The sequence below is a fragment of the Thalia democratica genome, chromosome 4, assembly GCF_965202585.1.
Source record: "Thalia democratica chromosome 4, ktThaDemo2.hap1.1, whole genome shotgun sequence".
NCBI lineage: Eukaryota > Metazoa > Chordata > Thaliacea > Salpida > Salpidae > Thalia > Thalia democratica.
The window spans coordinates 77,578,873-77,723,051 of record NC_139168.1 but is presented as its reverse complement, the minus strand read 5'-3'; the positions used below and the strand labels follow the sequence as shown (position 1 = coordinate 77,723,051).

At 24.6% G+C, this 144,179-nt stretch overlaps 1 protein-coding gene across 1 annotated transcript; it reads right to left on the bottom strand.

Annotated features, from left to right (window-relative positions):
• Positions 1–56,545: 56,545 nt before the first annotated feature.
• Positions 56,546–117,066, bottom strand: LOC145833644 (kelch-like protein 41a). Its single transcript, XM_082940789.1, has 5 exons — positions 116,892–117,066; positions 116,649–116,801; positions 93,048–93,314; positions 80,804–81,080; positions 56,546–56,627 (listed from the first exon to the last, which is right to left on the bottom strand). Exons 1-5 carry the CDS (start codon positions 117,064–117,066, stop codon positions 56,546–56,548), a joined length of 954 nt encoding a protein of 317 aa, XP_082796915.1.
• Positions 117,067–144,179: the final 27,113 nt, after the last annotated feature.

Sequence of the window (144,179 nt, the reverse complement as noted above, 5' to 3'; positions counted from 1 at the left end):
AGTACAATGGTTTATTATACAAGGAGCAAACCAAAACAGCAAAAAATACAATTTTACTGAAAACCTATATTCTCCATCATTTTTAAAACAATTTTTAATTAAACTTTTTCATCCTAATTTTTTTAAAACTTTATAATTTTGTTGAAGAGAAGTTTTCAATTTTTAAGTATCAATATATATTTTTATATATACAAAAAAAAACTTTTGTTATAATTTTTTTTATCTTGGTGTTTTAAATATATAATTTAGCAATTTATTTTTTGTTTTATAAAAGAAACATCTAAAAATTTTGAGGCCAACTTATAAAAAAAAATATGATTTTAGTGATTTGATTTATTTGTTGTTTGAGTTTATATTATAAAAATAAGGATTCCTTTGTATCTCTGACTGTGAATTACCGTATCTCAAAAATTTTAAGAATTTTTTATATCGATAAAAGATGACTTGTAGTTAAATTAAAACTGTATAAAGTAATTTCAGTAAAATAATTCTAAAGTAGATGTTAAGGGCATAAAGGGGGTGGGTAAAACATTTTTTTAAACACTGTTTAGTTTGTGCCTCCCATTATGAACCTTTTGTTGCCTTTGACTTTGACCGGCTATATCTTAAAACATATACTGAATTTTTAAAATCTGTAAAAAGCATCTTGTAGCTTAGTAAAAACTACATAAAATAAGATCAAATTGTTTCATCCCCCCTATGCCCTTAAAAGCAAAACTTATCTTCAGGTGTAGCAAAAGTTCAGTTGTTTTCAAACTTGACAGTAAAAACATATTTTTATTAAAATAATTGATATTTTTTTAAAATCTGCACCACCTAAATAAAAATACCACGCGACGCCACTGATTGCTATTGATAACATAGGTATAACATGAACTAAGACTTATAATACTGATTTCGATATATCCTCCAATTAAATACAATTTACTCATGAATGAACTAACACAATGACAAGAATTTCTATTCATTTGAAGATAATGATGAGTCCATGATTTAGTTTTATCTAAATAAACTTCAAAAAATAGTAATGAATCATCTTGACTTTTACCGATTGCCAGAATATCAGATTTGATGGTGGCTGAAGGGAAACAGTAATGTGGTTTTACCATAGAAGGGTATTTTTAAAGTTTAAAATTATGAATTTTCAATTCTATAACTTCGTTTGTCTTATTTTTGTCTTTTCCTCCACAAATCAAGATACTGAAGCCTTCTTGGTTACAATATCTGTTTTCATACACAACTTTTGGTACTCGAAAAGGAATTGAGTTGTTTTCTTTATGCATCATAGACATTTTGCAAGTAATAAAACTTTAGTCTAAAAACAGAAACTAAAATAAAATTTACACATTGTAAACATAACTACATAATGTATTAGTAAAAAGAGCGATAATTTAGAATATGCAATTTGAAATTAACAGTTAGTCAATAATAATCAATATTTCTGATATGTGTTTTATAATTTTGAACTTGGAAAGCAGTCGTTTTGTTTATCTCTTAAAGTACAAATATTTTTCTGTCTATATTATTTTAAATTTATACAGAAAATACATAAACTTAAAAAAACAGTTCTGTTTATCTTTAATAACAATAAAATGAAAAAATACTAAACAAATTTAAGACATAATGTAATCTTATCATTTAATTAAATAGCAACTAATAACAATTATAAATTATATGTAATTTTTTAGCTCTACAAGTTTAAAAAAATAAACTTATTCTAACATAAAATACAACATAAAAACATTTAGAAGGTATAAATAATTTTAGTAAGTAAAATAAAACTTTCTAGAACATAAAAAGTAATAAGCTAATAATGTTGGAAAACAATGTATTTTTTGTGTAAAAATGCAGTAAATTTGTTATTTTGAGTTTTAGGATAAAAGATAATATTCTAAAATTTTATATTAGTTATAGCTACTAATACAATATTTCAAAAGTATACTATTATGTTACAGCTGTTTTTATAATTTCTTTGAACTTACTGTTTTTGGTGGATATTTTCTTTACTGAACACGTTAGATTGATAAACAAATGACAAACGGATGCTAGTCTATATATTTTTATCAATTAATCAGTTATTACAACTATAGTTATATCGTTAAAACGCTTTTAGTTATAGCATTATTGTTACTACAACAATAAATTTAAAGCTAAACTATTAAGTTAAGTAAATTGTTAAAAACCCGCATCATATGTAATAAAGCAATTCTAGAAACACAAAATTTCCGTTTTCACTAATATTAAATTAGTTTTGCAATTATTCAAGTAAACAACTACTTTAACTAACAAAAAAAGATATAGTAGTTTGAGTTAACTTTAAATATATGACTATATAATTAAAGTTCTCATTAAGTTAACCATAACTTTAAGATTATACTTACAAGAAAAATACTTTACTTAAGTCTAGTCAATTTACAACTTACAATTTTAAATTCTATCGTCTAGTTTAAGGGTGGGCAACGTACGGCCCGCGGGCCGGATGCGGCCCGTAGAGTGAAAATGACCGGCCCCCGACCGTTTTTTAAACATTAATTTGATCCGGCCCGCAAATTAAAATGAATGGCCCGCTAGCAAATTTACAGGCCCGCAAAGGGTAAATTTTACAAGAATTGTATAAAACTTTGTATCATATTTTTACAAAACAAAACTGTAAGAATTTGACTTCAAAAAAATGCTAAAAAATTACTTTTTAAATTAATGTGTACTATTACTATTACATATTACAAATACACTACTTTGTCCTAATATTTTGGTTGTTAGAACTTTGTTGGCATATCTATTGTAAAATTACACCAAGCAAAGTGTTTTATTATTATACATACGTATCTTTGTCAATTACAATGTCAATTATATTTATAGAAATTATTACAACATCTGACATGTCTCAATCTACATCTTAATTTGTCAGACTTTAGAAAGTTTTTTGAATTTGAAGGATTTAAAAAAGTGATCAACTGTACCCTTAAAGTTAGATTCCGGCCAGTTCCGAAACTTTTATTTACATTAGAATCCGACCGGATCCGTATCTCGACTTAAAATTAGTTTTTAGTCGGGTTCGTATCTAAAAATTCATTATTCGGCTGGATCGAGATACTTGATCCGGTAAATCACTAATTCGAAATGCTCCGGCCCTCAAAAGACTAAATTTTTCCGGATCTGGCCCGTTGATTGAAAAACGTTGCCCACCCCTAATCTAGTTTATAGCTAACCTATTTCATTTTTAAAACTTTTCGAGAACTTAATTTTATACTTGCTTTTTGTACTTGATAATTATCAAGATGTTTTCAAATATTTTATTTTTTTGCACAAGTTTTGGATGTTTTCTTTAAATATTGAAATAAAACTAACGAGCAATTTTTAATGTTATTTTGCAGCTCTTATGCAGCATGTTTTCGTTGCAGCTTGTTAAAAAAGTCGAAAAAGTTACATTGTGTATTTGTCTAAATCGAAAAATCTATAGATACATTCTAAAACTGTTTGGATACCATTATAATTTTGCATATAAACTATTAAAAAATGTTTTTTGTTGCGATAATTCATACTTTAAAAACGTCGACCTCATTGTATAAAACTTTTAAAAAACAATTAATAAAATACATCTCTAATAAAAAATAGAATAACTGTAAACAAAACTTTTGTCACAGACCATGGTATATTTTATAGTCCTAGTTCTTCAACGGAGAGGTTTCATAAAATGTCTGCAAAAAAAAATCATAATGATTTTATTATTAAAATCTCACTTTGCTTATTTAGATTACAAATTTTGTTTAACATATGTTTTGGTGTTGTTATACATATGTTTTGTTTTATATTTAAATCAATGCACTTTTTGTAAATTAAATTTTTTGACTATATAAACAAAAAAAATATTAAGATATACTTATCATTTAAAAATTTATCCTTATACATATTGTATATTTTTAGATGTGTAGCTGGTGCGTGTTTAAAAAGTAGTAAAAATATTTAAAAATTACTTTGCATTTTGTTATAGAATTAATTTTTTTTAGCGATAAAATACATTTATGACATCCAAATTTAACTTAATTTAAACAATATTTTATCCAGTACTTAATTTTTTTTTAATTTATTTTTTAGTATGATAGTTTACTTGTTAACATTTAATTAATTAACATGAAGTCTTGTTACACTTTTAACGAAAACGATTTAAAACGATTGATATTATTTTATTTTCTTTAATGAAGCATTTACTGTATTTATGTGAAGTAGTAATTTTCATATATTAAATAATAAAACAATATTTTACTATATAATATTATGAAGCGGCAAATTTGTGCTATAATCAACTAACGTGAATATTTTGAAACTGTAAGTTTAATACAATCTATATTTATATAAAATATTTTTAACCTAAAAGTAGAGGTGACGTCAATGTGCTAAGAAAACTGTTAAAGTTTTAAAAATATTGATATTTTTTTTATTTTTAAAACCTTAGATGTAACTTATATCAAAAAAATTTCTGTTTTTATATTTTAGCTTATGAGAAAAGTGTTGGAAAAGATATTATTTTAAAGTTGTTAATTCTTATTGAACATACTCTTTATTCTACAATTGATATAGTTTTGAATTTCAATTAACATCTTTTATGTAACATATTATTTTAACTAATTTGTTTTTCCATAATTATTGAGTAAAAGCACGTATAATAAAAGTTATTTTGTTTTATATATGAGCTAAACTTAACTAAATGTTTGATCACACCAATTCGATCATCATACCAAAAGCCTTTAATAGACTGAGACGCTTGTAGGACTCATCAGTCAGTCACAATCGAAAAACTCGTAGTTGTCATCAACAAAATGTTGTTTTACAATCAAGTTGCGGTTTGTTTATATGAACAGTGACGTCAGCAGTGAATAGTTGCCGTGTAATATTTATTATCACATTAACTTAACAGCTAGTATGATAAAGAAAACATTATTGCAAATTAATCAGGACTCAGCCTGGACGCACGTGTGCTGTTAGACAAGTTAAAGTTAACTTAATGTTTGACCATTTCGGTTATCGGACCACAAGCCTTCGGTAGATTGATACCCAGGATTTTTAAATGAAAACTAGTCAGTCGTTGGCAACCGAAAAGTTTGCAGTCTAACGAAGGCTTGTTGTCTGATTATAAAAATATTATGATTAAACCCATATGTTAGCTTGAACTTACGGCCTTATAAAGTCCAGGCTTAGGCCTGATAGATAGACGCCGTTGATTTCTTTGATTTTTTGAGTAATAATTTTACATCTACTAAGTCTAAAATATAAACGTTTTAACTTAAAAAATAATTCTAGTAACACTAAATATTTATATATGTTTTTTTTAATTTTGTGTTTGACCATTTTTTATTTATTTTGAAGCTACGTTAAACAAGCATAAAAATAAACATATTTATCCAAAAGTCAAATATGTATAGTCAAATAAACAAAAAACCTTTCTAAATTATTGTCATAACGAATCTAAGTTACTCAAAATCACTGGTTTACAAAGTGCCATAACTGCTAAATTGTTTGGTTTAATACAAATTATTATAACAAAAACTGAAACTTAAATTAAAAAAAAGACTTTGTTAACATACGAAAAGAAAGTATTCTAAAACAAAACTTTGAAACCTGTCATGTAATTAAATTGCACTTTAAAAAGATAAATCAAAAATAAAGAAATGAGCTTTACTAATTTTTAATGTTATTGTATTACTTTTTCCCTGTTTACTAAACATTAGGTGTAGTACTTCACATAATTTGGTACAATCATGTTTTTATTAAAACCACACTGATTCTTTACCCGTTTTTCTTTATCAACATCATACAAGTAAACAATTGTTTCAGTAAGAGCTTCTTGAGTATCCAGAAATACCACAATATTATTGCCAATGCTGAATGCATCAAAGTACCATCTTTCTAAACCAGATACTTTAATTTCTGAATTTATTTTAATGAACTTTCTCGAACAACAGTCAAATACTTCACAATTTATATTTTCCTCTCCACCAATAACAAACATTTTATTACCCATACTAGCTGCAACATGAGAACGTCTTTTTTCAATCATATCAGGTAAATAAGTCCATTTGTTTTCATGATAATCATATGCTTCTGCTGATTTCAACGAAGACAAATCATTTTTACCTCCAGTAACAACAAGTTTACCTTCAAAAACTGTACAAGCAGCACAAACTCTTGCCATATTTAAATCTGCTATTTCATTCCATATATTACTATTGATGTCGTAAGTGTAACACGAACTGACATTTTTATAACTATTTTTATCCCACCCTCCAATTATATACAATTTATTTATGAATGAACTAACACAAAAACAGGTCGGTTCTTTCATTTTCAAATTTTTATGACTCCAAGCTTTATTTTTTTTAGAGTAAATTTCAACAGGTACAGTTGACAAATCAAAGTTTTTATTTTGATCTTCACAATAGCAAATAGCAAGTATATCAGATTTTATACTAACTAAATCTAAGTAGCAATGAGGTTCTACCATTGAAAAAAATTTATTCACTTTAAAACTAGGTATTTCCAATTCTAAAACTTCGTTGGTAACTTTTCCATTTTTGTCTTCACCTCCACAAATCAAAACACTGAAGCCTTCTTGGTTACAATATCTGTTTTCATACAAAACCTTTGGCACTTGGAAAGGAATTGACTTGTTTTTTTCATGCATTATAGTTTTTTGTTTGATATAGGGTAAAGCTAAATATTATAAATTAAAAATAAACAAAACAAATAATGAAGAAAATTATAAGATGTATTAGTTATAACAAAATAAGTTCTTAAAAAAAATCATTGTAAAAATATGCCTATTTCAAAAATTTTAATACTGTAGTTAAAACTATATATATCGATTCTAAATAACAAGTGCTTCATATATTTTAATTAAATTTAGTAAAAATTTGTATCCAAACCTTAAAAGCTTTAATTTTATCTCATCATGTTTATTTTAAGCTCCATTAAAATTAAATACTATATAAAAATTCTGTTTATTTTACAAAACAATAAAAGGAAATGTATTAATAGCAAAGTACCAATTGAAAATATTAAGTCATAAATTAGTTTAACTAAAGTACAAATTTGAGTTACTCATAGTTTGTAAGCACTAAAATTTAGATAAACAGACTTTCACAGATACTAGACATCAAAAAAATATTCAAAAAGCGTGTAAGTATTGAGGTAAAAACGTTAAACAAACTATGATTCATTAGATGATGTTATTAAGAACAAATCATTTACTTTTGATAACTTGATATATTAAAAAAAATTCTGTTGATTAGTTTAAAACTTTGTAGTAAGTTCAAAATAGATTTTCTCTCTAAGTCTTAAAAAGTAAACATTGTTTTGATCAATAAGCTCATCATTTTAAAACAAGCTAAAGATGATAGTTGTTACTTTATAATTATTTACAGATATATTAAAGTCATATTTCAGTACTCTATTGAGTTTCTATTAATTTTAAATAAAGTACGTCACATTTTATAACTAAATCTTTTAAACGCACTAAGTTATGATGTTTTTAAATACAAGTAATAAGTTAAAATTTAAATTAAACATTATTTTAGAAAAATACAGCAATGATTTACATGCTCGAAACTTATTTATGAGTGTTTAAAAAATTCAAACTATAACTACATACAATTGTAAGCTAAAGTACTTTCTTTACTAATGATAAAACATACTTTAAATATATATTTCTTTAAATACCAAATACTTAGTTAAAAAGTTGTTTTTACCAGTCAAAGTAGTAATGATTTTTTTAGATTAAGTAACACTAATCTAAAAGTATGTTTAACTAAAAGTAGATAATACAATTTCGTACAATTTTAATCTTTATTAATTATTTGAAGATCAAACTTTATTTCACCAACGATTCTATTTGTTTTGTTAATTAAATAAAACATTTTCATACTACACTAGAACTAATTAGATATTCAAGTTATAATCTTATAAAAACTTTTTAAGTGATATATATATTTTTTAAATTAAATTAGTGTTAAAATTAGTTTTGTAAAAGCTTATAAATGTTAATAAACTTGTTAGACGTAAATATAGCTTTATTAGAATCTACTTCATCAAATATATACTTTGCATTTTTCTTTTGTTGCACATATCTAATGATTATGGACCTGAATGACTGGAAAATTTAATAATTTGTATCATAAAACTAATTTATTCATTTAAAACTATGCGAAAAGATATTATATCCTCGCTTACCTAAGTATTTTCTATAAGACCGTTAGCTATAGAAAAACATTTAAAATTTTACCTTGAAAATGCTGGTTAACTGTTTATTGAAAAACTCTTAAGTTTGGTCTAAGGACGTGGTGTACAACAGAACTTTCGGTTATCGAGTCATACACAACTGAGTTTCAAAAATTATGCCTTTCCCTGTTTCACAAACATTCTCACAAAGATTCTGCTTCCCTTGTAAACTGCAGTTAAGCTTTGATAGTAAGAACAACGTTAACTATTAAGTCATCTGTAATTTTTATTAATTAAAACTGTACAACTCAGATGTACTATTGTTTATTTTTAAGCGCCGAGTATTTATATTTCTGTATTATATTAAAACAATTATACTATGAGTATCAAGTAAGTCTTAAACATTTTAAGTTTCAAGATTAAGTGTTTTTAGTGAATAAGTTTTAAAATATCAAAGTTAAAAAATAGTGAATACAGTTCTAAACTTAAACATAACATTAACTAGCAGTGAGAACTTTATAAACAGAACTTATGTTTTTTAGTATAATAATAGTAATTTGGTATTGATAAAAAGTAATTATTTTTCATGCGCTTCTAAGTATTTTTACTTCAAATAGTCTAGTACCAAAGCATTGGCTAGTTCTTATAATATTTCAAATAATAAGTAAAGTAAAAAAAAAATTAAATAGAACTTCAAACCGTATTAATCTACTAACAGCTTTTAAATTAATCATGACGTTGCCAACAACAGTACTTTGTTTAGTTTGTTTAATTTTTAGCTTACTTTAAAATAAATTAGTTGATTGGCTTTCAAGTATTTGTGTGCCAAAATGAGCCTTTATAAATATTAACTTCTCGAAGTTTAGAAAGTTTAAAAGATATCTGTTTGTGATATTATTTTCTTGTAGTATGCATTGCATATTGGTTTTTATTTTAACATTTTTTACTTCTTCGGTTAAAAAATATACAAAAAAAAGGTCAAGTAAGTATTAAATGTAAGAAGGTAACTAAACTAAAACTTATGATGTTAAGTTAATTATTAAAGTTTTGTTATTAAATTAACTTAAGCTAACTAAACAAAATTATAAGGTATAACTTTAAAGGTATAATTTTACGAAAAACAACTAAGGTTTGATAAAGATTGAAATTTATTTGGTGATCGAAAGTTGTTTTTGTCAGATTCATGGTTTGCGGTTCTTAATGATCCTTATCTATTATATCTATTGATGTTTTAGTCTGTAAAAACATTAAAACTAAATATTAAAATAATAATTACATAAACATTAAGAAAAAACAACGTACAGCAAAATATAAATTTTCAAGTCCAAAGATTAAAACAATATAAACTATTTAGAAAGTCATGCAAAATTCAGATAAACGAAAAATAATATAAATGCAGTTGACTTTTACAAACACCATGATTGTAGTATAAATGTTAACAGCTTATAAAAAAATCTAAATGATAAATGAACATAAATAAAATTTCAAAAACTTAAACTTTCTTTTTTAATAAAGAAAGTTTAATAAAAGCTAGATTAAATATTCATCAACCTTTTTTTATATAAGTAAACAATAATACTTACAAATTAATTTTTAAACCTTCAAGAAAACTGAAGATAAATATAAAAACTCTGTAGGCTGACTATAATTATCATTAATTAAATATTTACGTTTAAGTACTCAAAATTTAATTTATACTTTCAACAAAAATGATTGTATTTTAAGTAAAAGTATTTGATTTTGGGGATTTCGTTTTAATAGTTATTTTTTATTTTTTGTACCTATTAAATTATTTGCATTAGGCTTAATGTAGGTAAACAAAGACAAAAATAAATTTCCGAGGTACGTCTTGCCAGTTTGTTACGCACTTTTGCACAGTGTTCGAAATGTGTACCTACATAGCTGGTTACTGTAAGTTAAGTGTCTGTTAAACTTATTATAAATACATTTTTGTCCTGTAAATCATTGCTGTATTGTTAAATAAAGTTTTTAAGGCAAATTTTAACTTGTTACATGTAAGTAATAAAATATAAGTCATAATTTGATGGGTTAAAATAATTTAGGTATTTAATGACAGAACGTGAGATTTTTAGTTAATTTTAAACGAAATTTAATACAATTTTTAGAGACTTTTACAACATGGTAGTAAACTACTTATATTATAATAATACAAACCGCTACAAAATGTAGTTTTTAACCTACTGTAAACTTACTAGACTAGAACATTTTAAACTTCTTGACAATTTTGTTTACGTTTCTACTTAGTGAAATTTTTTCACACTTTTTTAATAATTAGTATCTAATATTGCTGATAGACTATATATTTGTATTCTTAAAGCTTACAAATTATGAGTGATTTATAACTAATATTTATTCAAATATATTATTGAATATAAATCTTTAATCAGTAATAGTTTTTAATATACTTAATTTTTTTTTGATAAACAGTACTGTTTTTATTTGTTTACTTGTTTAAAATGTGTTTGGTTTATCGTTTTTTAACCGTTAGTTTTTTTTAGAACAACTTTATCACAGCAAAATATCTATTATGCGTAAAGAAAGCAAGTCAACTCCTTTTCAATTAACAAAAGTTTTGAATGAAAACAGATATTGTAACCAACAAGGCTTCAGTATATTGGTTTGTGGAGGTAAAGATAGAAACGGAATTTACACAAACAAAGTTCTAGAATTGGAAATACCTAGTTTAAAAGTCAATAAATTTTCATCATTGGCAGAACCGCATAAGTTCTTAGATTTAGTTAATATCAAATCTGATATATTTGCTGTTAGTAATACTGCAGATTCAAAAAAAAAATCAGATAAGTCAGATGTATCTGTTGAAATTTATTCCCAAATAACCAAAAATTGGACTCATCAGTATGTGAAAATAAATGAAAGAGAATCTTATTGTATTACTTCATTCATGAGTAAACTGTATTTAATTGGAGGATTCAATCAAAATAAAGATAAATATGTTACTTCGTGTGACACCTATGATATCAATAGTAATATATGGAATAAAATAGCGAATTTAAATGTAGCAAGAGGTTTTACTGCTTGTACAGTATTTGAAGGTAAAATTGTTGTTACTGGAGGCTACAACTTTTCTCTAGGAAAATTGAAATCAGTAGAAGCATACAATTATTATGAAGACAAATGGTCTTATTTACCAGATATGATTGATGAAAGAGATAGTCATGCTATAGTTAGTATGGGTAATAAAATATTTGTTATTGGTGGATACAAAAGTACAAGTTGTGAAGTATTTGAAAGTTGTTCAAGAGAGTTTACAAAAATTAATTCAGAAATAAAAGCTTTTGGTTTAGATATATGGTGCTTTTTTGCATTCAGCATTGGCAATGATATTGTAGTAATTCAACATTTTATAAAATCTTTCACAGAAACAGTTGTTTACATATACAATGTTGATAAAGAAAATTGGTCAAACGTACATTGTGATTTTACTAAAATCATGTTTGAATCAAATTATGTGAAGTACTACACCTAGTTTTTAGAAACTATAAGAACGCATGTATAACAGAAACAAAGAGAGTTAATGATTTTTGAAATTTTTTTTGAGTTATCTTTTGAAACTGTAATTTTTTTAAATTTTTATTTTCAATTTAATTATTTGGTTGCTTTCCTTCGCCTATGTTCAATATAAAAAAAATCGTTGATAAGTAAGTTTTGTTTTGTTAAGAAAACCATAAAACATCACAGCTAACTAATCTTTTTTAATATAAGTAAACAATTTTTGACTGAACATAAAGTATATTATGTAAAACCTAAAAAAGTTTGTTGAAAAGAAAGATATGTTTATACAGCAAGATTAAAATTGAAAGTTTTATTTTTAAGTAATAATTCAATTAGACGCATCCCACAAAAAAACATAAGAGCTAATAAAGCTAAATATTTTAATATTTCTACCGCTAACCATAGCAGAGCAGTACAAATGTATATCATAGTTATTAACATTATTGAAATTTTTAATTTAAGCAAGTAAATTGCAATTATTTTTAATAACTATGTTATACAATTGTACCGCTCTGCTACGGTTAGCGTTAGAAATTAGTTTTCTCTCATTATCTTTTCTCAAATAATTTCTTATAAGCAATCAACTCAAATTTGACTTTTGGTTTTGCTTAGTTTGTTTTTACTTTAAAAATAAAAGAAAACAAAAACAATAAAAAAACAAAACAAAAGATAATTAAAAAAAAAAATTAATTGACCGATAGTAAGGGTGAGGGGTAAAAGTAATAGTTAATAAAAACTAACCAAAAATAAACTTTGATACAAAAAAAATATTAAAAAAAGCTACCGACAGAGGGTAAAGGTAAGTGGTAACAGTAATAATAATTTTTTTTTTAATTTAAATTTAAGAATAAGAAAAAAACTAAAATTAAAAAAAAAAACAGAACTAAAAAATAAGTAAAATACCGATCGAGGGTAAAGGTTAGTTGCAACAGTGAAAGTAAAAAAATAATTAAGTAACTAGTTGATAAAAAAAAATAACAATAAAATAAAAAGTTTAAAAATAAGTGAACTGAAATTCAAACGGCGCAAAAATTTCTCCGTGCAAAATTTTCTGCTCGTGCGAAAGTATCTTCGTGCAACTTTATCCCCTCGTGTGAAAGTATCTTCGTGCAACTTTATCCCCTCGTGTGAAAGTATCTTCGTGCGATTTTGTACACTCGTGTAATCTTGTACGCTCGCGCAAATTTTACAGCTACCAATGAAATATGTAATAAGCATAATTTCAATTTGTTTGTGAATAACGCTTGTGTAATATAACTCATAGCCTCAAAATATATCAGTTTAAAGTTCATTTCTGCGCGAAAGTAAAAAAAAACACAAACAAAATCTTAAAAATAAACTAATTAAAAAGTCAAAAAACATTTTTTTTTACCGGGGATATGGCTTAAAAGTAACAGTGGTAGTAATAATTAAAAAGTGACAATAACTAACAAAATTTACTATAAAATAGAAATTAACATAATTTATAAATTAATTAAAAAGAGAAAAAAAGCTACCGCGAAGGTAAAGGTTAGGGGTAACAGTTATAAAAAATATTAATTGAAAAAAATAATTAAATTAAAATATTAAGACTATAATTTAAGCGTTATCTTGAGGCATCTACTATACAATTAAAACGCACGTTGCGTTATAAACAGGCCAATATTAGTGTATAAGTAGAAACCCTTGGGGTTAGCGACAGCTTGTCTAGAACACACCCTTTAAAGATAAGTATTTTAATATTAGTAAGCCGATAAGCTTGATTTAAAGAAATGTTTTAGTTAGGTATTTACTTTATAGTAACACTTTTTAATGTTCACTTAAGTACTTGAAAATAAGTTGTAAGGCAACAAATCATTGTTGTAATTTTTTAAACAATAACAAATTTAATATTTTTTCTATGACATTTAATTGAAAAAAATTTAATCTATTTGATTTAAATGATTTAGACATTAAATATTAAAAATTTATATTTTTTATTTAGAATTAGCTAAAATATAATAACCTTTATAATTATTATATAGAAGCAACTATTATTTATAGATTTTTTAACTAATGCTAACTTAAGTAAATAATTTGGTTTATTCAAAAGAAAATGTTTCAAATACACTAAACTAAAAATATAAATTATTATTGATTTTTAACGAATTTAACAAAACATCTTTTTGTATTAATAAATTTTACCTTTATAAATACTTAATCTCTCATACTTATAAATGTATTTTTTTTAAATATCTTAAACTGGTTAAAGTCTTTATAATTAAAAGTTAAGGTTTTAAGTGAAGATTAATCTTTACTTATTATTTACTCAACGAAGCAATTTAACTTGTATTTACAGTGAATGTTATGTGTTTAAAACCTACTATTTTGTTTTCTTCAAGATAAACAGCACTTTTTTCAAAGTCCTCATGTTTTTTATTGAATATTAAAGATAATTAAACTTGTTTATACAAGTTTAAACATACGTAAAAATGTTTACTATAAAATTAAATATTTAATTTTCCCTTACTACATTTTTTTTTGAAAACTTGCGAATTACTATAAGAAATGCTTGTTTTAAAAATTAACTAAACATATTTTTTACTGTCATGTCTAATGCTTTATATAAAAATTAAACGATTTTTGTTTTAGTCTATGTTTTTAGACTCACTTCTTCTATTGCAAAATGTCTATGATGTGTAAAATTAATAAGTCAATTTCTTTTCATGTACCAGCAGTTTTATATGAAAACAGATATCGTAACCAAGAAAGCTTCAGTATTTTGATTTGTGGCGGAAAAGACAAAAATGGAAAAACTACAAACGATATTTTAGAATTGACAATTCCTAGCTTTAAAGTGAAGATATTTCCTTCAGTGGTAAAACCGCATCGCTACTTAGGTTTAGTTATTATTAAATCTGATATATTTGCTTTTGGTGAGAGAGAGGAACTAAATAAAAACTTAGATGATGAGTCAGTTGTATCTGTCGAAACTTATTCTAAGAAAAATAAAACTTGGACTCATCAATATATAAAATTTAAAAATGGTCTTGTTATTGTGTTAGTTCTTTCACGAGTAAACTATATCTAATTTGGGGATTGATTGTAAAGAATAGTAAAAGATTTAGTTCGTGTTATACTTACGACATCAATATTAAAATACTGAACAAAATAGCAGATTTAAATTAGCAAGAGATTGTGCAGCTTGTACAATTTTTGAAGGTAGAATTGTTGTTACTGGAGGTGATAATAATTATTTTCCATTGAAATCAGTTGAATCATATGATTATCATGAAAACAGATGGACTTATTTACCTGAAATGATTGAAGAAAGACATTTTCATGCTGCAGTTAGTATGGGTAATAAAATGTTTGTTATCGGTGGAGAGAAAACAACAAATTCTGAATATATTCTGAAAAATATAATATAAAATTATATATTTCCTACAAGTAAACAAGGTTTTACGAACTTTTGTTGTCAAGTTTTAGTACTTAAAAATAGAGTCGTTATTCATGCGTCTTCAAATTAAAATTAATTTTGGAATAGAGAAATACGTAAATATTTGTTCGAAAGGTTTTTGTAGCTTATTTAATGAGTACTTAATGTTAACTTTACAATGTGAGTTTGAATATATTCTTTTCAACCAACACGTAAGAATTTTAAGGATTTTTTTACTTTTCTTTTAAGTTAACTTTTAAGGTGACAGTTAAGTAGTTAAATAACTAAGCATAAAAATATTAGTGTTTTAGACAGATAGTGAATACATTAAGACAAAAGAACAATATTGCCTTTTAATAAGAAGCTCTATATGTACATTTAAATATCAGAATGACTCAAGTATCAGGCTGAATAAAACTAAAAGTAAATAGTTAAAAAATTTATTAGATATAGAACTGCGGCTTGCAAAGATTTTCACTCGAATTTTGGCCTGCGAGTACCTCCAGCCTACCAAGCCCTGATCTAAAGGATTGTAATATAAAAAATATTAAAATGTTTTGTGTTTGTATTATATTGACGTCAGCTCTAATGGTAAATTACAATCTAATATACAATTTAAAAATGTTCAATTAAGTTATTCAAAGGACAAAGTTGCCATTGTAAAATATTATATAGTAAAATAGTAAAGCAAGATTAAGCCTTTATAGAAAAGTTTTGTGAAATTATAGAGTTGTACTGTATCATTTTAACATTTCAACTATGGTTTCAAAAATCTATAAACGCCCTTTCGGCATAAATTTAGCAAATAATCGCTCCTTGCCTAGCCAATTACCCATTTAGTTGTTCTACGTCCTACTAATCAGACTCCCTAATTGCCAAAATTGCCGCTGAAGTAGCAGTAATGTCCACTTTAGAAGTACTGTATTAATGAGCAGTGGTAAGACAAGACTGATATTAATTTTCAAAACTACACTTCACGATTAAAATGGTTAAATATAAAAATATTATGCTTACAGTTATTATCATTAATTATAAATATATAGAATAACTATTAAACTTTAATTAATTCTGTATAACCAAGTTGACAACGTTTCAGTAATTCAACAAGTAAAAAGCTTAAATAGCATAAAAATAATCGTACATAATCAAAAACAAAAAACACTTAAGATGTGTTAAATTCATGCACCTAATTTACGTTTTTGTAAAAGTACAAGTGTAAATATTCAGTTTGTATTTTTAAACAAAGTACCTACCAAGCTTGGTAAGACCTGATGTGGTTAGAATTAAAGAATCTAAGATATGGTAAACTTCGGACCAAGAGCTAATCGGGCCCCAAAATCATCAACTCACGAGGTAGTATTTAGTTAGATATTTTTTTAAACAGCGAATTTAAATTTTACGATAAATGCTAGTTCTATAAATATAGAAGATCTAGTATAGAGTTCTATAAATAGTAATTAAGATTGCTTTTTTGCTTCTTTTGTCAAATATTTCTTAAAACTAGTATGAACACTTGGTCATAATTACTATTTTGTATCCTTTTCCGTAGAAAAAAAAAACTTTTTTAGCATGAGGCGGCCATCGAACTTTTCTCTAAATGCTGATAACACCTGGTTTAATATAATCGCCTATAGGTTATACGTTTTACATATATAAGAAAAGTAAATAATAGTTAAGTCTGACTTTCGAACAATAGAAATTAAAAAATACTTATTAAAATTGATTATGTCAAAAAATCATTTTAAAACAAATTTTAGTTTTATAACTTATAAATATACATCTACATTAAAAATGGTAGAACTAAAAAAGAAACTTAACAATTTCTTTATGAGTTGATCAATTAAAAATACTTATACTCTCCCTTTATAGGTTTTGAAACATTTTAGAGTAATCAGCTAGTAAGAGATTTCTTGCACCTAAATTAAGCTATTCAATTACTTGAAAAAAAATTGTTAACACACGAATAATAGTTTATTTACTTCTAAGTAATACATAAGTCTAAAATCAATCTTACTAATATGAATTCTAAAAAAAAAACAGTATATATCGTCAAAATTTTATTATAATTTAGAAGTTTACTTATTAAAAAGTATATAATTATTTATTAGTTAGAGGAGCAGGTAACAAACAAGTTTCAATTTTTTCATCACTTTTTCAAATAGCCATTTTTATGTATAATTTACTTTTATTTCAAGATAAATAAGAATGTTTCATTATCTATAATATCTAATCTCTTAAAAATTTATATTTATCATTTAATTAAAGTAAAATAATAAAACAGCCTGAACCTATTAAAAACTTCATACTGTTGTGTTATACAATAACATCCTTTAAATACTAAATAAACAAGTTAAAACTTACTAACAGTTTATTTTCAATATATGATTTCTTTTAAGAAAGACTATAAATTAATTGTTAACAAAGTTGTTTTTTAATGAAATAAGAGAAACAGAATAATCTGAAACGTAAATTTCAAAATTGTCATTAAAATAGGTTAAGGTATAAGTCTAACAAAACTAATTAGTTTTCAAACATATTTTTTGTTATTGTTTAACACGTTTTTCTATAATTTCCTTAAATTAGGTATAGTACTTAACAAATTTTGAACCAAACAAACTTTTCGTAAAATCGCACTGAATATTTAACCATTTTTCTTTTTCGACATCATATAGGTAAATAAATGTTTTTCAAAATTCTGAAATACCACAATATTATTTCTAATGATAAATGCATAAAAGTAACATATATCTAAACAGAAAAATTTAATTTTTTAATTAATTTTATTAAACATTCTTAAAAAATTATCAAAAACTTCACAACTTGTAACTTGGTATCCACCAATAACAAACATTTTATTACCCATAATAACTGCAGCATGACAAGTTCTTTTTTCAATCATATCAGGTAGATAAGTCCATTTGTTTTCATAATAATCATATGCTTCTACTGAATTAAAATCTTTCTGGTCATAACTATAACCCAAAGTAAAAATAATTTTACCTTTAATAACTGTACAAGCCGTACATACTCTTACTTCTTTTAAGTTTGGTATTTTATTTCAGATATTACTATAGAAAACGTAAGTATAACACGAACTAAGACATTTATCTTTGTTTTAATTATATCATCCAATTAAATACAGTTTACTCATTAATGACGTAATACAATTACAAATCCTTTCTTCTTTTTTTTTTACATATTGACGAGCCCAAGTTTGTTTTTTTCAGAATAAATTTCAGCAGATACAACCGACTCATTGAAAATTTTGTTTGATTCATTCTATAACTAACAGCAAGTATATCAGATTTGATACTGACTAACAGTAAATAATAATGTAATTCAGCCGTTGAAGGAATTTTATTTTTTTAAACTAGGTTTTTACAATTCTAAAACTTCGTTTGTAACTTACCCATGTTTGTATTTTCCTCTACAAATCAAAACACTGAAGCCATCTTGGTTAAAATACCTGTTTTCATACAAGACTTTTGATAATCGAAAAGGAACTGACTTGCTTTGTTTATTCATGAAAGATATTATGAAGAAATAAAGCTAGTCTAAAATGAACCTGTAATAAACCAAACCATAAATTATTAAATATATTATATAATAAAATATTAAAGGTTTTATACAAAGTTCTGATCGATAGTGCTCGACATAGTAAAGAACCTTGCCCTTTAAATAACGAATACCTAGTGTCAAATATAATTTATAAGGCAACAGTAACATCAAATAAAACAATAAAGCAGTAATAGGATCGACAGAAAATACCTTTAAACAAAGATACAGAAACCACAAATCATCATTCAACAATATTAAAAAAATACACACAACAGAACTAGCGAATTACATATGGAACTTAAAAGATAACAATACAGACAACAAAATTAAATAGGAAATATTAAACAGGACAAAATTAAAATTCAATACTAAATTCGGCTGCAAACTTTGTAACTTAGAAAAAATAGAAATCGAAAAATCAGATAAGAACGTAACCTAAACAAGAAAAGCGAAAGACAAAACATACGCACCCATTATCAAAAATACTTTTTTAACAAAATTAAAACCAATTAAATATTAAAACAAAACAAAATCGAAGCGGCAAACACGAGTATTTTATAACATTTTTCCCAACAGACTAAAAATTTTTTTTCTAATAGCCTAAAACCTTTTTCCAAAATAACCTTTTTAAACTTTCCTAAAAAGCATAAAATAACATTCACAGCGTATTTCAAATCCAGCTAATCGTACAATAAACTGTGCCATTACTACGTCATAATTATAATAAAAATTTTAAAATCGAAATTTATGTTCACTATTATAATAAACTGTAACTTACTGACGATCACATGAAATTTTATATTTCAATGTGTGAAAAAGCTGTTTAAATTATAGTTTTTATCTAATTAGGTAAAAAAGTATAATAAAATATATATTAAACCAAACACATTTAAAACGAAAATATTAAGCAGATGAGTATGTTTATAATGTTGTCGGAATGCTTAAACTACTTTTGTAATTGAAATCAAGTCTATATGTTTAGAGTATACGTACAATGCATAAGTGTGCGAAAAAATACAAACTGTATAGTAAAATAATATAAAACAAAATACTTCAGCTTTACAGCCTAAGTTCTGTACAATCGAAACATCGTTACTAGCGGGAATATAAACGTAAAAACTCTGGAAAAAAAATAAAACAGGTTAAGCAAAGGCAAAGTAACAAAAAATTAAGCAAAAACCATAAGTCAACCTTAAAGAGTTCATTACCTATAAGATATAAATTGAGAGAAGATAATGAAAGAAGATGAAATTATACTGCTAACCATAGCAGAGCTGTACAACTGTATATCATAGTTAGTACAAATGAATGCAATTTTGTTATACAATTATTTAGATGAAAATTTTCAATAATTATACAAACTTTGTATAATATATTAAACGATACATATTTTATTTTTAATATTATTAATTAGCTCATATACTTTTTGTGGGATGCGTCTAATTGAAATATTTTTCAAAAACTTTTAATTAAAGATTAAATTTTAAACTTAAACTTTTGCCGTATAAAAAGTTTTCTTTTCGACAAACAAAGTTATTTAGTTATATAAAATATATTGAAATTTAAATTAAAAAATGTTTAATTAAGAATCAGAGAATTTTTTTATTGAACATAAGCGAAGCAAAGCAAACAAACCTGGCGGTTAACTGACATAACACACTAATATAACGTAATTCAAACATAATTCTAACGCTAGCGTTGTACTGATCTTGTTAGTTAATAAATCAGGTTTGTAAAGTTTATAAAACTTATACTATTATTCTAATAGGTTGTCAGTGGTTGTTAAACTCTCACTACTGTTTATGCTAATAGGATTATAAAGGTGTTAGATAATTTAAGCTATTGTTTATTGAAGTAGGTATATAATGTTGTCAGAATGCTTAAACTACTGGTATAACTAAATAAAACTAAAATATCTATAAGTTTAAAGTATTTTTAAAATGAACAAATGTGCGAAAATACAAACTGTACCAGCATAATAACACACAACAGTATACTTCAGCTTAACAGTCTAAGTTCTGTACAATCAAGACACTGTTACTAGCGGGGGTATAAACTTGAAAAAATTAAGGAGAAAATAAAACAGCCAAAGCAAAGGTAAAGTAACGGCAGGCTAAGCGAAAACCGTAAGTCAAACTTGAGTTCATTGCTTATAAGAAATGACTTGAGAGAAGATAATGAAAGAAGATGAATTTCATCCACTAACCGTAGCAGAGCGGTACATATGTATACTATAGTTAGTACAAATGATTGCAATTTACTTGCTTAAATAAAAAATTTCAATTATGTTAATGACTATGATATACATTTGTACTGCTCTGCTACAGTTAGCGGTAGAAATATTGAAACATTTTTCATCTTTACATATTCTTAATTAGCTTATATGTTTTTTGACGGATGCGACTAATTGAAATATTTCTTCAAAAGTTTTTAGTTAAAATTAAAATAATAATTCTAATGTTCGCTGTATAAAATGTTCATTCTATTTAACAAAATTTGTTTATTATATGATAAATATCAGCTTAACATCTTACGTTCCGTACAATCGAAATATACTTACTAGCGGGAATATAAACGTAAAAGCTCAGAGCAAAGGTGAAGTATAAACAAACTAAGCGAAAACCAAAAGTCAAACCTTAGCGAGTTCATTGCTTATTGAAAATTATTTGAAAGAAGATAATGGAATATGAATTTCTAACGCTAACCGTAGTAGAGCTCTACAACTGTATAACATAGTAACATAATTAAAATTTACTTGTTAATATTAAAAATTTTAATAATGTTACTATTTTTGTATATTTATATTACGATGCATAATTCGTATTTACATTTTCTTTATTAGCTTGTATATTAATTGACTTGTATGTTTTTTTTGTGGGATGCATATAATTTAGAAGTTTCTAGTTAAAAACCAAATTTTTAATTCTAATTTATTCCGTATAAAAAGATTATTTATTTTTAAGTTTTTAAGTTTAGTTAAAAATATTTACTTATTTTAAAAAAGATTAAATAGCTGTGGTGTTTTATGTTTTTCTTTACAAAACTAAATAAAACTTACTTATCAACGCAAATTTTTTTATTGAACGTAAGCGAAGGAATACAAACAAAACTTAAAAGTAATTTACAATTTCTTAAGTTAACTGAAACAAAATTTCAAAAATCATTAACTCTCTTTGTTATTGGTATGCATGCGTTCCAATAGTTTCTAACAGTTAGGTGTAGTACTTTACATAATTTGATTCAAACATTATTTTAGTAAAATCACACTGAAAGTTTGACCATTTTTCTTTTTCAATATTATATAAGTAAACAACTGTTTCTGTGAGAGGTTTTTCGAAATCTTGAAATACCACTATATCATTGCCAATGCTGAATGCATTAAAGTACCATATATCTAAACCAAAAATTTTAAATTTTGAAGTAAATTTTGTAAACTCTCTTGAAAAACTCTCAAATACTTCACAACTTGTACTTTTTTATCCACCAATAACAAACAGTTTATTACCCATACTAACTGCAGCATGATTATATCTTTCATCAATCATATTTGGTAAATAATTCCATTTGTTTTTGTAATAATCATATGCCTCTAATGATTTCAATTTTCTTTGAAGATATTTATAACCTCCAGTAACAACAATTTTACCTTCAAAAACTGCACAAGCCGTAAAACCTCTCCCTACATTTAAATTTGCTAATTTATTCCATGTTTTACTATTGATATCATAAATGTTTAACGAACTAAGATATTCATCCTTGTATTGATTAAATCCTCCAATTAAATACAGTTTACTCTTGAATGAAGTAATACAATAACAAATCCTTTCTTTTATTTTCACATACTGATGAGTCCAATGTTTGGTTATTTTAGAATTAATTTCAACAGATACAACTGACTCATCAGAAATTTTATTTGAATCTGCACTATCACCAATAGCAAGTATATCAGATTTGATATTAACTAAATCTAAGTAGCTATGCGGTACTGCCAATGATGAAAATTTATTTACTTTTAAACTAGGTATTTCCAATTCTAGAACTTTGTTTGTGTAATTTCCAATTTTATCTCTACCTCCACAAACCAATATACTGAAGCCTTGTTGGTTACAATATCTGTTTTCATACAAAACTTTTCTGAATTGAAAAGGAATTGACTTGCTTTTTTATGCATAATAGATATTTTGCAGCGATAAAGTTGTTCTAAAAAAAAAACTAACGCTTACAAAACTATAAACCAAACACATTTTAAACAAGTTTATATGATAGATAAGTAAAAATTATAAATTTTCCATACATATTTATTATAGAAATTCGCAAAGTTTAAAGTAACAACTTAGTAAGTAATAGTTATGGATAGACTTAAAATATTAACTGTTTTTGATATTTGACTTAATTTTGGTAAACAGGCATTTTGTTAATCATTAAAAAATTTAAACTTTTTTATGAATATTGTTAAAATCTAAAACAGTACTGTTTATCAAAAAAATAAATTATGTATATCAAAAACTATTACTGATTGAAAATTTATATTCAATAATATGTTTGATTTAATATTAGTTATAAATCACTCATAATTTGTAATCTTTAAGAATACAAATATATAGTCTATCACCAATATTAGATTCTAGATATTAAAAAAGTGTGAAAAAATTTTACTAAGTAGAAGCGTAAACAAAGTTTTTAAGAAGTTTAAAATGTTCTAGTAAGTTTACAGTAGATTAAAAACTACAGCTTGTAGTGGCTTCTATTGTTATAATATAAGTAGTTTACTACCATGTTGTAAAAGTCTCTAAAAATCGTATTTATTTTCGATTAAACTTTACTAAAAAGTCTTACATTTTGTCATTTAATATCTAAATTATTTAAACCCATCAAAATATGACTTATATTTTATTACTTACAAGTAACAAGTTAAAAATTGCTTCTAACACTTTATTTAACAACACGGCAATTATTTATAATATTACAATTTATTTATAAGTAGTTTAACAGACAGTTAAGATGCAGTAACCTTCTTAATAAGTACACATTTTCAACACTGTGCAAAAGTGCGTACCCAACTGGCAAAACGTACCTCGGAAATTTTTGTCTTTGTTTACCTACATTAAGCCTAATGCAAAGAATTTAAAAGCTACTAAAATCTCCCAATCTAACTAATCTGTTTAATCTAACTATTTTATCGAATACTTTCACTTAAAAAAAACATATTTGTTGAAAAATTATATAAGAATTTTTGAGTATTTAAACGGAAATATGTAGTTATTGATATTTATAGTCAATCCACACAGATATTATATCTATCAGTTTCGTTGCAGGTTTGAATTACTTAGTACATATAACTGTTTACTTAATAAAAAAAGGTTGATGAACATTTAATCAAGCTTTTATCACATCTTGTTTATTGGAGATAAAAGTTTAATTTTATGAAAATATATTTTTGTTCATTTATCAATTTATCTAAAAATCTACACATTTATGTTAATTTTAAACAAAATTTAAATAATGAAGTTGACTTTTCCTCTTTTAATAGACAACTTGTCTTAATGTGAAACTAAAGCTACTTGGGATTCTAACTGTTTTTTGAAAACTTGAAAAAAACTCGAAATTTCGGATTATTAACAACCGGTTACTATGGAGCTGACTAAAACAATTTTCGATCACTTATTAAATTTCAAACTTTTTCAAACCTTAGTTGATTTTCAAAATTTTACTTTTAAAGTTGTAACTTATAATTTGGGTTTTAGTGAATTTAATTTAGTTTAGTAACAAAACTTTTATTAACTAAATTAAAATCAAAAGTTTTAGCTTAATTACTTCTTAGATTTATTACTTAATTATCATTTTTTATAATATATTTCTAAACATAAGAGTTAGTGAAAAGTATTTTAGTAAAAAAACGAAATGTTTATTTTTACCTCAGGTTAACGAATATGCAATGGATACTCGATGAAACTAATATCACAAACAAATAATTTTAAAATATTCTAAAATTGGTAAAACTTAAACTTCTAGAAGTTAATATTTATAAAGGCTCGTTTAGTCACACAAATACTTGAAAACACAATTCATCAGTTATTTTAATAAACTTATAAAAAAACTAAACAAAGTAACGTGTGTTGATACGTCTTAATTTAATTATATTTATATTACTTAATTTTTTTCATGAAAATTGGAATTTTGTTAGTAGATTAATAACAGTTTTAAGTTCTATACAAAGGTTGTTTCTTTACTTTACTAGGTTTTTACAATACTTAAAAGACTAGCCAATGCTTTGGTACTATACTATTTGAAGTAAAAATACTTAAGAAGCGCATGAAAAATAATTACTTTTTATCAAAACCAAATTAAAATTATAAGAAAATTACTTAATAGTTAATGTTGCTCTTACTATCAAAGCTTAGCTGCAGTTTACAAGGGAAAAGAAGCTTTGTGAGGAAGTTTGTGAAACAGGGAAAGAGATTTTTGAAAACTCAGTTGTGTAAGACTTGATAACCGAAAGTTCTATTGTACACCACGTCCTTAGACCAAAACTTTTGAGTTTTTTAATTAACAGTTAACCAGCATCTTCAAGGTAAAGAAATAAAACTTAAAAAAAATTGCTTCTATAACTAATAGTCTTATAGAAAATACTTAGGTAAGCAAGAATACTATATATTTTCGCATAGTTTTAAAAGAATAAGTTACTTTTATGATAAAAATTATTAAACTTTACAGTCATTTAGGTCCATAATTATCAGATATGTGCAACAAAAAAAAAATCCAAAGTAATATCTTTGATTAAGTACACTCTAATAAAGCTATTTGTATGTATAACAAATTTACTAACATTTATAAGCTGTTACAAAACTAATTTAAACACTAATTTCATAAAAAAAAATAATTACCACTCAAAAAGTTTCTACGAACCTAAAACATCAAAAGTCTGATCACTTTTAATCTGATTATGAAAATGTTTTATTTAAATAACAAAACAAATAGAATCGTTGATGAAAAAAAGTTTATCTTGAAATGATTAATAAATATTGAAGTTGTACGAAATTGCATTACCTACTTTTACTCAAACGTAATTTTGGTTAGTTGTAACTTATACACTTCATCTAAAAAAAAACATTATTCTTTTGTCTTGTAAAAACAACTTTTAAGCATAAGTATTTGGTATTAAAAAAAGTCATTAGAGGTATGCTTTATTATTAGTAAACAAAGTAGCTTAGTTTTTAGTTGTCTGTAAATACAAATTAAAAGTCTATTAACTATTCATAAATAAGTTTCGAGCATCTAAATCATTGCTGAGTTTTTTAAAATAATGTTTAACTTAATCTGAAACTTATTACTTGTATTAAAAAACATCATAACTTGTTGCGTTTAAGAGATTTATTTATAAAAATGACTTACTTTATTCAAAATCAAAAGAAACTCAATAGAGTACTAAAATATGACAATAATCTATCTGTAAATAAATTTAAAGTAACAACTATCATCTATAGCTTTTTGAAAACTGATGAGCTGATTGACCAAAACACTGTTTACATTATAAGACTTAAAGAGAAAATCTAGTTTGAACTTACTACAAAGTTTCAAACTAATCAACTAAAATTTATTTAATATATCAAGTTATCAAAACTAAATGATTTGTACTTAATAACATCAACTAATACATCATCCTTTGTTTGACGTTTTTACCTCAATACTTACACGATTTTTGAATATGTTTTTTGATATCTAATATCTGTTAAAGTCTATTTATTTAATTTTACTGCTTATAAACTATGTGTAACTAAATTTAATAGTTTACTTATACTAATTTATGACTTAATATTTTCAATTGGTATTTTTCTGTTTATACATTTCCTTTGTCTTGTATATATTGTCTTGTAACATAAACAGTATTTTTTTTGAGAATTTCAAATTTTAATGTAATTTAAAATACATATGATGAGACAAAATTTAAGTTTTTTTGGTTAAGATACAACATTTTTAATTAATTTAAGTAAAATATAGGAAGCACTTCTTATTTAGAATCGATAAATATAACTTTAAATTACAATATTTAAATTTTAAAATAGGCATTTTTTATTAATGAATCCTTTTTAAAAAAATATATAGTTTTAGCTAATATATCTTATAATTTTCTCCATAATTTGTTCTATACAATTCTAATTTATAATATTTAGCTTTACCCCATCTCACACGAAAAAACTATGATGCATGAAAAAAACAAGTCAATTTCTTTCCGAGTACCAAAAGTTTTGTATGAAAACAGATATTGTAACCAAGAAGGCTTCAGTGTTTTGATTTGTGGAGGAACAGAAAAAAATGGAAAGTTTTCAAACGAAGTTTTAGAATTGGAAATACCTAGTTTTAAAGTGATAAAACTTCCTCCATTAGTAGAACCGCATTATCACTTGGATTTAGTTAATATAAAATCTGATATACTTGCTATTTGTTACAGTCAAGATCAAATTTACAACTTTGATTTGTCAGCTGTTTTTGTTGAAATTTATTCTGAAAAAAGTAAAACTTGGACTCATAAACATATTGAAATGTACGAACGGTTTAATTATTGTGTTAGTTCATTCATGAATAAATTATACACAGTTGAAGGGTGGGTTGAAAATAGTTACAAAAATGTTAGTTCGTTTAACACTTACAACATCAATATTGATACATGGAATAAAATAGCAAATTTAAATATGGCAAGAGATAGTGCTGCTTGTACAGTTTTTGAAGGCAAAGTTGTTAATACTGGAGGTAAAAAAAGTTGGTCTTTATTGAAATCATTAGAAAGATATGATTATCATGAAAACAAATGGAAGTATTTACCTGAAATGATTGAAAAAAGATGTATTCACGCTGCAGTTAGTATGGGTAATAAAAAGTTTATTATTGGTGGAGATTTTACTACAAATTGTGAAGTATTCGATAGTTGTTCTAGAAAATTTACAAAAATTACTTCAGAAATTCAAGTATCTGCTATAAAAGACTGGCGTTTTTATGCATATAGCTTCTGCAATATTATTGTAGTGTTCCAAAATTTTAATGAAACTGTTACAGAAACAGGTGTCTATTTATATGATGTTAATACAAAAAAATGGTTAAATGTTCTGTGTGATCATACTAAAAACAAATTTGATTCAAGATTTGTTAAGTACTACACATAGTTTTTAAAAAACGCGTGTATAATAATAACTAAATAAGTTTATTATATCTTTCTATCTCCGACTAATTTAATTTTTGAAAATAGCCTATTTTCAACTTTCGTTTTAAAATTTTTGTTGTTGCTGTGATTCGCTTAAGTTCAATAAAAAAAATTTTTTTAATAAGCTGTGCTAGGTTTTGTAAAGAATAGTATACAACAAAAAAGCTTAATTAATTAGTTTAATAATTATTGAACATTATAGGATAACTTCATTTTTCGACTAAAGCTAGAATATTTTCAATATAACTAAATGAAGTTTGGTGCAAAGAATAAAAGTTTTATAAGGCAAAAAATTAAGTTGGAAAACTGCCTTGGAACTTAAAACTTCTCAACAATTAATTAAAATTATCACATCTTATACAACAACATATTTAAAAATATTAGTATAAGTTAAGTATCATATTTTTAATTTTTTAATTAGAGAAATTATTAGTTTAAATTTCTATTATTTTTTTCTTTTTATGTTGGAGTGTTTTGTACAGATATAAATTAGAAATGATTCAAACATTCTTATTTGATAGTTTATACTTAAAGTTATGTACATAAATAAAATCGTAAGATAAAAAAGAAAAATTAAATTTTCAGACTTTGTTGATTATTTGTTTCTGTAGATAATATAAAAGTTTGTGTTCAAATTTTAGTAAAGTTCAAAAAAGTTTTTAATAAACGACAGTTAAAACTTTTATACATTTTAGAACCTATAGAGCTAAAGTATACATTGAGTTATATACTTACTGTAAGTAAACCAAGATTCCGAACTTTTGTTCTTAAATTTTAGTGTTTTTACAACTGAATGTTACAGGATGTATCTTCTGTGTTTTCATTTTTAAAATATTTACAAAAATAAAAAAGGAAGGATCGGTTTGAAAGACTGTTATAGCAAATTAACTGATTTCTTCTTAACGTTTTAAAAATTGTAATTTTTGAGTTTTAAATGTTACTATTGAGCTAAGTCTTACAAGTATTTTAACAGTGAGATTTTGATCACTTTTCTTAAAATTTCTTAGTTTGTTTTGTTTACATTATAAATATTAAACCATTAGTTCTATAAAATAGAATTAGTCTTAATGCTTTTAGTTTGACATAATCAAATTTAATAAGTGAATTTAAATGTTAAGTTAGCCAAACATTAGATTTTACCATTTTGTTTTAACAAAATAACATTTATAAATTACTTATCATGAATTTTAAACAGGGTACAGTTCTATTGTATTAGTTCATTTGTGTGTAAGTTGTATTTAATTGGTAGTTGGTGCAGTAGTTTGTGCTACAGTTACGATATTAACAAACACATATGGAACAAAATAACTAATTTTAATGTAGCAAGAAGTAGCGTTAAATCTACAGTTTTTGAAGTTAAAGTTGTTGTTACTGGGGGATACAACTAAAAACAGAAAGAATTAAATCAGTAGAAGCATATGACCATCATGAAGACAATTGGACTTATCTACCTGATATAATTTAAAAAAATAAGTCGTCATGCTGCAGTTAGTATGGGTAAAAAAATATTTGTTATTGGTGGAGAATATACGACAAATTGTAAAGTATTTAATGGCTTTTCAAGAAAATTTACAAAAGTTAATTCAGAAATTAATCCTGATTTAGAAAAATGTTATTTTGATGCATTTAGTATGGTTACAAAATAAAATTGAAAAGATCGAAGAGAAACAATTGTGTACTTATACAACGTTGATAGAGCAAAATGGTCCTATATGCAATGTATTTTTACTAAAAACTTGTTTAGATCAGATTATTTTAAGTATTACACTTAAGTGTCTTAACTATATGAATGCGTGTTTAACAATAAATAGGAAAGTTAATTAAAGTTTTGTTTCAGTTTTTGTTTAAAATTGCTTTGTTTGAATATTTGTTACATTAAAGCATTTTTAAAGGAAACATTTTTACTTGGAACTAATATTTTATATTAGTCTTCAAAAAAAGTTTTTGTATAACTAACAATCTTGTACTAAAAAATTTATGTTAATCTTTAGTCATTTCTAATAATTGTATTGTATAAATTATTGAATGATGTAATATAATGTAAGTTTGTTATCAGATTTCTTTTTCAGAAATATTGAAAGTGTGGTTAGTATTTTCAATACAATATAAACAAATATAAAATGTAGTATTCAAAATTTGTTAAGCAAAAGTAACTTGGAAAATAAAAACATCTATTTAAAATAACGAGCTAATGAAAGATATGTTATCAAAAAGGGTAGACCATCAAAAAGGTTTCGATTTTATATTGTATAGCCTTGTAACAAATTTCAAATTTAACGCTATGATTTTTAATTTTGTTAGTGTTTTTTAACGGCATATTTTATGGATTTTAAAAAACAATTTTTATTTAAATTTGTAGTGATTTATTCAAATATTAAAATCGTAAGTTCTAAAAATGTGTAAAAACAGTAAAACTTTTAGGTTAAATACCGGTTTATATTTTATAGATATTTTGTTAACTAAAAATAATAAAGTCTGTAATAAATAATAATGTATATAAATATTAATAATAAACAAATTAACTAAAAACTTCTGAAGAACAAATATTATGGGGTAAAATGCAGCTAGAAATTGATTTTAAACAATAAAGCTTATTAAACCTTTTAGTTTTACTTTTATAACTTTGAATAAAAACTTATGTTATAACACATATTTTATTGAATCATTTTTTAGGTAGCTCGTTTATTAATTTATTTATTTATAGGATTTTCTTTTGTTTCAAAATTTTTCTTTATGGTTACAAGGGTTAAAGCAAGAATTCAACTTTTACTTTTACCTTTTTAAGTTTTAACCCTTTCAGACTCAGTTAAACTGATAACAGATTAAACACATTTTACTTAAAATTGAAAAATGGAGTTATATAATTAGATCGTTTATACAGTTAATTTTAAGCATATTGTTTAAAACACTTATTTGTTTTGCTTATAATTATTCTTTATAAAACAAAAAAATGTTTATTTAAAAAAAAAAAAGTAATAAAAAATACAAAGCAAAACTATCAAAAGAAAGATTTGTAACTAATATATGAATTATAGTTTCATACTATAATTCAAACAAAATGTAGTTAGCTTGGTAAAATTCTTTGTCAATGTTTCACGTGGTTTAGTTTCTAACATAACAGTTAGGTGTAGTACTTCAGATATGAATACACATACAGGTACACGTACAGCTATACAAATCTTAATAGACTTACTCTAATATTAGATATAACAAAAAAACTATTTAAAAGGTAAGAAGACTTTACTATGTTGTACAAATGTAAGAAAACAAATAGACTATCCAGCTGATATGATTGAAAAACAATAATGGTTTTGTACTAAATTGTACCACTTTAAAAATTTAACGTTTTTTTATATTTATAATTATTTTAGATCTTCTTCTTCAATAAAAAAAGAAACTTTATTTTAACTCATTTATTCAACTAAGTTGTTTATAATGAAAATATATTTATCCTCTTAATTTTTTTTAAAGATATCGCAAATATCCCCAAATAAAATTTTCAAAAATATTGAAGTATATCATGGCTTTACTGCAAATGTATAATAATTTTCAAATAATTTTGATTTTCAATTTTCTGACCTAACTAAGTTTTATATCAAATAAGTATTAATTTCTTATATGACCTATGCATATTATACAAAAACTTACATAATTCGAGGGATTTTTGGCTCGAGTGCTATGAATAAGATTAACAAATAAACATAAAAAATATTTAAAACATAAAAAACTTAGTTTCATAAGTATGTTAAATAAAAAATAAATTTATTTCACTTTTTGAGAAAATCTGAAATAGGTAAAAAATTAAAACAACGGTAATTTTTAAAGGGGTCCAACTACTAAATTCAAACCCCAATCCTATGGATTTTTTTTCTAATTAAAGGCAAAGAAGCATTCTCTAGAATTTTCTGAATATAATGAAAGTAATTGGATCTAAGGTTTGGAAGTTTTTCGAAAATTACAAAAAAAAACAATTCGAGCCAAAGTAACCCTCTTTAAAAATTGATTAAAACGAAACAAAACGAAAAACAAATTCTACAATTTTAAATTTCTAATGAAGTCACCCACTACTGTTGTCTTAGAAATAAATAACTTAATATATTTTTGTATCGAACTTGATAAATATCGGCGACAAAAAAAAAATTGGAAATTTTACAAGGTATTTTATATTAAGCATTTGAATGCAAAGTTAAACATAGTTGTATATAAATTTGTTAAACATTGTGACTAATAAAGTTTTAACAGAGTTTCTTGGGTTTACACCTTACTTAGCTATTTTTAATCTAGGTTCACAAGCTCAGTTTTACTTAGATATACGTTTTAAAATCATAAGTATAACTATAATTATATTTAACTTACACAGCATTTTATAATAAAATAACTAAACAGTTTAAATTTGAAACATTTTAACTAAAAAATTAATTTGGAAGGTTTGAAAAAAAAAATTATGGTAGCTCAAATTTTTAGACAATAATTGTTCAAGAATGATGTAAATATATCGATTTTTCTGAAATTTTCTGTAATTTAAGTAAATTTACTTAAATTACAATTTCCAAACTTTTATAGGAAAACAGGTAAATATATTACTAAAATAATACATTATCTAGTCATGTAATCTGTTGTAAAGTTCAGTTAGTACGTAATAAACTCAGAAGCCGATTAATTTTGAAGTTCAACTACTCTAATGTTAACAAGAACAAAAATTAAAAAATAAATTTTGACTTATAGTTTTTATACAAATTAAGCTTTTTCACATAGATTTAATGTTACAGGTAGTTTATCAAAACTTTAGATGTAATTTAAATCAAAAAAGTTCTGTTTTTATAATTTAGCTTATTAGAAAAGTGGTTGAAAGATGTTATTTTAAAGTTGTTAACTTTTATTGAACATACTCTTTATTCTACAATTGATATAATTTTCAATTGAAATTTACGTTTTTTATGTATCTCATTATTTTAACTTAGTTTTTTTTTATAATTAGAGAAAAAGCATGTACAATATAAAGTATAATGTTTATTACATGAGCTAAATTTAACAGAACGATTGTACATACCAATTCGATCATCAGACCAAAAGCCTTTAATAGATTAAGACGCTTGTAGGACTCACCAGCCAGTCACAATTGAAAAACTCGCAGTTGTCATCCACAAAAATTTTGTTTAAATCAAGCTACCGTTTGCTGGCGTGGTCAGTAACGGCAGAACTGAATATTCCGTGTAACTTTTAATAGATTGTCACATTTAGCTAAACAGCTGGTATGCTCATTTTGTGTGCGATCAAATAAAACGTCATTGTAAATTAATCAGGACTCAGCCTGGACGCACGTGTGCTGTTAGAGTTAACATGTTTGACGATTTTGATAATCTGACCATAGGATTTTTTAATCAAGACTGGTCAATCGGTCGCAACCGAAAAAGCTCCAGTCTACCGAAGGCTTGTCTGATTATCGAAATGGCCTTTATGTTTGCCTGTGATTACGGCTTTATAAAGTCCAGGCTTAGGCCTGACAGATAGACGCCTTTAATTTCTTTGATTATTTGAATAATAATTTTACATTTACTTAAATATAGTTTAACATATTAACTTTAACAAAGATTTCGAGTAACACTGAAATATTTTTTTATGTTTGTTTTATTTTTGTGTTTGATAAATTTTTATTTTGAAGCTATAATAAACAAGCATAAAAATAAACTTCATAAAAGTCAAATAAACAAAAATACTTTCACAATTATTACCATAACTAACCTAAATTACTCAAAATCACTTGTTTAAAGATGCCATAACTGCTAAATTGTTTGGTTTAATACTGTTTATTATAACGAAAAACGGAAACTTATACTAAAAATAAAAACTTTGTTAACTTACGAAAAGAAAGTATTCTAAAACAAAACTTTAAAACCTGTCATGTAAATAAGTTGCACTTTTGAAAATAAATCAAAAAAAGAAAAACGAGCTTTACTGATTTTTTACTGTATTGAAATACATTTCTCCATTAATTGCTGAATGTTAGATGTAGTACTTCACATAATTTGATACAAACATGTTTATATTAAAACCACACTGATTCTTTACCCATTTTTCATTATCAACATCATACAAGTAAACAATTGTTTCAGTAAGAGCATCTTGAGTATCCAGAAATACCACAATATTATTGCCAATGCTGAATGCATCAAAGTACCATCTTTCTAAATCATATACTTCAATTTCTGAATTTATTTTTATGAACTTTCTCGAACAACAGTCAAATACTTCACAATTTATATTGTTCTCTCCACCAATAACAAACATTTTATTACCCATACTAACTGCAACATGAGAACGTCTCTGTTCAATCATATCAGGTAAATAAGTCCATTTGTTTTCATGATAATCATACGTTTCTACTGATTTCAACGGAGACAAATCATTTTCACCTCCAGTGACAACAACTTTACCTTCAAAAATTGTACAAGCAGCAGAATTTCTTGCCATATTTAAATTTGCTATATCATTCCATGCATTACTATTGATGTCATAAGTGTAACACGAACTAATATTTTTATAACTATTTTTATCCCACCCTCCAAGTATGTACAATTTATTTTTGAATGAACTAACACAATAAGAAGTCGGTTCTTTTATTTTCAAACTTTGATGATTCCAAACTTTATTTTTTTCAGAATAAATTTCAACAGGTACAGCTGACAAATCAGAGTTTTTATTTTGATCTTCACAATAGCAAATAGCAAGTATATCAGATTTGATACTAACAAAGTCTAAGTAGCAATGTGGTTCTACCATTGAAGGAAATTTATTCACTTTAAAACTAGGTATTTCCAATTCTAAAACTTCGTTTGTAATTTTCCCACTTTTGTCTTCACCTCCACAAATCAAAACACTGAAGCCTTCTTGGTTACAATATCTGTTTTCATACAAAACCTTTGGTACTTGGAAAGGAATTGACTTGTTTTTTTCATGCATAATAGTTTTTTTTTTGAGATAGGGTAAAGCTAAATATTAGAGTTTAAAATTAAACAAAACAAATTATGAAGAAAATTGTAAGATGTATTAGCTGAAACAAAATATTTTTTTCAAAAGGAATCATTAAAAAAATATGCCTATTTCAAAATTTTAATATTGTAATTAGAAACTATAAATATCGATTCTAAATAACAAGTGCTTCATATATTTTAAATAAATTTAGTAAAAATGTTGTATCTAAACTTTAAAAGCTTTAATTTTATCTCATCATGTTTGATTAAAACTAAATTAAAATTTAAAATAATTCATAAAAGTACTGTTCATTTTAGATAACAATAAAAGGAAACGTAAATATTGAATTAAAAATATTAAGTCATAAATTAGTTTTACTATGTAATAAATACAAGTTACTAATAATTTGTAAGCACTGAAAACTAAAATAAATAAACTTCCACTGATATTAGATATAAAAAATCATATTCTAAAATCGAAAAGTATTCAGGTAAAAACGTTTAACAAAACGATGTATTAGCTGAAAACAAATCATTTAGTTTAAAATTTTGTTGTAAGTTCAAAAGAGTATTACAGATAGATTACTGTCGTATTTCAGTACTCTATTGAATTTCTATTAACTTAAATAAAGTACGTCACATTTTATAACTAAATATTTTAAACGCAACAAGTTATGATGTTTTTTAATACAAGTAATAAGTTGGTTTTTAAGTTAAACACTATATTTTTTAAATACAATAATTATTTAGATGCTCTAAACATTTTTATTAGTATTTTAATATACATTTAAATTATAACTATAGACAACTAAAAATAAGTACATAATAATTAAAATTAAACTACTTTGCTCACTAATTATAAAGTATACCTAAAATTTTTTTTTTTTTATACCAAATACTTATGTTAAAGTTAGTTATTTTACCAGACAAAGTAGTATTACTTCTTTTTGAATTAAGTTAAAAAGTTACAACTAATCAAAATTACGTTTAACTGGAAATAGGTAATGCAAATTCGTACATTTTCAATATTTATTAATCATTTTAATATCAAACTTATTTCACCAACAATTCTATTTGTTTTGTTACTTAAATAATATATTTTCATATTAGACTTAAAGTGATCAGATTTTTATGTTTTAGGTTTGTAGAAATTTTTAAGTGATATATATACTTTTTAAATTAAATTAGTATTTAAACTAGTTTTGTAACAGCTTATACATGTTTGCAAATTTGTTAGACATAATTAAAGCTGCATTAGATAGTACTTCATAAAAAATATTACTTTGCATTTTTTACTTATGTTGAACATATCTAATGATTATGGACCTGAATGACTGTAAAGTTTAATAATTTGTATCATAAAACTAATATAACTATGCGAAAAGATATTGTATTTTCGCTCATCTAAGTATTTTCTATTAGACCATTAGTTATAGAAAAAATATTTAAATAGTTTTATTTCTTTACCTTGAAGATGTTGGTTAACTGTATATTAAAAAAACTCAAAAGTTTGTTCTAAGGACGTGGTGTACAACAGAACTTTCGGTTTTCGAGTCTTACACAACTGAGTTTTCAAAAATCACTTTCCCTGTTTTACAAACTTCCTCACAAAGCTTCTGCTTCCCTTGTAATCTGTAGCTAAGTTTTGATAGTAAGAGCAACGTTAACTATTAAGTCATCTATAATCTTTATTGATTAAAACTGTACAACTCAGATGTACTACTTTGTTTAAGTCACTAGTATACTTGTGTATTAAAACAAACAACTATACCATGACCATTTAGTATGTCTTAGAAATTTTAAGTTTCAAATTCAAAAGTTTTTAGTAAATAAATTTCACAGTAATAAAGCTAAAATAAAGTGAATACAGTTCTAAACTTAAACAAAAGAGTAACTCGTAGTGAGCACTTTATAAACAAAGCTTATATTTTTAATATAATAATTTAATTTAAAAATAAATCTCATTTGGTATTGATAAAAAGTATCTGTTTTTCGTGCGCCTCCAAAGTATTTTTACTTCAAATAGTCCAATACCAAAGCATTAGCTAGTAACTTAAAGTATTGTAAACAATTAGTAAAGTAAAGAAACAACCTTTACATAGAACTTCAAACTGTTATTTATCTACTAACAAAATTTTAATTTTCATAAAAAAAAAGTAATAAAAATATTAATTAAATAATGACGGTACCAACAAACGATATTTAGTTTAGTTTTGTATATTTTTCAAGTATTTGTGTGGCTAAATGAGCCTTAATATTTTATAATTATTTATTTGTGATATTAATTTCTTGAAGTATGCATTGCATATTCGTTAACCTGAGGTTAAAATAAACATCTCGTTTTTTTACTAAAACACTTTTAACTAACTCTTAGGTTTAGATTTATAATATAAAAATAATAAATAAGTATTAAATGTAAGAAGTAATTAAATTAAAACTTTTGATTTTCGTTTAACTAATAAAAGTTTTGTTACTAAATTAAATTGAACTCACTAAAACCCAAATTACAAGTTAAAAGTTTAAAAGTATAATTTTGAAAAACAATTAAGGTTTGAAAAAGTTTGAAATTTAATAAGTAATCGATTTTTTTTTTGTCAGCTCCATAGTAACCGGTTGTTAAAAATTCTGACTTTCAAATTTTTAAAAGTTTTCAAAAAACAGTTAGAACCTCAAGTAGTATTAGTTTCACATTTAGACAAGTTGTCTAAAAGATGAAAAGGTAACTTCATTATTTAAATTTTGTTTAAAATTGACATAAATGTGTAGATTTTAAAATTTTTAGATAAATTGATAAATGAACAAAAATATATTTTCATAACATTAAACTTTTATCTCCAATAAACAAGATGTGATAAAAGCTTGATTAAATATTCATCAACGTTTTTTTTAATAAGTAAACAGTTATATGTACTACGTAATTCAAACCTTCAACGAAACTGATAGATATAATATCTGTGTGGACTGACTAAAAATATCAATAACTACATTTTTCCATCTAAATACTCAAAATTTTTTTTTTAAGTGAAAGTATTTGGTTTAATAGTTATTTTTAGATCTTATTAGCTTTTAAATTTTTTGCATTAGGCTTAATGTAGGTACACAAAAACAAAAATTTTGAGGTACGTCTTGCCAGTTGGGTACGCACTTTTACGCAGTGTAAAAAATGTGTACCTACTTAGAAGGTTACTGCATCTTAACTGTCTGTAAAACTACTTATAAATAAATTGTAATCTTATAAATGTTTGCTGTGTTGTGAAATAAAGTGTTAAAGGAAATTTTTAACTTGTTACTTGTAAGTAATAAAATATAAGTCATAATTGGATAAGTTTAAATATTTTAGATATTAAATGACAAAATGTGAGGTTTTTTTAGTTAAATTTAATAAAAATTTATCAAATTTTGGAATATCCTACAACATGTTAGTAAACTAAATTATATTATAACTATAGAATGAACTATAAACTACTGTAAACTTACTAGAACATTTTAAACTACTCAACTATTTTTTAACGCTTCTACTTATTTAAATTCTTTCAAACTTTTTTAATATTCAGAATCTAATATTGGTGATAGACTATACATTTCGATTTTTAAAGCTGACAAATTATAAGTGGTTTATAACTAATATTTAGTCATATTATTTACTCCACATTTTTAATCAGTATTATATTTTTAAGATGTTAACTTTAATTGTTTTCTTAGATAAATAACGCTATTTTTTTAAGTTTTGTTTTTTGCATCTAAAACAATATTAATAGAAAAAATAAAACTATTTAAACATAAACAAAAAACTTTTTTACCTAAATTAAGTCATATATCAAAGCCAGTTATTATTTTAGTCTATATATAAATATTACTTACTAAATTGTCAGTTTAAACTTTGTATATTTCTATAATAAACATTTAGTTGAAATTTACAATTTTTACTCATCTATTATATGATTTGGTTTAAAATGTGTTTTATTTAATTGTAGTTTCTTCTTTTTACACTAATTTTATCCCTGCAAAATGTCTATGATGCATGAAAAAAGCAAGTCTGTTCCTTTTCAAGTACCGAAAGTTTTGTATGAAAACAGATATTGTAACCAAGAAGGCTTCAGTATTTTGGCTTGTGGAGGAGAAGACAAAAATGAAAAATTTACAAACGAAGTTTTAGAATTAGAAATACCTAGTTTTAAAGTGAATAAATTTCCTTCAATGGCAGAATCACATTATTATTTACGTTTAGTTAATATCAAATCTGATATACTTGCTGTTAGTAATAAAGCAAAATCAAGTAACATTTTTGATGAGGTAGTTGAATATGTTGAAAAATATTCTAAAAAAAAACAAAACTTGGACTCATCAGTATGTGAAAATAAAAGAAAGGATTTGTTATTGTATTACTTCATTCATGAATAAACTGTATTTAATTGGAAGATTTAATCAAAACAATAATAAATATCTTAGTTCGTTTTCTACTTATGATATCAAAAGTAATGTATGAAATAAATTAGCAAATTTATATGTTGAAAAAGGTTTTACGGCTTGTTCAGGTTTTCAAGGAAAAATTGTTGATACTGGTGGTTGTAACAATGATCATGGAGAATTGAAATCAGTAGAAACATATGATTATCATGAAAATAAATGGATTTATTTACTTGATATGATTAAAGTAAGATGTAATCATGCTGCAGTTAGTATGGGTCAAAAAGTGTATGTTATCGGTTGAAAATATACTACAAGTTGTGAAAAATTTAACAGTTGTTCGAGAAAGTTCACAAACATTTTTCAGAAATTAAAAATTCTCTTAAACCATTATGCAATTTTTTTGCATTAGACATCGGAAATAATATTGTAGTGTTCCAAAATTTTCAAGGAAGCTTCGAAGAAACATACATTTACTTATACGATGTTTAAAAAGAAAAATGGTTAAGCGTTCAGTGTGATTTTACTAAAAACAGGTTTTATTCAAGTTTTGCGAAGTATTACTCCTAATCGTAACAAACTATAGGAAAACCTGTGTAGCAATAACAGTAAAAGTTTAGTAAATTCTACTACATTTTGTTAAAGCTGTATTAAAACCTACCTTATTTTCATATCTAGTTTCAAAGTTCTTTTAGCTTAACTTAACTTATATTCTTATTATTTTGTTTATAAAGTATAATAATAAACAAAATAACTTATAGATAATAAAAAACTATGTAATATATAGTAACTTACTTTATAAAAGTTTTTTTTTAAGAGTACTCTATTTTTTACTTAATTTAAACCTATTTAACTTATATTTTTAACTTAAATTATTAACTTATATACATGTGTTCAATATAGCTCTGTAAAGTTTGAACCAAAGGGTATGATAAACGTAAAAATTGTAATTTTGCCTTATTTGAACTTTATAATGTGTTTTTTTTTTCGACAAAAGAGCTGATCGATAGTATATTATGACATATATTTAATAAATAAGTTAAGTTACAAATTTGTGAAAAATATATTAAATTTAAATTGATTAAAAGAATTGCAAGTAGTTTTATTAAATATATTTAACAGTGTTTTTATATTGTACACAAATATGTTAGAAATAAATAAAATTATATTTATTTGAAATTTAAACTAATTTAACTTTATTAATAGAATAAAATGAAAACTTATTGCATTATAGTTTTAAATTAATCGGTAAAAGAAAGGAAGCTTGTATATAGAAAAGTATTAAGTTAAATTAAAATGATGTTAGGTTTAGAGTTTTGTAAATTCACAAATAACTCACATAAAAACCATCAATGTTCCAAAAATTGAAAAATTCGGTTTAGTACAAGAGAAAAATAATACTCTTTTTATAAGAATCTATAAAACTCAAGGTGTTAAGAGAGAAAAATGAAAAAAAAAAAAACTTTTTTAAACGTATTTACTTGGAAAATCAATAGATAACTAAAACATATACGTTCAGATTAAAATGTCATGCAAAAATAAATCAAAAATATACAATTGTACAACACATATAATTTTCACAGACAAGAAGAATGTCAAGGAAGAATAAAATATATGTTTAAGTAATTCTAGATATCTATGTACGGGAACGGGTCACTTTTGCACCAGTGTCACTTTTGCACGAAGGGACACTTTTGCACGAGCGTCTTTTTTGCACGAGGGGACACTTTTGCACGCGGCGACTCTTTTGCACGAGCGAAACTTTAGCATAAAGGGACACTTTTGCACGGCGTCACTTTTGCAGGCAGGCATCTTTATTTTTTCAAATAAAATTTAAACAAAATATTTTTTTTGTCAACTTAAATTATATTCGCTTTTAAACGCAAGTTGTTTTGAATGAATAAAGTATGGTAGTTTTTTAATGATATTTTAATGTAAAGTTTTTATGAATTCATTCTTGCAAAAATTTATTTTACAAGCTAAGTTTCGGTCAAAAACCTCCTCAGTGCTTAAACAAAGTTCTTGAAAACAGTTTTTATTTGAAGTTTTACGAATAACAATATAATTACGTACCCCAATTCATTAATTAATATTTATTATCTTAATAAAAATAAACTAGATGATTAACTAAAATAAACTAAAGTTTCTAATTCTAAATAAAAACAATTTTGTTTACCCTAAATAAAAATGGTCTGAATCTCGTTAATTTTTAAGCAGAAACATAAACTGGATAGAAATGAAATAATCCAAGTTCAAATTATTAAAAATGCGCTCTTTTGTTGCTCTTTTTATTATCGCACTAAATTAAAAAATAAACTGAAATAAAAGTAAAATCTGATTAATTTTTCAATTAAAATTATATAGTTGTTAAAATAACTTTTTAAATGTATTTTAATTTTAAACAATTGTTAAATTAAAATTAAAATTATTTAATTTATGAAGTGAAAAGGTATTTCAGATTTTACTTGATGTTTATTTTCTTTTTTTTTTTATTCGGTGTGAGAATAAAAAGAGCAATAACATAGCGCATTGTTCATGATTTAAACTAGGATTACTTCATTTCTACAATGTTGCATGATCATGATAAGCCAATAAGATAGTAACATTTGGAAGTTTGAACTAATGTTCAAAGAAAATATACCATATTAGTCTTTAACCGCTGCAACATTTCAATAATGAAGCTTGGCAGAATTCTTTTTTTATCGGTCAGTTGAAGTATGGAACAAACTCACAAATGAATTTGCTTCTTGCAAAACTTTTAAAGAATTTCGATTAAAGTTAAAAATATTTAATCAGAATTATGTTTGTGTTAGTAAAAGTAATAAGTAACTTTTATCAACCGTTAATTTAATTTTAATATTTAGCTTAGTTTATAGTTCCATTTAATAGCAGCACATATACTCTATTTATAATAAGTCCTTTTTTAATAGATTTAATGATTACTCATCTGGCCAGTCTATTGTTAATGTCCTTGGAGCGTTAGGTTTTTACTTTTGTTGTTAGTTAATGCATTCAATTGTTTGACGTTGATCGTTCTACATCAAAGCGTAAATAAGCATAAGTTTGTGGTTAAAATTTTATTTATATGTTAACGTATGAATTTTATATCAAATTATGTTTTTATCTTTGTTTTAATAAATAAACTACTTGTATTAATTTTTTCTTTATGTGTCTTTCAGTTTAAGTGGTCTAGGTTTTGATGCCTTGTTCAATTATATGGACAATAAACTTGTAACCGTATAGTAAAATATATAAAAAGAAGACAAGTTTCTTTTAATTTTTTTTTGAAAAGTTAGTAGATTTTATTCTTTTTAGACTTTAGACTGTTTGTACTTAAAAAGTAAACTTTTTAAATTATTGCTATAGTTATAGTTTTTTAAAAGATCAATTTAGACTCATACCTTAGAAAATATAAAAGATTTTCAAAATTTTGAAGTGTCCAGGATAATTCTGATTGTGTGGCAAACTTGTTGATTACCTGAAATATTAAAGTTATAACAAACACACAATTTTAAACATTAGTTTTAAGGTGAAAAGGGTTGTTAATCAAATATCAAAACCAGGCTCAATCTCAGAAAATAAATTCTAACCTAAAATGGGTATGTAAAAAAATCCTACTAGTCTGAGTTTATAGTTACTATATGAGTTTATACATTAATTTAAACTAAAAGCATATAAACATATCTCACAGCTTATGAAATGCATGCCCCTATGTTAAGTTAAGTAAACCAAACAGTTGCTAAAATTCTCTAAAATTCAGTAGAATAAAAAATTAAAGTCAAATATGATAATTTTTTCTAATGTTACATGTTTAAACAGCAAACTGTACGTCAGTCATAGTTTAAAGCTTATGTTTAACATCATTGCAAACTGTTGTTGGTGAAATTCAGACCAAATGTAAATTCTAAATAACTTCTTCATGAGCATCGATAGTTTACCTACATTACACTTTATTGAATTTAATAAGTTATGATTCTAAACTTGCAAAAAAATTGTTTAGTTTGATGCAAAATATCATTAAGTCTATGAAAATTTTGAAATATAAGCTATATCTGAAAAATTTAAAACCGATATTTAACCTCAAATTTTTACTGTTTTTACAAATTTTGAGAACTTACGATTTAAATTTTTGAATAAATCACTACAAGTTTTTAATAAAGAGCATTTTTGATAATAAATGATAATAAAGAGTTAAAATAGACTCAAATTGAATTAGAAATCATAGCATTAAACTTAGAACTTTTAAAAATGCTATACAGTATCAAAATCAAAACATTTTTTGATAATTTACCTTTTTTGATAACATATATTTAATTAGTTCGTAATATTAAATATATTTTTCTATTTTTAAAAGTTAACATTTGCTTTATAAAATTTTACTTACTTACATTTGGGTTATGTTGCACTTAAAAAAATAAACATCCTTTTAATATCTCTGAAAAAATAATGTGATGAGAAACTTCACTACATACTTACATCATACAATAATTTATACAATCATTAGAAATAACTTAAGATTAACATAAATATATACTATATTACAAGATTGTTAGTTATTCAATAACAATCTTTGAACATTAAAATAAAAATGTTTCGTTATAAACGCTATATTTTAACAAAAGTTCTAACAAAGTTATTAATAAAAATAATTGTTTAATGAATATAAATGTAACAAAGTGTATTTAAACAAAATTTTAAATAAAACAAAAACAACATACAAAATAAATTAATACTTACTATCCTTTTTATTGTTAAATACGCATTCCTATAGTCACTTAAAGTAAAGTGTAGCACTTAACATAATCTGATCTAAGCATATGTTTAGTAAAATCACACTGAACATTTAGCCATTTTGCTTTATCAACATCGTATAAGTAAACTATTGTTTCGCTTAAATAGTATTTCAAGGTTTTAAAAACCACAATATTCTTACCAATGCTAAATGCATCAAACAAACATTTTTCTTCATCAGGATAAATTTCTGAACAAATATTTGTAAAATTTCTTGAATAACTATCAAATACTTCACAATTTATAGTATATGCTCCACCAATAACAAACATTTTATTACCCATACTAACTGTAGCATGATCACTTCTTTCTTCAATCATATCAGGTAAATAAGTCCATTTGTCTTCATGATAGTCATATGCTTCTACTGATTTCAATTCTCCTTGATCATAGTTATGTCCTCCAGTGACAACAATTTTACCTTCAAAAACTATACATTTAGCACTACCTCTTGCTGTATTTAAACTAGTTATTTTGTTCCATGTAAATTTATTAGTATCGTAACTGTAGCACAAATTACTGTTCCAACCACAAATTAAATACAACTTACACATAAATGAACTTATACTATTATATAAATTAGAACAGTGTAGCTTTTTATCATTTTTGACATACTTATGAGTCCAAGTTTTAGTTTTCGCAGAATAAACTTCTAGAAATAGATATGGTTCATCTAAAAACTCTTTTAATTTTTTATTATTACCGATAGCTAGTATATCAGATTTGATAGTAGCTAAACAGAAAAATAAATGTGGTTTTATCATTGAAGAAAATTTTTTCACTTTAAAACTAGGTATTTTCAACTCTAAAACTTTGTTTGTCGTATCATCGTTTCCGTCTTTTCCTCCACAAACTAAGATACTAAAGCTTTCTTGGTTGCAATATCTGTTTTCGTACAAAACATTTGGTACTTGAAAAGGAATTAAGTTGCTATTTTCATACATCATAGACATTTTGCCAGAAATAATTTTTTGTCTAAAAACAAAGACTAAAATTAAACTTGACACATTTATAACATAACGATATAATGTATCACTTAAAAACGCAATTCGTGTAGAAAAATACAAGTCATATTAACTGTTAATAAATATTATTTTATATTTTTGATAAGATTCTTATAAATTTGAACTTTGGAAACAGTGGTTAAATCTTAAAAAATTGTAAATTCTTCTTTATATCCCTTAAATTTTATACAGAATTGAAATACACTATGAAAAACAGTATTGTTTATCTTTAAGAAAAATAAAAGTAAAATACACTAAACAAACGATACTCATTGAAAATTTTCAGTTATTTGTTCATTTGATTAATATCAGCTATAAATTACTTTAAATTTTAGAGTTTTACAAATCTAAATAATTATTTTTTTATTATTTAATATACTACAAAAAAATATAATTTAGTAAACTCTTTTTTTTATTTCTTATAATTATTTGATAATTTTAGAGTTATACATTTTAAAACCAACAATTAGTTAATATTAAATAATTTTTAAAAGCGTTTCGTTGAATTGAAATTTTGTAATTGTTTATATATTTAAACATTTAGAATTTTTTTTTATCAAGTACACTTTTTAGTTTAAGCAAAAATTAAATATATATAGAAAAACAGTACTGTGTATTTTTAAGTATAAAATAAAGTTAAATATACTTTACAAATAATACTCATTGAAAATATAATGTAATTTTTTCATTTGACTGAAAAGTAGTTATAAAAAAAAAAATTTTAGCTAGAAATATCTAATATATAGACTTAATTAAAATAACATTTACCACAAAAAAATCTATTTAGAAGTTATGAGGAATTTTTTAAGTAAAATGAATTGTTATAAGTAAAAGAACAATTAGCTGATTTAATAAAAAAAATTATTAAAGTCTGGTAAACTGAAAAAATTTAGTTGTTGTATTTTTGAAATTATTTAAATCTAAACTTGTCAAAACGCTTTTAATGATATTTCAATATGTTAACAACTAAGTTGCAGATACTTTATTAAACTTATAATTAAAAATCTGTATCATTTTGTTATTTATTACCTGAGTCATTTTAACCTATCAAAACAAGATTGCAAATTATATTTTCAGCTCAGGATAAAAGTTAAAATATGTCCTTAAATAAAACTTAATGAATAGTTAAATTTTTAAATCATATCATTTGTGCTTCAAGTTTTACTTTGTCTATTATTTTAAGCAATTTTACAAAAAACGTTACTATATTATGTTATAGATTATATGACCTAGTGAGATTATAGGCTAATAATTTTTTTTAATAAACCGAAACAACGTAAACAAAAAGATTTTGTGTAGAACGTGTTTGTTTTTGTTTAATTAACTAACTTTTTTAATTGCATGTTTTATAGTTAGTTTAAAAATGTTTTTGCGATGATTGTTTTTCTACTTTTGTTAAATTCTCTAAAGACAAATTAGCATAAAGATTATTTTTTTGTGGTTTTTAGTGATAAACTATGTTTTAATTCTTTCTGCAGTAACGTTTTTGAAGATATGCAGTGAAAGTAGATTAAAAAGTTTAACATTAGCATCTGAGTATTTTTACATGTTTCAATTAATAAGTTACAATAGACTGTTGTTTGTGTGCTATTATAACAAATAAATGTATTAAACATTAATTGAACCAATCATCTAATTTGAACTTTTGCTTTCATATAAAAATTAATAGTTTTTAATGAAACGAAAACTTTTTTTGTTGTTTAATGTGAAGTATGAATTAATAATTAAAGAAAAAGATTTAGTTAGTTTACATGTTAAGTATATGTGTAAAAAGATCTACCTAATTATAAATATATTTGGTCAACAAAAACATCGGCGTCTGCAGAGCAGAAGCTTGGACTTACGTTTGCTGTTAGACAAGCTTAAGTTTAACGGATGGTTTGATCATGCCAATTTGATCATCAGACCACAAGTTTTGGTTGTTACTGACTGATGAGTCCTAATAAGGACGAAAACGGTTTAAAAAATTATCATTATTTGAACATGAAATCCCTAAAAAAAAGAACTAATAATTAGATCAAAAAATGCTAATCGAGCTAAGTTAACGCTCGTTAAACCAAAATATATTTTGTCAAGATATCAACATATTTAAATTGTAGATAAATAATTTTATAAATTATTAGAATGAAATAGTATGTAATGTAACAAATCCTTTAAAACTTTAATCTAAAATAGTCAATAATCAAGTACTTTTCAAGCTTTAAAATTATTACATATAATTAACGAAGTATTTATATATGAAACCAATTAATTAACTTGATGTTTAGAGAAGAATCAAAAATATATATATTGCTAAATTATTATTCGTAAACATACTTTTTTTCAAAAATAAATTTTTAAAGCTGTAAAAATTTAAATTATTATACTTCTGTTGTTAATTTGTTTTATATTATCAATTATTTGATCCGTGCACAACTAATTTCTTAAAAATTTTAAACTTGAGACAGTCGAAATTTCATACTAACCTTCAATGTATTGGTATGAATTACCAAAAAAAAACTTTTATTTAAATGAAAATAAGGTTTTTATCAACAGTGTATAGCTTTTTCTACAGGGATTTACAGAAAAAAATTTGTAAGTTGTAAACATTTTCTAATGGTAACGATTAATCAATTTGAGCTAGCAAAGAAAATATCGTACTAAAATATATTAAAAAAATATTTGTTAAGTCACTAGTGCTTAATTTTTAATATACCATTATTGAAAATTTAAAGCTTAAAGTTTATGCTTGGCTCAAAATTTTATTACTGTTTGGTGTTAATTTTGAAAACTAAAAAAATAATGTTATTAACATCTAATTACAGCAGTTCGCTTAAACAACTATTATACTAATACTTTTGGTTTGTAACTGTACATACTTTTTTATGCATTGACGAGCTAAACATATTTAAATTTTGTATCTAGCTTTTTTGCTCAACTTATTATTTTGGTTTTCTTCATATAATACATTTAAGTTTTACTAAAATAATAGTTGTAATATGTAATCATATCGAACATTTTTTTTATGATTACTGATTATTTTGATATTGTGTTATTTTCAACACTATGCTTTGTATTTACTAATTATTGTGTAAAAAATTTACAACTAGTACAATATAAACAGACTACTTTTTAAAGTTTTTATAAAAATTTGAAGTATTGATCTAAAAAGTTTTGTTAGTTTTGATTTTGATTTCAACAAAAAACAATAAGTAAGTAAAAACGTTTCTGTGTGAAATGATTAGATTTAAAAATTTGTTTTTTATACAATACTTTTAAAGGGTAATAGTGTTCTGACTAACCGTTATGTGAAATATTAATTTTCTCAAAGTAATTTAAATTTACTAAGATTTGTTAAATAGTTTTTATGCTATTTGGTATTTTAAGTTTAAGCTAAGTTTTTAAAAAGAAGTTTTGCACTATCAAAATGCTTAATTGTGTTTTATTATTTATAATGATAGAAATCTTGACTGTTAGTTTAAACATAAACTTAAGAATTTCTTAAACAGGAATCTGTAAAAATGATAAAAGTTTCATTGAAAATTGACGTCAGTATGAGCAAAATATTTCTTGGTTTTGCTGGCCTGTCTGTAGTAGTTGGTGCTTCACATTATTTTTCTACAAAGAAATACAAGCAACGTTATCTGAATAGTAAAGAAAATGTAAGTTGTGATGTAAAAAGCAAAAAGACTTCTAAAACCAATCTTTATTGTTCGTTCAGCAGTGTAAATGAAAAAAGAATTACTCCATTTATTTCAGAACCTTCAAATAATAAACTAATAAACAAAAAGCATCTCCGAACAAAAATGGTTGTTAAAAGTGCAGTAAACAATAGTAAAAGTGACAAATTAGAGGTAGTAGGTGTCGAGATAGCTTCAACAAAAGTTAAAGCAAAACAAACTTTTGACAAGAACTTTGGTGGTGCAAAAGTAAGCTTTAACAACAAAACTGATAATTTGGAGTTAGTTCCTGATATGCCTAGTGGTGGAAAACAACTTGTAACCAGCCATAAATGCGGTAGTAAGACTGAAATAACACGTTTTGAAAAAAACGATGAGTCAACGCCATCTAAAAAGCTAGATAATATCTCAACACCTGAAGAAAACACAAACAAAAGTAATACATTGGAGTTAGTTTCTGAAATGGCTATTGATGTGAACAAACATTCAACCAGTCATAGATGTGCAAGTAAAACTGAAGAAAAAGTTCTTGAAAGACATAAAGAAAATGTGTCACTTGTAGAGAAATATATTAAGTCAACGCTTGAAGCAAACACAATAGAAAAGTCAGATGTATCAATTATGATAGAGAATGTAAACGTAGTGACAAAAAATATAGGTAAGGATGATAAGAATAAATGTAAGCCCGTTGAATATGCGAGCAGCAAAAACATTGATGTTAGAAGAACTTGTTCAGAATCTTTAAGCTCCATTAAAATTCTTAAACCTCTAGTAAAAAGAGAGTATGATCTATTTAAAAAGACACAAAACAGCAACAAATCAGGTAGAACGTTCAAAGATATGTATAACGCAGTTGACAAAAGACTGCGGAACATTGAGTCTAGCAGCAATGAGTTAATTAAAGTGATGTGTATGATTGAAAAAGACATTTGGGTGCAAACAAAGCTAGAGCTGATTGATAGTGATCTTGTCGACTCGGAGCTAAAATTTGAAATTCCTTTGAATTTTGAAACTTTTAACTTGATCGGCAACCTTTATGCTAGTATATGTACAATTGCAGAGCAATTTGAGTCTTTATTTATTAAGTTGAATAATACGTTAGCTTGTGAGAACATTAAACAAGAAAAACTAAAACTTATCAAAAAAGATATTGATAAAAAGTTGAATGTGTTGGATGAAACTTCAAAAATTACCTTTGACACACTGAATGAACTTCGGTTAATTGACCCAAATGTCATTAATTTAGTCGATGATACTATAGAAAGCTTAAAAATGTTTATCGATAAAAATGAAAATGATGCGATTTCTGCAAAAAATCTACTTTGACTTTAAAAGATTTCAATTATTTTTGTATTAGACATGTGTTTATTTTATCATATATGTAAAATAATGTTTTGTGTGTTTTTTAGATTATTATGTTTATCGTGATACTAGGTTTAATTTTGTTTTTATGGTGTTCTATTTCGTTTAATAAAAATCACAAATAATTAATCTGTAGCTCTTTTGAACTTTTTTTAATTACTTTTAGTTCTCAGTTAACCGCTGGTTTATCCACTTTAGAAACAGGGCTGTCAATTTATTTTAGATACAAAATAATACTTAGAAAATTAAATAAAAAATTTAACAATGCTAGATTAATAGATAAGTAAAGCTTAACTGATAAATTCAAAACAGCTTTTAGCTTATTATGATATGAACTAAAATACTGAATGGAATACTTTAACAAAAAATTTAAAAGTTCAAACAACACAAGTACTATTTAAACTTTTAAAATTATTTACACGACACTTAGTGCTTTAAGGAATACCAACTACATAAACATTACAAGTATTGAGACAACTAAACAAAAAGCTGATCTTAAAAAGTCTAGGATTTTTCAAGCAGTTTTCTTTTTAACGCTTCTCTAAACTGTTTTATTTTTCAATGCAATGGCCCCTCCAATATAACTTCTTGAAAATACTACTCTTAAACTTTCGTATGTTCTTCACTGGAACATCACACTAGAAGAAATCAAAATCTTGTAATAAATAAAAGTTAAACATCAATTTTCAGAACAAAGTCTTTATTTCTCGTTAATGATATCATTCTAAGTTCATTCATTTAAATGAACAATAATTTAAAAAGTGTTCGAAAATTTTATAACTCTACACTTATATATATATATTTTTACATAAACCACAAATTCTAGCTATTTAACTTAGTAAATAAATATATATAATTTTAACTTGCTCATCATGAATGTGTATAACATAAAATTAATGCAAGTTAAGCCTATTTGTTATATACATTAGTGTTTTCACTGTCAAAGAAGAACTTTTTTTTTAATTTTCTGTAAAATAATCTCAAATATAACTTTTATTTTGACGCATAACTTTAATTATGTGAACTTTGAAGATGAAGCAAAGTTATTTTAACTTAAACTATAAGCATGAAACATAAACTTTAAAGTATCTTTACAAACAATTAAGAAAAAAAAAAGGAATTAGCATTTTTAGAGATACTAACAAAAAAAAATCGGTAGAATACAATCACTTTGTATTATAGATTTTTCTTTAAAATATTTTTTCAAATATTATTATAAGGACTTGATCAATATTTTAAATTACATCAACACTTGAATATTAAAATTGACTACCTGGTAATATGCAAAAGATAAACCTACTTTTAAACAACATTGACGTAAAACATTATCTAACAAATATTTTTACTAACAATTTAACATTTATCAAATCAGAATAACATTTGCTAAACCTTAATACTTATTCTATATACGTTATACATTTTTTAAATGAAAATCCTATAAATATTCAAGTAGGTAAATAAAATAGGTACGAACTTTGAAGCAATAAAAAGATATCTTACAGATTTGAACAAATTTTATATTTTTCACATCAAATACAAATGAAATTAACTTTTTTTTATCATAATACTGTTTTTATTTTATTAAAGAATTGATCAACTTTTATAAATCTGTATTTTTTATGCATAATTTATATAAAACTAGTTTTAAGCTTTTTAACTTTGTTTGTATTTTTTACAAACAGCTCATGATCACATTTGTTCCCTATTTTCGTACGTACCTTACGCGAGTGTATACCTTTTAAACCTTTCTTATGTCCCGATGTAATAGTAATTTTAACATATTATAAGAAATACTTACTCTGTGTGTTACTGAATTAATTTACAGACAAACTTATACATCAATATTTTTTTTACATCTGAAAACGCATACCTTTACAGCTTATAAAATGCAAACCTCTACTTAAATTTTAGCACACCAAAAAACTGCTATAACTTTGTTCTTTAAACTTAGTAGATGTAAAATTGCAAATCAAAAGTAATAATTGTGTTCTTATCTTATATGCTAAAACAGCATTTTAATTACATTTAAACATTACGTCAACCATGGCTATAAAATAGGTTTTGAAAAACTTAGTAAACTGATTTTAGTAAAATTCTGACCAGTTGTAATTTCTAAATAACTTCTTCATAAGCAACGATAGTTTAGTTAGTTTATTGAAAGCAATTAATGACGAATTAAAACTTGCAAAAAACTTTTTTTTGTTTAAAAACTTTAAACACCTCTATAATGTCATCATAGATAACATATGTTATACATAGATAACTAGAGGTACTAAAACAGATATTTTATTCTTCCTGAAATTTTTTTTGTGTGTGAAAAGTATATATGCTGTACAATTTTATTTTTTTAGCTTTTTTTTTTGCATGACAGTTCAATCGGAATGTATATTTTTTAGTTATGTATGTTTTTCAACAAAAACGCTTAACAAATATTTTTTTCTCTTTCCTCTTACCTTTTCTATCTTAACCCCCAAAAATTTACAAATTCTTATAGAAAAATAATTATTTTTTCCTTGTAGTAAACTGAAATTTTCAATTTTGTAAGATTGATTCTTTTGTGAGTTATTTGTGAATTTGCAAGACTGTAAACGAAAAATATTTTTAATTCAAATTGATAGTTTTACTTTAAATTCTTTTTACAGCCTTCCTTTACTTTTACCAATTAATTTTAACAAATGATGCAATAAGTGAACAGTTATGTATTTAATAAAGTTAAGTTAATTTAAACTTCAGATAAATATATTTCTAATTATTTCTAATATGTGCGTGTACTTAATACAAACACTGTATATTATAATTAAGAAAACCACTTACAAATTACTATTAAGAAATTTTAATATACTTCACAAATTTGTATCATAACTTATTTATTAAATATATGTCATAATATAAGTTAGTTTATAATAATTTAACTACGGCAAGGTTTAAAATTCTACATCTACCGTACCCTTTGAATCAAACAATACTTGGTTATATTGAATAAAACTAAGTTATAAACATTTTAACATAAGTTAAAAATGGAATTATCTAATAAAAGTTGTTTACAAAGTAAGTTACATAAATTTTTTGTTTTTTTATTATCCTTTATAAACAATTTCCTGCTTATTTTCAAAGTTATTTTTAATGAACATAGGTTAAATAAAGCTAATAAAACAAAAAATTTGCAACTAGAAATGAAGAAAGGTAGTTTTAAAGTATAACTTAAACAAAATGTAGTAAACTCATTAAACTTTTACTGATATTAGTATACAGCTCTTCCTATGGTATGTTACAACTAGTTGTAATACTTAACAAAACTTGAATGAAACATATTTTTAGTAAAATCACACTGAACGTTTAACCATTTTTCTTTTACAACATCGTATAAGTAGATATATGTTTCTGGAAAGCTTCCTTTACAATTTTGGAACACAACAATATTATTTCCAATGTCAAATGCATAAATATTGCACAAAGATAGAAAAGGAACTTTAATTTTTGAAAAAATTTCAGAACAACTGTCAAATACTTCACAATTTATCTTTTTCTCTCCACCAATAACGAACAGTTTATTACCCATACTAACTGCAGCATGATTACATCTTTTTTCAATCATATCAAGTAAATAAGTCCATTTGTCTTTATAATAGTCATATGCTTCTACAGAATTCAATTGAGAACAATTATTTTCACCTCCAGTAACAACAAGTTTACCTTCAAAAACTGTACAAGCAGCACAATCTCTTGATTCATTTAAATCTGCTATTTCATTCCATATATTACTATTGAAATTAAGGGTATAACACGAACTAAGACTTTAATCACTTTTTACAATCCAACCTCTTATTAAAAATAATTTATTCATGAATGAAATAATACAATCACTAGACCGTTCTTTCATTTGCATATATTGATGAGTCCAAGTTTTAGATTCTTCAGAATAAATTTCAGTTGACACAACTAAGTTATCTTAAATTTCATCAAAATTTATTTTATCACCAATAGCAAGTATATCAGACTTAAAAGCAACTAAATCTAAGCAGAAATGCGTTTTTACCATTGACGAAACTTGTTCACTTTAAAGCTAGGTACTTCAAGTTCTAAAACTTCGTTTGTCATATTTCCGTTTTTGTCCTTTCCGCCACAAATCAATATACTGAAGCCTTCTTGGTTACAATATCTAGTTTCATACAAAACCTTTCTTACTTGAAAAAGAAATGACTTATTAATTTTACACATCATAGACATTTTGTAATAGAAGAAATGAGTCTAAAAACAGAGGATTAAACAAAATATGATATATTTTAAATAAATTTCAGTAAAAAAATATGTCTATTTTATTTTTCAAATTAGTAATTATTAAGTAATACGCAAGCTTAAAATTAACAATATAGTTAGGGAAAATTATATATTTTATTATATTTGATTATACTTCTGAGTTAGAAGATTAGTGTAAACAAATTTTTTGTTTGAACTTAAAAGATTACCTTATAAAATTTTAGAAAAAACTTCAAAAAAAAAGTACTATTTACTTGAATTAACGAAGAAGAATAAATTTTAAATACATAACATTCACTATAAATACAAGTTAAATTGTTTAGTTGACTAAATAGTAAGTAAAGTTGAGTCCTAACTTGTAACCTTTAAAATTAAAATTCAAAGACTATTATCAGTATAAGATTTAAAAAATAATAATTAGTATGTATGAAAGGATTTAAGTAATTAGAGAGGTAAAACTTTTTAAAACAAAATGATTTTTTATTTGATTTCATTTGAAATCAAGAATCATGTATTTTTTAGTTTTGTATATTTAAAACAATATATTTTGAGTAAATGAAATCATTTATTTAAGTTCACAAATGTTAAAATATCTAAGGATGATAGATGTTGCTTTAGAGTTATTACAAAGTTAGTTTACTACCATAAATTCTTCTATCATAGTATTCTTTTAAGTTTTAATTATTTTTAACTAAAAACGTCAAATTTTATCATCAAATGTCTAAATAGTTTAATTAATTTAAAATAAGATCTCTCTTAATGTTAAAAGTATTCAATTAAATATTATGTTTGTTGCTGTTTTTAACAATACAGCAATGATTTGTAGGCTTACAACTTCTTTACAAGTAATTTAACACACATTCAAAAACATTATAATACTTAATTACCTAACAAATACATTTCTTTAATTAAGCTTGTTGGTTTACTAATGATAAAAATAAACTGCTATTTTATTTTTTTAAACTCTAAATATTATTTTAAAGGGTGGCTGTACTAGACAATAAATATTTTATTTGGTTAGAAAATCGAAAGAAAATTTTACTTTTGTAATTCATAACAATACAAATTAAATTTTATATAAAGTTTTCGATTTACTAAAGTTTATACTGTTTTACGAATAAATAGTATACGGATTAATAATTAATAACATAAAATAGATCAACAAATGAAGTATATAATAGCTGAAGAAGTTTATTTTAGAAAAAAATAGCCGATGAAAAACTATTTAGCAATAAACAAACTCTTTTTTCTTCACCAAATATAAAGATAATTAATTGTATTCATACCTAAATAGCTACATTTTATATCTATTTGTTATAACAATTTAAAAGTATTAAATAATTGACTAGTTTTTGGCTAAAATTTCCAGGCATGGTCACTATATTAATCATATATATAATTTTTTATGATAAAGAATTTACTTGACAACTACTTAGACGCTGTTTATATTCTCATTTAAATATATTTTTATTTAGTTTTAAGTATGTTTATATGTTAACCTTAACATATAAGTTTCTTTTTTAAACAGGATTCTGTTAAAATTAAGATTTGATTTATTAAGGTTTCATTGATTTTTGATGTTTTTATGATCAAAATATTCTTTGATTTTGCTAATCTGTCTGTTCATTTTTTTCTACAAATATAAAAAGCAAGTATGTCTGGAAGGTAGGAAATTTATATTTGTGATGAAAAAAGTAAGAAAAATTTAATTAGAAGTAAAAATTTTGTAGATAAACTCAAATTTTTAGGTTTTTAGGATTTACAACAAAAAATTATAGCTAGTGCTAAGACAAGTCAGCTTGTAAAGTTCGTATTAAGTTGCAACTAAAATAAAGTTTGATAAACAAGAAATCAGAAATGTTCCAGGTCTGTTTACCACGTCTACAATGAGAAAAATGTACATTTTCTTAACATCAACATGTTGATATAGACTTTAAAACAGCCCTTAAGCGATTGAAACAACTTTGGGTCATGTAAAAAGAGTCATGTAAGTCATGACAGTAAGGAACTTAACAGTTTAGATACTAATAATAAAAGCTCTGATTGAGCAACGCTAACTGAAAACAGTAGTATAAAATACGCAGTAAAATATAAACGTGTTTACAGAAAGCAATCAGTAGTAATCCAACATCTTATGTTTATAAGTTAAATTACCACTCAAATTCCGAGAGTTCAGCTAGCTCTCCAAAGATGGCGGCTTACGCTTCGGACTGGAAACTGGCGTAGTAATGCTTCTTGTTAACGTCGAAATCCAAATGATCTGCTTTCTCGTTTGCTCTGCTGTTTATATACGTCTTTCTTACATATCAATCGCCTGGTCAAGGCATGGTTGCATGATGTAACATGCTGATTAAAGTATGAAACCCGGCGTGATCGGTAGTGAATTCTACATTGCAAAAATGCGTAAACTAGCGGTTGTTAATATTTTCCAAAAAATGTTTTTAAAAACCAAAGTGTTTTTATCAAGAAAAGGATTTAAATATGAAATTACTTATAAACTCAAATTTTGGACTATCAATGCAAAAATAATAAAATTTTCACGTCGATGTCCAACAATATAATTTTTGAACTTTTCATTAACTACATCTCTGCCATCATCAATTTTTTTTCTTGATATTTTAACGACTAATGGCCTAAAATAAATAAAAATAAATAAATATTTTTATATCTTTTTGAAGTTTTAATTTAACCAGCAATAGAAGTAATGTCAACCGAGTTATATTTATCTTAACATAAGGTATCTTACAAGAACTTTTTCAAAATTTTGAAAGAACTTTTTTTTTAATTTTTTTAGAATGTCATCCCATAGACCTTTTAAACTTAATCTTTTTTTGTTGAAAGATACTTTAAAACTAGACTCATTTACATGCTTCGTGTTTTTTTATGTTTATATATTTAGCAAACACTTAAAGTAGATAAATTTACATCAGTTGTTAAAATTTTAAAATGAATTAATTAGGTATTTGAAATTTTTTGAAAAAAATTGTTTACAAATGTTTCAGTTTTTATTTTCAAAAATTAAAAATTTAAATCAGTTTGTAAAGATACTTGACTGTTTTTGACCTTTTTTATTTTCAACCAGAGCTTTGAATGAAGACTTTTTTTACACAAATCTAAATATAAACAACAGAAAAGTTGAAAACAAAACAGTTTTCTTACAAAATTCAGATGTTTTTAATAAAAACAAATCATACAGTAATCTTCCTTCATTCTACCAACATATGTTTCTGTGTGTCAACGAATCAACACACTTCAACTGGGTTGTTAATAGGAAAGAGAACTGATGATGTTTTTAATAACATTATTTTATATATGAAATTTAAATACAATGACATCATTAAGATATCTATAAATAAAAAAAAAGTTTAATTAACTTTATATTAATTTGTTGGCTTTATAGAATAAATAAAATTATTCTAAATTTGGTGCTAAAATAGTTTCGCACTAAAAGTGAAAATTTTAAAATTTTTTCATTTAACCAACTTTTTTTCGATTTATTTACTGCAATTGCAATAATTTTAACATAAAACAGAAAACATAAAGAACAAAATCAGAAAAGTAATAAAGTTTTTATGCAAGTTTTTAAAGACTACTTAGATAAACCTTTTTTGTCTAGTTCACCTTTTTATAGCACCTTTTAAACTAAGTGTTTAATATTCAAAGCAAAATTTGCAAATCAGGTTGCTTTTTTTTTGGTAGTAAGTTAAGAAGCTTAATTTAATGAAAGGTTTACTTTCTCTTTGTAGTTTACTTTCAAATATGTTTTTAAGTGTGTATTGTAATACTTGTATACAAGTTATAAGCCAATAAGTCATTTATGTGTTATTAGAAATAGTTTCACCCTTAACGTTCAACTTTATAAGGTAACTAAAAAAATACAAACATAATCTATTGGAATTCAGTGATTTCGATATTGTTAAGTAAATACAAATTTTTTTAATTCGAATTAGTATAAATTTAAGAGAATACTGTAAAATGGTAGTAAACTGCCTACATAATAACTATAGAAACAACTATAAACTTTAGTTTTTCTATTACTAAAAACTAAGTAGTATATTTCAAATTTATAAACTTAACATTATTTTAAACATACCAAATTTAAAAATTTAATGATTATTGTTTTTCAAAAAAGTTATTTTTAATTTTATGTACTATATGTATATGCTTTTACTAATATAAGTTCGTTTACACTTTTAAAATAGACTAATTACTTTTTAACAGTTATTAGATTTTAGTTTTTAAAGCTAACAAACCATGAGTAACTAATATTTACTAATTAGTTAAACTATTAATTAAGTTTTTACTTTCATTTATTACTATTTATCATGTATACTTCCAAGTATACAATCAGTGTAGAATATTTAAAGCTTAAAATCAATAATTGTTTACCTTATTCTACTCAAAAAAAAAATATATCTTTTGGAAACTAAATATAAATTTACTTAAAATATTTTTATTCAAAAATTTAAATAACTTACAATGGAAGTTTGCGTTTTGAATTTACATATTTTCTACCAAAAACAATTATATTTCGTTTTTTACAATTTGTTTTCTTTGATTGTGTTTTTTGATTTTAGACTAATTTAATCTTTTGAGAATTATTAATGATGCATAAAAAAAAACAAATCAATTTTTTTTCATGTACAAAAAGTTTTGTATGAAATCAGATGTTGTAACCAAGAAGGCTTCAGTTTTTTTATCTGTGGAGGAACAGAACAAAAAAATGAAAAATTACAAACAAAGTTTTAAAATTGGAAATAACTAGTTTTAAAGTGAAGAACTTTCCTTCAATGGTAAAACCACATCACTTTTTAAAGTTAGCTACTATTAAATCTGATATACTAGCTGTTAGTGATAATCAAAACTAAATAATAATTTAGGTGAGTTATTTGTATCAATTGATATTTATTCTGGAAAACCAAAAAATGGACTTATCAATATATTAAAAATGATGAAAGGATTTACTATTGTGTTAGTTCTTTCATAAGTAAATTATATTTGATTTGAGGAGATATTGATTGTAGTCATGAAATTCTTAGTACAGGTCATACCTTTGATATCAATAGTAATAAATGTAATAATATAGCAGATTTAAATGTAGTAAGAAAATGTGCTGAATTTACAGTTTTTGAAGGTAAAACTGTTGTTACTGGAGCTGTTGATAATCGGTCTCAGTTGAAATCAGTAGAAGCATATGACTATCATGAAAACAAATGGACTTATTTACCTGATATGATTGAAAAAAGAAGTGATCATGCTGCAGTTATTATGGGTAACAAAAGGTTTGTTACTGGAGGAGAATATACTACAAGTTGTGAAGTATTTGATAGTTTTTCAAGAAAATTCATAAAAATAAATTCAAAAATTAAAGTATCTGGTTTATAAAGAATGTACTTGTATGCATTCAGCATTGGCAATGCAACTTAGCATTTTTGTTTTCGAACAAGTTTTTATGTTTGTACTTCCGCTAGTAACGATGTTTTGATTGTACTGAACTTTGGCTGTTAAGCTGAAGTATACTGTTTTGTATTGTTTTGCTAGTACAGTTTATATTTTTTCGCACATCTATTCATTGTAAATATATTTTAAATTTATAGACTTGATTTTAGTTAACAAGTAGCGTTCTGACTACTTTAAAAACCTTTTTCAATAAACAGTTTGTATAAGTTATCTAACAACCTTATAAACCTACCAATAGCTTAAATTATCTATAAGATTTATAATCCTTTTTGCTTAAACAGTTAGTGAAGATTTAACAAACACTTTTTATCTATTAGAATAACAAAATAAGTTTATTTAACACTTAAAAATACCTTATTAACTAACGAGGACAGTCCAAGACCAGCATAAGAACTTCCTTAAAATTACGTCACATTAGTGCGTTATATTATATTATTACGTTAAGTCAGTTATCCGCCAGGCCCGCGTTTCAAATATAACCAAGCACATATTGTAAAACATTTTATGGCGACTCCGGCATCTGAGCAGCTACCTTCGTTAAAATTTCTACGTTAAGTAGATGGTAACCCAAAATTAGTTTAAAGTTTTATTAAGACTAAGTTTAGTACACGAACAAAGTTCACTAGTTATTATGGTCATTATTTATTTTAGGCCTATTAGCAGCCAACTTGCTAGGGACTTGAATGAATTAAAAAAAAAAGACAAGTATAAGACTTTTGCCTTATTTACCTTGTTCAGTCCCCCCAACACAGTAACAGAAATTTATATTATAATCAAATTCACTTATCAGAAAATACATCATTGAAATGGTTTATGTCAAGTCTAGATGATGACCTCTACCTACTTGTATTATGGAAAAAGCTTTTGCAGTTTGAGAAAAAGGGTTTTGACAATAAAAATACGGTTACATGTAAAGCAAAGGTAGATAAATCCATAAAGATGTTTAGTAAGTATAAATAATAAAAGTATAATAAGAAAATAGATAAGGTACGAACCTTGAAGCAAAAAAAGGTTTCTTGGAGATTTGAACGAATTTTAATAGTTTTTACCTCAAATACAGCTGGCATCAACTTATTAATCGATAATACTGTCTTCTTTAGTTTATTAAAGAGTTGCTCGATTTTTATACATTTGTATTTTTTGTGCATAGACTACATAATAACATTCAATACCTTTTAACTTCATTCGCATTTTTTTATAAACTTATGATCACATTTATTTTTCTTGTAGTGCGTACCTCACACGAGTGCATACCTTTTAAACTCCGTACCTTTCCATACTCTATTAGTAATTTCAACATATTAAAAGAAATGCTTACTTCGTGTTTAACTGAATTTATGAATAGACAAACTTACACATTTAAAAAAACTATATGCTCTTACATCTTAAAACACATATCTTTACAGCTTATAAAATGCATATCTCTACCTAAAGTTAAACAAACCAAAAAACTGCTATAATTTTATTCTTTTAACCAAGTGGGTGTAAAATTGTAAATCAAAGATAATAAATATTTGTTTCTGATCTTATATACTTAAATAGCATTTTTTTATTGCATTTAAAAATTACGTCAGTCAAGTTTAAATTTGCCTTTAATGAAACTTTACAAACTGGTATTGATCAAATTCTGACCAGTTGCGACTTTTAAATAACTTTCGATTAGCAACGATCAGTTTTCTTATTGTTTATTGGTTTTAGTAAGTTACAATTCAAAACTTGCAAAAAAAATCTTTTATTGTTTAAAATTTTATACATTTTTTAATATTCCTATGATGTCTTACACTATGGTTGATTTATGAATGTTATTATAAAACTTGTTTAATTTTAATGATTAAAATGATAACTTGCAGTGTTTTAATTTGTAAGGCATGACTAAGCAAATACAAAAAAGTAATGTACAACTACAATCATATTCATACTAGTTTTTTAAAATAAAAAATGAAAAGTTAAAAAACAACAGTTTTAAACTGATATATTTTGAGGCTATATGTTATATTACACAAGTGTTTTTCACAAACGTACTTAAATTATGCTTATTACATACTTAATAGTAGTAAAAAAAATCAATATATTAGTCTGATAATTAATAATTTTATTGCTTTTTTGTTAACTTTTTTTTATAACTGGCATTTAGTATGGATCACAGTTACTTTGAATAACTAGTTCCGCAGAAAACATTTTTTATAATGCAAAGTATAGTTAATAAACTACTGTAAACCTACTAGAACATTTTAAACTACTTAATAAAAATTTTTACGCTTCTACTTAGTTAAATTTTTTAGTTATGTAGTTTCAAAATTATTTATAGAGAAATTTGTACTTTTTTAAAGACAAACAATTTTTTTTTTACTAACTTAAGATAAATACCGTAAACAATTATTATTTCAAGTCTATCTATAACTAAAACTTACTAAATTGTTATTTTAAACTTTATAAAGTTCTACAATAAACGTTTATTCAAAATTTATAGTTCTTACTCATCTATCATATAATTTTGTTTAAAATGTGTTTTGTTTAACTATAGTTTCTTGTTTTTACACTAACTTTATTCCAGCAAAATATCTATTATGCATAAAATATCCAAGTCAATTGCTTTTCAATTGTCAAAAGTTTTATATGAAAACAAATATTGTAACCAAGAAGGCTTCAGTATTTTGGTTTGGGGAGGACATGACAAAAATATAAAATTAACAAACGAAGTTTTAGAATTGGAAATACCTAGTTTTAAAATGAAAAAAATTCCTTCAATGGTAAAATCGCATTGCTACTTTAATTTAGTTAATAACAAGTCTAATATATTTGCCATTAATGATAAAAAATAATTTGATGAAAGTTTAGGTGAGTCAGTTGTATCTGTTGAAACTTATTCTGAAAAAACCGAAACTTGGGTTCATCAATATGTGAAAATGAAAAAAAGGAATTCTTATTGTATTACTTCATTTATGAGTAAAATGTATTTAATTGGAGGATTCAATCAAAACAAAGATAAATATCTCACTTCGTGTTACACTTATGATATCTATGCAAAAATATGGAATGAAATTGCTAATTTAAATTTAGCAAGAGATTGTGCAACTTGTACAGATTTTGAAGGTAAAATTGTTGTTACTGGAGGTGATAATGATTATTCTCCATTGAAATCAGTTGAATCATAAGATTATCATGAAAACAGATGGACTTATTTATCTGATATGATAGAAAAAAGACGTTGTCATGCTGCTGTTAGGATGGGTAATAAAATGTTTGTTATTGGTGGACAATATACTACAAGTTGTGAAGTATTTGATAACTTTTCAAGAAAGTTTACAAAAATTAATTCAGAAATAATAGCTTATTTAGCAGGTCAGTACTTTAAAGCAGTTAACATTGGTAAAAATATTTTAGTATTTCAAAATTCTAGAAAACGTCTCACAGAAACAGTTGTTTACATATATGATGTTAAAAAAGAAAAATGGCCAAACGTTCATTGTGATTTTACTAAAAACATGTTTGAACCAAATTATGTTAAGTACTATCTTAACTTTTTAAAACTATAGGAACGCATATATAACAATAACAAATAAAGTTTATAAATTTTGGAACTTTGTTCTATGTAACTTTTGAAACTATAACTGTAAAATGTTTTAATTTTAGTTTCAAATTTTTGTTTTAGTTTGCCTATGTTCAATTAATAAAAAATTTCGTTGATAAATAAGTTTTACTTAATTTTGTAAAAAAAACATAAAATAACACATTTATCTTATCTATTTTAAAATTACATTTTATAACTAAACTTAAATTATATTTTATATAACCAAATATAGTTTGTGGAAAATAATAAGTATTTTATACGGAGCAAAATTAAAATTGAAAATTTGATTCTTAACTAAAAACTTCTGAAGAAATAATTTAATTAAACGCATCCAACAAAAAAATTTACGAGCTAATAAAAAATATGTACATAACAAATATGAATCGTTTTATAAATTATACAAAGTTTGTAAAACTTTTGAAAATATTAAGTTAAACAATTTTATAACAAAATTGCAATCATTTGTACTTACTAGGTTTTACAGTTGAAACACTCTGCTACGTTTAGCGGTAGAAATTCATCTTTCTTTCTCTTCTCTCAAATAATTTCCAATAAGCAATGAACTTTTTAAGTTTGACTTTTGGTTTTCGCTTAGTTTTTTTTTACTTTACATGTTTTACCTTAAGCTTTTTTTATTTGATTAGCTGAGATTGTTTTTACTTTAGCTTTGCCTTAGCTTTTTGTTTTCTCTACCGAGCTTTTACGTTTATACTCCCGCTAGTAGCGATGTCTCGATTGTACAGAACTTAGGCTGTTAAGCTAAAGTATTTCGTATTATTTTGCTAGTACAGTTTGCATTTTATCGCACATTTATTTATCGTAAATATACTTTAAACTTAAAGACATTTTAGTTATACCAGTAGTTTAAACATTCTGATAACATTATAAACCTACTTCAATAAAAAATAGCTTAAACTATCTAACAGCTTTATAATCCTATTTGAATAAACAGTAGTGAAGGTTCAATCAACAATTATAACCTATTAGAATAATACTATAAGTTTATTTAACACTTTACAAACCTGCTTTATTTACTAACGAGATCAGTACAACACTAGCGTATGAACTATTTAAGATTTACGTTGTATTAGTGCGTTATTATTGAAGGTAAAATTGTTGTTACTGGAGGTGATAATGATTATTCTCCATTGAAATCAGTTGAATCATAAGATTATCATGAAAACAGATGGACTTATTTATCTGATATGATAGAAAAAAGACGTTGTCATGCTGCTGTTAGGATGGGTAATAAAATGTTTGTTATTGGTGGACAATATACTACAAGTTGTGAAGTATTTGATAACTTTTCAAGAAAGTTTACAAAAATTAATTCAGAAATAATAGCTTATTTAGCAGGTCAGTACTTTAAAGCAGTTAACATTGGTAAAAATATTTTAGTATTTCAAAATTCTAGAAAACGTCTCACAGAAACAGTTGTTTACATATATGATGTTAAAAAAGAAAAATGGCCAAACGTTCATTGTGATTTTACTAAAAACATGTTTGAACCAAATTATGTTAAGTACTATCTTAACTTTTTAAAACTATAGGAACGCATATATAACAATAACAAATAAAGTTTATAAATTTTGGAACTTTGTTCTATGTAACTTTTGAAACTATAACTGTAAAATGTTTTAATTTTAGTTTCAAATTTTTGTTTTAGTTTGCCTATGTTCAATTAATAAAAAATTTCGTTGATAAATAAGTTTTACTTAATTTTGTAAAAAAAACATAAAATAACACATTTATCTTATCTATTTTAAAATTACATTTTATAACTAAACTTAAATTATATTTTATATAACCAAATATAGTTTGTGGAAAATAATAAGTATTTTATACGGAGCAAAATTAAAATTGAAAATTTGATTCTTAACTAAAAACTTCTGAAGAAATAATTTAATTAAACGCATCCAACAAAAAAATTTACGAGCTAATAAAAAATATGTACATAACAAATATGAATCGTTTTATAAATTATACAAAGTTTGTAAAACTTTTGAAAATATTAAGTTAAACAATTTTATAACAAAATTGCAATCATTTGTACTTACTAGGTTTTACAGTTGAAACACTCTGCTACGTTTAGCGGTAGAAATTCATCTTTCTTTCTCTTCTCTCAAATAATTTCCAATAAGCAATGAACTTTTTAAGTTTGACTTTTGGTTTTCGCTTAGTTTTTTTTTACTTTACATGTTTTACCTTAAGCTTTTTTTATTTGATTAGCTGAGATTGTTTTTACTTTAGCTTTGCCTTAGCTTTTTGTTTTCTCTACCGAGCTTTTACGTTTATACTCCCGCTAGTAGCGATGTCTCGATTGTACAGAACTTAGGCTGTTAAGCTAAAGTATTTCGTATTATTTTGCTAGTACAGTTTGCATTTTATCGCACATTTATTTATCGTAAATATACTTTAAACTTAAAGACATTTTAGTTATACCAGTAGTTTAAACATTCTGATAACATTATAAACCTACTTCAATAAAAAATAGCTTAAACTATCTAACAGCTTTATAATCCTATTTGAATAAACAGTAGTGAAGGTTCAATCAACAATTATAACCTATTAGAATAATACTATAAGTTTATTTAACACTTTACAAACCTGCTTTATTTACTAACGAGATCAGTACAACACTAGCGTATGAACTATTTAAGATTTACGTTGTATTAGTGCGTTATTATTGAAGGTAAAATTGTTGTTACTGGAGGTGATAATGATTATTCTCCATTGAAATCAGTTGAATCATAAGATTATCATGAAAACAGATGGACTTATTTATCTGATATGATAGAAAAAAGACGTTGTCATGCTGCTGTTAGGATGGGTAATAAAATGTTTGTTATTGGTGGACAATATACTACAAGTTGTGAAGTATTTGATAACTTTTCAAGAAAGTTTACAAAAATTAATTCAGAAATAATAGCTTATTTAGCAGGTCAGTACTTTAAAGCAGTTAACATTGGTAAAAATATTTTAGTATTTCAAAATTCTAGAAAACGTCTCACAGAAACAGTTGTTTACATATATGATGTTAAAAAAGAAAAATGGCCAAACGTTCATTGTGATTTTACTAAAAACATGTTTGAACCAAATTATGTTAAGTACTATCTTAACTTTTTAAAACTATAGGAACGCATATATAACAATAACAAATAAAGTTTATAAATTTTGGAACTTTGTTCTATGTAACTTTTGAAACTATAACTGTAAAATGTTTTAATTTTAGTTTCAAATTTTTGTTTTAGTTTGCCTATGTTCAATTAATAAAAAATTTCGTTGATAAATAAGTTTTACTTAATTTTGTAAAAAAAACATAAAATAACACATTTATCTTATCTATTTTAAAATTACATTTTATAACTAAACTTAAATTATATTTTATATAACCAAATATAGTTTGTGGAAAATAATAAGTATTTTATACGGAGCAAAATTAAAATTGAAAATTTGATTCTTAACTAAAAACTTCTGAAGAAATAATTTAATTAAACGCATCCAACAAAAAAATTTACGAGCTAATAAAAAATATGTACATAACAAATATGAATCGTTTTATAAATTATACAAAGTTTGTAAAACTTTTGAAAATATTAAGTTAAACAATTTTATAACAAAATTGCAATCATTTGTACTTACTAGGTTTTACAGTTGAAACACTCTGCTACGTTTAGCGGTAGAAATTCATCTTTCTTTCTCTTCTCTCAAATAATTTCCAATAAGCAATGAACTTTTTAAGTTTGACTTTTGGTTTTCGCTTAGTTTTTTTTTACTTTACATGTTTTACCTTAAGCTTTTTTTATTTGATTAGCTGAGATTGTTTTTACTTTAGCTTTGCCTTAGCTTTTTGTTTTCTCTACCGAGCTTTTACGTTTATACTCCCGCTAGTAGCGATGTCTCGATTGTACAGAACTTAGGCTGTTAAGCTAAAGTATTTCGTATTATTTTGCTAGTACAGTTTGCATTTTATCGCACATTTATTTATCGTAAATATACTTTAAACTTAAAGACATTTTAGTTATACCAGTAGTTTAAACATTCTGATAACATTATAAACCTACTTCAATAAAAAATAGCTTAAACTATCTAACAGCTTTATAATCCTATTTGAATAAACAGTAGTGAAGGTTCAATCAACAATTATAACCTATTAGAATAATACTATAAGTTTATTTAACACTTTACAAACCTGCTTTATTTACTAACGAGATCAGTACAACACTAGCGTATGAACTATTTAAGATTTACGTTGTATTAGTGCGTTATGTCAGTTAACCGCCAGTCTTTCGTTGCAAGTATAGCCAAGCACATATCGTGAAACGTTTTATCATGACTCCAGCATCTGAGCAGCTACCTTTTTTAAGATTTCTACGTTAAGTAGATGGTGACCCAAAATTAGTTTAAAGTTTCATTAAGACTTCAGGTTTAGTACACGAACAAAGTTTACTAGTTATTATGGACATAATTTGTTTTAGGCCTAGTAGCAGCCAACTTGCTAGGGACTGGAATGAGTTCAAAAAAGATATATATAAGATATTTGTTTTTTATTTACTTTGTTCAATCTTCCAAAGTAGAAGCCTACTTAAATTTAAATTTTAATTACAATCAGATTAACTTCTTTATAAAAACATCATTGAATTGGTTAATGTCAAGTCTAGATATTGACCTCTACCAACTTGTATTATGGAAAAAGTTTTTTCCGGTCTAAGAAAAGGGTTTTAAGAGTTACGGTTACATGTAAAGCAAAGGTAAATAGTTCCCTAAAGTGTTCAGTAAGTAGAAATAATAAAAGTATATTAAAAAAACAGATAAAGACCGAACCTTGAAGAAAAAAAAAGTGTCCTACAGATTTGAACAAGTTGTATATTTTTCAGATCAAATATAGCTGATATCAACTTATTTTTATCGAAAATACTGTCTTATATAGTATATTTGAAAGTTGCTCGATTTCTATAAATCTGTGTTTTTTGTGCATTAACTATATGAAAATTATATTTAAGCTCTTTTAACTTTATTTGTATTTTTTACAAACAACTTATGATCACATTCGTTTTCCTATTTTAGTAGTAACTTAACGCGAGTTTACCTTTAAAACTAAGTATCTTCCCCAACTGTATTAGTAACTTTACAATATTTAAAGTGATATTAACTCCGTGTGCTACTGAATTAATAAAATAGACTAACTTGTACTACTAAAATACTATTTGTTTTTACATCTGAAAAGACAAATCTTTACAGCTTATAAAATGCATATCTCTAACTAAATTTATGCAAACCAAACAACTGCTAAAATTTTATTCTCTAAACTTTTTGATGTAAAACTGTAAATTATAAATACATTTATTATATGTTAACTATTTTTTTATCTTATTTGCTTAAACAACATTGTATTTACATTTAAACATTACGTCACCCTGGTTTAAAACATATGTTCAATAAAACTAAACTGTTATTGATAACATTCTGACCAGTTGAAATTTCTAAATTATTTCTTCATGAGCAACGATTGTTTTAGTTTATTGATTCTAAACTTGTAAAACCTTTTTTTGTTTCAAAAACTATGCAAGTTTAGGTCTCTATGATGTCATCATAAATAGCATGCATTCTTCCTTGAAATTCTTTTTTTTGTGTGAAAATTATATGTATTGTACAATTTTATATTTGTTGCTAAATGTTTGCATGACAGTTTAATCTGAGTTTATATTCTTTAGTTATCTATAATTTTTTTCCAATAGTAGGCTTAACAAATATTTTGATCTTTCTTTTCCCATTTTCCCTCTTAACTCTTTAAGTTTTATAATTCTTATAATTAACTATTACTTTTCCTTGTAATAAGTTTAAATTTACAACTTCTGTAACATTAAAGATTTTTTGTGAGTTATTTGTGGATTTGCAAGACTCTACAACTAATGGCTTTTTAATTTAACTTGTTATTTTAACTTTTTATTTCTTTTTACAGCCTTCCTTTTCTTTACCGATAATTTAGATTTAAAATACATTAAGGGAACCAATATTTAGTTATTAAAGTTAAGTTAATTAAAATGTTACATAAACATATTTTTAGTTATTTCAAATATGTGCGTGTACATTATACAAACACTGTTTATAATAGTTAAGAAAACCACTTGCAATATACTTTTGAAATAGAAATTTTGAATAAGTTCACGTATTTTTATCATTTATTATTTATTAATACATGTCAAATAAATTCTTGATTAGCTCTTTTGTTGAAAAAAAATTAATAAAGTTTTATTGAAAAGTAGTTTTTAGTAAATAAATCATATTAATATTAAAGAGTTTAACTAAGGCAAAGTTTCAACTTTTACCATACCCTTTGTACCAAACTTTACATGGTTTTATTGAACACAATTAAATTAACAACATTTAAAAATTAGTTAAAATAGAAATCTAATAAAAAATCTTTACAAAGTAAGTTATAAAAAAACACATAATTTGTCTGTTGTTTATAAATTGTTTTATTTAGTATTATCAGTTTGAAACCAAATAATGCTTGTTTTTTAACAAAATTGTTTTCAATCAACATAAGCAAATGTAAAGCTAATGATAAAAAGACTTTAAAACTAGATATGAAAATAAGGTAGAGTTTTAAAAAATAACTTAAACGAAATGTAGAAAACTTACCAAACTTTTACTGTTATTGCTATACAGGTTTTCCTATAGTTTGTGACAGTTAGACATAGAACTTCACAAAACTTGAATAAAACTTGTTTTTTGTAAAATCACACTGAATGTTTAACCATGTTTCTTCTTCAACATCGTATAAGTAAATACATGTGTGTTGTGAGCTTTCTTTAAAATTTTGAAACACCGCAATATTATTTCTGATGGTAAATGCGGAAAAAAAGCATCTTAATGCAGGAACTTTAATTTTTGAACTAATTTTAGTAAATTTCCTGGAAAAACTGTCAAAAACTTCACAATTTGTAGTTTCGTATCCACCAATAATAAACATTTTGTTACCCATACTAACTGCAGGATGATAAATTCTTTTTTCAATCATATCAGGTAAATAAGTCCATTTGTCTTCTTGATAATCATATGCTTCTACTGATTTCAATTCTCCCTGGGGATAGAAGTAGCCCCCACTAACAACAACTTTACCTTCAAAAACAGTACATTTAGCACTACCTCTAGCTGCATTTAAATTAGATATTTCGTTCCATTCAAATTTATTAATATCGTAACTGTAGCACAAACTACAGTTCCAATCACCAATTAAATACAACTTACACATAAATGAATTTATACAACTAAATGAATTAATACAATGAAGCTTTTTATCATTTTTGACATACTTATGAGTCCAAGTTTTAGTTTTTCCAGAATAAACTTCTTGAAATAGATCTGGTTCATCCAAAAACTCTTTTAATTTTTTAGTTTCACCAATAGCAAGTATATCAGAATTGATAGTAGATAAATCGAAAATTACATGTGGTTCTACCATTGAAGAAAATGTATTCACTTTAAAACTAGGAATTTCCATTTCTAAAATTTCGTTTGTAATTTTTTTATTTTCGTCTGTTCCTCCACAAATCAAAATACTGAATCCTTCTTGGTTACAATATCTGTTTTCATACAAAACTTTTGGTACATGAAAAGGAACTGACTTGTTATTTTCATGCATCATAGACATTTTGCCAGAAATAAACTTTTGTCTAAAAACAGAGACTAAAATTAAACTAGACATATTTAAAACATATCGATATAATGTATCACTTAAAAACGCAATTCGTGTAGAAAAATACAAGTTGAAACTAACAATTAATAAATAATATTAAGTTATTTTGATAAGTGTTTTATACGTTTTTCGTTTGTTAACAACTTTTTTGTTTATATCTTAAAAATATTTTTTTCTTTATATCCCTTTAAAATTATACAGAAAACACATACACTTTAAAAAATACTACTGTTTATCTTTAAGAAAAATAAAAGTAAATATACTAAACATATAATAAAAAAAAGTTATAGTGTAACTTTTCCTTTATTGCACCAACATATATTTTTGTGTGTTAACGAATCAACAAACTTCAACTGGGATAATAAAAAAAAAAGAAAATGGTCAAATATTTAGTGTTTGAATCATTCTATGTGAAGTACTACACATAACTGTTAGAAACTATAGGAACGCATGTAAAAACAATAACCAAGGAAGTTTATAAATTTTGAAATTTTGTTTGAGTTAAATTTAGAAACTGTAAATTATTTTTAAATTTTGTTGTAAATTTTTATTTTGTTTGTTTTGCTTCGCTTATGTTCAATAAAAAAAAATTCGTTGATAAATAAGTTTGATTTATTTTTGTAAAGAAAAGCATATAACAACACAGCTATTTAATCGATTTAAAAATAAGTAAATATTTTTAAACTAAACTTAAAATATATTTTATACAACCAAATAAAGTTTGTTGAAAAGAAAAAACTTTTTATACGTAAAAAATTAAAATTGAAAATTTGATTTTTAATTCAAAACTTGTGAAGAAATATTTAATTAGACGCATTCCACAAAAAATATACGAGTTAATTAAGAATATGTAAAGATAAAATATATTTCAATATTTCTACCGCTAACCGTAGCGGAGCAATGCAAATGTATATCATTGTTAGTAACATAATTGAGTTTTTTAAATTTAGCAAGTGTATTGTAATTATTTTTTGCTAACTATGTTATACATTGGTACCGCTCTGCAACGGTTAGTGGTAGAAGTTCATCTTATTTCATTTTCTTCTCTAAATCATTTGTTAAAAGCAATGAACTCGCTTAAGTTCGATATTTGGTTTTCGCTTAGCTTGTTTACTTTACCTTTGCTTTAGCTGTTTTATTTTCTCTTGCGAATTTTTACGTTTATACTCCCGCTAGTAACGATGTCTCGATTGTACAGAACTTAAGCTCTTAAGCTGAAGTATACTGTTTTGTACTATTTTGCTAATAAAGTTTTTATTTTTTCGCACGATAGTTTGTAATTTATTGTAAATATATTTAAACTTATAGACACTTTAGTTATACCAGTAGTTTAAGCATTCTGATAACATTATAAACCTACTTTAATAAAAAAAGTAGCTTAAACTATCTAACAGCTTTATAATCCTATTTGCATAAACTATATTGTAGGTTCAATCAACACTTATAACCTATTAGAATAATAATATAAGTTTTTTAACAACTTACAAACCTGCTTTATTAACTAACGAGATCAGTACAACACTAGCGTATGAACTATCTTATAATTACGTTATATAGTGCGTTACGTCAGTTAACCGTCAAGCTTTCGTTGTAAGTATAACCAAGCAAATATTTATTATGGTTACTCCGGCATCTGAGCAGCTACCTTCGTTAAATTTTCTACGTTAAGTAGATGGTGACACAAAAATAGTTTAAAATTTCATTTAGACTTTAAGTTTAGTACACGAACAAAGTTTACTAGTTATAATGGACATAATTTATTCTAGGCCTAGTAGCAGCCAACTTGCTAGGGACTGGAATGAGTTCAAAAAAGACAAATATAAGATATTTGTTTCTTATTTACTTTGATCGATCCCCCCTAACCAATAGCAGAAACCTAAATTGTAATCAGATTAACTTCTTTTTAAAAACATCATTGAATTGGTTAAACCTTCACTAAATGAATGTTAAATGTCAAGTCTAGATAATGACCTCTAGCAACTTGTATAATGGAAAAGGTTTTTCTGGGGTTTTAACAGTTAAAAATACAGTTACAGTTTTAACAGTTACGGTTACATGTAAGGCAAAATTAAATAATTCGCTAACGACGTTTAGTAGGTAGAAATAATAAAAGTATAATAAGGAAATAAATAAGGTACGAACTTTGAAGCAATAGAAATGTATCTTACAAAATAAAACAAATTTTATATTTTTTACATCACATATAGCTGACATCACTTATTTTTATTAAAAATACTGTCTTCTTTAGTTAATTAAAGAGTTGCTCGATTTTTCTAAATTTGTTTATTTTTTGTGCATAAACTGTATAAAGAAAATATATTTAAGTGCTTATAATTTCATTTTTTTTTTTAATAAATTAATGAACACATTCATTTGCCTATATTCGTGCGTACTTTACGCGAGTGCATACCTTTTAAACTCCGTACCTTTCTATACTGTATTAGTAATTTTAAGATATTAAAAGAAATGCTTACTTCGTTGTTACTGAATTTATAAATAGACAAACTTACACATTTATAAAAACTATATGCTTTTACATCTGACATAATCTTTACACATGTCTTTACAACTTAAAAAATTTATACCTCGACCTAAAGTTAAGCAAACCAAAAGTCTGCTATAATTTTATTCTCTAAACTAAGTGAATGTAAAATTGTGAATCAAAAATGATGATTTTTTTTCTGATCTTATATACTTAAACAGCATACTTTTATTGCATTTAAACATTACGTCATTCAAGTTTAAACTTACATTTAATAAAATTTTACAAACTGGTATTGATCGAATTCTGACCAGTTGCGACTTCTAAATAACTTTTGGTAAGCAAAGATCAGTTGTCTTATAATTTATTGGTTTTAGTAAGTTACGATTCAAAACATGCAAGTAAGTTTTTTTTTGTTTTAAGTTTTATACAATTTAAAATATTCCTATGATGTCTCACACTAATGTTGATTTACGAACAATATAAAGAAATTTGTTTGATTTTAATGATTGAAATGATAACCTGCAGTCTCTTAATTCGGAGGGCATGATCAAACATATACCATAAAGTAATGTACAACTACAGTACCACTCATACTAGGTTATTAAATAAAAAATTAAAAATTTCAATTTTTTTTTAGTAAATCACTGAAACATTTTGAGACAATGTTATATTACACAAGCGTTGTTCATAAACGAACTGAAATTATGCTGATTACATATTTAATAGTAGTAAAAAATCAATATTCTAGTCTGATAATTAGTAATTCAATTGCATTTTTGTTAATTTTTTCTTATAACTGGCATTTAGTGTGGGTCACAGTTGCTTTGAATAACTAGGTCCGCAGAAAACATTTTTTATAATGCGAACTATAGTTTATAAACTACTGTAAACCTACTAGAACATTTTTAACTACTCATCATTTTTTTTTGCTTCGACTTAGTTAAATCCTTTCACACTTTTTCGATATTTAGTATCTAGTACTTGTTATAGACTGTATATTTCGGATCTTAAAGTTAACAAATTGTGAGTGATTTATGAATAATATTTAGTTAAATATATTACTGACTTTACATTTTTAATCGGTAACTTTTTTTTATATGTTTAATTTTATTGTTTTATGAGATAAGCAGTGATGTTTTTTTGAGTTTTTTGTTTTGTAATTTTGAAACTATTCATAGAGAAATTTAAACTTTTTTAAGGATAAACAAATTTTTTTTTTACTAAACTTAAGATAAATACCGTTAACAATTATTATTTTAAGTTTATCTATAACTAAAACTTACTAAGTTGTTATTTTAAACTGTATAAATTTTTATAACGAACGTTTATTGAAAATTTATAGTTCTTACTGATCTATGATTTGTTTTGTTAAAAATGTGTTTTGTTTAATTATAGTTTTTTGTTTTTACACTAACTTTATTCCCGCAAAATATCTATTATGCATAAAAAAACCAAGTCAATTGCTTTTCAATTGTCAAAAGTTTTATATGAAAACAGATATTGTAACCAAGCAGGCTTCAGTATTTTGATTTGTGGAGGAAATGACAAAAATATAAAATTAACAAACGAAGTTTTAGAGTTGGAAATACCTGGTTTTAAAGTGAAAAAATTTCCTTCAATGGTAAAATCGCATTGCTACTTTAATTTAGTTTTTAACAACTCTAATAAATTTTCTATTCATGATAAAAAGGAACTTAATGAAAGTTTAGGTAAATCAGTTGTATCTGTTGAAACTTATTCTGAAAAAACTAAATCTTGGACTCATCAATATGTAAAAATGAAAATAGTATTTGTTATTGTATTACTTCATTTATGACTAAAATGTATTTAATTGGAGGATTCAATCAAAACAAAGATAAATATCTCAGTTCGTGTTCCACTTATGATTTCAATAGTGAAGCATGGAATGAAATACCAGATTTAAATATAGCAAGATATAATGCTTCTTGTACAGTTTATAAAAGTAAAATTGTTATCACTGGAGGTTGTAGTCTTGATCAGAGAAATTTGAAATCAGTAGAATCATATGATTATTATGAACATAAATGGATTTGTTTGTCTGATATGATTGAAGAAAGAAGTGATCATGCTGCAGTTAGCATGTGTAATAAAATGTTTGTTATTGGTGAACAATATGATACAAGCTGTGAAGTACTTGATAACTTTTCAAGAAGGTTTACAAAAATTAATTCAGAAATAATAGCTTATTTAGCAGGTCAGTGCTTTAAAGCATCTAACGTTGGTAAAAATGTTTTAGTATTTCAAAATTTTAGAAAACCTCTCACAGAAACAGTTGTTTACATATATGATGTTGAAAAAGAAATATGGTCAAACGTTCATTGTGACTTTACTAAAAACATGTTTGAAACAAATTATGTGAAGTATTACATCAACTGTTAGAAAATAAAGATACGCATATACAACAATAACCAAGATAGTTTTTTGAATTTTGAAATTTTTTTGAGTTAACTTTAGAAACTGTAAATTATTTAAATATTATTTAGAAATTTTATTTTTGTTTGTTTTGCTTCGCATATGTTTAATAATAAAATGTCGTTGATATCAAATTTTATTTAGTTTTCTAAAGTATTAGCATAAAATAAAACAGCTGATTAATCTATTTTAAAATATTATAATATATTTTAAACAACCAAATAATTGAAAAGAACAAACTTTTTATACGGAAAAAAAATAAGGTTGAAAATTGGTTTATAACTTAAACGCATCCCACAAAAAACATTCGAGCTAATTAACACTATGTAAATATGAAATATACAGCGTTGACCAAATTATACAAAGTTAGTAACATTACTAAAATTTTTAGGTTAAACAAGTAAATTACAATCATTTGTACTAACTATGTTATACAGTTAAACCGCTCTGCTACGGTTAGCAGTAGAATTTCATCTTTTATTATCTTATAAAACTCTCTTAGGTTTGACTTATGGTTTTCACCTAATTTGTTTTTGTTTTACATTTGCATTAGCTTTAGCTTTTTTTTTTATTTTCTACCAAGCTTTTATGTTTATACTCACGCTAGTGACAATGTTTCGATTGTACAGACCTGTTTAGCTGAAATGTTTTGATACTGTTTTGTAATGTTTTGCGATTACAGTGTGTATTTTTTCGCACATTTATTCATTTTAAATATACTTTAAACTTATAGACATTATAGTTATACCAGTAGTTTAAGCATTCTGACAACATTTTTTACCTACTTCGATAAAAAATAGCTTAAGTTATCTAACAGCTTTGAAATCTTATTTGCATAAACAGTTAGTAAAGATTTAACAACCACTTGTAACCTACTAGAATAACAATATAACTTCAACTAAGACTTTACAAACCTGTTTTATCAATTAACGAGATAAGTACAACACTAGCGTAAAAAAAATCTTTTAATTACGTTATATTAGTGCGTTATGTCAGTTAACCGCCAGGCTTTCCTTGCAAATATAACCAAGCACATATTGTAATATTTTTATGATGACTCCTGCATCTGAGAAACTACCTTCGTTAAAATTTCTACATTAAGTAGATGGTGACCCAAAAATAGTTTATAGTTTCATCAAGCCTTTAAGTTTAGTACACGAACAAAGTTTACTATTATTATGGACATAATTTATTTTAGGCCTAGTAGAAGCAAACTTGCTAGGGACTTGAATGAGTTTGAAAAAAGACAAATATAAAACATTTGTTTCAAATTTTCCTTGTTCAATCCCCCTAACCAGTAGCCTACAGAAATCTAAATTGTAATTACAATCAGATTAAGTTCTTCGAAAAAACATTATTGAATTGGTTAATGTCAAGTCTAGATAATGACCTCCGCTAACTTGTATTATGGAGAAGGCTTTTCCAGTTCAAGAAAAAGGGTTTTAACAGTTACGGTTAAATAGAAGGCAAAAGCAAATAATTCCCTATCGACGTTAAATAAGTAGAAGTAATAAAAGTATAATAAGAAAATTGATAAGGTACGAATCTTAATGCAATAAAAAGGTATCTTAGAGATTTGAACAAATTTTATATATTTCACATCAAATACAGCTGGCATCAACTTATTTATCGATAATACTGTCTTCTTTAGTTTATTAAAGAGTTGCTCGATTTTTATAAATTTGTATTTTTTGTGCATAGACAATATAAAAACATTTAAGCTCTTTTAACTTCATTCGCATGTTTTTTAATAAGTTTTTGATCACATTCATTTTCCTATTATAGTGTGTACTTTACGCGAGTGCATACCTTTTAATACTGTATTAGTAATTTTAACATATTAAAAGAAATGCCTTCGTGTGTCACTGAATTTATAAATAGACAAACTTAAACATTTATAAAAACTATATGCTTTTACATCTGAAGACACATGTCTTCACAGCTTAAAAAATTTATACCTCTACCTAAAGTTAAACAAACCAAAAAACTGCTATAATTTTATTCACTAAACTTAATTGGTGTAAAATTGTAAATCTAAAATGATAAATATTTTTTCTGAACTTATAAACTTAAACAGCATACTTTTTTTGCATTTAAAAATTACGTCAATCAAGTTTAAACTTACATTTAATAAAACTTTTCTAACTGGTATTGATCAAATTCTGACCAGTTGCGACTTCTAAATAACTTTTGGTAAGCAACGATCAGTTTTCTTATAGTTTATTGGTTTTAGTAAGTTATGATTCAAAAGTTGCAAAAAAAAAATATTATTTTAATTTTTGTACAATTTGAAATATTCCTATGTTGTCTCACACTAATGTTGATTTACGAACAATATTAGGAAATTTGTTTGATTTTAATGATTAAAATAATAACTTGAATAATAATATGTAAGGCATTAACAATAAAGTGATGTACAACTACCGTTCTATTCGTATTTATAAATAGGTTTTTAAACAAAAAAGTTAAAAGATCAAAAATAAGTGTGTTTTCATTTTCAATAACTGAAAAATTCTGAGGCTATAAGTTATATTACACAAGTAGTTTAACACAAACAAATTGAAATTATGCTTATTACATATTTAATAATAGTAAAAAAATCAATATTCTAGTCTTATATTTTGTAATTGAATTGCTTTTTTGTTAACTTTTTCTTGTAACTGGTATTTAGTATGGGTCACAGTTACTTTATATATTCAGGTCCGCAGAAAATATTTTTTATAATGCGGACTATAGTTTAAAAAATATTGTAAACCTACTAAAAATTTTTAACTACTCATCATTTTCTACGCTTATACTTAGCTAAACTATTTCACAATTTTTTAATATTTAGTGTCTAATACTGGTGATCGACTATTTTAATTTTAATTATATTTTTTATATATTCTATATAATTATATATTTCTTATATATTTTAATTATATAAGTTTCAATTTTTAAAGCTGACAAATTATGAATGATTTATAACTAATATTTAGTTAAACATATTATTGACTATACAATTTTAATCAGTTATATGTTTTTATAACATTATTGTTTTCTAAGATAAACAGTACTGTTATTTTTTAGGCCTTTTTGCTTGTGTAATTTTAACAAAATTCATAAAGAAATTTAAACTTTTCAACGATAAACAAAATATTCTTTTACTAAACTTAAGTAAGTCTATCTATAACTATTAGTTACTAAGTTGTTATTTTAAACTTTCTACATTTCTATAAAAAACGATGAAAATTTATAGTTCTTACTCATCTATTATATAATTTTGTTTAAAATGTGTTTTGTTTAATTATAGTTTCTTGTTTTTGCACTAACTTTATTCCAGCAAAAGATCTATGATGCATAGAAAAAACAAGTCAATTGCTTTTCAACTGCCAAAAGTTTTGTATGAAAACAGATATTGTAACCAAGAAGGCTTCAGTATTTTGGTTTGTGGAGGAAAAGACAAAAATGGAACAAAAACAAACGAAGTTTTAGAATTGGAAATACCTAGTTTTAAAGTGAAAAAATTTCCTTCAATGGTAAAATCGCATTGCTACTTTAATTTAGTTAATAACAAGTCTAATATATTTGCTATTAATGATAAAAAAGAACTTAATGAATGTTTAGGTAAGTCAGTTGTATCTGTTGAAACTTATTCTGAAAAAACTAAATCTTGGATTCATCAATATATGAAAATGAAAGAAAGTATTTGTTATTGTATGACTTCATTTATGAGTAGAATGTATTTAATTGGAGGATTCAATCAAAATAAAGATAAATATCTCAGTTCGTGTTACACTAATGATATCTATGCAAAAATATGGAATGAAATTGCCAATTTAAATTTAGCAAGAGATTGTGCAGTTTGTACAGTTTTTGAAGGTAAAATTGTTGTTACTGGAGGTGATAATAATTGTTCTCCATTGAAATCATTTGAATCATATGATTATCATGAAAACAGATGGACTTATTTACCTGATATGATAGAAAAAAGACGTTGTCATGCTGCTGTTAGGATGGGTAATAAAATGTTTGTTATTGGTGGACAATATACTAGAAGTTGTGAAGTATTTGATAACTTTTCAAGACAGTTTACAAAAATTAATTCAGAAATAATAGCTTATTTAGCAGGTCAGTACTTTAAAGCAGTTAACATTGGTAAAAATATTTTAGTATTTCAAAATTCTAGAAAACGTCTCACAGAAACAGTTGTTTACATATATGATGTTAAAAAAGAAAAATGGCCAAACGTTCAATGAACTACATATGATTATATAAAACAAATATTTTAAGTTTAGTTAAAAATAAAGTAATCCAAAAAATGCTTTATTAATTATAAAGACATTAAATAGCTGTGTTAATTTATACTTATATTTACTTAACAAAATAAAACTTATTTATCAGATTAACCTTTTTTATTGAACATAAGCGAAGCAAAGCAACCAAAACAAATATTTGAGAGCAAATTAAAAAGATATTTACGATTAACCCAAACAAAATTTCTAAAATGAACAACTCTCTTTGCAATTGTTCCTATAGCTACTGAAATTCAAGTGTACTTTACATATCTTGATTCGAACATGTTTTTAGTAAAATCACACGGAATATTTAACCATTTTTCTTTTTTAACATCGTATAAGTAAACAACTGTTTGTGTGAGAGATTCTCTAAAATTTTGATATACTACAACATTTTCACCAATGCTAAAGGCTTTAAAGTACTGTCCTTTTAAACAAGCAAATATTTCTGAATAGATTTCTGTAAACACTCTTGAATAACTATCAAACACTTCACAATTTGTATTAATTACTCCACCAATTACAAACAACTTATTACCCATACTAACAGCAGCATGACTACTTCTTTTTTCAATCATATCAGGTAAATAAGTCCATTTATTTTCATGATGATCGTACGCTTCTACTGATTTCAAATGACACCAATTATCTGAACCTCCAGTAACAGCAATTTTACCTTCAAAAACTGTACAAGCTGCACATTCTCTTGCTACATTTAAATCTGCTATTTTGTTCAGTATTTTATTATTGGTGTCGTAAGTGTAACACGAACTAAAACTTTCATCATTGTTTACATTCAATCCTCCTATTAGATATAAGTTACTCATGAAAGAACTAACACAATAACAAGACCGGTTTTTCATTACTACATATTGATAAGTCCAAGTTTTATTTTCCTCAGAATAAATTTCAACAGATACAACTGACTCGTCATCTAAACTTTCATTTAGTTCTGCTATATCACCAATAGCAAATATATCAGATTTGATTTTGACTAAATTGAAGCAGCAATGCGGTTTCACCATAGAAGGAAATTTACTCACTATAAAACTAGGTGGTTACAATGCTAAAATTTCGTTTGTAATTTTTCCATTTTTGTCTTTTCCTCCACAAACTAAAATACTGAAGCCTTCTTGGTTACAATATCTGTTTTTGTACAAAACTTTTGGTACATGAAATGAGTTTGACTCGTTTTTTTCATGCATCATAGGTATTTTGAAGAAAAAAGTCAGTCTAAAAACAGTAATATACATCAATCTAATGTCAAAATATTAATCAAATGTATTAGTAAGAATATAGTTTTTTCAAAAGTATTGTTTATCTAACGACATAAAAAGCGCTTAAACGTCAGGACTATCGACTTGGTGCACGAAATGTTTTTTAGTTGTAGATTTGTACACCACTAAGTTTTAATAAATAAAGTATAGTTTTCTCCTAAAATCCTTTAGTTAACGAAAAAATTAATATACTTTATAACATATATTTCAATGCAGCCAGTATTTATCAGCTACAAATTCAAGAGAATGTAACTCATTGCAGTTACAGAGCAGCTTGTTTATCTGTCATGGAGTAACTTTTTCAGTGTAACTTAAATACATTTTAGTCTCGCTTAAAACTTTACATGAAGCAAACTACTTATAATACCTTCTTTTCTCTTATTTTATATTTATCATAAATTATTCATATACAACTGAAAATGAAGACTTAATCTTTTGTATGTATGAGTTTTTATAACTTTGATTGCTTTTAAGTTATTTAGTTAACATTTAAGTATTTAGTTTTTCTCTAACGTTTTGGTTGAAAATTTTGTTGTCATATTTTGTTACTAATCTTAAAGGTTATTAGTAATAAAGAAAAACGTTTTAATTATTATTTTTAGAAGGCTAAATACACTACCAGTTTATCTATATGATGTGGTAGCATTGCTTAGAATTATTTACTAGAACTTAGTTTCTCTTTTAGTTTAATTACGTTATCAAGTTTTTGAACTAATGAAAAGTTCAATGTTTAAGTAGGTGGTTAGTTTTGTCTAAACCATATCCATAAACCTTCTAAGTTAGTTTATAAAACTTAAAATTTCACTAAATTGTTAATATCTCTATAGGTTAACCGATAAAAACAATAATATAAAAAATATTAAACAAAATAAATTAAAAAAATTATTCACACAAAATTTTGCTTAGTTCTTACAAAAAATTGTTTAAAATATACTAGACGTTTTGAAATTTATAAAACAAAGAAAGAACTGCGTACAAAAAAACTCTTATGTTAATGGTTTTAGGTTTACAACTTTCTTGTTAAACATAAAAGTATTAAAAACTTTTTTTTATAATAATCTGTGTATAATATGTGAAGAGCTGTGTAAACTATTTTGTGAAAAATAAAGTAAATTCAATTTTTGGAATACAATACACAAAATTCAGCAATTACTATCCTGAGAATATAATTATTTATTAGTGTAGGTAATTTTAGATAACTATCACTTTTACACTATAAGCCAGAAAAAAATGATTAAGTGCTGAATTTAAAAACTATATTTTTACTAGTATGTTAATGAGGATATCCAGATACATAATCTTTTATGATAAAAATACATTATAAGTGATTGCTCATTACAGAAAATCAAATAGTCTTTTGTATTTATAAGGCGAATACTGTCTTTTAATTATAAATATCCTGAACTTTGACAGTTAGAAATATTTTTATTGGTCGAAACAAAACTTATTGATATAATTTAAAATTAAAATAAATGTTGTGTACTCTTTTGAATATATCTACAAATATTAGCTTTGTCTTATAAAAATTTAGACTTTTAAAGATTTAAAAAAAGTTTTTAAATCATATCAATTAATAATATGTTTATTAATTGCAATCTGGTTAAATAGTTTTATGGAATATAACACTGACAATTTAAACAGTATGCTGTAATTTAAGTACTTTTCAAATTAGTGGAAGTATATATGCCATATTTTAATTTGTTTATAAATTGGTTCATTGAAGTTGTTTACCAGGTTATTTATTACATAAAAAAATATTTGGTTAAAACAAATACATATTACAGTATTCATTGACTAAACGTGTTATTATAATAATTTTCAACAGATGTCTAAAAAGCTCACTGAAATACAAAATGTTAAATAAATTAACAACTAATTTTTTTTAAACTCAAAATTAAGTTACAGTTGTAAATGAATTTAATAAAAAAGTTTTGTTTAATAGATACATAATAAAAAAAATATAAGATGTAACGTTATAAGGCGTTAAATCCTGGAGATCCTGATAAGCTAAGCTTATCGGAATGTATACAACAGATGTTCTTGTGCTAAAACTTTATTTCAACTAACGGCGTTTCACTGCTCTCAAATAAATTTAAGAACAGATCTACGGAGTCTATAAAATGTTAACACACATTAGAAAAAAGCAGAAAAAAGCATGTATAATTATGTATAGTATTTATCTAGGTAGTAACTATAAATGGACTTTATGGTTTAAAAACAAAGTTTGGGATAAAAGCATAAAATTATAAAATTGTCTACAAAAAAAACAAATTTAATAAAAGTAGGCACTAACCTCAAAAAGCTCTAAGAATAGGCAGGTTTTAAAAATGAAAATTAAATTGAGTTGTGCAGAAATGTTACATCATAATAATTTTAACAAATTGTTCAATAATTTATACAGCTTAAAAACATGAAGTATTAAACTTGCAAGTATATGTGAGTTTTGTGAAATAAATTAGTACATAAATAGACAGAGTTGTTTAAAGTAGAATCGTCGGTTATGGGGACAGATATTCGATAAATCTTGCCGCTTATTCAGAAGTAGGTCTTTATCTTCTGCTGCAATTACTGCTCTTTCTGTATTGCAAGTTGGGCAAATTCTACTTACTCCGTTGGATGCATGTTTGATCTTTGAAACAATACTCCACTCCATGTTTGGCCTTTTACCGTACCTGTGAAAAAAGCTCCAGACATAATCCGATAAACGCGTGCTTTGTTTTTTATTTATATTTTTAAAAGTACGTTTATGATTAGCATATCTATCCTTGAAACTACCTGCTGTACTTCCGATATAAATTTTATCTGGGCCCTTACTTTCAACTTTAACTTTATAAATTACATTTTTAATTAAAAAAAGTTATAGTGTAACTTTTCCTTTATTGCACCAACATATATTTTTGTGTGTTAACGAATCAACAAACTTCAACTGGGATAATAAAAAAAAAAGAAAATGGTCAAATATTTAGTGTTTGAATCATTCTATGTGAAGTACTACACATAACTGTTAGAAACTATAGGAACGCATGTAAAAACAATAACCAAGGAAGTTTATAAATTTTGAAATTTTGTTTGAGTTAAATTTAGAAACTGTAAATTATTTTTAAATTTTGTTGTAAATTTTTATTTTGTTTGTTTTGCTTCGCTTATGTTCAATAAAAAAAAATTCGTTGATAAATAAGTTTGATTTATTTTTGTAAAGAAAAGCATATAACAACACAGCTATTTAATCGATTTAAAAATAAGTAAATATTTTTAAACTAAACTTAAAATATATTTTATACAACCAAATAAAGTTTGTTGAAAAGAAAAAACTTTTTATACGTAAAAAATTAAAATTGAAAATTTGATTTTTAATTCAAAACTTGTGAAGAAATATTTAATTAGACGCATTCCACAAAAAATATACGAGTTAATTAAGAATATGTAAAGATAAAATATATTTCAATATTTCTACCGCTAACCGTAGCGGAGCAATGCAAATGTATATCATTGTTAGTAACATAATTGAGTTTTTTAAATTTAGCAAGTGTATTGCAATTATTTTTTGCTAACTATGTTATACATTGGTACCGCTCTGCAACGGTTAGTGGTAGAAGTTCATCTTATTTCATTTTCTTCTCTAAATCATTTGTTAAAAGCAATGAACTCGCTTAAGTTCGATATTTGGTTTTCGCTTAGCTTGTTTACTTTACCTTTGCTTTAGCTGTTTTATTTTCTCTTGCGAATTTTTACGTTTATACTCCCGCTAGTAACGATGTCTCGATTGTACAGAACTTAAGCTCTTAAGCTGAAGTATACTGTTTTGTACTATTTTGCTAATAAAGTTTTTATTTTTTCGCACGATAGTTTGTAATTTATTGTAAATATATTTAAACTTATAGACACTTTAGTTATACCAGTAGTTTAAGCATTCTGATAACATTATAAACCTACTTTAATAAAAAAAGTAGCTTAAACTATCTAACAGCTTTATAATCCTATTTGCATAAACTATATTGTAGGTTCAATCAACACTTATAACCTATTAGAATAATAATATAAGTTTTTTAACAACTTACAAACCTGCTTTATTAACTAACGAGATCAGTACAACACTAGCGTATGAACTATCTTATAATTACGTTATATAGTGCGTTACGTCAGTTAACCGTCAAGCTTTCGTTGTAAGTATAACCAAGCAAATATTTATTATGGTTACTCCAGCATCTGAGCAGCTACCTTCGTTAAATTTTCTACGTTAAGTAGATGGTGACACAAAAATAGTTTAAAATTTCATTTAGACTTTAAGTTTAGTACACGAACAAAGTTTACTAGTTATAATGGACATAATTTATTCTAGGCCTAGTAGCAGCCAACTTGCTAGGGACTGGAATGAGTTCAAAAAAGACAAATATAAGATATTTGTTTCTTATTTACTTTGATCGATCCCCCCTAACCAATAGCAGAAACCTAAATTGTAATCAGATTAACTTCTTTTTAAAAACATCATTGAATTGGTTAAACCTTCACTAAATGAATGTTAAATGTCAAGTCTAGATAATGACCTCTAGCAACTTGTATAATGGAAAAGGTTTTTCTGGGGTTTTAACAGTTAAAAATACAGTTACAGTTTTAACAGTTACGGTTACATGTAAGGCAAAATTAAATAATTCGCTAACGACGTTTAGTAGGTAGAAATAATAAAAGTATAATAAGGAAATAAATAAGGTACGAACTTTGAAGCAATAGAAATGTATCTTACAAAATAAAACAAATTTTATATTTTTTACATCACATATAGCTGACATCACTTATTTTTATTAAAAATACTGTCTTCTTTAGTTAATTAAAGAGTTGCTCGATTTTTCTAAATTTGTTTATTTTTTGTGCATAAACTGTATAAAGAAAATATATTTAAGTGCTTATAATTTCATTTTTTTTTTTAATAAATTAATGAACACATTCATTTGCCTATATTCGTGCGTACTTTACGCGAGTGCATACCTTTTAAACTCCGTACCTTTCTATACTGTATTAGTAATTTTAAGATATTAAAAGAAATGCTTACTTCGTTGTTACTGAATTTATAAATAGACAAACTTACACATTTATAAAAACTATATGCTTTTACATCTGACATAATCTTTACACATGTCTTTACAACTTAAAAAATTTATACCTCGACCTAAAGTTAAGCAAACCAAAAGTCTGCTATAATTTTATTCTCTAAACTAAGTGAATGTAAAATTGTGAATCAAAAATGATGATTTTTTTTCTGATCTTATATACTTAAACAGCATACTTTTATTGCATTTAAACATTACGTCATTCAAGTTTAAACTTACATTTAATAAAATTTTACAAACTGGTATTGATCGAATTCTGACCAGTTGCGACTTCTAAATAACTTTTGGTAAGCAAAGATCAGTTGTCTTATAATTTATTGGTTTTAGTAAGTTACGATTCAAAACATGCAAGTAAGTTTTTTTTTGTTTTAAGTTTTATACAATTTAAAATATTCCTATGATGTCTCACACTAATGTTGATTTACGAACAATATAAAGAAATTTGTTTGATTTTAATGATTGAAATGATAACCTGCAGTCTCTTAATTCGGAGGGCATGATCAAACATATACCATAAAGTAATGTACAACTACAGTACCACTCATACTAGGTTATTAAATAAAAAATTAAAAATTTCAATTTTTTTTTAGTAAATCACTGAAACATTTTGAGACAATGTTATATTACACAAGCGTTGTTCATAAACGAACTGAAATTATGCTGATTACATATTTAATAGTAGTAAAAAATCAATATTCTAGTCTGATAATTAGTAATTCAATTGCATTTTTGTTAATTTTTTCTTATAACTGGCATTTAGTGTGGGTCACAGTTGCTTTGAATAACTAGGTCCGCAGAAAACATTTTTTATAATGCGAACTATAGTTTATAAACTACTGTAAACCTACTAGAACATTTTTAACTACTCATCATTTTTTTTTGCTTCGACTTAGTTAAATCCTTTCACACTTTTTCGATATTTAGTATCTAGTACTTGTTATAGACTGTATATTTCGGATCTTAAAGTTAACAAATTGTGAGTGATTTATGAATAATATTTAGTTAAATATATTACTGACTTTACATTTTTAATCGGTAACTTTTTTTTATATGTTTAATTTTATTGTTTTATGAGATAAGCAGTGATGTTTTTTTGAGTTTTTTGTTTTGTAATTTTGAAACTATTCATAGAGAAATTTAAACTTTTTTAAGGATAAACAAATTTTTTTTTTACTAAACTTAAGATAAATACCGTTAACAATTATTATTTTAAGTTTATCTATAACTAAAACTTACTAAGTTGTTATTTTAAACTGTATAAATTTTTATAACGAACGTTTATTGAAAATTTATAGTTCTTACTGATCTATGATTTGTTTTGTTAAAAATGTGTTTTGTTTAATTATAGTTTTTTGTTTTTACACTAACTTTATTCCCGCAAAATATCTATTATGCATAAAAAAACCAAGTCAATTGCTTTTCAATTGTCAAAAGTTTTATATGAAAACAGATATTGTAACCAAGCAGGCTTCAGTATTTTGATTTGTGGAGGAAATGACAAAAATATAAAATTAACAAACGAAGTTTTAGAGTTGGAAATACCTGGTTTTAAAGTGAAAAAATTTCCTTCAATGGTAAAATCGCATTGCTACTTTAATTTAGTTTTTAACAACTCTAATAAATTTTCTATTCATGATAAAAAGGAACTTAATGAAAGTTTAGGTAAATCAGTTGTATCTGTTGAAACTTATTCTGAAAAAACTAAATCTTGGACTCATCAATATGTAAAAATGAAAATAGTATTTGTTATTGTATTACTTCATTTATGACTAAAATGTATTTAATTGGAGGATTCAATCAAAACAAAGATAAATATCTCAGTTCGTGTTCCACTTATGATTTCAATAGTGAAGCATGGAATGAAATACCAGATTTAAATATAGCAAGATATAATGCTTCTTGTACAGTTTATAAAAGTAAAATTGTTATCACTGGAGGTTGTAGTCTTGATCAGAGAAATTTGAAATCAGTAGAATCATATGATTATTATGAACATAAATGGATTTGTTTGTCTGATATGATTGAAGAAAGAAGTGATCATGCTGCAGTTAGCATGTGTAATAAAATGTTTGTTATTGGTGAACAATATGATACAAGCTGTGAAGTACTTGATAACTTTTCAAGAAGGTTTACAAAAATTAATTCAGAAATAATAGCTTATTTAGCAGGTCAGTGCTTTAAAGCATCTAACGTTGGTAAAAATGTTTTAGTATTTCAAAATTTTAGAAAACCTCTCACAGAAACAGTTGTTTACATATATGATGTTGAAAAAGAAATATGGTCAAACGTTCATTGTGACTTTACTAAAAACATGTTTGAAACAAATTATGTGAAGTATTACATCAACTGTTAGAAAATAAAGATACGCATATACAACAATAACCAAGATAGTTTTTTGAATTTTGAAATTTTTTTGAGTTAACTTTAGAAACTGTAAATTATTTAAATATTATTTAGAAATTTTATTTTTGTTTGTTTTGCTTCGCATATGTTTAATAATAAAATGTCGTTGATATCAAATTTTATTTAGTTTTCTAAAGTATTAGCATAAAATAAAACAGCTGATTAATCTATTTTAAAATATTATAATATATTTTAAACAACCAAATAATTGAAAAGAACAAACTTTTTATACGGAAAAAAAATAAGGTTGAAAATTGGTTTATAACTTAAACGCATCCCACAAAAAACATTCGAGCTAATTAACACTATGTAAATATGAAATATACAGCGTTGACCAAATTATACAAAGTTAGTAACATTACTAAAATTTTTAGGTTAAACAAGTAAATTACAATCATTTGTACTAACTATGTTATACAGTTAAACCGCTCTGCTACGGTTAGCAGTAGAATTTCATCTTTTATTATCTTATAAAACTCTCTTAGGTTTGACTTATGGTTTTCACCTAATTTGTTTTTGTTTTACATTTGCATTAGCTTTAGCTTTTTTTTTTATTTTCTACCAAGCTTTTATGTTTATACTCACGCTAGTGACAATGTTTCGATTGTACAGACCTGTTTAGCTGAAATGTTTTGATACTGTTTTGTAATGTTTTGCGATTACAGTGTGTATTTTTTCGCACATTTATTCATTTTAAATATACTTTAAACTTATAGACATTATAGTTATACCAGTAGTTTAAGCATTCTGACAACATTTTTTACCTACTTCGATAAAAAATAGCTTAAGTTATCTAACAGCTTTGAAATCTTATTTGCATAAACAGTTAGTAAAGATTTAACAACCACTTGTAACCTACTAGAATAACAATATAACTTCAACTAAGACTTTACAAACCTGTTTTATCAATTAACGAGATAAGTACAACACTAGCGTAAAAAAAATCTTTTAATTACGTTATATTAGTGCGTTATGTCAGTTAACCGCCAGGCTTTCCTTGCAAATATAACCAAGCACATATTGTAATATTTTTATGATGACTCCTGCATCTGAGAAACTACCTTCGTTAAAATTTCTACATTAAGTAGATGGTGACCCAAAAATAGTTTATAGTTTCATCAAGCCTTTAAGTTTAGTACACGAACAAAGTTTACTATTATTATGGACATAATTTATTTTAGGCCTAGTAGAAGCAAACTTGCTAGGGACTTGAATGAGTTTGAAAAAAGACAAATATAAAACATTTGTTTCAAATTTTCCTTGTTCAATCCCCCTAACCAGTAGCCTACAGAAATCTAAATTGTAATTACAATCAGATTAAGTTCTTCGAAAAAACATTATTGAATTGGTTAATGTCAAGTCTAGATAATGACCTCCGCTAACTTGTATTATGGAGAAGGCTTTTCCAGTTCAAGAAAAAGGGTTTTAACAGTTACGGTTAAATAGAAGGCAAAAGCAAATAATTCCCTATCGACGTTAAATAAGTAGAAGTAATAAAAGTATAATAAGAAAATTGATAAGGTACGAATCTTAATGCAATAAAAAGGTATCTTAGAGATTTGAACAAATTTTATATATTTCACATCAAATACAGCTGGCATCAACTTATTTATCGATAATACTGTCTTCTTTAGTTTATTAAAGAGTTGCTCGATTTTTATAAATTTGTATTTTTTGTGCATAGACAATATAAAAACATTTAAGCTCTTTTAACTTCATTCGCATGTTTTTTAATAAGTTTTTGATCACATTCATTTTCCTATTATAGTGTGTACTTTACGCGAGTGCATACCTTTTAATACTGTATTAGTAATTTTAACATATTAAAAGAAATGCCTTCGTGTGTCACTGAATTTATAAATAGACAAACTTAAACATTTATAAAAACTATATGCTTTTACATCTGAAGACACATGTCTTCACAGCTTAAAAAATTTATACCTCTACCTAAAGTTAAACAAACCAAAAAACTGCTATAATTTTATTCACTAAACTTAATTGGTGTAAAATTGTAAATCTAAAATGATAAATATTTTTTCTGAACTTATAAACTTAAACAGCATACTTTTTTTGCATTTAAAAATTACGTCAATCAAGTTTAAACTTACATTTAATAAAACTTTTCTAACTGGTATTGATCAAATTCTGACCAGTTGCGACTTCTAAATAACTTTTGGTAAGCAACGATCAGTTTTCTTATAGTTTATTGGTTTTAGTAAGTTATGATTCAAAAGTTGCAAAAAAAAAATATTATTTTAATTTTTGTACAATTTGAAATATTCCTATGTTGTCTCACACTAATGTTGATTTACGAACAATATTAGGAAATTTGTTTGATTTTAATGATTAAAATAATAACTTGAATAATAATATGTATGGATTACAACAATTATTTTGAATAACTAGGTTTGTAGATAACATTTGTTTTATGATGAGTGCATCGACCGATTCTCAAAGGAAATAGGCTGATAAACCTTGGTTTAATTTAATGACAAATGACTAATACATATCATTTTTGTTCAAAAGGTAAGCCAATTTGAAAACATAACGGTATATTTAAATTTAAACAAAACTTCATTATGTCAAATTAAAAGTATGTATTTAGATAAGTTCTAGTTTCAAAAAATAATAATTACATATATACTTTCCAAAAACGTTAAACTAAGATTAAAAGAAAAAAAAACAAAATTGTTGAAATCCCATATGTTGGTTAAATAGAAAAATTTAAAAATAATTTTTTATTAGTTTTGAAACATTAAAAAGTAATCAGCTATTAAACTATGAGTCTTTCAAACAAGTTTTTTCGTTTTCATTTATTTAAATAGTTTTAAATGAAAACACATTAGCAATAGTTGTAAAAGCACAAAAATTTAAACAAAAAAAGTGTAATAATTTTTTTTGCTTACAGTAAGTATATAATTTACTTTATATTTATACTACTATCCATTTAAAATACTAAATCAGTTTAAACTATTGTTTGTGAAAAACTTTTAAGAACTTGACTAAAATTAGAAAGTAAGTCTTTGTTTTAGCAAAAGAAGAAAACTGTTAAATGTTTTAAATGTTTAATCATCTTTTCCAACTTACGATTTAATTTTTATTAAATTATTATAATTAAAAATATATAAATAGAAATAATTTATATTAAAATGATATAAAGTTATAGTTTAACTTATCTCTAACCTGTGCATGTATAATACAGTCTACAACATAATTTAGGAAAAATAACTTAAAATTAACAGTTTGTGTATTGATTTTATGATGCATATTTCATATCAACATATTCTTAATAACCCCGTAAGTTTTTCTTAAGAATGCGTCTATCTAAAATAATAATTAAGAAGTTATTAGTTGAAAAGCGAATTTTCATTTTTTATTATTGCCTTCTAAAAGTTTGCTCTTTGCAATGAACTACATATGATTATATAAAACAAATATTTTAAGTTTAGTTAAAAATAAAGTAATCCAAAAAATGCTTTATTAATTATAAAGACATTAAATAGCTGTGTTAATTTATACTTATATTTACTTAACAAAATAAAACTTATTTATCAGATTAACCTTTTTTATTGAACATAAGCGAAGCAAAGCAACCAAAACAAATATTTGAGAGCAAATTAAAAAGATATTTACGATTAACCCAAACAAAATTTCTAAAATGAACAACTCTCTTTGCAATTGTTCCTATAGCTACTGAAATTCAAGTGTACTTTACATATCTTGATTCGAACATGTTTTTAGTAAAATCACACGGAATATTTAACCATTTTTCTTTTTTAACATCGTATAAGTAAACAACTGTTTGTGTGAGAGATTCTCTAAAATTTTGATATACTACAACATTTTCACCAATGCTAAAGGCTTTAAAGTACTGTCCTTTTAAACAAGCAAATATTTCTGAATAGATTTCTGTAAACACTCTTGAATAACTATCAAACACTTCACAATTTGTATTAATTACTCCACCAATTACAAACAACTTATTACCCATACTAACAGCAGCATGACTACTTCTTTTTTCAATCATATCAGGTAAATAAGTCCATTTATTTTCATGATGATCGTACGCTTCTACTGATTTCAAATGACACCAATTATCTGAACCTCCAGTAACAGCAATTTTACCTTCAAAAACTGTACAAGCTGCACATTCTCTTGCTACATTTAAATCTGCTATTTTGTTCAGTATTTTATTATTGGTGTCGTAAGTGTAACACGAACTAAAACTTTCATCATTGTTTACATTCAATCCTCCTATTAGATATAAGTTACTCATGAAAGAACTAACACAATAACAAGACCGGTTTTTCATTACTACATACTGATAAGTCCAAGTTTTATTTTCCTCAGAATAAATTTCAACAGATACAACTGACTCGTCATCTAAACTTTCATTTAGTTCTGCTATATCACCAATAGCAAATATATCAGATTTGATTTTGACTAAATTGAAGCAGCAATGCGGTTTCACCATAGAAGGAAATTTACTCACTATAAAACTAGGTGGTTACAATGCTAAAATTTCGTTTGTAATTTTTCCATTTTTGTCTTTTCCTCCACAAACTAAAATACTGAAGCCTTCTTGGTTACAATATCTGTTTTTGTACAAAACTTTTGGTACATGAAATGAGTTTGACTCGTTTTTTTCATGCATCATAGGTATTTTGAAGAAAAAAGTCAGTCTAAAAACAGTAATATACATCAATCTAATGTCAAAATATTAATCAAATGTATTAGTAAGAATATAGTTTTTTCAAAAGTATTGTTTATCTAACGACATAAAAAGCGCTTAAACGTCAGGACTATCGACTTGGTGCACGAAATGTTTTTTAGTTGTAGATTTGTACACCACTAAGTTTTAATAAATAAAGTATAGTTTTCTCCTAAAATCCTTTAGTTAACGAAAAAATTAATATACTTTATAACATATATTTCAATGCAGCCAGTATTTATCAGCTACAAATTCAAGAGAATGTAACTCATTGCAGTTACAGAGCAGCTTGTTTATCTGTCATGGAGTAACTTTTTCAGTGTAACTTAAATACATTTTAGTCTCGCTTAAAACTTTACATGAAGCAAACTACTTATAATACCTTCTTTTCTCTTATTTTATATTTATCATAAATTATTCATATACAACTGAAAATGAAGACTTAATCTTTTGTATGTATGAGTTTTTATAACTTTGATTGCTTTTAAGTTATTTAGTTAACATTTAAGTATTTAGTTTTTCTCTAACGTTTTGGTTGAAAATTTTGTTGTCATATTTTGTTACTAATCTTAAAGGTTATTAGTAATAAAGAAAAACGTTTTAATTATTATTTTTAGAAGGCTAAATACACTACCAGTTTATCTATATGATGTGGTAGCATTGCTTAGAATTATTTACTAGAACTTAGTTTCTCTTTTAGTTTAATTACGTTATCAAGTTTTTGAACTAATGAAAAGTTCAATGTTTAAGTAGGTGGTTAGTTTTGTCTAAACCATATCCATAAACCTTCTAAGTTAGTTTATAAAACTTAAAATTTCACTAAATTGTTAATATCTCTATAGGTTAACCGATAAAAACAATAATATAAAAAATATTAAACAAAATAAATTAAAAAAATTATTCACACAAAATTTTGCTTAGTTCTTACAAAAAATTGTTTAAAATATACTAGACGTTTTGAAATTTATAAAACAAAGAAAGAACTGCGTACAAAAAAACTCTTATGTTAATGGTTTTAGGTTTACAACTTTCTTGTTAAACATAAAAGTATTAAAAACTTTTTTTTATAATAATCTGTGTATAATATGTGAAGAGCTGTGTAAACTATTTTGTGAAAAATAAAGTAAATTCAATTTTTGGAATACAATACACAAAATTCAGCAATTACTATCCTGAGAATATAATTATTTATTAGTGTAGGTAATTTTAGATAACTATCACTTTTACACTATAAGCCAGAAAAAAATGATTAAGTGCTGAATTTAAAAACTATATTTTTACTAGTATGTTAATGAGGATATCCAGATACATAATCTTTTATGATAAAAATACATTATAAGTGATTGCTCATTACAGAAAATCAAATAGTCTTTTGTATTTATAAGGCGAATACTGTCTTTTAATTATAAATATCCTGAACTTTGACAGTTAGAAATATTTTTATTGGTCGAAACAAAACTTATTGATATAATTTAAAATTAAAATAAATGTTGTGTACTCTTTTGAATATATCTACAAATATTAGCTTTGTCTTATAAAAATTTAGACTTTTAAAGATTTAAAAAAAGTTTTTAAATCATATCAATTAATAATATGTTTATTAATTGCAATCTGGTTAAATAGTTTTATGGAATATAACACTGACAATTTAAACAGTATGCTGTAATTTAAGTACTTTTCAAATTAGTGGAAGTATATATGCCATATTTTAATTTGTTTATAAATTGGTTCATTGAAGTTGTTTACCAGGTTATTTATTACATAAAAAAATATTTGGTTAAAACAAATACATATTACAGTATTCATTGACTAAACGTGTTATTATAATAATTTTCAACAGATGTCTAAAAAGCTCACTGAAATACAAAATGTTAAATAAATTAACAACTAATTTTTTTTAAACTCAAAATTAAGTTACAGTTGTAAATGAATTTAATAAAAAAGTTTTGTTTAATAGATACATAATAAAAAAAATATAAGATGTAACGTTATAAGGCGTTAAATCCTGGAGATCCTGATAAGCTAAGCTTATCGGAATGTATACAACAGATGTTCTTGTGCTAAAACTTTATTTCAACTAACGGCGTTTCACTGCTCTCAAATAAATTTAAGAACAGATCTACGGAGTCTATAAAATGTTAACACACATTAGAAAAAAGCAGAAAAAAGCATGTATAATTATGTATAGTATTTATCTAGGTAGTAACTATAAATGGACTTTATGGTTTAAAAACAAAGTTTGGGATAAAAGCATAAAATTATAAAATTGTCTACAAAAAAAACAAATTTAATAAAAGTAGGCACTAACCTCAAAAAGCTCTAAGAATAGGCAGGTTTTAAAAATGAAAATTAAATTGAGTTGTGCAGAAATGTTACATCATAATAATTTTAACAAATTGTTCAATAATTTATACAGCTTAAAAACATGAAGTATTAAACTTGCAAGTATATGTGAGTTTTGTGAAATAAATTAGTACATAAATAGACAGAGTTGTTTAAAGTAGAATCGTCGGTTATGGGGACAGATATTCGATAAATCTTGCCGCTTATTCAGAAGTAGGTCTTTATCTTCTGCTGCAATTACTGCTCTTTCTGTATTGCAAGTTGGGCAAATTCTACTTACTCCGTTGGATGCATGTTTGATCTTTGAAACAATACTCCACTCCATGTTTGGCCTTTTACCGTACCTGTGAAAAAAGCTCCAGACATAATCCGATAAACGCGTGCTTTGTTTTTTATTTATATTTTTAAAAGTATGTTTATGATTAGCATATCTATCCTTGAAACTACCTGCTGTACTTCCGATATAAATTTTATCTGGGCCCTTACTTTCAACTTTAACTTTATAAATTACATTTTTAATTAAACAATTACCTTTTAATGGGCAGTTATCTTTGTTTAGTTTACGGCAATTACATGTTTTAGGCATATTACTTAACTTATTACTATTAGGGTTAGTTGGTTTTGAATATTTATTTATAGTTTTATTGTTATGCATTTTACTTATACTTTTAGCGCTATTATCACTTACTTGTTCTAAGTTTTCTTTTATCATTTTAGAAATACTTCTAGTTATACGTTGATTATTATAATCTACACTATTGTTAATACTATTGATATGGATATTTTCATTATCATTAATATTAAAGTTATCATTATAGCTTATATCTTTAATGTTTAAAGTTTTAATATGTTTTACATTATTGTTACTATAATTAAAATTTTTACTATTAGGATTATCATTATTATTACTGTTATTAAAATTATTACTGTTATTATTAATTTGATTAGTATAATTAGAAATATTGTTCATATCTACGTTATTACTAACTTTATTACTAGAGTTATTATTTGTGTTAGCTTTGATATGTCTATTTTTAAAATTTGAAATTACTGTTTTGTTGTGCGATTGTATTAAAGTTTTAACATTACTCATGCAACTATAAGAAATTTTAACTGTCTTTCTATTAAAAATTTTGTTATAAAAGTGGCTATCGGGGAAGTGTTTATCGACTAGCTTTAAAAATTCTTTACCTAAGCTTATATTAACTGAAGAGCAATATGGAGGATTATACCACATTATATGTCGGTTACGCGGTTTTTTGCGTTTTTTATCTACATCTAATTTTTCATACTTTAATTTACATTTAAAACCTCGATTTTTTAATTTATTTTCGTACGGTGCTTTTATTTCGTTAAATATCTTTTCATTCGAAGAGAGGGTGCTTAGACGTTTTTGTGTCATTACCGGGAGGCATTTTTTTACATGATAAGGGTGGTCAGAATTAATATTGATAAAGTTTAATAAAGAATTCGGTTTACGGTACGGACGGTAAGTATTATTAGATAAATTTAAAGTAACATCTAAAAAATTCGTTATTTGCGCTCCTACTTCTAAAGTTATTTTAAAACCGATATCAGACATTAATCTAAATTAATCTAAATTTGTTTTTTTTGTAGACAATTTTATAATTTTATGCTTTTATCCCAAACTTTGTTTTTAAACCATAAAGTCCATTTATAGTTACTACCTAGATAAATACTATACATAATTATACATGCTTTTTTCTAATGTGTGTTAACATTTTATAGACTCCGTAGATCTGTTCTTAAATTTATTTGAAAGCAGTGAAACGCCGTTAGTTGAAATAAAGTTTTAGCACAAGAACATCTGTTGTAATAAAAAAAAAATATATATAAGTGCTGAAAGAGGTACCGAAATTCTAATGCTCTATTTTTTTTATCATTTTCAAGTTAAATTAAAATAATAACATAGCTATAAGTATTAATCTATTATAAAAAAACAAGATTCAAATAATTAAGTGACGTCAACAAAATAAAAACCGAGAAAACTGCTGCTGTTTAAAATTGATTATACCAACAGCAGTATTTTGTTTATAATGTGTGAACTGCTAATTATTTTAAGTTGTTGCTAAGAGAACTGTTTTAAATATAAGTTATGATAAAACTGTTCATTACGGCTAGGTTCAAAAACACTTAGGTTATTTGTGAATCAATATTTTTTAAAACAATCATTTTTGTTTCATTTGTTGACGTTGACAAACGTTGAATCGTTAATTATCTAAGAGTTATAATTAAAACTTTTATTTTAACTATCAGTTAAAATATAATTAAATTGAAATACTTTTAGTTGTTAAAGTTAACAAAACGTAGCTTAGGTATTCTTAATATGAAAAAAGGTCTTAATATTACAATTTTAAAGCAATTTAAAGGACTATGATGACTTTTCTTTGAAATAAAGTAAAATAGACAACTTAAATTGTTTTGTTTTAGATTTATTAACTATTTTAATATGCTTTACAAACTAAAAATTCAATATATATATTATTTAATATCTTTTAGAAATAAGTATATTTTCTATCGCAAGAAATTAATTTAAAAGCTATTAATAGTACTTTGCTGCTCATTAATAAATTAAAAAAAAAAATTTCAAGTTTCGTTATCTGCTTTTTTTATTGTTCATTAACGCTACTGTTTTATATTTTAGTTATTCTTAGTGATTTAATTTAAAATGTTAGCAACTTAATATAACTGATATATAAATGTTTTTTCATAAACTCCATAAGGCATTGATTAATTATTGTATGCAACTAATATTGAACTTTTTATTTCACTTTACTGAAAAATATCTAACAACTTAAAATAATTAAGTGCTATTTGACGTATATAGGTTTATTTTTGATACAAAACTTTATATCTATTTAAATTTTTGCTAAAAACACGTAAACAAAAGATAAAATTAATACTAATTTAGCTATGTTTTGGTTTACCTTATAGTTTAGTAAAGTATTTAGAAAATTTTAATTTACTGATAGCAAATAAATCTAGTTGTAATCAACAGATAAATTATTTTATTCTTTCAGTTTACCACAAAATTTGAAACAGTTTTAATTAAAAGTTTTTGTTTATTTAAACCTTAAATTGCTAATAAATAATAAACAGTTTATGTTGTTGTTTATCTTGTATTAAAATAATTATCAATTTATCAAGTAGAAACAGTAATAGGTATTTTTTTTAAACAGTTCTAAAGTCTAAAAAATGAACAGGTAATTAACTTTTATTTTAAACTTCTATTAACAAACGATATTTTGAAAATACTAATAACGTTTTACAAAGTACTTAATTTATTTATTAACTTGCAACTTGTTTTTATTATATTACAAGAAATCTTTTTAGGATCTTTATTATTATCAAACCTTATTAGCAATAACCAAATTTGAACATTTTTCTTGATACTTTAAATTCAATCTTAAAGATCAAGTAAAATTATATTTAAAAAAGTTTTAGGGTAATTCAAAACATTTAAGTAGTTATCAATTCGTTATTATTTTTGAACTAAAAAAAGATACTTTTGAATACAAAAAACTAAGTCTACATAATGAGAGATTTCACTTTAATGGTGCTCCTGCTAAGTAATTTTTAAGTTTTCAAGTTTTTGGATATGTATTAGACTAAATTTAAACACCTTTTGGTTGCGACTTGCTTAGTAGTGGATTGTAATGTATTCTTTTTTTATTATGTTTTTTTAAGAATCTGTCTATTGATGTTTTAAGCTGTATTAAATTGACTATTCTTAAGGCTTTCTCATATGTTTTTTTGTCAAACATACTTTGAATTTTAGATATGGTACCTGTAAATCTATCTAGAAAAGCTTTTTTTTTGTAAAAATTAAGTAGTTTTATGAGTCTTTTTGGTAAAAAAAAAGTATTTTATAAAAACTATATTATTACAAAAGCAAGCATATTTAAAAAAGAAAACTTTTAATCTTAAATTAGTCGATCAAAAACTTTTAAAAAACTGTTAATAATATATTTTAAATTTTTAAGGGTTTTCTTTTTAAATAGGAAACCATTTATCAGTTTCCATATTGTTTTTGCTTTGTCAACATTTGAAAAACCATAGATTTTTCATCAAGTTGTAAAATAATCGTTGAAAACTGCTACTAGTTTGCTTTAGAAAATATATATTCTTTCTATCAATAATTTCTTTTTAAACTGATCATTATAAGGTTCTGTTCTTAATGTGTCTAGTTTTATTTTAATTTTTGTTTTTAAACTAAAGTTTATTTTCCAGCCAAATGTCTATGATGTATAAAAAAAGCAACTCAATTCCTTTTCAAGTACAAAAAGTTTTGTATGAAAACAGATATTGTAACCAAGAAGGCTTCAGTGTTTTGGCTTGTGGAGGAGAAGACAAAAATGAAAAATTTACAAACGATGTTTTTGAATTGGAAATACCTAGTTTCACAGTAAACAAATTTCCTCATATGGTAGAACCGCATTGCGACTTAAATTTAGTTAATATCAAATCTGATATATTTGGTGTTGGTAGTAGTGAAGAATTCGATGATTCAAATGAACCATTTCTATTTCTTGAAATTTATTCTGATAAAAATAAAATATGGACTTACAAGTATATAGAAATTGAAACAAATATTTGCTATTGTGTTTGTTCATTCATGAGTAAATTGTATTTGATCGGAGAAAGCAGTGATGAAAGTTTTAGTTTATGTTATGCCTATGATATCAATAGCGATACATGGAACAAATTAGCAAATTTAAATATAGCGAGAGATTGTGGTAGATGTACAGTTTTTGAAGGTAAAATTGTTGTTACTGGAGGTGTTAATAAGTGGTCGACAGTAAAATCAGTAGAAGTATATGACTATTATGAAAACAAATGGACATATTTACCTGATATGATAGAAAAAAGAAGTCATCATGCTGCAGTTAGTATGGGTATTAAATTGTTTGTCATTGGTGGTTATAAAAATACAAATTATGAGATATTTGATAGTTTTTCAAGAAAATTTACAAAAATCGCTTCAGAAATAAAATCGTCTCGTTATCATTTCTGTTTTACTGCATTTAGCATCGGAAACAGTATTGTGGTGTTTCAAAGAATTAAGAAATATTTTCAACAAGAAACACTTGTTTACTTATACGATGTTGAAAAAGAAAAATGGCTGAATGTTAAGTGTGATTTTACTGAAGATAGGTTCGGATTAAGTTTTGTTAAATACTATGTCGAAATGTAAAAATACAATTGAAACGTGCGTACAACACTGTAAAATTAAATTTAGTAAAGTTTGTTTTATTTCATTTGAGTTAAACTTTGACACCGTATTCGTTTAATTTAGTATACTTATTTGTTTTACTGACAATTTTAAGTTTAATTATCTCGTTTCCTATTTATTTAACAAAACTTATGTTATTAACTACATTTGAGTCTTTGTTACAATAAAGCAAAAAAAAAAAAGAAAAAGTGTCATTAAAAGTTAACGTGTTAGAACTTCGTAATATAATACTTAATTATTATTAATCTGAAGTTATTGCGAATAATTGTATTGGTGAAAAGTAATATATGACATAACTAACGTTAGTTTCTTATTAGAATATTTTATAGCATGATTAAAAGAATTCTTAATTTTTTCTAAATACAACATAAACCAAATGTCCTATGTAATAAGTAAAAATTTCAGAAATTAAATGTAAAAGTTTACAAATTAAATACACCTGATGAAAAAAATTAGTTTAAAATATATTAGTAAAAAAGGTAGATATTCAAACAGGTTATGATGTTCATATTTACCTTTTCATTTAAATTTTAAAATTAAATGTTATAATTTCTTAATAAGTATAAGTGTTTTTAACCACAACGGTTTTTAATATTAGAAACTATATTTGTATTTAAAGTTTATAGTGATGTAATCAAAAAATGTAAATCATAAGTTCTTAAAATGTTTTAAAGAAGTAAAAGTTGTAGGTAATTTATATATTTTAATTTTGTATACTTTTTCTTAAATAAATCTGTTTTTTATAAATGTTATATTATTTTTTAATAGTTTGAACAAGTTTTTCGTTTTTAATTTTCAAGAACTCATGTTAAGAATAAAACTTATATTTTGAATTTATTGATAAATACCCAAAGAAAAAAGAGGCTAGTTAATAATATATTAATATTAGTTATTTATTATAAATAAAATTTTAATACAAAGTTATGGTGTTTCTTTCAAACTTAGTTTTTAAATTGTACTTTTTATTCTTTTTATACTAAAAAGTTTTTAGTTTTGTATACACGGATATGTTAGTGGTAATTATTCTTAGCTAATTTTAAATCAAAAAAATAAAAATAAAATCGTAAGCTGTAAAACAAGATTACGATTTTAAGCTGTTTAATTGTTTGCTCCTCTAGCAATTTTGTTCCATCGTGCAATTTTTGCTTTGTGCAATTTAATCCCCTAGTGCAGTTTAGTAACCTTGTGCATTTTTGTCTTCGTGCAATTTAGACCGGTTCCAAAATAACTAAGTTTAGTAAATAGGGTTATTTAAAAGTTTAAATTTTTTGCTTAGTTATGAATGTATGAATTAGTTTTATGATACAAAATATTAAATTTTGCAATTATTTAGATCCATAATCATCAAATAATGTAGAGGTAAATCAAAATACAAAGTAATATCTTTGATAAAGTAGATTCTAATAAAGCTATAATTAGATCTAACAAACTTACTAACACTTTTAAGCTGTTACATAAATAAATTAATTTTATTAGTATTAATTAAAATTAAAAAAGTTTCTGTAAAACTGAAACTAAAAAAGTCTGATCACTTTTAGTCTAATAAAAAATTTTTTTTTTAAATAACCAAACAAATAAATCCTAGGTAATTTAAAGTTTAATCTTAAGATGATTAACAAGTATTGATTTTGTAGAAATTGCTTTACCTATTACAAGTTTAACATAATTTTGGTTGTTTGTAACTTTTTAACTTTACTCAAAAAGAAGCATTACTACTTTGTCCAGTAAAAACAACTTTTTAACATAAGTATTTGGTAATTAAAAAAAACACAGCTTTCAATAAACTCAACTTATTTAATTGCTTTATGTGTTTTTTTTCGGTTTTTTGTTTGTTTGAAATAAGATACAACAAAAAATAAATAGAAATTAAACACGTAGAACTTAGTCATTAAGTACTAGTTTAGTTGTTGAAATGTTTTTGCTGTTTAAATATTGCGTGTGCAACGTTTTTATTTAGCGGTCTAGGTGTGGTAAAATGTAATTATTAGTTGACAAGAACTACCAAGTTTTATTTAATACACGAAAAAAGGAAAATTATCTTTGCCAAAATACTAACTTTGTATAACCTTTTTTAATTGTAAGTTTTTTATTTCCATTGAGGTTAAAGCAATAAATTTTTAGAGAGCTTCACACTTAAGGAGCCTTTATACAATTAAGACAAAAGTTAAATCTAGTTTTTTACTTAACAATTTTTATACGTTAGATCGATGATCACAAGTAAAAAAGTGAATAAACTAACAAGTTGCAATAAACAAACGCTTTATATAGTTTTAAAAGAGTAATTAGTTGTTTAGGTAATTAATTAATTATATTTTAGTTTATTATTGGAGAGACTCGAAATTTTATTTACAGACAACAACAAGCTTTTAAATTTAAGCTCAGAATTGGTGAAAAAATGTAGACACTTAACAAAATTTTATTTGAAGACTTATTTTATTATATTTAAGTTCAATTTAAATACCTTTATTTTCATTATATAATTTTGTTTTGTATTTTGTTTTTTGTTATTTTTGTATTTTACGTTAATGATAATTTATCTTGCTGAAAATTTCTAAAATTTAATTAATTAACTAATTACCTAAACAACTAATTACTCATATAAAACTATATAAAGCGTTTGTCTATTGCAACTTGTCAGTTTATTTACTTTTTTACTTGTGATCATCGATCTAGCGTGAAACAATTTTTTAGTAATAAACTCAATTTAACTTTTCTCTTAATTATAAAATTTTATTTCCCCAAATTTAATCTTAAGATCTTATTTAATCGTTTACATTTTTATTCCTAGAATAACTAATGTAAGTTTAACCTCTCCTGGCCGGATTTCACTTAATATCTGTAAGAATTTTCAGAATGGCTATATTCTCTGTGGTTCCTAAAGAAAGAATTAAACGTAATTTAAAAAGTAATAATCAAAATACAAATAATTTGAACAAAACAACTTTATTAATATTGTGGGAGTTTTCCATAAATAAATAAAATAGGTAATAACAACAAAGGGCAAGAATTAATGCAGTATCCTTGTAAATAAAATTAAAGTTGTTTACTTGTTTAAACCACTAGCTACGTAGGTTAGGGGTACACAGAACTATTTTTTCTCAGTTTAGTGTGCACAGAATGAAATCAACTTGACGACCACTGGTTTAAATGTATATCTAAAATACTCATAAATAAGTTTCGAACATGTAAATCATTGCTGTATTTTCAAAATAATGTTTAACTTAACTTTAAACTTATTAATTGTTTTAAAAAACATCATAACTTGTTGCATTTTAAAAATTTACTTATAAAATGTGACGTACTTTATTTGAAATTAATAGAAACTCAATATAGTACTAAAACATGACAGTAATCTATCTGTAAATAAATATAAAGTAACTACTTTCATCTATAGCTTGTTTAAAATTGATAAGCTTATTGACCAAAACACTGTTTACTTTATAAGACTTAGAGCGATAAACTAGTTTGAATTTACTACAAAGTTTTAAACTAATCGACTAAAAAATCTTTAATATATCAAGTTGTCAAAAGTAAATTATTTGTACTTAATAACATAAACTAATACATCATCTTTTGTTTAACGTTTTTACCTTAATACTTTCACGCTTTTTAAATATGTTTTTTGATATATAATATCAGTGAAATTTTTTTTTCAGTACTTACAACCTATGAGTAAGTTATATTTTTATTTTAGTTGATCTAGTTATTGTTTTATATTTTCAATAGGTACAATCTTACTAATACATTTCCTTTTATTGTTATTTACAATAAACAGTATTTTTTTGAGAACTTTATGTTTTAATGTAATTTAAGATTAATATTATGAGATAAAATTAAAGTTTTTTTAATTAAGAAGCAAAATATTTACTAAATTTTAGTAAAGTATAAGAAGCACTTGTTATTTAGAATCGATGTATATAAATTTTAATTACAATATTAAAATTTTGAAATAGGCATATTTTTATAATGAATCCTTTTAAAGAACTTATTTTGTTATAACTAATACATCTTATAATTTTCTTTATAATTTGTTTTGTTTAATTTTAATTTCCTATATTTAGCTTTAACCTATCTCACACAAAAAAAAAACTATGACGCATGAAAAAAACAAGTCAATTCCTTTCAAAGTACAAAAAGTTTTGTATGAAAACAGATATTGTAACCAAAAAGGCTTCAGTATTTTGGTTTGTGGAGGTGAAGACGAAAGTGGGAAAATTACAAACGAAGTTTTAGAATTGGAAATACCTAGTTTTAAAGTGAATAAATTTCCTTCAATGGTAGAACCACATTGCTACTTTGACTTTGTTAGTATCAAATCTGATATACTTGCTATTTGCTATTGTGAAGATCAAAATAACATTTTTGATTTGTCAGCTGTACCTGTTGAAGTTTATTCTAAAAAAATAAAACTTGGACTCATAAACATATTAAAATGTACGAACGGTCTTATTATTGTGTTGGTTCATTCATGAATAAATTGTACATAATTGGAGGGTGGGTCAAAAGTAGTTATAAAAGTATTAGTTCTTGTAACACTTACAACACCAATAGTGATACGTGGAATAAAATAGTAGATTTAAATATAGCAAGAAATTTTGCTGCCTGTACAGTTTTTGAAGGTAAAATTGTCATTACTGGAGGTGAAAATGATTTGTGTTCATTGAAATCAGTAGAAGCATATGATCATTATGAAAACAAATGGAAGTATTTGCCTGATATGATTGAAACAAGAATTGATCATGCTGCAGTTAGTATGGGTAATAAAATGTTTGTTATCGGTGGAGATTTTACAACAAATTGTGAAGTATTCGATAGTTGTTCCAGAAAATTTACAAAAGTTAGTTCAGAAATTCAAGTTTCTGATATAAAAGAATGGCGTTTTTATGCATATAGCTTCGGCAATAATATTGTAGTGTTTCAAAATTTTCAAGAAACTATTACAGAAACAATCGTCTATTTATATGATGTTGATACAAAGATATGGTTAAATGTAAAGTGTGATTTCACTAAAAACAAGTTTGATTCAAGATTTGTTAAGTACTACACTTAAGTACTTTTAAAATACACCTCGTTTTCAAAAACTTTAGAAACGCGTTTATAATAATAACTACGTAAGTTTATTAAATCTTCCTATCTCCGTTTAAGCTAATTTTTAAAACTAACTTTAGTTAATTATTTTCAAGTTTCGTTTCATACTTTTGATTCGGTTGCTTTCTTTGGCTTATGTTCAATAAGACTTTTTTAATAAGCATTGCTTTGTTTTATAAAGAATAGTATTAAACAAAAAAGCTTATTTGACGAATTTAATAATTACTGCGCTTGACTGGATTACTACATTTTTCAACTAACCTTAAAATAAGTTATATAGCATAAACAAATGAAGTTTTGTGCAAAGAATAACCTTTTTATAAGGCAAAAATTTAAATTGAAATATTGCTTCATAACATTGTACTTATCGAAAATTATTTGAAATCAACCCATCCTATAAAAAACCATAATTAAGTAGATGTAAGTAAGAATTATGTATCTATAAAAAAATTTGATAAATTAATTGATTTAGAACCTTTAATAAAAAAGTGAACAGCAAGTATTTTCCCACCAATTTATTGTTCACGCATAAAATAGAAATGAGTTTCTTAATGATAATTTGTTCTAAAAGTTATTAATACATACATAAAATTGTAAGTTGAGAAGAAGATTTAAAGTTCAAACTTTGCTAACTACTTGCTTCTGTAGATAATAAAAAAATAAATACATACATTTTAAGTAAAGTTAAATAAAGTTTTTGGTAAACTACTATATAAATTGTTTACTTTTTTCAATGCATAGTAGTAAAATCATATATTGATTTATGTATACTTACTGTAAATAGACCGAGATTGTCTAATTTTTGTTGTTAGAATTTTAGTTTTTCTACAACTATTACTCTTGTGTTCTCAGTATAAAAGTTTTTTTAAGAAAATGAAAATAAAAAAAACTGTTTGAAAGACTCTCATAGCCTTATAGCTGTTTACTTTTTAATATCTTAAAACAAATCAAAGATGATTAAAATTTTTTCTATTTTACCAAAACGTATGGGAATTTTTTTTAACCATAATTTTTGATTTAGACTATTTACAATGTACATGTATGCTAATTTGTACTAAAAACTAAAATTTGTGTCAATGCTTTTAATTTGACATAATCAAATTGAATAAGTGAATTTAAATTTCCATTTTGCCGATAGTTGGACTACTGTTTTTGACTTTTCAAGAAAAAATAAATGTATAAATTAATTATCATTAATTAAAATCAGAAAATATCAGCCTATTTCATAGGAAGTTGTCCGAATGCTGCATTATATTGAAAATAGTAAATAAGACTCATTATATTAAAATAATTTCTCAAAATCCAATTATTTAAAATAACAGTTGTAGTTTATCCGACAGTTATCATTACCTCAACCATAGTTTAAAACTTATGTTTAATAAAACTTTACAAACTGTTATAGGTACAATTGTGATTCGTTGTAAAATCTAAATAACTTCTTTTTAAGCAACACTTATAGTTGGTTTTATTAAGCTACGATTCAAAGCAGTTTTTTGCAAAAAATCGTATTTTTTGTTTTAAATTTTATGCAAATCTAATTATCCTAATGACGTCACAAGCTAAAATTGACTTAAAAATAATAATTTATAAAAGTGTATGATTAATATTTTTATGAGAACTTGCAAAAATATTAGTGATGTACCAGACCCACAATTGCAGGTCCGGCCAGACCCGGATCCGGACTTTAATTTTAAATTAGGATCCGGCTGGACCCGGATCCGAATAGTTTTTTCAATTTAGAATCCGCCGGAACCAGATCCGGATTTATTTTTCAAATTCCTTGAACTAAAAATTTTTAAGCAATTTTTCGTTTTTGTTCGATAAACCACTGTATATTGAAATACTTCTTAGCAATTTTTAGTCAAAAGTATTAACATTTATTTTTACTTAACAATGATGAATATTGTATAGAATTAATAAAATTTTTGAGCTTATATACTGTTATATAAAACTTTGCATATTGTTATAGTGAATTTTTTTTTTTAATATTTGTTTTCAATGATAGGTCTCATAATTTTGTTCACAGTAACTTCAGTTCAATTTAAGAGTCTGATTTTAGACTAACTTTATCTCTAGCAAAATGTCTATGGTGCATGAAAACAGCCACTCAATTTCTTTTTAAGTACCAAAAGTTTTGTATGAAAACAGATATTGTAACCAAGAAGGCTTCAGTATTTTGATTTGTGGAGGAAGAGACAAAACTGATAAAATTACAAACGAAGTTTTAGAATTTGAAATACCTAGTTTTAAAGTGAACAACCTTTATACAGTTCCTCTTGACTCATTTGGTATAAAATAGATAATATCTCTTCCTGTTTTTTTAACATATGTGTGAAGTTTCTGTTGCTTGCTTTATTCAAAACCAAGAGATACAAAACAATAAATATAAAGCACTAACAAAAAATAGCAAAAATTATACTTAAAATAACAATGAACAAAACGAAATAAAACTTGAACTAAGTTGTACAAAAGTTGTACATAAAGTAAGGACATAAATTTGTTCAAATTAATTTGACACTTCATAATGTGCATTTTTGTATTCTTTAAAAACTTGCTACCAAACTTTATTACTTTTCTGATGATATGTTAAACGCATTGCAATTGCAGCAAATAAATAAAAAATTTCATTGACTAAATTAAAAATTTTGAAATTTCAACACTATTAACATGATGTGAAAAAAAAAATCTTTAGACTCTTTTATTTATTCTATGAGTTCATCAAAAAAAAAAGAAGTTTTTTTGAGATTAAAATAAATTAAAAACGTCACCCACAAATACATGCGTTTAAATTATAAATAAATATTTACTTATATTAAAATTAATTATTAAGCTTTCTTCACTTATATTCTGAACTTCGTAAGATAAACTTGTAAGGCTTTTAGGGCCTCAATTTGCCGACCACGGCTGTTAGTTAAATTTATACAATTAAACATAATATAAAACAAGATTTAGAATAAGATTAATATTAATTTACAAAACTCCACTTCATAACTGAAATGATTAGATTAAAAAAAATGTAAGTATACAGCTATTATAACTAAAAATAATTTGAAATAATTAAAATATCAAACTTTAACTCATACCGTAAAACCAAATTGACATCGTTACAATAATTCGACTGCACGATTAACAACAATATAATAAAATTTTTGATATTCTATAAAAAGATATAAACAAAGAAAATTAAATTTAGTTAAATGTATGCACCTAGTTTACGTACTTGAACAATTACAAGTGTAAATACTAATTACTTAATTATATTTTTTGCAAATAGTGACTATCAAACTTATTGAAAACCGCTGTGGTTAGAGTTAATAAATCCAAGATATGGTAAGTTTCGTGCTACGACCTAAACGTAGCCCTCAAAAGAATCATCAACTCACGAAATAGTTTTTAGCTAGAATTTTCTAATCAATAAATTAAAGTTAAATATTTTTTTCTAGTTAAAATATAATAACTTTGTTCAACAAGTGATCTTATGACTTATATTTTATTGTATCACCTTTAAGTTAGTTCATTTTCTTTCTGTAGGATGTTCACAATTTTAATTATTTTTTAGAGTTTCAGGCTGCAAAGCAATGATTAAAGTATTTATCCATAAGGAATAGACTCACTTGGTTTAAATGATAAAGATTAAACATATTTAACTTCAAAGTTAGTTTTAGGAAAATTTTTGAAAAACTTAGTTGTTTTGCTTGTTATTATTCTTTGGAAAACAAAAAAAAACTGCTTATTTTTTAACAAAATTGTTTTTTAATGAACAAAAGCGAAGTAAAACTATCATAACAAAAATTTGTAACTGAATATTGAAATAAGTTATAGTTTAAAAGTATAACTCAAAGTGTAGTTAGCCTTATAATTTTTTTTGTTTCTGTTTTACACGGACTGTTTTCTAACAGTTAGGTGTAGTTCTTCACATAACTTGAATCAAATTTGTTTTTAGTAAAATCACACTGAATAATAAACCATTTTCCTTTTTCAACCGCATATAAGTAGACAATACTTCTGCAAGATTTTCTTCAAAATCTTGAAACACCACAATTTTATTGCCAATGCTGAATGCATTGAAATACAATTTTTTTAATGCGCGACAAATTTTTGAACTAAATTTTGTGAACTTTCTCGGACAATTGTCAAATACTTCACAATTTGTAATTTCTTATCCAGCAATAACAAACAATTTATTACCCATACTAACTGCAGCATGATCACTTCTTTCTTCAATCATATCAGGTAAATATGTCAATTTGTTTTCATGATGATCATATGCTTCTACTGATTTTAATTGAGTCCAATTATTTACACCTCCAGTAACAACAATTTTACTTTCAAAAACTGTAAGTTCATTCTCTGGCTAAATTCAAATTTGCTATTTGATTACATGTATTACTATTAATATCATAGGTATAACACGAATTAAGATATTTATCACTGCTATCGTTAAATCCTCCAATTAGATACAATTTACCCAAGAATGATCCAACACAATAGCAATATATTTCCTCAGTTTTTATATATTAATGAGTCCATGATTTGTTTTTACCTGAATAAATTTCAAGAAATACAACTGACTCATCAAAACTTCCAACGAATTCTACACTATTACCAACAGCAACAATATCAGATTTGACAGTAGCTAAACAGTAGTGATTTAACCATTGATGGAAATTTTTTTACTTTAAAACTAGGTATTTCCAATTCTAAAACTTTTTTTTGTTGTTTTTTGATTCCTGTCTTTTCCTCCACAAATCAAAATACTGAAGCCTTCTTGGTTACAATATCTGTTTTCATACAAAACTTTTGATACATGAAAAGGAATTGACTTGTTTTTATCATGCATCATAAACATTTTGCTAGAAATAAAACTTTAAATAAAAGTTACAGATTGTAAACATAACTATATAGTGTATCAGTTAAAAGAGCGATAATTTTTGAATATGCAATTTGAATTTAATAGTTAGTCAATAATAAACAATGTCTCTGATATGTGTTTTATATATTTGAACTTGGTAAGCAATCGTTTTGTTTAAATCTTAAATTACAAATATTTTTCTGTCTATATCATTTTAAGTTTATACAAAAAATACATAAACTTAAAAAAACGGTACTGTTTATCTTTAAAAACAATAAAAGGAAAAAATACTAAACAAATTAAGACATAATGTTATCTTATCATTTATTTAAATAGCAACTAATAACAACTATAAATTATATGTATTTTTTTAGCTATACAAGTCTAAATAAATAAACTTATTCTAACATTAAATACAACATAAAAACATTTAGAAGGTATGTATAATTTTAGTAAGTAAAATAAAATTTTCTAAAACAGAATAATTATTAAGCTAATTATTTTGGAAAACAATGTATACTTTGTGTAAAAATGCAGTCAATTTGTTATTTTGAGTTTTTGGATAATAGATAATATTCTAAAATTTTATATTAGTTATAGCTATTAATGTAATATTTCAAAAAGTATACTACTATGTTGCAGCTGTTTTTATAATTTTTTCGAACTTACTGTTTTTGATGGTTATTTTCTTTACTGGACACGTTAGATTGATAAACAAATGACAAACGGGTGCTAGTCTATATATTTTTATCAGTTAAACAGTTATTACAACTATCGTTATATCATTAAAACGCTTTTAGTTATAACATCATTCTTACTACAACAATAAATTTAAAGCTAAACTATTAAGTTAAGTAAATTGTTAAAAACCCGCATCATATGTAGTAAAGCAATTCTAGAAAGACAAAATTTCCGTTTTTACTAATATTAATTTAGTTTTGCAATTATTCAAGTAAACAACTACTTTAACTAACAAAAAAAGACATAGTTGTTTGAGTTAACTTTAAATATATGACTATATAATTAAAGTTATCATTAGTTAACCATAACTTTGAGATTATACTTATAATTAAAATACTTTACTTAAGTCTAGTCAATTTACAATTTACAATTTTAAATTTTATTGTCTAGTTTAAGGGTGGGGAACGTACGGCCCGCGGGCCGGATGCGGCCCGTAGAGTGAAAATGATCGGCCCCCGACCGTTTTTTAAACATTAATTAGATCCGGCCCGCAAATTAAAATGAATGGCCCGATAGCGAATTTATAGGCCCGCAAAGGGTCAATTTTACAAAAGTTGTATAAAACTTTGTATCATATTTTTACAAAACAAAACTGTAAGAATTTGACTTCAAAAAATTGCTAAAAAATTACTTTTTAAATTAATGTGTACTATTACTATTACATATTACTAATACACTACTTTGTCCTAATATTTTGGTTGTTAGAAATTTGTTGGAATATCTATTGTAAAATTACACCAATCAAAGTATTTTATTGTTATACATACGTATCTTTGTCAATTACAATGTCAATTATATTTATAGACATTATTACAACATCTGACAAGTCTCAATCTACATCTTAAATTGTCAGACTTAAGAAAGTTTTTTAAATTTGAAGGATTTAAAAAAGTGATAAACTGTATCCATAAAATTAGATTCCGGCCAGTTCCAAAACTTTTATTTACATTAGAATCCGACCGGATCCGTATCTCGACTTAAAATTAGTTTTTAGTGGGGTTCGAATCTAAAAATTCATTATTTGGCTGGATTGAGATACTTGATCCGGTAAATCACTAATTCGAAATGCTCCGGCCCTCAAAAGACTGAATTTATCCAGATCTGGCCCGTTGATTGAAAAACGTTGCCCACCCCTAATCTAGTTTATATCTAACCTAATTCATTTCGAAAATTTTTTGAATACCTAATTTTATACTTGTTTTTTGTACTTGATAATTATTAAGATGTTTTCAAATATTATAATTTTTTGCACAAGTTTTTGATGTTTTTTTTTTATAATTTTTTATTTTAAAGTTGAAATAAAACTCACAAGCAATTTTTAATGTTTTTTACAGCTCGTATGCAGCAAGTCTTCGTTGCAGCTTGTTAAAAAAGTCAAAAAAGTTACTTAATACATTTGTCTAAATCAAAAAACCTGTAGATCCATTCTAAAACTGCTTGGATACCATTATAATTTTGCACAGAAACTTATAAAAAATGTTTTTTAATGCGATAAATAATACTTTAAAAACGTCGACCTCATTGTATAAAACTTTTAAAAAACAATTAATAAAATATATTTATAATAAGAAATAGAACAACTGTAAACATAATTTTTGTCATAGACCATGGTATATTTAATAGTCCTAGTTCTTTAACGGAGAAGTTTCATAAAATGTCTGCTAAAAAAAATTATAAAAATCTCACTTTGCTTATTTAGATTACTAATTTTGTTTAACATATGTTTTGGTGTTGTTTGATATATGTTTTGTTTTATATTTTAGTTCGAACACTTTTTGTAAAACTAATTTTTTGACTATATAAACAAAAAAATATTAAAATATACTTATCATTTAAAAATTTATCTTAATACATATTAGATATTTTTAGATGTGTAGCTGGTTCGTGTTTAAAAAGTAGTAAAAATATTTAAAAATTACTTTGCATTTTGTTATAGAATTAATTTTTTTAGCGATAGAATACATTTATGAAATCCAAATTTAACTTAATTTATACAATATTATATCCAGTACTTAATTTTTTTTTATATTATTTTTTAGTAAGATAGTTCACTTCTTAACATTAAATTAATAAACATGAAGTCTTGTTACACTTTTAACGAAAACGATTTAAAACGATTGATATTATTTGATTTTCTTTAATGAAGCATTTACTGTATTTATCTGAAGTAGTTCTCATATATTAAAATAATAAAACAATATCTTCTTATATAATATTATGAAGCGACAAATTTGTGCTATAATCAACTAACATAAATATTTTGAAACTGTAAGTAGTAATACAATCTATATTTATATAAAATATTTGTAACCTTATAGTAGAGGTGACGTCAATGTGCAAAAAAAAAACTGTACAAGTTTAAAAAATGTTGATATTTTTTTATATTTTTAAAACCTTAGATGTAACTTATATCAAAAAAATTTCTGTTTTTATATTTTAACTTATAAGAAAAGTGTTGGAAAAGATATTATTTTAAAGTTGTTAATTCTTATTGAACATACTCATTATTCTACAATTGATATAATTTTTAATTTCAATTAACTTCTTTTGTGTATCATATAATTGTTTATTATATGTTTTTTTATAATTATAGATTAAAAGCATATAAAGTAAAATTTATTTTGTTTATTATATGGGCTAAACTTAACAAAATGTTTTATCATACCAAATCGATCATCAGACCAAAAGCCTTAAACAGATTGAGACGCTTGTAGGACTCATCAGTCAGTCACAATCGAAAAACTCGCTGTCGTCATCAACAAAATATTGTTTTACAATCAAAAAAAATGTTTAAAAAGTAGTAAAAATATCTAAAAATTACTTTGCATTTTTGTTATAGAATTAATTTTTTAGCGACAAAATACATTTATGACATCCAAACTTAACTTAGTTTAAACAATGTTTTATTCAATACTTTTTTTTTTAATTTCTTTTTTAGTATTATAGTTTACTTGTTAACATTAAATTAATTAACATGAAGTCTTGTTACATTTTTAACGAAAACGATTTAAAACGATTGATATTATTTGATTATTTTTCTAATAAAGCATTTACTTTATTTATCTGAAGTTGTAATTCTCATATATGAAAATAATAAAACCGTATTTTACTATATAATATTATGAAGCGGCAAATTTGTGCTATAAACAAATAACATGAATATTTTTTAACTGTTAGTTGTAATATAACATATATTTATATAAAATTATTTGTAACCTAATAGTAGGGGTGTCGTCAGTATGCTAAGAAAACTGTACAAGTTTAAAAAAATATTGATATTATTTTTTTATTTTTAAAACTTTAGAATAGATGTAACTTATATCAAAAAAATTTCTGTTTTTATATTTTAGCTTATAAGAAAAGTGTTGGAAAAGATATTATTTTAAAGTTGTTAATTCTTATTGAACATACTCTTTATTCTATAATTGATATAGTTTTTAATTTCAATTAACATCTTTTATGTATCATATTATTTTAACTAATTTGTTTTTCTATAATTATTGAGTAAAAGCACGTATAATAAAAGTTATTTTGTTTTATATATGAGCTAAACTTAACTAAATGTTTGATCTTACCAAATCGATCATCATACCAAAAGCCTTCGATAGACTGAGACGCTTGTAGGACTCATCAGTCAGTCACAATCGAAAAACTCGCTGTCGTCATCAACAAAATGTTGTTTTACAATCAAGTTGCGGTTTGCTAACTTGGTCAGTGACGTCAGCATTGAATAGTTGCCGTGTAATATTTATTATCACATTAACTTAACAGCTGGTATGCTAAAGAAAACGTCATTGTAAATTAATCAGGACTCAGCCTGGACGCACGTGTGCTGTTAGACAAGCTAAAGTTAACTTAATGTTTGACCATTTCGGTAATCGGACCACAAGCCTTAGGTAGATTGATACCCAGGATTTTTAAATGAAAACTAGTCAGTCGTTGGCAACCGAAAAGGTTACAGTTTTCCGAAGGCTTGCTGTCTGATTATCTAAATGGTATGATTAAACATTTATGTTAGTTTGAGCTTACGGCTTTATTAAGTCCAGGCTTAGGCCTGATAGATAGACGCCGTTGATTTTTTGGATTATTTGAGTTTTATCATTTTAACATTTCAACTTAGACAAATGAGTTCTAGTAACACTCAAACATTTTTTGATGTTTTTTTAATTTTTTCTTTGAAAATTATTTTATTTTAAAGCTACGTTAAACCAGCACAAAAATAAACATCTTTATCCAAAAGTCAAAAATAACCAAACTAAAAACTATTCAAAATTATTGTCTTAACTAACTTCAGTTATTCAAAATCACTGGTTTAAAAAATGCCATAACTGCTAAATAGTTTGGTTTAATACAAATTACTATAACAGAAACTGAAACTTAAAATAAAAAAAAAGTCTTTGTTAACATACGAAAAGAAAGTAAACTAAAAAAAAACTTTAAAACTTGTCATGTAAATAAATTGCACTTTAAAAAGATAAATCAAAAATAAAGAAATGAGCTTTACTAATTTTTAATGTTATTGTATTACTTTTTCCCTGTATACTAAACATTAGGTGTAGTACTTAACATAATTTGATACAAACTTGTTTTTATTAAAACCATACTGATTCTTTACCCATTTTTCTTTATCAACATCATACAAGTAAACAATTGTTTCAGTATGAGCTTCTTGAGTATCCAGAAATATCACAATATTATTGCCAATGCTGAATGCATCAAAGTACCATCTTTCTAAACCATATACTTCAATTTCTGAATTTATTTTTATGAATTTTCTCGAACAACAGTCAAATACTTCACAATTTATACTTTTCTCTCCACCAATAACAAAGATTTTATTACCCATACTAACTGCAACATGAGAACGTCTCTTTTCAATCATATCAGGTAAATACGTCCATTGGTTTTCATGATGATCATATGCTTCTACTGATTTCAACGGAGACAAATCATTTTCACCTCCTGTGACAACAATCCTACCTTCAAAAATTGTACAAGCAGCACAATTTCTTGCCATATTTAAATTTGCTATATCATTCCATGCATTACTATTGATGTCGTAAGTGTAACAATAACTGACATTTTTATAGTTATTTTTATCCCACCCTCCAATTATAATTAATTTACTCATGAATAAACTAACACAAAAACAAGTCGGTTCTTTCATTTTCAAATTTTGATAATTCCAAGCTTTAGTTTTTTCAGGATAAATTTCAACAGGTACAGCTGACAAATCAAAGTTTTTATTTTGATCTTCACAATAGCAAATAGCAAGTATATCAGATTTGATACTAACTAAATCTAAGTAGCAATGTGGTTTTACCATTGAAGGAAATTTGTTCACGTTAAAACTAGGTATTTCCAATTCTAAAACTTCGTTTGTAACTTTCCCATTTTTGTCTTCACCTCCACAAATCAAAACACTGAAGCCTTCTTGGTTACAATATCTGTTTACATACAGAACCTTTGGTACTTGGAAAGGAATTGACTTGTTTTTTTCATGCATCATAGTTTTTTTTATGAGATAGGGTAAAGCTAAATATTAGAAATTAAAATTAAAAAAAACAATTTATGTAGAAAATTATAAGATGTATTAGTTATAACAAAAGAAGTTCTTAAAAAAATCATTGTAAAAATATGCCTATTTCAAAAATTTTAATACTGTAATTAAAAACTATTTATATAGATTCTAAATAACAGGTGCTTTATTTATTTTAATTAAATTTAGTAAAAAATTTGTATCTAAACCTTAAAAGCTTTAATTTTATCTCATCATGTTTATTTTAAGCTCCATTAAAACTTAAATATTATATAATATACTGTATTTTTTTACAAAACAATAAAAGAAAATGTATTAACAGCAAAATACCAATTGAAAGTATTAATTTATAAATTAGTTTAACTAAACTATAAACTTAAGTTACTCATAGTTTGTAAGCACTAAAATTAAAATAAACAGACTATCACAGATATTAGACATAAAAAAAAAATTTAAAAATTGTGTAAGTATTAAGGTAAAAACGTTAAACAAACTATGATGTATTAGATGATGTTATTAAGTACAAATAATTTACTTTTGATAACTTGATATATTAAAAAAAAATTCTGTTGATTAGTTTAAAACTTTGTAGTAAGTTCATAATATTATTACTTTCTAAGTCTTATAAAGTAAACAGTTTTTTGGTCAATAAGCTCATCATTAAAAAAAAACCATATATAATAGTTGTTGCTTTATATTTGTTTAAAGAAAGGTTACTGTCATATTTCAGTACTCTATTTAATTTCTACTAATTTAAATAAAGTACGTCACATTTTATGAATACATCTTTTAAATGCAATAAGTTATGATGCTTTTTAATATAAGTAAGAAGTTAAAATTTAAGTTAAACATTATTCTAAAAAATTCAGCAACGATTTAGATGACGCCCAAAACTTATTTATGAGTAGTTTAACAGACATTTAAACTATAATTACAAACAATTAAAACCCAAACAACTTTTTTTACTTATGTTAAAACATACCTAAATTTTTTTTTTATACCAAATACTTATGTTACAAAGGTGTTTTTAACGGACAAAGGAGTTAAGCTTTTTTTTAGATTAGGTATAAAAGTTACAACTGACCAAATTTACGTTTAACTGAAATTAGGTACTGCAATTTCGTCCAAATTCAATAGTTATTTATCATTTCAACATCAAACTTTGTTTCACCAACGATTCTATTTGTTTTGTTTTTTAAATAAAACATTTTCATATTACACTAAAAGTGATCAGACCTTTTATGTTTTAGTTTAATAGAAACGTTTTTAGTGATAATTGTTTTTTGTTAATCTAATTAGTGTTTAAATTAGTTTTGTAACAGCTTCTAAATGTTAGTAAATTTGTTGACATAATTAGAGCTTTATTAGAATGTACTATATTAAAGATATTACTTTAGATTTTTTTTGTTGCACATATCTGATAATTATTGACTTAAATGACTGCAAAGTTTAATAATTTGTTTTCATAAAAGTAACTTATTCTTTTAAAACTATGCGAAAATATGTTGTATTCTTGCTCACCTAAGTTTTTTCTATAAGACTATTAGTTATAGAAGAAATTTAAATAAGTTTTATTTCTTTACCTTAAAGATGCAGGTTAACTGTATATTAAAAAACTCTAAAGTTTGGTCTAATGACGTGGTGTACAATAGAACTTTCGGTTATCGAGTCTTACACAACTGAGTTTTCAAAAATCACTTTCCCTGTTTCACAAACTTCCTCACAAAGCTTCTGCTTCCCTTGTAAACTGCAGTTAAGCTTTGATAGTAAGAGCAACATTAACTACTAAAAAACTACTAAGTAGTTTTTCAAAACTGTAGTACTCAGGTGTACTATTGTTTTTTTTTTAAGCGCCGAGTATTTACACTTGTGTATTAAAACAAACAACTATACCATGATCATTAAGTAAGTCTTATAAATTTTAATTTTCATATTTGAAAGCTATAGTAAACAAGTTTCAAAGTATTAAAGCTAAAAAAAAGTTAATACAAATCTAAACTTAAACAAAACAGTAACTCGCAGTGAGAATTTTATAAACAGAACTTATGTTTTTTTAGTATAATAATTTTATTTTAATTATAAATTTAATTTGGTATTGATAAAAAGTAATAACTTTTCGTGCGCTTCTAAAGTTTTTTTACTTCAAATAGTCTAGTACCAAAGCATTAGCTAGTAACTTGAAGTATTGTAAATAATTAGTAAAGTAAAGAAACAAACTTTTCATAGAACTTCAAACCGTTATTAATCTACAAACAAATTTCCAATTTTCAAAAAAAAAAGTTAAGTAACAAAAGTATAAACAAAATAGTGACGGTACCAACAAACGTTACTTTGTTTAGCTTTTGTATAAGTTTTAGCTTATATTAAAAGAAAATTGATGAATTGTTTTTTCAAGTATTTTTGTGGCTAAATGAGCCTTAATGTTTTAAAATTATTCGTTTGTGATATTAATTTCTTGGAGTATGTATTGCATATTCGTTAACCTGATTTAAAAACAAACATTTCGTTTTTTTACTAAAATACTTTTTACTAACTCTTAGGTATAGATTTATAGTATAAAAATGATAAGTAAGTATTAAATGTAAAAAGTAATTAAACTAAAACTTTTGATTTTCGTTTAACTAATAAAAGTTTTGTTACTAAATTAAATTAAACTCACTAAAACCCAAATTATAAGTTGTAAGTTTAAAAGTATAACTTTGAAAAACAATTAAGGTTTGAAAAGTTTGAAATTTATTAAGTGATCAAAAATTGTTTAAGTCAGCTCCATAGTAACCGGTTGTTAAGAATTCTGATTTCCAAATTTTTTAAAGTTTTCAAAAAATAGTTAGAATCTCAAGTAGCTTTAGTTTCAAATTAAGACAAGTTGTCTATTAAAAGAGGAAAAGTCAACCTCATTATTTAAAGTTTGTTTAAAATTAACATAAATGTGTAGATTTTAAGATTTTTAGATAAATTGATAAATGAACAAAAATATTATTTCATAAAATTAAACTTTCATCTCCAATAAACAAGATGTGATAAAAGCTTGATTAAATGTTCATCAACTTTTTTTTTGATAAATAAACGGTTATATGTACTAAGTAATTCAAACCTTCAACGAAACTGATAGATATAATATCTGTGTGGATTGACTATAAATATCAATAACTTCATATTTCCGTTTAAATACTCAAAATTTCTTGTATAAATTTTCAACAAATATCTTTTTTTTAAGTGAAAGTATTCGATTAAATAGTTAATTTGTTTGTATTAGGCTTAATGTAGGTAAACAAAGACAACAATTTCCGAGATACATCTTGCCAGTTGGGTACGCTTTTTTGCACAGTGTTCAAAATGTGTACCTATTTAGAAGGTTACTTCATCTTAACTGTCTGTAAAACTACTTATAAATAAATTGTAATCTTATAAATGTTTGCTGTATTGTGAAAAAAAGTCTTAAAGGAAATTTTTAACTTGTTACTTGTAAGTAATAAAATATAAGTCATAATTGGATGGGTTTAAATAATTTAGATATTAAATGACAAAATGTGAGGTTTTTTTAGTTAAATTTAATAAAAGTTTATCAAATTTTGGAATATCCTACAACATGTTAGTAAACTAAATTATATTATAACTATAGAATGAACTATAAACTACTGTAAACTTACTAGAACATTTTAAACTACTCAACTATTTTTTAACGCTTCTACTTATTTAAATTCTTTCAAACTTTTTTAATATTCAGAATCTAATATTGGTGATAGACTATACATTTCGATTTTTAAAGCTTACAAATTATAAGTGGTTTATAACTAATATTTAGTCATGTTATTTACTCCATATTTTTAATCAGTATTATATTTTTAAGATGTTAACTTTAATTGTTTTCTTAGATAAATAACGCTATTTTTTTAAGTTTTGTTTTTCGCATCTAAAACAATATTAATAGAAAAAATAAAACTATTTAAACATAAACAAAAAACTTTTTTACCTAAATTAAGTCATATATCAAAGCCAGTTATTATTTTAAGTCTATATATAAATATTACTTACTAAATTGTCATTTTAAACTTTGTATATTTCTATAATAAACATTTAGTTGAAATTTACAATTTTTACTCATCTATTTATGATTTGGTTTAAAATGTGTTTTATTTAATTGTAGTTTCTTCTTTTTACACTAATTTTATCCCTGCAAAATGTCTATGATGCATGAAAAAAGCAAGTCTGTTCCTTTTCAAGTACCGAAAGTTTTGTATGAAAACAGATAATGTAACCAAGAAGGCTTTAGTATTTTGGCTTGTGGAGGAGAAGACAAAAATGAAAAATTTACAAACGAAGTTTTAGAATTAGAAATACCTAGTTTTAAAGTGAATAAATTTCCTTCAATGGCAGAATCACATTATTATTTACGTTTAGTTAATATCAAATCTGATATACTTGATGTTAGTAATAAAGCAAAATCAAGTAACATTTTTGATGAGGTAGTTGAATATGTTGAAAAATATTCTAAAAAAAAACAAAACTTGGACTCATCAATATGTGAAAATAAAAGAAAAGATTTGTTATTGTATTACTTCATTCATGAATAAACTGTATTTAATTGGAAGATTTAATCAAAACAATAATAAATATCTTAGTTCGTGTTCTACTTATGATATCAATAGTAATGTATGAAATAAATTAGCAAATTTAAATGTTGAAAAAGGTTTTACGGCTTGTTCAGGTTTTGAAGGAAAAATTGTTGATACTGGTGGTTGTAACAATGATATTTTTACTTGATATGATTAAAGTAAGACGTAATCATGCTGCAGTTAGTATGGGTCAAAAAATGTATGTTATTGGTGGATACTACAAGTTGTGAAAAATTTAACAGTTGTTCGAGAAAGTTCACAAACATTTTTCAGAAATTAAAAATTCTCTTAAACCATTATGCAATTTTTTTGCATTAGACATCGGAAATAATATTGTAGTGTTCCAAAATTTTTAAGGAAGCTTCGAAGAAACATACATTTACTTATACGATGTTTAAAAAGAAAAATGGTTAAGCGTTCAGTGTGATTTTACTAAAAACAGGTTTTATTCAAGTTTTGCGAAGTATTACTCCTAATCGTAACAAACTATAGGAAAACCTGTGTAGCAATAACAGTAAAAGTTTAGTAAATTCTACTACATTTTGTTAAAGCTGTATTAAAACCTACCTTATTTTCATATCTAGTTTCAAAGTTCTTTTAGCTTAACTTAACTTATATTCTTATTATTTTGTTTATAAAGTATAATAATAAACAAAATAACTTATAGATAATAAAAAACTATGTAATATATAGTAACTTACTTTATAAAAGTTTTTTTTTAAGAGTACTCTATTTTTTACTTAATTTAAACTTATTTAACTTATATTTTTAACTTAAATTATTAACTTATATACATGTGTTCAATATAGCCCTGTAAAGTTTGAACCAAAGGGTATGATAAACGTAAAAATTGTAATTTTTCCTTATTTGTACTTTAAATGTGTTTTATTTTTCGACAAAAGAGCTGATCGATAGTATATTATGACATATATTTAATAAATAAGTTAAGTTACAAATTTGTGAAAAATATATTAAATTTAAATTGATTAAAAGAATTGCAAGTAGTTTTATTAAATATATTTAACAGTGTTTTTATATTGCACACAAATATGTTAGAAATAAATAAAATTGTATTTATTTGAAATTTAAACTAATTTAACTTTATTAATAGAATAAAATGAAAACTTATTGCATTATAGTTTTAAATTAATCGGTAAAAGAAAGGAAGCTTGTAAATAGAATTGAAACCTAAAAGTATTAAGTTAAATTAAAATGATGTTAGGTTTAGAGTTTTGTAAATTCACAAATAACTCACATAAAAACCATCAATGTTCCAAAAATTGAAAAATTCGGTTTAGTACAAGAGAAAAATAATACTCTTTTTATAAGAATCTATAAAACTCAAGGTGTTAAGAGAGAAAAATGAAAAAAAAAAAACTTTGTTAAACGTATTTATTTGGAAAATCAATAGATAACTAAAACATATACGTTCAGATTAAAATGTCATGCAAAAATAAATCAAAAATGTACAATTGTACAACACATATAATTTTCACAGACAAGAAGAATGTCAAGGAAGAATAAAATGTATGTTTAAGTAATTCTAGATATCTATGTACGGGAACGGGTCACTTTTGCACCAGTGTCACTTTTACACGAAGGGACACTTTTGCACGAGCGTCACTTTTGCACGAGGGGACACTTTTGCACGCGGCGACTCTTTTGCACGAGCGAAACTTTAGCATAAAGGGACACTTTTGCACGGCGTCACTTTTGCAGGCAGGCATCTTTATTTTTTCAAATAAAATTTAAACAAAATATTTTTTTTGTCAACTTAAATTATATTCGCTTTTAAACGCAAGTTGTTTTGAATGAATAAAGTATGGTAGTTTTTTAATGATATTTTAATGTAAAGTTTTTATGAATTCATTCTTGCAAAAATTTATTTTACAAGCTAAGTTTCGGTCAAAAACCTCCTCAGTGCTTAAACAAAGTTCTTGAAAACAGTTTTTATTTGAAGTTTTACGAATAACAATATAATTACGTACCCCAATTCATTAATTAATATTTATTATCTTAATAAAAATAAACTAGATGATTAAGTAAAATAAACTAAAGTTTCTAATTCTAAATAAAAACAATTTTTAATACCCTAAATAAAAATGGTCTGAATCTCGTTAATTTTTAAACAGAAACATATACTGGATAGAAATGAAATAATCCAAGCTCAAATCATTAAAAATGCGCTCTTTTGTTGCTCTTTTTATTATCGCACTAAATTAAAAAATAAACTGAAATAAAAGTAAAATCTGATTAATTTTTCAATTAAGATTATATAGTTGTTAAAATAACTTTTTAAATGTATTTTAATTTTAAACAATTGTTAAATTAAAATTGAAATTATTTAATTTATGAAGTGAAAAGGTATTTCAGATTTTACTTGATGTTTATTTTCTTTTTTTTTTATTCGGTGTGAGAATAAAAAGAGCAATAACATAGCGCATTGTTCATGATTTAAACTAGGATTACTTCATTTCTACAATGTTGCATGATCATGATAAGCCAATAAGATAGTAACATTTGGAAGTTTGAACTAATGTTCAAAGAAAATATACCATATTAGTCTTTAACCGCTGCAACATTTCAATAATGAGGCTTGGCAGAATTCTTTTTTTATCGGTCAGTTGAAGTATGGAACAAACTCACAAATGAATTTGCTTCTTGCAAAACTTTTAAAGAATTTCGATTAAAGTTAAAAATATTTAATCAGAATTATGTTTGTGTTAGTAAAAGTAATAAGTAACCTTTATCAACCGTTAATTTAATTTTAATATTTAGCTTAGTTTATAGTTCCATTTAATAGCAGCACATATACTCTATTAATAATAAGTCCTTTTTTAATAGATTTAATGATTACTCATCTGGCCAGTCTATTGTTAATGTCCTTGGAGCGTTAGGTTTTTACTTTTGTTGTTAGTTAATGCATTCAATTGTTTGACGTTGATCGTTCTACATCAAAGCGTAAATAAGCATAAGTTTGTGGTTAAAATTTTATTTATATGTTAACGTATGAATTTTATATCAAATTATGTTTTTATCTTTGTTTTAATAAATAAACTACTTGTATTAATTTTTTCTTTATGTGTCTTTCAGTTTAAGTGGTCTAGGTTTTGATGCCTTGTTCAATCATATGGACAATAAACTTGTAACCGTAAAAATATATAAAATATATAAAAAGAAGACAAGTTTCTTTTAATTTTTTTTCGAAAAGTTAGTAGAACTTATTCTTTTTAGACTTTAGACTTTTTGTACTTTAAAAGTAAACTTTTGAAAATATTGCTATAGTTATAGTTTTATAAAAGATCATTTTAGACTCATACCTTAGAAAATATAAAAGATTTTCAAAATTTTGAAGTGTCCAGGATAATTCTGATTGTGTTGCAAACTTGTTGATTACCTGAAATATTAAAGTTATAACAAACACACAATTTTAAACATTAATTTTAAGGTAAAAAGGGTTGTTAATCAAATATCAAAACCAGACTCAATCTCAGAAAATAAATTCTAACCTAAAATGGGTATTTAAAAAATCCTTACTAGTCTGAGTTTATAGTTACTATATAAGTTTATACATTAATTTAATTCTTTGTACTTACAACTAAAAGCATATCAACATATCTCTACAGCTTATGAAATGCATGCCCCTATGTAAAGTTAAGTAAACCAAACAGTTGCTAAAATTCTCTAAAATTCAGTAGAATAAAAAATTAAAGTCTAATATGATAATTTTTTCTAATGTTACATGTTTAAACAGCAAACTGTACGTCAGGCATAGTTTAAAAGTCATGTTTAATACCATTGCAAACTGTTGTTGGTGAAATTCTGACCAAATGTAAAATCTAAATAACTTCTTCATGAGCATCGATAATTTACTTACATTACACTTTATTGAATTTAATAAGTTATGATTCTAAACTTGCAAAAAAATTGTTTAGTTTGATGCAAAATATCATTAAGTCTATGAAAATTTTGAAATATAAGCTATATCTGAAAAATTTAAAACCGATATTTAACCTAAAATTTTTACTGTTTTTACAAATTTTGAGAACTTACGATTTAAATTTTTGAATAAATCACTACAAGTTTTTAATAAAGAGCATTTTTAAACATCTTAATTATATAGTTAAAATAGACTCAAATTCATAGCATTAAACTTAGAACTTTTAAAAATGCTATACAGTATCAAAATCAAAACCCTTTTTGATAATTTACCTTTTTTGATAACGTATATTTAATTAGTTCGTTTATTTAATAGAAGATTTATTTAATTTTAAAAGTTAACATTTGCTTTATAAATATTTACTTACTTACATTTGGGTTATGTTGCACTTAAAAAACTAAACATCCTTTTAATAACTCTGAAAAAATCATGTGATGAGAAACTTCACTATATAGTAACACCATACAACAATTTATACAATACAATCATTAGAAATAAGTATATTACAAAATTGTTAATTATTCAATAACACTCTTCGAACATTAAAATAAAATGTTCCGTTATAAACGCTATATTTTAACAAAAGTTCTAACAAAGTTATTAATAAAAATAATTGTTTAATGAATATAAGAGTAACAAAGTGTATTTAAATAAAATTTTAAATAAAACAAAAACAACATATAAAATAAATTAATGCTAACTATCCTTTTTATTGTTAAATACGCATTCCTACAGTTACTTAAAGTAAAGTGTAGTACTTAACATAATCTGATCTAAGCATGTTTTTAGTAAAATCACAATGAACGTTTAACCATTTTGCTTTATCAACATCATATAAGTATACTGTTGTTTCGCTTAAATAGTATTTCAAGGTTTTAAAAACCACAATATTCTTACCAATGCTAAATGCATCAAACAAACATTTTTTTTCATCAGGATAAATTTCTGAACAAATATTTGTAAAATTTCTTGAAAAACTATCAAATACTTCACAATTTGTAGTTTGGTATCCACCAATAACAAAAATTTTGTTACCCATACTAACTGCAGCATGATGACTTCTTTTTTCGATCATATCAGGTAAATAAGTCCATTTGTTTTCATGATGATCATATGCTTCTACTGATTTTAATACATACCAATTATATATACCTCCAGTAACAACAATTTTACCTTCATAAACTATAAATTCAGCACATTCTCTGACTAAATTCAAATTTGCTATTTCATTCCATGTATTACTATTAATATCATAGGTATAACATGAATTAAGATATTTATTACTGCTTTTGATATATCCTCCAATCAAATACAGTTTACTCATGAATGAGCCAACACAATAGCAATACTTTTCTTCAGTTTTAATATACTGATGAGTCCATGTTTTAGTTTTACCTGAATAAATTTCAAGAGATACAACTGACTCATCTAAACTTCCAACTAGTTCTACGCTATTCCCAACAGCAACAATATCAGATTTGACAGTAGCTAAACTTAATAAATAATGCGATTTAACCATTGATGGAAATTTGTTAAATTTAAAACTAGGTATTTCCAATTCTAAAACTTTTTTTGTTGCTTTTTGATTTTTGTCTTTTCCTCCACAAACCAAAATACTGAAGCCTTCTTGGTTACAATATCTGTTTTTGTACAAAACTTTTGGTACATGAAAAGGAATTGAGTTACTTTTTTCATGCATCAAAAACATTTTGCTAGAAATAAAACTTTAGTCTAAAAACAGAAACTAAAATAAAACTCACACATTGTAAACTTAAAACTATATAATGTATCATTTAAAAGAGCGATAATTTAGAATATGCAATTTGAACTATAAAATAACAGTTAATCAATAATAATCAATGTTTCTGATAAGTGTTTTATATATTTTAACTTGGTAAGCCGTCTTTTTTTTTAAATCTTAAAGTACAAAAATTTTTATGTCTATATCATTATAAGTTTATACAGAAAATACATAAACTTTGAAAAAGAACAGTACTGTTCATATTTAATAACAATAAAAGGAAAAAATACTAAACAAATTTAAGACATAATATAAAATTATAATTTAATTAAATAGCAATTAATAACAACTATAAGTTATATGTAATTTTTTAGCTATACAAGTCTAAATAAATAAATTTATTTTAACATAAAATACAAAATTAAAACATTTAGAATGTATGAATAATTTTAGTAAGTAAAATAAATTTTTTTAATCAAAATAAGTATTAAGCTAAAAATATTGGAAAACAATGTATATTTTGTGTAAAAATGAGTCAATTTGTTATTTAGAGTTTTTCGATAATATATAATATTCTAAAATTTTATAGTAGTTATAAGTAATTTTAATAATGTTTCAAAAAGTAAACTACTATGTTGCAGCTGTTTTTTATAACTTATTTGAACTTACTTGAATATTAACACTAATTCAATATAAAAATTATACAATAAACCAAACTAAAAAAAATAGATGATTTTAAAAGAGAACAGCAAGTTTTTCTTTTGTTTTATTGAAATCTACGTTTCTAATTACTTCTAATTTTTTTACACTTATAAAATAGGTTTTTAATATATCTAACGTGGATAACAGTCTTTTTTCTTTTAAAGGTTACAAGTTAAGAATAAACTTAATTTATTATATAATCAAGTAAACAGTCTAGTTTGTATTTACAGTCAGTATTATGTGGTTTAAATTATTTATTTGTAGTTCTTTAAAATAAACGGCACTGTTAACAAAAAACTACATAGTTTTTTTTTAATTTCAGAAGTATATAGGGATAATCATTTTAGGTGAAATCACAACACTACTAGTTTCTACTAGTCAAAAAAGGTATACAAATATTTACTATAAAATTCTATATATAAGCGTCACTAACTACAATTTTAAATTTTTTAATTTGTGTATTTTTATAAAAATTGCTTGTCCTAGTGTTCTAGTTTTTGATGAGCCGAATGCTCTGTTAACTAATATTTATGCTTGTAGCCAATATTTATGCTTGTATAATTGATATTCTGAAAATATTCAACACCTTTTTAAAAACGATAAACGAACTATTACTCAATGAAAATTTAAACATTAGTACACTTAAAGTATTCAAAAGTTTAATTAAAGAAAATTTGAATACTAACGACGATCATTTGAAAATTGTATTTTATAATTTGAAAAAGTTTAATTTCTATACTAAAAGTAAATATTTAATAAAACGTACAACAAGTTCCTCAAGGATTTTATAACAAAGTACGAAAATGTCCTTAAAGATGGAGTCAAGAACTTGTATGTTTTATTATTTTAGTTTGCATAAGTTCTTTAATAAAATGCTTAGCTGCTATAAAAATTAAGTTTGTATCATTAAGTTTCTACCATCTGTTGTTATAAATGTGTTTTGTTTCTTTGCTTATTTATTTTTTTTTTGCGCTTTTCTATTTTCCAAACACATTAGATTAATAAATGCATGACAAACATATTTTGGACTATTTCATTTTACTACTTAATCACTTAATAAATTTTGTCATTTTTACATCATTCACATTTTTAATATACTGTTAGTTTCAGTATCGCTACTTTACTTAACAGTAAACTTAAACTAAATTATTAAGTTCAGTAAGTTTTAAAGAAAACGCTTTAAAATTGAAATAGAAAAGTTAAGTTAAGTTGAGTTACTTTAAAATTATTTCAAGTAAACAATTACTAAACGCAGAAACCAAAACTGAGCTAAACACAATTTAAACAAAAATAAAATTCATCATTTAAAAAGTCAATTATTTTAAAAATATGCAAAGTTGAAATATCTGCTAGTAAAGAATAATTAATGTTACTAAAAATAGTTTTATATAGTTAAACTTGGTAAATAGTTGTTATGTTTAAACCTTAAAAAAACTATTTTTATTTTTAAATATCATTATACAGACAACAACATATACTTTTTAATCAGTAATGTTCACTTTAAAGAACAATATGTCCAGATCATGACATTAAACTGTAATCTGATGTATGACTCTATAACCGAAAGGTTTTAAAAGTATATTTGTACACCAGGTCCTTGGATCAAGTTTTTCAGCGCAATTCTTTTCGTTCAATGATCAGTATAATAAAAGGAATGATATTAAACACAAAATGCTGATAGATATATAATTTATAATATTTGTTTGATTAAATAATAACAGTTTCTTATAAATCAAATGCTTAAGAAAGGAAATAAAATAGACTAACCTTAATATTACAAATAATAATATTAAAAAAAAATCTGTTTAGAAAGTTTGAAACATTTTTAAAAGTAAATTAAATTGCATAAAGCAAAAAAAGTATTTAGCTAGTTTGATCAAAAACAAAATAACTTTTTGTTAAAAATTTGGTTATTTAGAGTTTTAATTTTATGTTCACAGTAGTAAAGAGCTATAAAATATTTTAAATTGTTCACTTCTATGTTGGACTTTCTTATAACTTTTATTCGTTTAATTTAAAAACAACTTAAACACATTCAAATATGATTGTAAATTAAATTTTGAGATTTAACAGAAAAAAATAAAAAATATATTTTAAAATTAATTTAAATTTTGTTTAAATTTAAGCTAACATCGATGTGAAAAAACCAGCTCTAAAACATTAAATTTATTTAATAAACATATTCTAACATCAACTAAGAAAATATATGAATTATTTAAATCTTAACTGTGTTACGGTAATTGTATATACTATGAAAGCTACTAGTTTAAAGTTTATCAATTATTTTTTATGGTAGTCAATCAATATGGTTTTTTTTAGGTAAAAGTTTTTAGGGATTTTGTTTTAAATAGTTATTTTTAAATTTTAGTAGCTTTTAAATTCTTTGTATTAGGCTTAATGAAGGTAAATAAGACAAAAATTTCCGATGTACCTTTTTGCCAGTTGGGTACGCACTTTTGTGTATGGTTCAAAATAATTTATGAATTTACAAGAGTTAATTAACTTAGTTAACGAACAATAACTTTTAGCATGCCATGTTTTTGAAATGGAATGATTTATTTTTCAATTAGATCAGCAAAATGTTATTTTTGTTTTAATAAAATTTACACTTCTATTTACTTATATTCTTTAACAGTTATTAAGTAAGTTTTTAAACGTTTTTAACCTTGGCGGTAAACTGTTTATTTAAGTTTTTGAATCTTACAATTTGTTTTTAATTAGTATGATGTTTTCAATATATATTTTTTTAAAGAAAGTAAAAGTATTTATTAGACAATTTATATTTAAATGAAACTGAAAGAAATTTCAAAGATAAACTTAATAATTTAAAGGTTTAAACACAAAATTTTTCACCAAGTTATAGTCAAATTTATAAAATAATTATTGTTTATAAGCTAAATATATACTTTTTAGGTATTATATTGTCAATTTAAACTTTGCATAATTCTATAATTATTGCTTTTTTGAAAAACTTTAATCCTTTTGCAAAAAAAAAAGCACTTTTGTTTAATAAAAATTTTAAGTTTAATTTCAATTTCTGTTTTTAGACTAACTTTCTCTTTCAAAACGCTATGATGGATGAAGAAAACAAGTCACTTCCTTTTCAAGTACCAAAAGTTTTGTATGTAAACAGATATTGTAACCAAGAAGGCTTCAGTATTTTGATTTGTGGAGGAAAAGACAGAAAAGGAATATTTACAAACGAAGTATTAGAATTGGAAATACCTAGTTTCGAAGTGAATAAATTTCCCTCAATGTTAGAACCGCAGTACTTTTTTAAATTAGTCAATATCAAATCTGATATACTTGCTATTGGTGATAGTGTAGAATTAGATGAAAGTTTTAATGAGTCATTTCTATTTATTGAAATTTATTCTGATAAAAATAAAACATGGACTCATCATCAGTATATAGAAACTGAAGAAAAATCTTTATATTGTGTTGGTTCATTCATGAGTAAATTGTATTTAATTGGAGGAGAATTAGAATATAGTGAAATAAGTCTTACTTCATGTTATACCTATGATATAATTAGTAATATATGGAACAAAATAGCAGATTTAAATGTTGCAAGAATTGCTGCTACTTGTACAGTTTTTGAAGGTAAAATTGTTGTTACTGGTGGATTTAACAATGATCTGGATGAATCGAGTTCTGTAGAAGCATATGATTATCATGAAAACAAATGGACTTATTTACCTGATATGATTGAAGGAAGAAGTTTCCATGCTGCAGTTAGCATGGGTGATAAGATGTTTGTTATCGGTGGAGAGGAAACAACAAATTGTGAAGTGTTTGACAGTTGTTCGAGAAAGTTCACAAAAATTAATTCAGAAATTTTATCTGTTTTAGAGAATTGGTACTTTGATTCATTTAGTATTGGTAATAGTCTTGTGATATTTCAAAATTCTAGTAGACCTCCATCAGAAACAGTTGTTTACTTGTACGATGTTGAAAAAGAAAAGTGGTTAAAAGTTAAGTGTGATTTCACTAAAAACATGTTTAGATCAGGTTATGTTAAGTACTACAGTTAGAAACTATAAGGACGCTTCTACAACAATTTCCAAGAAAGTTTAGTAAAGTTTTTATTTCTTTAGAGTATACTTTAAAACTGCGTTTCCTTTCAGGACCATAAATAGTTTTTGTTTAAAAGTACTTTCTTATTTCTATGTTTATTAAATGATTGTTTTTTTTAATAACTAAGTTCGAGTGTTTTTAATAATAAAGAATATATAAAGAAAAAATTGCTAGTAGAAATCAACTTGTATTTTAGTTTCCAAACACTGTTATTGTTTAACTAACAAGGTTGTAATATAATGATATTGTCGTTAATATAACGTTATTACTATGAACTGTATTGTAAAAATTGTTATAAGATGTAGTTAATGAATTTTCTTTACAATTTATTTAAACTGTTTTGTTTATAAGTACACTATGTGTCAAAGGAAATATGTAGTAAGTAGAAAATACTAGATAAGGCAAAATTGAATTTAAAAAAGTAAAGATTTCTTAAATAACAAACTGATTAAAGATATGTTAATACGACAGATAAGTTATCAAATAGGTAAAAAATTCTATACTACATAGTCTTGTTACAAATTTAAATTTCAAAATTAAATAATACAATTTATAAATAAAAACTTAAAAGCACTGCATATTTCTATAAATTAAAAAATATTCCTGAAAAATAAATCATAGTGGTTTTTTAAAATAGTTCGAAATCGTAAGTTTTAAATTTGTGTAAAAACTGTGAAACAGTTAATTTAGGTATTTTAGTTTTTCAGTTGTTGTTGTCTAAAAATTTAAAATGTTTTAAATAAATATTGAAACATAAGTGACTAGTAGTTTTATATAAGATGTACAAGACTCACAGTTTCATTAAAACTAAATATGATTCGAGAACTTCTCATCAGTAAAGTACAAAGCTAACAACTAATATAAGATTTTACAAACCTATATAGTGACCGAGTAATCATTTAGTTGATTTTGAGTAATGCTCATATTTCTTATCAACTTTATGTTTACTTGGTTACTGTATAAGTTCGTAAAATCGTATCTCCTTTTAATAAATGACGGTTAATATTGATTTTTAGTTTAATTGTTCCAATGTTCGTTCATCCAATTGAATTTCCACAAACGCAAAATATCTTGTAAAACTTAAGACAGTTTAGAAAGTTTTTAATGTTTTTGAACAATTTCAAATTGTTGTTATTACATAATATGAACATTCTGTTTCGTTTGGATCTTCATTATTAAGTTCTGTTAGCGTTGTGAACACTTTGAAGTTTTAAACTAGATATTCAGAAAAAAAAAAGTTGTTTTAAAGCAGGGGTCGGCAGGCATTTGGTGGTCGCAGGCCAAATTTCAAGTTTCTAAAGTCTTCGCGGGCCGCAGTTTTAGTTTTAGTGACATTTGAATAATTTTATGGTTTTAGTTTTAGTTACACTAGAGAAAAGTTTTACTTTTATCCACCTTATTATTAAAAATGACTTTTAGCTATACATAGAATGCGTATTCAAATAATTATTCATTAGATTATCATTTACATTGACTAATATACTTTTATAATTATGTACTAATATTGTTAGTAAAATATGAACTTTCATAAGCACTTAATAAGTTAAACTTAATACTTTTTAAATTTTACTTACAACCTAACTCTCTATAAAAACCTAACTTGAAAGACAATTTATGGGTTACTTTTATAAATTTGTTATATCATCAACACTTTTTCATATTTTTAAGAATATTTACTTCGAAAAAAGTTTTTGTGAGTTAAATAGTTTACACTCATTAAGAAATTTAGTAATTAGTTAACATAATAAAATTAATACCTGTTTGTATTCTAGAAAGCTAAAACAAATGATTTAACATAATTAATTCTCAAATACTTAAATAAAATATTTTATTAGTAATTAGACTTTTACATGGTTGCCACTTAAAAAGCAAAAATGTCTGAAATGTATCAAACCAGCTTAAATTTATTAAAATTTGAAAAAGCTAATAAATAATTGTTAATCAAGCTTTATAAATATACAAGGAGCTTTATACAAGGAGCTTTATACAAGGAGCAAACTAAAACAGCAAAAAAATACAATTTTACTGAAAACCTATATTATCCATCATTTTTAAAGCAATTTTTATCAAACTTTTTCATCCTAATCTTTATGAAATTTTATACTTTTGTTGAAGAGAAGTGTTAAATTTTAACTTTCAATATATATTTTTATATATACAAAAAAATATTACTTTTGTTATAACTTTTTTTTTCTTAGTGTTTTAAATATCTATTTTAGCAAATTGTTTTATTTTATAAAAGAAACATCTAAAGATTTTGAGGCCAACTTATAAAAAAGATATGGTTTTAGTGATTTGATTTATTTGTTGTTTGAGTTTATATTATATTAATAAGGACTCTTTTGTATCTCTGACTGTGAATTCCCATATCTCAAAAATTAATATGATTTCTTATATTGATAAAAGATGCCTTGCAGTTAAATTAAAACTGTATAAAATAAGTTCAGTAAAATAATTCTAAAGTATATGGTAAGGGCATAAAAGGGGGGATAAAACACTTTTTGTTTTTAAACGCTGTTTTAGTTTGTGCCTCCTGTAAGAAACCTTTAGTTGCCTTCGACTTTGATCGGCTATATCTAAAAAAGTATTTTGAATTTTTTAAATCTGTAAAAAACATCTTGTAGCTTAGTAAAACTTCATAAAATAAGATCAAATTGTGGAGAAAGTGTTTAATCCTCCCAATGCCCTTAAAAGCAAAGCTTATCTTCAGGTGTAGCAAAAGTTCAGTTGTTTTCGAACTTGATAGTAAAAATAAACCTAAAAAAAATATCTTCATGTCTTTAAAGTTATTGATAAAATGAAACTCTTTGTTTTTAAAATTATTTTAATCTTTTTTTAGATATATTCAGGATTGCCACACACTCAGGGTACTCAGTGAAACTTAATGATATTTTAAGTTCTAAAAAATCTCAGGGAAACTCAGGGTATTTTTATTTTTCTCAAAAACACATGGTGACTCAGGGCATTTCAAGGTCACTCAGGACAGTTTCTTTTGACTCAAAGAGTGGCAACCTTGCTTTTATTTAATTTTTTTTAATATTGAAATTATTTATTAGTTTACTCTGTATAGTTAGAACAGTTTAAGAATTTCACAGTTATTGTTGGCAAAATATTTTACTGTTTATAAATCCTGTTTTCCTTTAGAACTTATAGAAACAGTGAAGAAGTGTTATCCTGTAGTTGAATGTAAACAGTTAGAAAGAGAACTGAAAACATTTTAAAAACATGCATCAGGATGATTTAGTGAAAATACTGTTATATCTTGAAGAACATAACCTGACTAAAATATTTAACGAAACTACAAAGTTTCTTAGAACTTTGATAACTATTCCCATAAATAGTGTAGACGCTGAAAGAACATTTTCATCTTTGAAAAGGATAAAAACATTTTTGAGAAACACCATGGGTCAGTCAAGATTAAATTATTTGAGTGTATTTTCGATTGGTAGGGACTTACTTAAAAACTGTACTAGTTTCAAAGAAGAGGTGATAGAGAAATTTATCAGCCAAAAGGAGAGAAGAATGAATTTCAGTTACAAAGGTGAAAAGTAAGAGTCTAAGTATTTATGTTTGCAAAGTTAGACTTTAGATTTAATTTTTTAGGTAGACATTCAGTAGTAACTATTTTCTGTACTAAGCAAGTTTAGTTTTTCTTTAAAAAGTTGTAATTTGTACATAAATTTTTCTTTGTTTGTAGACTTTTTAATTTACTTGCCAAGCTTCATTATGCATTCCATTTTTTTTTAGTTGAAAATAAGTAAAAATATTATTTTTAGTTTGGTATTTAATCCAATATTTTTCAAGTAAAGTTGAAGCTAAAATGAAATATTATTATAGTTGCTATGTTTTTTATTATAATATAAGTTTCTTATATCTAAATTGTAAGCTACTTTTAGTTTTAACTTTAGAGCCTTTGTAAAACTTAATATTATTTAGTTTGCTTGTTTTACTTTTGAGTTTTTTACTTATTTAAACTTTTTTTTTATCATAAATGAATTTTAAATTTCTTTACTGAGTAATGTAAGTCGTTCTTTAAAAAAATTTCAATTTCTACACAACATTTTATTTGTTTGTAGACTTTTTAATTTACTTGCTAAGTATAATTAGACTTTTTTATTATTAAATATTAGTAAAACAATTATAAATAGTTTGATATTTAACTAATCCAATATTTTTAAACTAAAGTTGAGGCTAAAAAAATATTATTGCAGTTGCTGTATTTTCTTATTATAATATTAATCTGTTTAATCTAAATTGTAAGTTAGAGACTTCGTAAAATTTGATATTTATGAACTTGCTTATTTTACTTTTGTGTTTTTAACTTAGTAGTCAAGCTGTTTTTTTTTTCAAACATAAAAATTTTAATTAGTTATAAGCTGATACTCGTTTATTTTTTTCATTATTCATCAGTAAATAAGCAATTATTTTCTACTGAGTTTTAATAAATTTTACTTAAAATAAACTTGCAGTTTGTACATAAAATTTTTTTGTTTGTTTATGACTTTTTAATGTTTTTGCCAAGTCTAATAAGACATTTCTTTTTTTTGTTAAGTTAAATATTAGTAAAATAACCATTCTTATTATGATGTTTAATCAAATATTTTTTAAATTAAGTTGAGGCAAAAGAAAAACTATTAAAGTTGCTGTGTTTTTCAATATAATAAAAATTTGTTTTGTCCAATTTTTTTTTCTACTGTTAGTTTAAATTTTAAAGCCTTCTTAAAAATTAATACTCATAAGTAAGCTAACATTTTTTGAGTCTTGTAAATTACTTAAAATAATTTTTTTTCTTATATTTACTTAAAATTTCAAAGTATTTACCTTTTTTTTAAAGTTATTTTCTTACATAATTTTTTTTTGAAAAAATAAATGTTTTATTTCTAAACAAAATTTCCCAGGTTACATTAGCAATTTAATGTAATTGTTGTAGAAAAAAGTCTTTATTTAAGATAAAAAAGAGTTTTAAAGTAGGGGATTTTTTTTTCTAAATTCTGCACCACCTAAAAAAAATACCACGCGACGCCACTGTTAGACACGAAGGACAAAGAGAGGCGAATGTGTGACTGCAAAAAACAAGAATGCCCGGTAAATGGAAGTTGCCTAATGGAAAATATTATATATAGAGCGACAGTCATAACTGAAAATCAGACTAAGTTTTATGTCGGCTCGACTGGACTATCGTTCAAGAATCGCTACACAAAGCACAAGTACAGCTTCAAACACGAAAAACATAAAAATACGACAACATTATCGCAGTACATCTGGAAACTAAAAAATTACAATGTCAATTTTAAATTCAGTGGGAAATATTAATAAGAACGAAAAAGAAGTATAATTTTAAAAACGGATGTAAATTGTGCAATGCGGAAAAAATCGAAATTTTAAAAGTTAAAAAATCTGAATCTCTAAACAAAAGAAACGAATTACAAACTGGCTGCATACATTATCGAAAACAATTTATCTAAAAACTCTGTTAATAATTTTGTCAGAAATTAACTATCTATTCTATTATTACGTAATACCTAAGTTTGTATGATTTTATTACTGTACTTACAAGTTTGTTTTTGATTGAATAAAACTTGGCTGAAGACGCGTATTAAACGCAGAAACAGCTGTCCCAAGCAAAAGTTTATCTTGTGTATTTTAGTTCTATATATATATATATATATAATAAAAAGGTTTATTTAAGGATGTAAAACTCAAAGGACTCCAGTTTCGTGCCTATGCACTCATCAGCTTTAAAACAAGTTTAAAATAAAGCACAAAACAAAATACACAAATAAAAGTTAAACTTTAGTATAAATAGATTATGACGTAATTTTGGAACTACTAAAAATCATGCAAAACGGCTTGTGCAAAAATTAATCTACCAACAGACAATAAACTGGCAAAAAAACATAAAACTTCAGTGAGTAACTATATATTAGAACAGATAATTGAAAGTCAGCTTATAGCTGACGGTAATAGCCCAATATGTAGGATGTGTCTCAAAGAAGCAACAGCCCTTGTAAATGCACTGAAAGACAAGAGATGCATAAATAAAAGAAGCAAATTTGTATCGTCTTGTAGACATATAAAAAAATCGCTTTAAAGTTTAACAAGTTTTAATTTTATCTTAAAATAATCAAATTTTAATTTGTATCTCAATTTTATCTTTATCTCTTTCAATTATCTGTTCTAATATATAGTTACTCACTGAAATTTTATGAATTTTTGCCAGTTTATTGTCGATTGGTAAATTAAATTTTGCACAAGCCGTTTTGCATGATTTTTAGTAGATCCAAAATTACGTCATAATCTATTTATAGTAAATTTTAACTTTCATTTGTGTATTTTGTTTTGTACTTTATTTTGAACTTGTTTTAAAGCTGATGAGTGCATAGGCACGAAACTGGAGTCCTTTGAGTTTTACATCTTTAAAAAAACCTTTTTATTAATAACGCCATTAAGGTGGGCTCAGTGTGAAAAATTTAATTTATCAAGTTAAACAACTTAATTATATATATATATATATATAGATTGGAAGGTAATTAGAGTTAATTAGTGATACTTGAAAAAATATGTATTAGTATTATTAAATATTTTCGCTTTTTTTATAAAGGTTTACTAAAATACAGCTATTTCAAGCATTTACGCCAAAAAAATTACCTGAAATAGGTAAGTTATATTTAAAAAGCGATTTAAAAAGCGTAAACTACCAAAAAATAAAATAAATTCTGATTGAATTTAAAATAACACAATCTGAAGTGGGGGCACAAGGCAGCGAGCTCTGTTCGCTGATTCAATCTTTCTCTGTTAGACTCTGTAATGGCGATTCTTTCTATGTTGCAAATGATACATGGTTCTGGTTAAGATGAAGGGTTTGCGTGTGGTTTAGTTGTGCATTTTTTTGAACTTAGTTTAATAAAAAGTTTTAATTTCGTCCAACAGTAAAACTCAATACATTTATAATAAGTATCGTATTAGCATTCAAAAATAAAGTTATGTAAAAGTATATATCAATTTTTTTATACAATTTGCAACTTAAAATTAACAGATTATTCATTTTATATTAATTTTTAGCAAAATTATTAACAACTCATTAATAAACATACCTTTACTTTAGTTTCACTTGCTAAATTTCGTATTTATTAGAATTATTTCATACGTCATAATTTAAAGTTAGTTTTTAACTTTTTACTAGCCAGTAAAAAAGTTCACTCGTTATTTAACATTTGAAAATGAAACTAGTATAGTTTTGAAAAGCTTTGTGAAATTAAAATGTAAAACAAAAAATGAGTAATCTGTTAATTTTTAGTTGCAAATGGTATACAAATACGTTTGAAAACTTTCCTATAAGCAGTATATAATTTTCTACAATACTATATGCTAAGTTTAAAGCTAGTATTTGTTTGTGACGTCAATCACATACTTACATCATATTAAACTGAACAGTAATTTTCAAGTATTACCAGAAGCAAACTACTAACAAATACCATATTCCGTCAACGAGTTATAAAACTATTTTAATTAAAATTAATTATTTCTATCACCAACGATCACCTAGCCTTGCCCGACACAACATTACCATAACCGAACCAGCTGTTGTTATTAATGTTACTGTTATATATTTTATTATTATTAAGTTCATTGTTGTTGTTGTTCAACACGACAGAATTCTTGTTCTTGGTGACTTTCCTCTTTGAAATTTTTCGCGCCAAATTTTTACCATTTAGGGGATTTTGAACTTTCGCGCCAATTTTTTGGCGTGTCTTTTCCTGTTCGCGGGTTTTTTCTTCCTCGACGGCGGAGGGGAGGTCGATGAGTGAATTGTTGTATGACGTCACACTTGCTTGGGGATCGGAGTCGTAGTTGTCAGAGTATCTTTGGAGGTTCCGGCGGGGTTTGGCACAAATATGTGACTGTTTATTGACTGTTATTTTAGTTTGGCATACCTCTACAACAACTGCTTTTTTATTAAGTAGTTTTATAGTTTGTTTCTTATGTCTCTAATTTTATTTTATTTTGTTTACAGACTGGTTTATTGATTCTTGCAAAATGTCTACGATGCTTGAAGAAAACAGGTCAATTCCTTTTCAAGTACCAAAAGTTTTATATGAAAACAGATACTGTAATTACGAAGGCTTCAGTATTTTGATTTGTGGAGGAGAAGACAAAATGGAGAGTTTACAAACGAAGTTTCAGAACTGGAAATACCTATTTTAAAAGTAAACAAATTTCCTTCAATGGTAGAACCGCATTGTTATTTAAATTTAGTTAATATCAAATCTGATGTAATAGCTATTGATAATAAAACAAAATTTAATGAAAGTTTAGATGATTAATCTATATCTGTTGAAATTTATTCTTATAAAAATAAAACATGGAGTCATCAGTATATAAAAGCTGAAGAAAAGTCTTGCTATTGTGTTAGTTCATTCATGAGTAAATTATATTTAATTGGAGGATATATCGAAAGCAGTAATAAAAGTCTTAGTCAATGTTATATCTATGATAAAAATTGTAATACATGTAACAAAATAGCAAATTTAAATATGGCAAGAGATTCTGCTGAATGTATAACTTTTGAAGGAAAAATTGTTGTTACTGGAGGTGAAAATAACTGGTATCAATTGAAATCAGTAGAAGCATATGATTATTAGGAAAACAATTGGAGTTATTTACCTGATATGATTGAAGAAAGAATTGATCATTCTGCAGTTAGTATGGGTAACAAAGTGTTTATTATTGGTGGAGCATATACTACAAGTTGTGAAGAATTTGAAATTTTTTCAAGAGAGTTTACAAAAATTAATACAGAAATTAAAGCTTTTGACTTAGATATATGGTACTTTTATGCATTCAGCATTGGCAATAATATTTTGGTATTTCAAAATTTTAGAAAACCTCTCACTCAAACAGTTGTCTTATACAATGTTGATAAAAAAAAATGGTAAAACGTACATTGTGATTTTACTAATAATATGTTTATATCAGATTATGTGAAGTACTACACTTAACTTATTGAAACTATAGGAACGCATGTATAATAATAACAAAGTGAATTTATGAATTGTGGAATTTTGTTTGAGTTAACTTTTGAAACTGTATATTAATTATAAATTTTGTTTTAAATTTTTTTGTTGCTTTCCTTCGCTTATGTTTAGTAAAAAAAAATCTTGATAAGTAAGTTTTATTTTATTTTGTTAAAAAAGCACAAAACAACACAGCTATTTCATCTATTTTCAAATAAGTAAACATTTTTTAACTGAATTCAAAATATATTTTATACAACCAAAAAAACTTGTTGAAAAGAATAAACTTTTCAAACGGCAAAAATTAAAATTGAAACTTTGACTTTTAACTAAAAACTTCTGAAGAAATATTTCAATAAAACGCATCACACAAAAAACATAAGAGTTAATTAAGATTATGTAAATATAAAATATGTATCGTTTAATGAATTATACAAAGTTAGTAAAATCTTGGAAAATTTAATTTAAATATGTAAAATGCATTTATTTTTACTTACTATGATATACAATTATACCGCTCTGCTACGGTTAGTGGTAGAAATACATCTTCTTTCATTTTCTTCTATAAATCATTTCTTACAAGGAATGGTCTCTCTTAAGTTTGACTTTTGGTTTTCGCTTAGATTATTTTTGCTTTAGCTTTTTTATTTTCTCTCGCAAGCTTTTATGGTTATACTCCCGCTAATAACGATGTTTCGATTGCACAAAGCTTAGGATGTTAAGATGATGTTTACTGTTTTGTATTATTTTGCTAGTACAGCTTGTATTTTTTCGCACATTTATCCATTGTAAATATACTCCAAGTTTTTAGACTCGATTTCAGTTAACAAGTAGCATTCTGACTACCTTCTTAAATAAGCAATAGTATAAGTTATATAACAACCTTATAAACCTACTTCAAAAAACAATAGCTTAAATTATCTAATAGTTTTATAATCTTATTTGCATAAACAATATTGAAGGTTTAATTAACACTTATAACCTATCAGAATAATAATATAAGTTCAATCAATACTTTATAAACCTGCTTTATTATTTAACGAGATCAGTTGAACACTAGCGTAAGAACTATGTCAAAATTACGTTATATTAGTGCGTTATGTCAGTTAACCGCCGGGCTTTCGTTGCAAATATAACCAAGCACATATTGTGATATTTTTTATGATGGCTCCGTTATCTGAGCAGCTACCTTAGTTAAAATATCTATGTCAAGTAGATGGTGACCCAAAATTAGTTTAAGGTTTCATTAAGACTTTAAGTTTAGTACACCAACAAATTTTACTAGTTATTATGGACATAATTTATTTTAGGCCTAGTAGCAGCCAACTTGCTAGGGACTGGAATGAGTTTAAGAAAGACAAATATAAAACATTTGTATCTTATTTACTTTGATCAATCCCCTCAAACCAGTAGCCTACAGAAATATAAATTGTAATTACAATCAAATTAACTTTTTTCAAAAAACATCATTGAATTGGTTAATGTCAATTTTAGATATTGACCTCTACCAACTAAAATTATGGAAAAAGCTTTTCCAGTTTAAGAAAATGGTTTTAACAGTTACGGTTACATGTAAAGCAAAGGTAAATAATTCCCCTAACGATGTTTAGTAAGTAGAAATAATAAAAGTATAATAAGGAGATTGATAAGGTACGAACCTTGAAGCAAAAATATGTTTCTTAAGATTTGAACATTTTTTTAATTTTTCACATCAAATACAGCTGATATCAACTTATTTATCGACAATACTGTCTTCTTTAGTTTATTAAAAAGTTGCTCGATTATTATAAATCTGTATTTTTTTGTGCATAAACTATGTAAAGAAAATATTTAAGCTTTTTAACTTCATTCGTATTTTTAACACTCAATTTATGATCGCATCCATTTTCTTGTAGTGCGTACCTCACACGAGTGCATACCTTTTAAACTGCGTACCTTTTCATACTCTATTAGTAATTTTAACATATTAAAAGAAATGCTTATTTCGTGTGTAACTGAATTTATAAATAGACAAACTTACACATTTAAAAAAACTATATGCTGTTACATCTGAAAACACATATCTTTACAGCTTATAAAATGCATATTTCTACCTAAAGTTAAACAAACTAAAAAACTGCTTTAATTTTATTCTCTAAACTTAGTGGATGAAAAATTGTAAATCAAAAATGATAAATGTTTGTTTCTGATCTTATATACTTAAATAGCATTTTTAATTTCATTTAAACATTACGTCAGTCATGTTTAAATTTACTGGTATTGATCAAATTCTGAGCAGTTGCGACTTTAAAATAACTTTTGATTAGCAACGATCAGTTTTCTTATTGTTTATTGGTTATAGTAAGTTACGATTCAAAACTTGCAAAAAAAGGATTTTATTGTTTTAAATTTTATACAATTTTAAATTTTCTTATGATGTCTCACACTAATGTTGATTTACGAACAATATTAAGAAATTTGTTCGAATATAATGATTAAAATAATAATTTGCAGTGTTTTAA

Bases quoted from the DNA above. Each gene is read 5' to 3' on its own strand.
- LOC145833644 (XM_082940789.1), bottom strand. From the start codon at position 117,066: ATGGCAAGAAATTGTGCTGCTTGTACAATTTTTGAAGGTAGGATTGTT. The intron at 116,802-116,891 runs GTAATAAAATCT...AAATAAATTCAG, and splicing joins TCATGTTGCAGTTAGTATGG to AAATTGAAGTATATGGTTTA. The intron at 93,315-116,648 runs GTTTTAATAAAA...TATATCTAATAG, and splicing joins ATGGGTAAAGAATCAGTATG to GAGGATTGAATGTAAACAAT.